Genomic DNA, 144,179 nt, shown 5'->3' on the forward strand with positions numbered 1-144,179 from the left:
ATCTAAATGCATCATATGGTGATACTTCTTCAGATGGTGGATGTTTGCCTTCTCCTCCACTCAGAATGATCAAAGTTAAAAGAAGAAGGTAGTACATGAAATGGAAAGGATGGAATTAAGTAGTCATTCATCAAAACCCAAAGTGGAAGAAATTAAGGAATTGATAGGTGAAATTTGAGATAAAAAATAAAACATACACTCCCAATATTAAAGAATAACAATGGAAAATCATTAAGTCCACTCATGAAAGATTACAATGGGTACTGAAGAGACAATCATTCTAGGCCCAAGTAAAAGAGAAGCTAAGGATGAACAAACATAAGGTTAGAAAACCCAAGGAAAACCCAATTTGGACACTTTGCTTTAATAGTTCCAAATGCAAATTAGGAGCCAACACAGGTATTGAGTTGATCAATCCAAAAGGTAAGTCTTTCTATTCAACATATTGATTATAGTTTAGATGTACTAATAATGTCATAGAATATGAAGCATTGGTCTAAGGACTTCTTTTTGCACTTGAGAAATGAGTTATAGCTCTCATAGTCGAAGGAGATTCTTAGTTGGTCATAAAACAAGTGAAATTAGTATACACTTACAATGATAAGAGATTGCTAGCTTATAGGAAAAGAGTATGGGATTTAATGGATGATTTTGAAGCTTTGAACATAAAGTCCATTCCAAGAAGGAAAATTATGGTGGTAGATGCCCTCACCATTTTAGCTAGTGCATTACAACTAGTTTAGAGAACTAAATTGAAACAACTTTCAGTTGAATTGGTTGCTACTCCATATATTCCATACAATATCAAAAACTTTCAATTCTTTCAAGATGATCAACATATACTCAAATTTATTATGTGCAATTTCCACTTTAAGGGGCAAGAAATTGCTGGCACTCTAGATGAGAAACCTGAGGATAACAAACTTGAAGATGAAGATGGTATCCTAAATTTGAAAACCAACACTATTTCTAAGGGGATGATTGAGTTGGAATGCATTTTTTATTGTGACAAATCAACACTTAATAGGAGGACAACCGAAGAGAAAGAAATTAAGGAATGCAATTCATACAATTTAGGTAGTGATGATGACCCTAGAATGGTAAGGATTGAAAAAGTGTGCAATGCATAAGAAAGGGAAGGCATGCTTAAATTACTTACAGAGTATAAGGATGTTATTTCTTGGAGCTATGAAGAACTAAAGATATATGATCCCCAAATTATTATGCATGATATTTCACTCAAACTAGATGCCAAACTTTTTTGGTGAAGGCAAAGACCTGTTAATCCTATCCTTGAACTATTGATAATGAAGGAGGTCAAGAAGTTACTTGATGCCAAGATCATTTTCCCCATTTTCCACTCTGTGGGTGGCCAATTTGGTTCTTGTGCGAAAAATATCAGAGAAATTCATCTTTGCATGGATTTTTGTAATTTGAAACTCACATCTCAAAAGGACAACTATCCATTTCCTTCATTACATGAAGTTTTGCAAATTTTAAATGGTTCAAAGATGATGTATTTCATGGATGGATATTCAGGTTATAACTAGGTAATGGTTGATGAAGAGGATAGGCTAAAGATGACCTTCACAACTAAATGGGGAACTTTTGCCTATAGAAGAATGTCTTTTGGACTAATTAATACAGGGGCTACATTTCAATGAGTCATGGACAGAGCTTTTAAAGGACTAATAAACAAGTGTATAGTTATATACTTGGATGACTTAACTTTCTTTTCAAAGGATTGAAGCACTCACATAGCTGATTTAAGATAGGTATTTAACAAATGCCATAAATACATTATATCTCTCAATCCCAAGAAATGTTTGTTTGGGGTCACTATGGGAAAGCTCTTATGTCACATTATATTTGAAGAAGGAATCTCCATTGATCCTGATAGAATTGAAGCTATTATAAAGTTATAACCTCCTCACAGTCAAAAAGAACTTAAGTATTTCTTTGGTATGATAAATTTTGTGCAAAAATTCATAAGTGGATTCATAGAGATAGTCCAACCCCTTAATGATTTACTCAAAAAGGGGGCTAAAATAGAATGGGTTCTAGAGATTAAGAAATCATTTGAGGATATCAAAGTGGCCATTTCCATGGCCCTAGTATTGGTAAGTCTTGACTATCAGCCTCCTTTCAAAATATAATCCTTTGCTTCAAAACATTTGTGTGCCGGGATTCTAGCCTAGAAGAAGGAAAAGAAAGATGAAAGACCTATTTCTTTTATGAGTTTCCCTCTGAAAGATGCCAAGTTGAATTATTCCAACCTTGATAAATAGTATTTTTTTTTAATCAAAGTGGTAAAGAAGTTCTATCATTACATATGGAGAAGCAAGGTGTATGTGATTGTACTTGACCCAACAGTGAAGACATTATTGATGCAAAATGAACGTGGTGAAAGATAAGGGAAATGGATGGTGATACTACAAGAATTTGATCTAGAGATCCAACCTATGAGATTAGTTAGAGGTCAAGGGTTATCAAAAATGATAGTAGATAATTAAATTGAAGATGAAAATAATTTTAGATTTGATAGTGAAATAGATACAAAAGATTAGAAGAAGATGGTTGAAACTTGAGTCAACATTGATCAAGGTGTAGTGACAGATGTCTGGTACTAGGATATTGTTTATTATCTTTTCCAAAATTAGTACACTAGTTGGATTAATAGTTCACAGCATAGGGCACTCAAAATGAAATGTGAATCCTATATGTTGCATGATAGAAAGTTATACAAAAGGAACTATGAGGGAATCTACCTAAAGTTCTTGGGGTGAGAGGAAGTAAAAGAAGTTCTAGAACAATTTCAAAATAAATATGGTATAGGGCATGGTTCAGCATATCCGACTACTCATATGATTTTAAGATTGGATTATTTTAGGCCCACAATATTCAAAGACACTTTTGAGCACATATGCACTTCTCATATTTGTCAAACTAGGGAAACACATCTTGTGATGCCATTACAACCAATGTTTGAGATACACCCCTTTGCAGAGTGGGGGCTAGACTTTATTAGTCCAATCAATCCACCTTCATCAACTGGATGCACTTTTATTCTTACAACTACTAATTATTGTACATGATGGATAGAAGAAAAGACATTCAAAAACTACACTGCTAAGGTGGTTACAAACTTCTTGGAGGAACATATAGTTACTAGATTTGGGATTTCATTCTCCTTAGTGTGTGATAATGGAGCAGATTTTGCATCAATATTCCTAACTCAATGGGCATTGGAAAATTAGGTTATTATCAAGTTCTCTTCAAATTATTACCCATAAGGAAATGGGGTACCTAAATCCACAAACAAGAACTTAATCATAGTAATAATATTTTTGTTAAAGGAGAATCCTAAAGATTAACATATGCAACTCAAATATGCTATATGGATAGATTGAGTAAGGGTCAAGAATGCTTTGGGAACTTCTCCATTTTTGCTTGTTTATAGACAAGAGCTAGTATTCCCGCTTAATCTCAGGATTCCTATTTTGAAATTCATGAGTAGGTATGTTAAAGATGCTAACATAGTACAAATTATATTGATTAATCTTTTAGAGATGGATGAGAAATGGATAGTTGCTTTGGAACACATGGCTAAACATTGGGTTTTCATCAAGAGGTGATTCGACAAGAGGGCCACAATAAAATCCTTCAAAAATTTTGGGTTTGTCCTACTTTGGGATAAGGTAAAAGAAAAGTTAGGCAGCCACACCAAATTTCAACGCTTGTGGATTGGTCCCTATCAGATCATAGAAATTCTAAGTGAAAGTACTTCTATGCTAAGTTCCTTACAGGGGGAATTGGTTCCATTGCCAATCAATAGACAATTCTTCAAACATTAATTTGAAGCCTAGAAGACCCAAAAAAAAAAAAGATAGATGGGTTTAAATTATGCATGTGTGTTTGCTTTTTAGTTACATGTTTGCTTTTTAGTTACATGTTTTCTTTTCAGTTGCATATTTTCTTTTCAGTTGTGTGTTTACTTTTCAGTTGCATGTCTACTTTCAAAGTTGTGTTAGTCCAAGGGGTAGGTGAAATTGAGATTTTATCTTGACATATCTTACTAAATACTCTTTTGGTTTTGATTTTAGGAAAAGGTATTTCTTTGTCAAAAAAATTTGATGATTTTGTGTTTTATACCAATTGAGGAATGGATATTACTTGCAGAAATAGGGGACTTTTAGTTTTGAATTCAAGATTATAGATTAACAAGTTCTCGACACTTTACAAGTTTAAAGATCAATCATCTCAAGTGTTGTCAAATGAAGGTTGAAGATAGCAAGGGATGATCCAAGCCCCTTTGGTTCAAATAGAAAGATCTTCTCAAAGGAACTGCTAAGATCATTGTCTGGTGTGAGAGTCTCTAAAAGTTCTTAGAAGAAGAATGCAAGGGATGTTCACAAAAGATCAAATCTAAGAAATGAAACCAATGTCTTTTCCGTACAATCTAAGCATTGTGAGGATAAATAAAGAAAATAAAAAGAAAAGAACGGTGTTAAGAATGAAGGATTCTAAAAAAAAAGTTGAGTAATCCGATAAATGGATGCGCAATCAAATGCCAAAACATTGCTTTATTAAGGAATCAAATGGAAACATTATGAATTACATAAAGAAAGTATTGAAAGTATTACCATAAAATTCAAAAGTGACAACCTGCTAAGAGTGCTCAAACTAATTCATTCATCTGGTCAAACAAAGGATTGACAAACAACTTTTGTGGAGATTCCTAATGAATGAGCTAGATAGGATGAAAGGTTATTTCTGAGTTGTCAAAAAGTTTTGATTGATTACATCATGAGATGTTAAAGGAAATGAATACACACAACACACACTAAAGTTGGAGCTCAAAGATTCTAAGGTTTTTTACTACAAAGAGACTTGAAATAGGCTTGCAATATTCAGGATTTAGTTGGTGTTTGACACATGTCGAAGGAATCTTTCCTGATGAAGAAATGTCTTTGTCATTTCTTCCTTTTTGTCAAGGCTATTTGTTTTGGTTCCATAATGCAATCCCCATTTTGGTTTGAAATGGGGACCCCCTACTTTATTTTTATTTTTTTTGGATTTTTGGAGCCCTAGTATGAGGTTTGAGTCTTTTTGAGGTTTCACCTAGTCCCCTAGTTCGCATTTAAGTCCCAACTGAGAAGTTCATTTGTTTAGAAATAAGAGATTTTAACCAAGGTGGCCTTTTTTTGCAAATAAAAGGTGCACCAGTGCACCTCAACTAGTATGCTAGTGCACCAAAAGGGAGAAATAAGTTTTTGTAATGCATAGATGTGCAGTAGTGCAACTATGTAGCTCTACAACTGGGCACCAATGTAGTACAAAAGAGGGAGGGTCTATATAACCCCCTTGCCCCTCTCTCTTTCTACCTTGCATCTATTTCCTACATTAAGCCTTTTGTGCATTCATTTTTCACTGCTCTGCACCTCCATAGGTGCACCTCCTCACCATTTTCACACTACAAAACATAATAACACTACATTAAAAATACCAAGGGAGGTGTCCATTAGCACACATTCCCAGGTCATTGATGTGCACCTATTTTGACACATCAAAACTAAGTCTAAAACTTCAAAAACTTGACACAATCAAGAAAACTTACCCTACATTAGGTACACATTAGTGCACCTACCCAGGTGTGCTAATGTGCACCCAATTTCCTTCAAAGAACAAAATAAAACAATAAAAAATGCCTAAGTCAAATGAGGTGTGCATCAATGCACCCCATGAGGTGCATTGGTGTGGAAATCCTTATTAAATTTTTCTTTATCAAAGAAAGTGCACCAAGCACACCTTTAAGTACATTAGGTGTGCTAATTTTTATTTTCCAAGGCTTTTAATAAGGTTTTTAAGTGTTTTTTCAAATGTCTATTTTCTAGGGTTCGTTTGTAAGTTTTAGGGAATTCCTAGTCTATTATTCTTTAGTTCGAGACCAATGGACACACTTATTTTGTAGATATAATGATGTCTTCCTCTTCCTCCCTTGGTGAGAAAATGGGACCAAAAGTAGTGGTGTTTAAGTTCCAAGGCATTCCAAAAAAATCACACTTTCAAGATGACAACTCTAAAATCTGAGATACTGATTTGGGACATATAGATTTGGGAGAATTTCTAAAGATATGCAACAAACCCACTGAGAGGTCCCAAATGGTTTTCACACTCATCTAATCAGGACTTGTCAATGCAACATCACACCTAGTGTAAATGCAATCTTCAAAACTTATTATAACACTTGCAAAACACTTTTTTCCTAAGGAGAGGGTTGTAAAGAGCATAACAAGAGAGATTGTTCTTGATCTTTGACCTAAGAACATTGAGAAAGTGTTCCATCTCCTATAGGTAGATCAGTTCATAAGGTTAACTTATGAGCAAGTAGAAAGATGGTATTAGGAATACATTGAAGAGGCTTTTGAAATCATTCAATCATCATACCTCATAGAGAAGACTCCTCTAGGGAATAAAATTGGAAAAGTGGACATGACAAGAGGATACATGAAAGAAGATATTGGATATTTGATCATACTCTTAAGTAGAGTTATGGGTTTACCAGCATCTAGACATTGAACATCTTCATGGTGCAATTTATTGAAACAATAAAGAAACTAGAGATGTCACTACATTGGGCTTCTACTCTTAGTCAGAATTTGTGTGAATATTTGGTGATGGCAAAGAACCAAAGGAAATTCTAAATGACATTATACTTGGTGTACTTGTTGGTTGCATGAGCGATAGATTATCTAGGGCTAAACAAGAAGAGTAGTATATAGGATGCTAACGCATGACCATATATCATCTATCCTCAACTATTAAAGAAAAGGCTCTTAGAGCAGAGCAAGGAATATAGAATTATTAATGATACCTTCATATTTTCTATAATCTAATTCATAGGAGATTATGCAAAGAGACTATCAAATGATGTAATGGCACATTTTTTGTTTTTGAGCTTATTATATTTAGTTAAGGAAATTCACATATTTAAGGGTAGTAGGTACAACTATTAACTCTAAGAAGCTTTCAAGGTATCTCAGTGATAGACTTGTTTTCCTAGAGATCTCCTAACAACTCTTGTATGCATATGATAGAGTTAGAAAGTAGAATAAAACATGTTGGAGGTAGCCTATGACAATAGGACTTTTCCAAGTGGATCAATACCAAGATATATCTCCTTTTTATTGTGAGTGGGATTAATACCCCTTGGAAGAATACAATTCTCTGCGGCCATGTTTTGATAATATTGGGAGAGTACAATATTTGGTAGGTAAAACATTTCAACATGAAGAAGCCATCAAAGATCATTGGATGATTGTGACAAATGACTATGATATCCAAATAAGAAATTGTTGTAGGATGACTTTGTATCTAGTAGAAAAGGCCTTAAAAATAAAGATTTCATTGAAGATATTATAGCAAGACTTAGAGGAGTTACTTGATCTTTTGTTCAATAGGGATAAAATTGGGGAATGACCCATTATGAATGTTGAGGTTGACAAAGAAGAGAATTTTGACATCAACCATAGGGTGAGGCACATCATCAAAATGATATAGGATTAGATCAAGAAACCTTTCAAACTTGATCTAATTCCTAAAATAGTAATCTTTAATGCATAAGCCCATTTAGCAAAAGGTAGAGGGAAAAAAAGTCAATGTCCCTACCTTTATAGCTAAATCACTAGTAAGGCTAGAAATGGTGCACCAACTCAATAGGCTAGTTGGTTATTATAGATCTTAGAAGGGTAAAGGCAAGGGAAAAAGGAAGAGGATTTATGCTCAAAGAGTTGAACTAGAAGAAGGATAAATCCTAACACCTCCACAAAAATGGGAAGAAAACATTCAAGGGCTAGAGAATACTAAAGCTACACAAGCCCAAGGTGGTCCTGAGATGCCACAAATTGCACCAGGAAAAACAGAGATAGAAATTGAGGTTATAGAGGTCTCCCCACTTCACCAAATAGAACAAGCCTCTCCCTTAGCACCAAAAAGAAGAAAGATTAAGACTCTAGCAAAGAGGAGACGAAAGGTGATAAAGAAGGTGATCCCTTTTCCATTCATCCCAAAACCCATTCTAGAAGAAGCTGAAGATTAGGGTGATGAGGATGAGGAAGATGATCTATCCTTGAGTTAAAGGACTTGGCTAGCTAGGGCTATAGAACACAAATGAAGAATAAGCTCTACTATTATGCCACGATGTATCCTAGATGAACCTTTGCAAACTAGTACATTGGAGGATGAGATATAGCAATGGATAGATGAATAGTATGTAGAGGGAACTGATGTCTTTAAGATGTTAGATTTTTACTTTATTCCCATGGGTACTAAGTTGGTTGGGGATAAGATAAGAGACACACTAACCAATCAACCTCAATAGGAGGATTGGACTTAGATGTCGCTTGAATTACAAGGACCTGAGATAGTTCTACAATCCTAGCTATAGGTCACATTTTGTGTTGACAAGGGATTGGCCACCCCTCTACCTCTTAATATATAAATTAAACATGTGAAAGTAGAACTTGAAGAAAAGCCAAAAAAATAATCCACCAATGAAGTGTTCAAAGAGGGAAAAATAGGTGAACAACCTCAACAAACTTCCCAAGACACAAAGGTTAGAACTGTGGGCTCCACAAATACAGTGACTATGGATGAAGAGCCTTGACAAAGGGAGAAGACCCTAGAGAGGAGAAATAAGGGAAAGGGTATAGCTGAAAAAACTACTTCATACTCTAAAGGAAAGTCCCCAATGTAGCATGTTCCAAGGTGGCTCAGAAAAGAAGTGATAAGAAAAAAGAAGCAACAATTCACCACCGAAGAGGAGGATAGAATGGAACATATAGAAGTATTAAGGAAACTTGATTAACCTCCTAAGGTTGTGCAACCATTAGCCTTCATTGTGAGTGATTCAAATCAGGACCTCTTTGCTCATGTGGCTATACCTCTTCAAAAACCAAATGTTGAAGAATTGACTCATAGGGATTATCAGATCCAAGAAGTTTTGCTTGGGAAGCCAACCTTTGAAATTATGAAGCTGATAGTCACTACTGGGATGAAGTGTCATGCCCAAATTATCTTGAACAAGACACACACACAAACACACATACAATAATAATATTCAATTTTATTTCTTGGAAAAAATTTAAGAAATATTTAAAACAAAATATATATTCATAGTATTGAAAATTTATTTTAAACATTACAATCATAATTGGATCCCTACATCAATTTACAAATTACATGAAGATCTACTTCTGATATTTTACATTACATAACTTTTACAAATGTGCATAAATAAATCATCTTCAAATCATCAATAGAAAGTGAAAATCTTCCAAGCTTTTATTTAACACATATCCATTCAGAAAACATGTACAAAACAACCCTGTATACCGTGGAGAGCTCACCTCCCAGCCTAGGTCTCTAAGAGACCACCCACCAAGCTTGGAGAACCAAGACCAATTAGGTAACAATCAAGCATACACATATAAATCAGCAAAACAAGATACAACACTTAACACTCTTTTTGAGCTTACACAATAGGTTACCAAAGGAACCAATAAAATGGGTGAAGGTGTGCCTAAAACCTTGAGGAGAAGCCAAATATAGAAAACCAAATCTACCTTCACAAGGCATACACAATAAATACCAACTCTCAAAAAATTTCTCCCCTTATCACCCCCAAAGTGCATAACAAAGTACTGGCACATGCAACCCATACTCCATGCTTATCCCTCTTACTTCTAGGGAAGATACTCTGCACTCAGGGGATAGGCCCAACTAACCCCTTCACCTAAAGGCCACTTCTTCCCTCCCAAGGGTGAGTGCTTTCCTTCCACACCTATAACATCATACTCTAAAAATCAAATTAAAAAAAGGCAAGAGAAATTTATCCACACCCGACAATACAATAGGGATAATGAACAACACATGCATACATCTATAAAAAAAATTACACATTTTATATTCTGAAAAATAATACAACACTTTATTTCCAAAACATGGAAAAAGCTCCATCCTTTCTCCTGTATATGAGCAATGTTAGTATGCTAATAGAAACCAAATTTAAATAAAGCTTCTACAAACTAAACAAAATTCATAAACTTCAAGATAGACTAAGATGAGCTCTCAATTGAGAATATGAGCCATTAATGGGCTCTCTTAATGAGAAGCTCTCTTGTTGAGTAGCTTTGTCTAAATAGATAGGATGTATGCTCAAGCTTTATGCTTCAAAAAGGGCTTCAAATGGAGTTCAAATTTGGGTGTGAGTGTATGGTTTTGATGTTAAATGGCTTCTTAAAATGGCATTATGACTTTACTTCGTGGATTGTGTTGTTTTGCAAAGGGGAAGGATCCAATTTATAGGCAAGAGGCTTGAGGGATTGAGGGCTAAGATGCAAAGATGAGAAAAAACTCATGGAGGGCTCAGATTGCATGAGAGGAGAGCACATGGATTGTGCTTCCTTATAGCCAATCAGGGAGTGACACATGTCACAGGGTGAGAGGATGGAGGAAAGGGGAAGGATGAGTCAACAAAGGAGGCTCAAGGGATAAAATCTTCATAAAGACCCTCATAATGACTTGTAAGAGCAATAAAAGAGCTTGGAAGAGTCATTTATGGCCTAGTGGACTTCATAAAGTTTTATGGTTGGGATATTTTGAAGGAGATGAGAGGAATTTTGACTTGGGATTGATTAGGAAGGTTTTAAGCTTGCTTAGGATTGTGCCAATGATTAGAGGATGGATTAGGATGGTTTAGGATTAGCTTAGGGATAAGCAAGTGGATGGCACTTAATGAGGGTGGGTGAAGGAGGAGATATTTGTTAACTTTGGCTTGGGTTAGTAAGTGTTAACCCATGTTTAGGAAATGTGACAAGGTTAGGAAGGGATTAGGATTAGGTTTAAAGACATCTTCTAGAAGAGTCTAGACTTTGGATGAGGATAAAGAGTTTTTAGAATAGTCTAGAACTTCCTAGGATGAGGATGAAAACTTTCTAGAAGAGTCTAGAACATCTTAGGATGAGGATAAATTAGATTTTTAAGAAATAAATAAAGTTTTATTTATTTCAAGGGTTTGGGTTGAGGAGATATTTATTAAAACTTTTTTAATAAGCATGAGGATTAATATTTAATCTTAATTAAATATTTTGAGTTGGGATTAGGGGTAGGAAATGATGGGTTTAGCCTTTAATCAAAATTAAAGAGGGATTAGAAGATTTTGGAAGAGTGGTCTTAAGGAAATTGGCCAAGTTTTAGGCAAAAAATAAATTTATTTATTTATTTTGGGTTTTTTGGTCAATTTATTAATTAAATAATTAATAAATAAGGAAATAATGTTTAAATAATATTTAAACATTTTTGGGAGAAATTCCTTAATTAAATATTTTTAATTAAGATAAAGGGATTTAATGGCATAAAAATAAATTAATTAAATAAATAATTAATTAATTAATAAATGATGATGTCATCAAGAATTTTTCAAAAAATAAAAAATACTTTATTTTCTAAAAGTTTTTAGGTGTCTACGTTTTGCCCCTCTTTGATGTGATGCCGCAAGTGGCATGGCATCAAGGATAAGAAAATAAGATGCCCAAGGCTAGAGCAGAAGAGGAGAGAATGGACTGCAAGATGCCCCCTCAAGAAGGCGGCGGGGAGAGAAAGCGAGGCTTGACAACTTCTTGAAAAGTACAAGAATCCGAGATGAGCAAGAAGACTCAGATTGGCTTAAGAGAAGAGGTTTAGTTAGCTCAAACTCTCACTACGGGAGAATGATAAAGGGAGAATCAGAGGCACAAGAGGAAGCAAGCTTAAGATCTCAGGGATTGCAGAGGATGAAGGAGTAGAGCACTATAAAAGGAATCCAAGATGGGGAGATGGATGAGGGGATTAAAAAGATGATGCAATAGGATTTCAAAGAGTTAAATTGGTGGAAGATGGGTTTTGGAGATCCCTAAGACTAAGATTGTGGATCTCAAAAGATGAGGCTTGGTGGATTGATTTGGATTGGTGGATCCCTAAGACTAGGATTGTGGATCCCTAAAGCTAAAGGTGAGGAGTGATTCAAAGAGATGCTGATGCATAAGCTGGGGTAGGAGAGACAGATGTTGGATATGGATGGGGGATAATGGAGATGAAAGAAAACCATTGAAGCTTTTTGAGCGGGGGGGATACTTCAAAGAGAAGTACCACCATGTAGTTGAGCACTAGATTTGCCATAAGACTGTTGGTTAATTGCTAAGGTTACCAAGAACATCAAGGCCTTTTCAGCAACTATCCAGAGGACAGATGGACTGACTCAAAATAAACATGCAAGGATTGCCCCAGCATCACACATGAATCTTGAAATAATCAGAGTGGAACCGACACTAGGTAACCCACAAGCAGAAAAGAAAAACAAACAAAAGACTTGATCAAGACCTTACACCCAGATTGCCCTATTTGTAGTATACCATGATATGGAAGATCATGGCAACTTTGAGGAGGGAACAAAAAGATTTTTTGCAAAAGATACTTCAAGACCCAAAAGGGAAGATTCCAAATTAAAAGAAAGTGAAAATCCAAAAGAGAAACATTTGCCAACAAGATGGGTAGGATGAGGTACTAACAGACCAAGATCAGACATAAGGAAAGCTATATCCTACAAGGATCTATCAAAGAGCACCTAAGCTGGTGGATTTGGATGAGTGATGCATCTAGCAAGCTGAACTAAGAAGGATAACACTTTGGTGATAGGAGATCTAGCTAAAGGATGCATTGGGATAGCTAACCAAGGGTTGTGTGATGTGTGCAAGATGTTGAACAAGGACAATCTGACATGAAAACTGGATAGATACAATGGTACTAAGCTAAAGAGGATGTACAAGTTGATGGACCAAGATATGTTACAAATGTACAAGGTTGTTCATGTTTGGGTTTTGTGAGATGGAAATGTTTGTGAAGGGTGGGATGTCTACAATAGTTGATAGGCGGATAGGTAGATGGTTTGCGAAAAGCTTAAGGAAAATGGAATTCTTTGTGTGCATGTGATAAGATACAAGCTAGGATACAAGATTATTTACAAGTTGGAATACAGTACAAGCTTTGGACAAGATTTGGATATACAAGGTATGATACAAGGGATGATACAAGATTTACAAGCTAAGGTATAAGATTTACAAGCTAAGGTACAAGATTTACAAGCTGTATAGGAGGTATTTACAAGCTCCAATAGATTTTGGATATTTGGTTGGAACACCAAGGGAACAAGTAGGTGTTTTATGGGATGGTGGGTGAATGGATGAGGGATAGGATAGTGATAGATAATGGATTAGTCTTAGTACACAAGGTGCCTGAATTACCAGGTTTTCACCAAGGTACCTATCCAAGGCGCTTGAATTGCCAAGTTTTCACCATTGGACGCTTATTTCTCTTTACTATTTTTTAATTTTATTTTTTCAAAAGCTGGGTATACCAAGGATTTTCAAGCATAGAACTTCTTGAGATGAATGATGTTAGTAGGATCATTCAAGAGTTCTCATTCGGGTGTAGATAGCTGATAGGCTCCAGAGCCAAAGGATGTAGTGACAACATAAGGACCAAGACATGTAGGTTCAAACTTGCCTTTCTTTTCTCGATCTGCTTGGACTTTCATGTTTTCTTTGAGGACCATGTCACCTGGCTGAAAGTGTCGTGGAAGCACCTTCTTTTTGAAATTCCTTTTGAGATGAGTTTGATAGACTATGAGATGATCATAGGCTTGTTGTTGCTTCTCGTCTAAGAGATCTAGTTAGGCGAGCCAAGCTACTCTGTATTCTTCATCTGATATTTTCCCTTGCAAAGATATGCGCAAGGAGGGAAGTTCAACCTCTATAGGTAGTACCACTTCAGCACCATAGACTAGGGAGTATGGAGTTGTGCTTGTGGATATATGGAAGGAAGTTTGATAGGCCCATAGGGCTGGATTTATTTGTAGGTGCCAATCGCGGCCAGAATCATTGACAACTTTCTTTAGGATTTTGAGGAGAGTTTTGTTAGTTGCCTCTGCCTGGCCATTACCTTGTGGGAAATATGGGCTAGAAAAGTGGTGATGGATGCGGAGGGAAGTGCATAATTCTTCCATGTTGAGATTTTCAAAGTTACTTTCGTAGTCGGTGAAGATGGTGGACGGGATGCTGAAGTGGCAAACAATGTGGTACAAGATAAACTTGGAGACCTAAACTCCTAGAGCTGAGACTAGGGGGACTGCTTCCACTCACTTAGTGAAATAGTCTATAGTGGTTATTATCCATTTATGTCCATCAGATGAGAGAGGTGTGATAGTTCCAACTAGATCAAGGCCCTAACAAGCGAAAGGCCAAGGTGGTGCAATAGGCTGTAGATCCTGTGCTGGAGCGTGCACTAGATTTGCATGCTGCTGACATTGGAGACACTTTCTGACAAATTCACATGAGTTTTCTTCAATGGTAGGCCAATAGTAGCCTGCTCTAAGGATTTATTGCGCTAGGACAATACCACTCGTGTGGGCACCATAAAGTCTAGAGTGTACTTCTTTTAACACCATCACGGCCTCGTTTTGGTCTAAACATCGGGAGAGAGTATCGTGATAACCCCAACGATATAGAGTATTGGCTATGATAACATAGCGGGATGATTTTTGGATGAGGTTCTGGTGTTGGGTACGTGTGAGGTGAGGGGATATGATACCATTGTTAAGGTAAGCATGAATCTCATGGTACCAAGGGGATTGGGGACCAACCAAGATACAAACACGGTTTGAATCCTCATTCGCATAGGTGGGTGTGAAGAGCTGCTTTACTAAAAACTCATATTGTGTAGCTGCTTGGGGAATTTCCAAAAGCAAGCCTATAGTAGCTATAGAATCTGCTGCTTTGTTCTATATTTGAGGCACTTGCGTAAATTGAAGCCTTGTAAAATGTTGGGCTAGCTGATCGACTAGCTCTTTGTAGGGTAATAGCTTTTCATCTTTGGTTTGATATTCATTTAGGGCTTGCTTGATGATGAGCTGAGAATCGCCAAAGATTTGTAACTTAGCAATGTTCCATTCTGCAGCTATCTTTAATCTTGCTATGAGGGCCTCATATTCAACTATATTGTTGGTGCTAGGGAATTGTAGCTTGAAGGCTTTTGGAATATAATCTCCTTGAGGTGTGACCAACAATATTCCTGCCCCTGATCCATGAGATGTGTATGAGCCATCAAAATAAAGTTTCCATGGGGGCTGTTCTTCAATTAGACAGATATGCTCATCTAGAAATTCTCTGATCAACGGATAATCATCTATTAGAGGTGCATTAGCTAGGTGATCTGCTAGAGCTTGCCCTTTGATTGCCTTTCTATCCACATACTGGATGTCAAATTTGCTAAGGAGCATAACCCATTTGGCCAAATGGCTGTAAGTGCTATTTTGGAGAGCATATACTTGAGAGGGTCAATCTTGGAGACTAGTTGGATGGTATGGCTTAGCATGTAGTGGCAAAGCTTTTGGGTTGAGAAAACAACTGCCAAACAAGCTTTTTCCATAGGAGTGTAATTGAGTTCATAACCAACTAGGGTTCTACTGATGTAGTAGATGGATTTTTCTCTGCTGTAGTCATTGAGCTGTGCTAGAAGTGCCCCTAGAGCAGTAGGTGTTGCTAATATGTATAGAATTAGGGGACGAACAGGAGCTGGTGAAACCAAGAAAGGGGGATTGATGAGATACTGCTTGAGATTGTTGAAGCTGTGCTGACATAAAGGATCCCACTTGAAGTTCTCATCCTTCTTCAGTAAATGTGAAAATGGTGTACACTTATCTGCAAGTTGGGAGATGAAGCGCTGAACAGATTGAAGCTTTCCCTGAAGAGAACAAAGCTATCATAGTGTCTGGGGAGGAGGCATGTCTAAGATAGCTTTGACCTTCTTGGGGTCAGTCTCTATACCTTGTTTAGAAACTATAAAGCCTAGAAGCTTGCCATATGTGACCCCAAAGACACATTTCTTGGGATTCAACATGAGATGATATTTGGCTAACCTATCAAAGACTTTCTGCAGGTCAGCAAGATGATCCATGAAGGTATGAGACTTGATCAAGATATCATCCACATAATCCTCCAAAATGCTATGGATGAGATCATGAAAAATGGTTTTCATAGCTCTTTGATAGGTAGCCCTAGCATTCTTTAGGCCAAAAGGCATCATGTTTAACAAAAGGTTCCCCAAGGGGTAGTAAATGTTGTCTTATGCTAATCCTCATCTGCAATCTTGATTTGATTATACCCAAAAAATCCATCCATGAGGGACAAAATTTCATGTTCAACTGTAAGATCTACAATCATATCTATGTTGGGCAAGGGAAAATCATCTTTTGGACAAGCTTTGTTAAGATCTCTAAAATCAGTGCAGATTTTGATGTCACTGGAAGGTTTAGTGACAGGGACCATGTTGGAGATCCACTTTGAGTAGTTGATAGGTCGAATAACCTTAGTAGCTAACATTCTTTCTAATTCAGCTTTGACCAGTAATGCCACCTTGGGGTGCATTTTTCTAAGCTTTTGTCTGACAGGCTTGATCTTTGGATCGACTGCAAGATGATGAACTACAAGCTTTGGATCAAGTCTTGGCATGTCCTAATATGACCATGAAAATTGGCCAATGTTCTCTCTTAAGACCTCAAAGAGGAGATTAGCTTGGTCTTGTGATAGGGATGCAACAATGTGAACAAGTCTGGGGATCTCTGAAGAACCAATGTTGACTTCTCGAGTATCCTTAATTAGAATAGAAGACACCTCTGGTCGATTATCTTGAGGAGGCAATGCTAAATCTTCATGTTCTGCTTGTGGCTCTAGATTTTCTTGCTGAGGGGTTATCTTCGCTGCCATAGCTAGTCTCAGATTCACCTTAGTTCCAATTTTGGGTGTATCAAAACTAGGTTGGGGATTTTCTCCAAAATACCCCTTGGGATCTAGCTTGTAGATATAGGCAAAATCTAGCTTTGTTTGCTTATGAGGAGTTTTGGCTCCCATGAATCTTAGAAGTGCTTCCTCTGATGTGAACTCATCAATGTGTATGACGCTTGGTTGGTCCCAATCTATGAGTTGTGGATGGGCGAGTGGTAGGTCAATGAGGTGGATGGATAGTTCTTGGAGAATAGAGTCTTCGAGGGAGATTTGGTTTGGGATATCATCGTAGGCTCTCTTTTCAACTTCCTTAGAAATGTCTTTGATTTTGAAAAGGTCGCGGTGAATGTTCAAAAAAGTGTGATTGTCCGTATTGGTGCCCTCAGTTGTGGGTATGCCAAAGCCAAGACCTAACTTTGATTCCCACTTGTGTGCGTCGATGGGGCACTGCATGCCTCTTTCTTCTAGTCCTATGATAGTTCCATTTGTCAATGATGAGCTTATGTTCTTGGGGATACTTTTGACTAAAGTGATCAAGGCATGCCTGATTTCTTTGAGGTTCATCCTTATATAACCAATTGTTGATATTTAGAGTGAGCTCCTCATGAAGAGGGATTTTTGAGGATACAAAGGTTGTTGGGCCAAGCTATTTGTATCGAGGAGGTGGAATCTCCTTAGCTTTGTGATATGTCAGTCATCCATGGGCATGTGGATCAAGTGGGAGTGTCCTGACAGCAAATGCATTTGACAAACTATACTCTCCACAGCCTTTATTATTGATCTTCATGGTTGACAGGGTGGAGGCGAGGATGGTTTCTAGGTCATTAAAAGCATGGGATGAGTTGGCAATGGATGTGCTGATATCAATTCTAGGGTAATGGTTTGTATATGAAGCTTCAACCGCATTGAAGTAAGCAAAGGGTTCAGGATCAACATGGATGGTTACCTTAGTGCTTTGCTGTGAAAATTTGATGCACTGATGGTAAGTGGATGGAACGGCTTTCATGGCATGAATCCATGGGCGAATGAGGAGGATGTTAAATGGTAGGTTTAGATCAATAACATGGTAGAGCGTTTCTTGGATGACTGGCCCAATCTTGAGTGGAAGCAAAATAGTTCCTTCTGTGGTTCTTTCCAAGTTGTCATAAGCTTTGACGGTGATAACCTCACTGATGATATCTGCCTCAGTATACCCAGCTTGTTTTATGAATTTTAGGGTGTAAATATTCAAGGCTGATCCATTATCTATCATTACTCTTTTCATAGAAAAATTGGATACCATGATGGCTATGTGAAGCAGAAGGGTGTGATCTGGCTCGACCACGGGTATGTCAGTGGGTTTGAATGATAGGGCACATGAGGAGGATAGGTGTCCAACAAGATTATGAAAATCAGTAGCGTTGATATCTAAAGGGACACGAGATTCTATAAGAGCACTGTCAAGGATGTTCTTGTACATAAGTTGGTGCGAAGAAGGTCTAAAATGGAGATTTGGGTTGGCATGTTCCCAAGGTGTTCCAAGATATTATACTGGCTTTTTGATGGAGCTGATGATGCTGGTGAAATTAGTGGGCCTACGATGTTAAATTGCACTCTTTGAGTGGTGACTGCACATGATGTTCTATATAGGATGAAGTGTGGTCATTATTCTTCCCATCCTGTTGGTTTGGCTGGCGGTTGTTGGTGTTGTTGTTGTTGGCTTGGATAGGTGCTTTTCCAGGATTTGGGTTGTTGTGAGGAGGAAAAGAATTTTGATATATCTATAAGCTTGCATTGGGAGAGGTTTTGACACCAACGATGATTTCTTTCTGATCAATGAGGTCATGCACATAGTCTTTCAGTTTCATGCATCTGAGGGTGGTGTGACCTTTTACCCTATGAAATTTGCAGTACTCATTGTCTTTGTACCATGCAGCTTTGGATTGGCTTGGGTCGATTTGCTGGGTAGGATGAAATTTGATGAGGTTTTCCTTGACTAATTTTTGAAAAATGACATCCAAAGTTTCACCAAGGGGTGTATAATTTCTAGGTGCAAGTTGGAATCTAGGCTTTTTCCCTACAGCTACATTGATTGCATTAGCTTGATTGCTAGACCCTTGAAATTTGGGTCTTGGATTGTGGTTTTGATAGCTTTGGTTATTCTGCTATTGGTAGTTGATAGCTTTTTGATTGTTTGATTGATATGGTGGGTTATACTAATTTTGGGAAGGACGAACAATATTCACATGTTTGGTGTCAGTGATGCCATCTGTTGCAATGTGCTTATTTTTATTCCAATACCTAGACTTGTCATTGGAATGTGATTGATTTTGGTTGGGTTCCTTGTAAATATTGACCACACCATCTTTAATGAGTCCTTACTCAAGGATCATTCCTTTCTCTTTGATGTCTTTGTAGGTCTACAAGCAGTTCATGGTCATGTGGTGAGCCAAGCTAGGATGGGCATTATCAATAAACATTTTCACCAAATGGCGCTCTGGCAAGGTGCAAGATATGCGGGTGGTAAGGGTTTGCCATCTTTGTAGATATTCAGGAAGGCTTTCTCCACCTTTTTGCTTAGTGTAGACAAGATCAACTACTGATAGCTCTATTTCAGCAAGATGGGCATATTGGGCTACAAATGCCTCAGACAATTCAGCAAAATTTTTAATTGTGCCATAGGGGATTCTATAAAACCATTCAAGAGCTGGTCCGGCCAAGCTTTTGGGAAAGAGATGCAAGAGGAAGATGTCATCGTATGCCACTTCTTGGCAGTGCATGTAAAATTCTTTGATATGTGTGACAGGGTCTCTTTTTCCTCTGAATTTGTCAAACTTGGGTGTCTCAAAATGCTTGGGAAATGGTGTCATGGTAATGGCTCTGTCAAATGGGTAAGGACAAACATTCTCAAACTTGAAGGTTTTTGGATCATTTCCCTCTTGGATGCTCTTCAAAGCTATCTTCATGGCTTCCCATTCTGAATTAATGGGTGATGGCTGGGGTGCCCCCAATGTAGGAGTGCCTTGAGGTAGGTATGTGCTAGATGGGGCAATTGAATATGGATGGCTTTGAGGTATGGGCTGGTAGGGATTGTACATGGCTTGGGCAACTGAATGGTGGATGATGGGTTGCTAAGGTGGAGGTGGCACATATTGCTACATATGTTGCGAGGCTTGCTGCTGATATTGGATTTGAGGTTGTGATTGAGGAACATAAGCTGGTTGTGGGATAAATGGATTGCTTTGTGGAGGTAAGGTATAAGATGGGTGTGAAGCTTGGGGAAAGGATCGGGGAGCTTGTGGAACTTGACTTTGGATTTGAGGAGTTTGACCAATATATGTGGGTTGTGCCCCCATTTGGGAAGGTGTCTGCATGGCAAAAGAGGCCAAGTAATTGGTAGTTGGTGGTGGTGGATTTCCTCCTAGAAGTGGCATAGAAAAATAGTTGGTAATAGGAGATAATGGATTAGTTGGTGGTGGAGGTGGTGGGAATTGAAAGCTTGGAAATGGAACTGATGGGGTTTGATAGATTTGTGGAGTAAGGGTAGTAGCTTGTGGATTTTTGGTTGATGGCACTGAGCTCCAAGGACCTAGTGGAAATGATGGAATTGTGTTCTGAGCTAAGGTAAAAAAGCTAGGGGTGATGAAGGGTTGATTACTTGGCCCCATGGGTGGCATCCCTATTGTATATTGTTGAGGTTGGCCAAAGATGCTAGCACTAATTTGGGAGATGGGTGGATTTGGAAGGCTGGGTTGGAGAGCAACAAAAACAATAGTGAAGGGAGTGAATGGTGAGGTGTTTTGGGAAAAGGGGGTTTGGGATGGAGTGGTATGGACCAATGCCAGAGTGGTGGTGGCTAGATTGGCTTGTGGAAGGGAGATTTCAACTTGAGTTGAGGCTGATATGTTTGGGTCTGTTGGATCATATGGGGTGGGTTGAGGCTCTTCTTTTGGCATATATTGAGGATAATTTGTATCATAAGAGACTATGGGTGGTGGGATTTTCTCAAACAAGGGGTGCGATGGATTTGATAAGGGGAGAGGTCTTCCAAAGTCGAAGGCTCCAATGTTGTCCCTTCAAAAGTTAGCCATGATGGTGTCCTTACTTTTGTCTATAATGGCATTCACCAATACTGCATTTCTTGGTTGGTTCATGAAGGCTTCAATGTCAGTAGGTGATGGTATAGCATTCTCTGGGCTGAAGGATGGTTGAGTTCTCAAAGGGAGTGATCCTATTGGATCCAAATGATAGGGCTCCATTGTTTCTTTCTTCTTCTTGCCTAAGTGAGTGACGGGTGGCATGAAAATGCAGAATGTTTCCTAGGGATGAGATGCAACAATGTTGATGGATGCAAAAGAGGAAGGCTTTTCCATGCAAATGATTTCCTAGGTTGAGGCAAAGCTATATGAAAAAACCTAAGGAGGATTGGGTTGGAGATGCTAACTTCAAAGATATGTTTCGAAAGCACGAAAGGTCTGCTTTCCTATGTGCAAGTTTGGTGGTGATTGTGTCAACTTAAGGATAGACTAATGATCCTTTAGGAAGAACACAAGATTGACCACTTATGGATCCCAACCTTTAGCTCAAGGTGATGAGGGATAACAAGTGACAAAGCTAAATTACCCTTAAAAAAGCTCTGTCAAAGGGATAACCTGGGTGAGACTGGTGGATTTGGAAGATGTTAGGAATGGAAAACTTTTGGCAAGGTGACAACAATTTTGAAGGTTTGGATGTGAAGATTTTTATTGTTGGCTAGATGGTTTGATTCTAAATGAGATGGATAAACTAAAATGCTTAAGGGGAAGACTAAAGATGGATAGATTTCCTACAAAGATGACTATAATGCAAAAGTGAAGCTTATGCAAGAAGATATGTAGAAACAAGGGGGTCTAATCATAGAAATCATGCCTAGTTGGTAAGGCATAAGCATTGTTAACTCCTGGATGTTGGTTAAATTGGATGGTGCAATCTAAACAAGCATCTTGAATGGCTTCGTTAGCAGCTTTGTCCTTTGCTTTGTGGAGTTTGGAAATTTGAGGGCTTGGTGTTAGTTCCTTTCTCTTGGCTGAAAGTTCTTGGTATGCCTGAGATGGCTTGAGTTTGACTTTGTGAAACTTCTATTTGGGTTTGGGTTGCTCTGACATCAATTCCTGAATCTTCTTAGCTTTGAAAGATCTTGGTTGTTCTTCTTCAACTTGTTCAACTTCTGGAATAGGCAGTGACTATGCTAAGTGTTCCCTAAGCTAGGATTGACCAAGTTTGGCAAACATGCATTCAATAAGTAAAAGACCAAGCAATAGATAGAAACAACCAAGTAGAATTTTTGATTCCCAGAATGTGATACTTGAGCCAAGGAGTGTGTATGTTTTACAAATGTTTTAATTAGTCACTTCAAACACATGAACATCTTAGATGGTTGTCTACAAGGCTGACAGTTGGTTTAGGTAGGGAGTCCTCGATATACCCAAAGTACATGAGGCCCAAATCCATAGATGAAACCAAAAACATGTCACACAGCCGAGAGGAGTGGTAACCCACTTCTCCTCTTTCACTTCTCAAGGGTATAAAGTTCCTTGAGGCTTAGCCTGAGTGACAAAATCTTGATCCCAAGAGAGGTGTCTTTCGATTCACCTCTCGGTTCTTATACTTTGTTGAAACACTGGAGTTGAGGTCATCCAAGGGGTGATGAAATCCCCAAGCAGGCCTCCTAAAAAGAAACAAGGTTTTGGATCCTATCTTATGCACCCAAGATGGCCTTGAAAGACGACAAGGGGAGAGAAGATTTGGATGACCTTGGGCTAAAAAACATGCTTGTTCTTTTTACCAACTGACTCTTATGTGTGCTGATCTAGACTTTGCAAGCACTCATGTTTAAGAGACAATGTTCAATTCCAACTTTGAAATGTGCCAACAAAGAAAAATTGAGCGAAGAATGAATACAAGAAGAAGAGTTAGGGTCAACAAAAAAGTAAACCCGCGTGCCTGAAGGCCCTCCACGTCAAGTATCGATTAATTTTCTTTAAGGCATTCAAGAGTTGGTGTGATTTTTTTTTAAGCCCAAAACAAAGATGTGTGAGATTCGATTTCAAGCGCGCGCCCAGAGGCCCTCCACGTCAATAGTTGTTCAATTTTAGTGCCCAAACTTGAAGTGTGATCGATTTAGTCTAGAGTTTTGGTCATTTAAGAATTTTGATAAAGTTAAAGAAAACATTCAAAGACCAAGTGAGCGAGTTAGATTGTGGAACATTTAACACCTTTTTCAAGTAGACCCATCCCCATAGATGGCACTGAGATTGCAACCAATGGTTGAATTGATGGGTGATTAGAAAAGAGGTGAGTCCAAGGAACTACTCAAATTGATTTTTGCAAATTTGTATTTAGCTTAATGAAGTTTTTTAAATGTCCAAAAATCAAACTTTGCCTAAATTGCATGTGGAAAAGAGATTTGTTTTGTTCAATTTTAAAAGCTCCAAATGAAGTGTTTGATATTGCAATGGTTAATTTATCCTTGGCATTCAAGATTGGATTTGTTGTTTTAATCATGCATTCAAGGAAAATTTGATTTTAATCCATGGCATTCAAGACTGTGTTTAGCAACATGCATTCAAAGACAAGTGATTAAACATTCAAGTTTTTTCCTTTGAGCACTCAAGATTGAGATTTTGTGTGTTGTTTTAAGAACTTTGAAGTGCTTTGTTTTAACCTTAGATTATTCAAGATTGTTTTGGACTCAAAAGTAAAAATGACTCTTTGGACTTTGGTTTTCATTCAAGATTTTGCGTTCTAGTTTGCATATTTTAAGCCCAAAAATGATATTCCTAGATTGTTTTGATGCATGAAAAACCTAAAAAACATTCAAGATTTTGAAACAAGACATTTGTTTGGAACAAATAACAAAGCTTTTAGGACAATTTTTGGCAACCATTTAGGACTTTTAGTTTTCATGAGATTTTTAAAAGAACTTTAAAATATTTGCAAATGAGGTTCATTTTATCCTTGATTGATGCTTTGAGTTTGATTTAGATTTTAGTGTGCACTTAGTGTTGATTTTTAACCTTTTGAAATGGAAACTTGAAGTTCTTTTTAAATTCTGAAAAATGAAGTGTTCCTAACTTTGCATGAATGCATCTAAAACTTTGATGTTGCAAGGATGCAAATGATTGGATTGGTTTAGTTTCACTTGTTAAAAGATTTTTTCCTTTTTGCAAATTTTTTATTTATTAATGGATTTAAGTATGATTTGGGGGTTCATTTTAAGCACTAAAAAGAAGTGTGTATGATTTTGCTTCCTTAAAAAAAAATGGCCAAGATCTCCCACAAGAAGAAGAAGAAGAAGTAGATGGAATAAGAAGAATATAGACAAGAAGAGGAAGAAGAATTTCAAGTGCTTTGTCCACCTATAAGCTTGAAAAATCTGCAAATACTATGAGATAGACTATGAGTTCCTTTGTCTTCTTCATGCTCATGTGGACCTACAAAACCAATTTATACAATCCTACCAATCACAAAAATAAGAAAAATTAGCAAAAATTATCAAATGACATACAAAACTTGACTAAAAAAGCTAATGAAGATGACCCATACGGGATCCCACTGAGCGTGCCAAAATGTATATGAGCAATGTTAGTATGCTAATAGAAACCAAATTTAAATAAAGCTTCTACAAACTAAAAAAAATTCATAAACTTCAAGATAGACTAAGATGAGCTCTCAATTGAGAATATGAACCGTTAATGGGCTCTCTCAATGAGAACCTCTCTTGTTGAGTAGCTTTTTCTGAATAGATAGGATGTATGCTCAAGCTTTACACTTCAAAAAGGGCTTCAAATGGAGTTCAAATTTGGGCGTGAGTGTATGGTTTTGATGTAAAATGGCTTCTTAAAATGGCATTATGACTTTACTTCATGGATTGTGCTATTTTGCAAAGGGGAAGGATCCAATTTATAGGCAAGAGGCTTGAGGGATTGAGGGCTAAGATGTAAGGATGGGAAAAAGCTCATGGAGGGCTCAGATTGCATGAGAGGAGAGCACATGGATTGTGCTTCCTTACAGCCAATCAGGGAGTGACACATGTCACAGGGTGAGAGGATGGAGGAAAGGGGAAGGATGAGTCAAAAAAGGAGGCTCAAGGGATAAAATCTTCATAAAGACCCTCATAATGGCTTGTAAGAGCAATAAAAGGGCTTGAAAGAGTCATTTATGGCCTAGTGGGCTTCATAAAGTTTTATGGTTGGGATATTTTAAAGATGAGAGGAATTTTGACTTGGGCTTGATTAGGAAGGTTTTAAGCTTGCTTAGGATTGTGCAAATGATTAGAGGATGGATTAGGATGGTTTATGATTAGCTTAGGGATAGGCAAGTGGATGGCACTTAATGAGGGTGGGTGAAGGAGGAGATATTTGTTAACTTTGGCTTGGGTTAGTAAGTTTTGACCCATGTTTAGGGAATGTGACAAGGTTAGGAGGGGATTAGGATTAGGTTTAAATACATCTTCTAGAAGAGTCTAGACTTTGGATGAGGATAAAGACTTTCTAGAATAGTCTAGAACTTCCTAGGATGAGGATGAAGACTTTCTAGAAGAGTCTAGAACTTCTTAGGATGAGGATAAATTAGATTTTTAGGAAATAAATAAAGTTTTATTTATTTCGAGGGGTTGGGTTGAGGAGACATTTATTAAAACTTTTTTAATAAACCTGAAGATTAATATTTAATCTTAATTAAATATTTTGAGTTGGGATTAGGGGTAGGAAATGATGGGTTTAGCCTTTAATCAAAATTAAAGAAGGATTAAAAGATTTTGGAAGAGGTTAGTGGTCTTAAGGAAATTGGCCAAGTTTTGGACAAAAAATAAATTTTTATTTATTTTGGGTTTTTTGGTCAATTTATTAATTAAATAATTAATAAATAAGGAAATAATGTTTAAATAAGATTTAAACATTTTTGGGAGGGATTCCTTAATTAAATATATTTAATTAAGATAAAGGGATTTAATGGCATAAAAATAAATAAATTAATTAAATAAATAATTAATTAATAAATGATGATGTCATCAAGAATTTTTCAGAAAATAAAAATACTTTATTTTCTAAAGGTTGTTTAGGTCTCTACATCTCCAAGCTATGGTAAATGACCTAATTTGAGAAGAGCTCTCTATCCTTCCTTAATCCAATCTCCAAAATCGAAAATCTCTAAAACTAGAGAGTCGGTGAATGCCCCACCTATTTTTCAATTTCCCTCTAAAAAAGAACATTCCTAATTTTTCTCCATCATAAAAGAGAACAAACACTTTAACTCCACCTAAGTTTCCCTATTTGGTTGGAATTATCAACTCATTGAAGATAAGGTAGGAATTAGGGTAAGTCTTCTTCCATTTTCGCAATACTTAAGAAATGGGATAAAAAAAAAGTGTTAGAAAAGAGATTTAAACTCTAGTAAAGCCAAAATTAAAGCCCTAACATATAGTACTAACATGTAGGTAACTTAATTTCACTAAAAGAACACACTAAGACTCAAAGAAAACTTTCTAAAGTCACCCTAAACTTGAAATTCAAAATTTAATTTAATTTAAAACATTCATAAGATATTTTTATGCAAGGGGATGAAAACATAAATATTTCTAATTGGTTAGGAATAAGGTTGGGTGTCTTTTTCCAATGACTCAACCTAACTTGCCACTAAACACATAACAAGTGTCAAGTGACACTATAAATATACATTTAACATTACGAGTGGAAAATCAGTTTTCACAAAAAAGAATATAATCTAAAACATCTATTCACATTACGATCACAAAGTAAAATACTTAACAATGAGGTTAATGTCTCTTCATTAGATCTAACCTTAGCAATCTCAATTAATACAAAGGTATAGTCTTGGTTCTCCATTTTACTATGGATATTTCCTACACACTCAAACCACATATCAATAGTCCAAGATAAATAAAACATATTCATATATAAATTCTCAATCAATTATATATTCATAATTAAATCAAACATAAGGCATTTCTCAATTGAATAACATTTTTCCATTTCTAACCATTGTGCATATATAATACTACCATTATCGAACTAAACATGACATGACTCTTTTGCACATTTCATGATTTCCATACATATATATAATCCATCTAACATTTATATTCAAATTTAACTTCATATGCATTAATAAAATAACCAACCAAGTGCACGAATGTAACTAATCATCAAGAATCATAAATAAGTTCTAACATCATAAATGATTGCCATAAATAAAGTGTCCCATAGTATCCAATAGTTTGAGTATCAGTCCAAAATAGTCCAACATCTAACAATGTCTCAAAATATAAAGTATCTGTAATGCAAAATATGAAGTATCTGAAATGCAAATAAACTACTATGATATGTTCTGATGGACCAGGGTGAGGCCTCACATCCTCCCCCCTAGGCATGCACCTCCTCCTAGAGTTCATCAAAGAGGTATGGGTATCGAGCTCTCATCTATGTTGTGTCCTCCTATGAAGTCATGAGCTCATCATAACAATCCCATTAGACTCTATCCTAGTCCAACTCCCTACCTTGATGTGTTAGGATCCGTCAGCCCAAAACACGAATGGGCTCCAAAGCAAAGTGTTTCTTTGACTCCTCATGTAGCCTCAATGACTGTGGCCTAGTGCTCTGCTTGGCAGTTATCAACTGCTACAAATACTCTGTGAGATCTGCTCATGTCACCTATTATGGGCTCTGAAGTAGCCCTTTTCTGATAGTTTGATGCTAGACCTTGAGGGAAATCCTTAGTAATGTGACCCATACCACCACGATTGTAGCATGGTCCTCTAATATGAATCTGAATACCATGTGACCTAGTCTGTTGTGAACCTCTAGTCTAATTGGATCCATTGAAACTACCCCTGTTGGACTATTGAACCCTACTTGGTTGTGTGTAAGGCACTTTTTTCTTCTAATCTTGTTTAGGGCCTTGAGATTACCATTTTTTCTTAGGCTTAGAGCCCCTATATCCCTATGATGATCTCTATCCTTAATCCTATTGTGGTTGAGGAACCTTAAAGGATCCTCCTGATTGATTCTTATTCCCCTTCCAAGGGGGTCTCTACTAACCTAAAAATTTTCCTAAGTTAAATTGACATTGAAATTGATTCTACCCCCTTTTATGAATATCCTCTACTATTATGGCTCTCTCAACTACCTCTATGAAAGCAGCTGGAAAAGCTAACCGGACAGAATCCTAAAGGGGTACATTAAGATCCTTAATGAAATGATGAGTACATAGCTTCTCATCCCTCATATACTCAACATAGGGAAGGAGCTCAATAAACCTATGCTCATGTTGTGCCACAATAAGTCCTCTCTACTACAAGTCATGAAAAGCCTCTAACTGTCTCTATCTAAAATTCTCAAAAAGGTACCTATCCCTGAACCTACTCAGAAAGGATTCCCATGTGAGAGTGTCAATATGCACCTTACCTAAGGCCTCCTCCTACTACCACTAGGTAGAAGCTGAATCACAAAGGATATGTACCATAAGTTATGCCTTCAGATTGCTTCCATAAGCACATAATCCAAAGCATCATTGTAAACTCTGTAACCATGCCTTTGTACCAACACCATCTATATTTCCCAAGAATAGGGGAGGTTTGAGTTGAATCAACCCCATAATATCATCTCCAATGTCTCTAGGAGCTCTCTCCACTATGCATTCCATTGGGTCAGGACGTGGCAATACTTTCTGAATTGACTCAACATCATGATCATCATGACCCTTAACACGGCTAAGTGGAGGACTCCTAGTCCTCTCCTTGGTAACTGCCCTATGGTTGCCTAAATTTCTCTGCTTTAACTATGGTAGTACAGGTGGTAAGCATTGTTGAACAACTCTGATTAGGTTATGAAGTGCATCTAGAATGTCTTGATTAGGGTTTAGAGGTCATTTAGGTTGTGGTACATGATCCCCTCTTGAGACCTCATCCTCATGCTACTCTATCTCAACATTTGCTGAATGAGAGGCTCTGAGAGCCCTACCTCATAAATCACCACGACCAGCTCTACGAGTTCATGTGACAACTGGCATCCTACACAAGGTTTTAAGTTTTTACAAGTCAAATATAAAAATGGGTTAATTTGAATGTTCATAATACTAAGAGTAGTCACATCTTTTTAAATAGAGAGCAAACATACTATGTAGATATTTGAGTTATAAAATTTTCAAGTTTAAGAAGGGGGTTGTGTTTTCTAGTTGATGATTACTTAATTGGAATTTATTTATTTATTTTTAAATTATTATTATTATTATTATTTTAAATTATTATTTTTTTTAAAAATTATTATTATTTTTTAAATTATTTTTTCTTTACGTTAAAAAAATTCTTCTATGAATCTCATCCAAATTACTAAAACATTTTTGTAATGGATTTTATAATATCACAAATAATTATTTATATATACATACATACATACATACATACATACATACATACATACATACATACATACATACATACATATATATATATATATATATATATATATATATATATATATATATATATATATATATACATACATACATACATATATATATATATATACATACATATATATATATATATATACATACATACATATATATATACATACATACATATATATATATATACATACATACATATATATATATATATATATACATATATATATATGTATATATATATATGTATATATATGTATGTATGTATATATATATATATATATATATATATGTATATATATATATATATATACATACATACATATATATACATATATATATATATATATTTAAAACTTAAATACTTTTAAATTATAATATGTTAAATAATGTCATAATACATTAGATAGAAAAATGTATTATCTATTTTTCAACATGCTAAAAAATGAATAATAAATTTAAAACTTTTTGTTATTATAATTATTATTTTAATTTAAAAAGTATGATAAGTAGTTAATGTCTTCTTTATATTGTGCACATGCTGAACTTAACAAAACTCAATGACAATTAGAATGTCATGTGCCTCTCCCTCTCTAGTATACGTGTGGTTAAAGGAAAAATCTTAACTTGTCTTTAAAAACATGATATTTCAATTCCATTGCACTTTTTAAAATGATAAAAACCAAATCTTTATCATTTAGACCCATATAAATCATCCAACTCTTGTAAGATGCAATCGAACAAAAGGTCAAGGTGTTTCAATGAAACAAACCAAGGATTCATATGTTCTAATTTATTATTTGGCCGCATGAGAATACATCAACTAATATCTCAAATTCATCAATATTAAGTTAGAAAATACTATAGATGAAAAGGAACATTAAATTACGCCCATCCTAATAAGGTTGCTCTTCATGTGCATGATTGATGATATGACAATGGTGAGATATCAAGTCAAGTACATTGGTGGAGGTAGGACCACTAGGGGTTCTCTCCCCCAAAACAAATTCAATTAATAATTTATTTATTCATCTTTCCTTGTTTAAAAAAAAAGAAAAACAAGTTTGATATAACTCTAGTTTTATATCTATGTTTCTATCCATGTTTATATATATTTGGAAAGAACTACTACTTTATCCTATAAGTTAGGAAAGTTACTTGAAAAAGGGAAAATCTATTGATTCTTACTAGTAGAAATGCTAGTCACAGATTTTCGTTGATTTTGAAATTTTATTTACTTTTGATCTTATTTTATGCTGAAGTTTGTTTCCTTTATTGACTTCCTTCATAATGGGTAATTATAGGAGAAGTCTATCATAGCTCCGTAATTTTATTTTGAGTAGGTTAATTCATTTTTCCATACAATAACCAAATCCTCTAGGTGACTATAGGAAATTTTCCCATACATTTTTTTTGTCTTTTATTTTGGTGACTATATGTATTTTATTAGTTTATTTGATTTTCTAAACGATGAATTTTAAAACTAGTAAAAGAAATACTTCATTGCATTATGTATTTAACTACAGACATTACTATTGAATTTAATATTTAGATATGAAGATGATGTAATATCTATATCCTTTTTATATATAAAAAAAAATTCTACTTGGAAATAAAAATACTGAACTAAGAAAATTGCTATATTTTTATATTCAACATGAACCCATTATTTCCCAATGTTTTTCAAAACTACGCTTTGATACTAAAATGTCATGCCCAAATTATCTTGAACAAGACACACACACACACATACAATAATAATATTCAATTTTATTTCTTGGAAACAATTTAAGAAATATTTAAAATAGAATATATATTCACAGTATTGAAAATTTATTTCAAACATTACAATCATAATTGGATCCCTACATCAATTTACAAATTACATGAAGATCTACTTCTAATATTACATTACATAACTTTTACAAATGTGCATAAATAAATCATCTTCAAATCTTCAACAGAAAGTGAAAATCTTCCAAGCTTTTCTTCAACACATATCCATTCAGAAAACCTGTACAAAGCAACCTTGTATACCATGGAGAGCTCACCTCCCAGCCTAGGTCTCTAAGAGACAGCCCACCAAGTTTGGAGAACCAAGACCAACTAGGTAACAATCAAGCATACACATATAAATCAGCAAAATAGGATACAACATTTCACACCCTTTTTGAGCTTACACAATAGGTTACTAGAGGAACCAATAGAATGGGTGAAGCTGTGCCTAAAACCCTAAGGATAAGCCAAATATAGAAAACCAAATCTACCTTCACAAAGCATAGAAAATAACTACCAACTCCTACAAACTTTCTCCCCTTATCACCCCCAAAGTGCATAACAAAGTACTGACACATGCAACCCATACTACATGCTTATTCCTCTTCCTACCAGGGAAGAGACTCTACACTCAGGGGATAGGCCCAATTAACCCCTTCACCCGAAGGCTACTTCTTTCCTCCTAAGGGTGAGTGATGTCTTGCACACCCATAACATCATACTCTCAAAATCAAATAAAAATAAGGCAATAGAAATTCATCCACACCCAGCAATACAACAAGGACAATGAACAACACACATATGCATCTGTAAAAAAAATTCACACATTTTATATTTAGAAAAATAATACAACACATAATTTCCAAAACATGGAAAAAGCTCCAACCTTTCTCCAAGCTATGGTAAATGACCCGATTTGAGAAGAGCCCTCTATCATTCCTTTATCCAATCTCCAAAACCAAAAATCTCTAAAACTAGAGAGTCAATGAATGCCCTATCTATTTTCCAATTTCCTTCTTAAAAAAGAACATTCCTAATTTTTCTCCATCATAAAAGAGAACAAACACTTTAACTCTACCTAAGTTTCCCTATTTGGTTGGAATTATCAACTCACTAAAGACAAGGTGGGAATTAGGGTAAGTCTTCTTCCATTTCTGCAATACTTAAGAAATATGATATCAAAAGTGTTAGAAAAGAGATTTAAACTCCAATAAAGAAAAAGTTAAAGCCCTAACATAGAGTACTAACATGTAGGTAACTTAATTTCACTAAAAGAACACACTAAGACTCAACAAAGCCCTCTAAAGTCACCCTAAACTTGAAATTCAAAATTTAATTTGATTTAAAACCTTCATAAGATATTTTTATGCAAGGGGATGAAAACTTAAACATTTCTAATTGGTTAGGAATAAGGTTGGGTGTCTTTTTCCAATGACTCAACCTAACTTGCCACTAAACACATAACAACACAAGTATCAAGTGACACTATAAATATACATTTAACATTATGAGTGGCAAATCAATTTTCACAAAAAAGAATCTAATCTAAAACATCCATTCACATTACGATCACAAAGTAAAATACTTAAAAATGAGGTTAAGATCTCTTCATTAGATCTAACCTTGGCAATCTCAATTAATACAAAGGTATAGTCTTGGTTCTCCATTTTACCATGGATATTTCCTACACACTCAAACCGCATATCAATAGTCCAAGATAAATAAAGCATATGCATATATAAATCCTCAATCAATTATATATTCATAATTGAATCATACGTAAGGCATTTCTTAATTGAATAACATTTTTCCATTTCTAACCATTGTGCATATATAATACTACCATTATCGAATTAAACATGACATGACTCTTTTGCACATTTCATGATTTTCATGCATATATATAATCCATCTAACACTTATATTCAAATTTAACTTCCTAATCATTAATAAAATAACCAACCAAGTATATGAATGTAACTAATCATCAAGCATCATAAATAAGTTGCAACATCTTAAATGATTACCATAAATAAAGTGTCCCATAGTATCCAATAGTCTGAGTAACAGTCCAAAATAGTCCAACATATAACAAGGTCTCAAAATATAAAGCATCTACAATGCAAAATATAAAGTATCTAAAAGGAAAATAAAGTTCTATGATATGCTATGATGGACTAGGCTGAGGCCTCACAAATACTGTCAGTCACCCTTTCCAACACTACTGAAAAGAACATGTTTGGATCTAGCAAGGATTGATATAGAACATATCCCAAAGAATCAATTGTCTCCTCAAATGATAAAGAGACCTCCTGCAACTGCTGTACATAAGGATCCACAATCATATCAACCTTGTAAGACTGATCATGTAGAGAATGGATTGGAGGGTCAGAGTGTTCCCTTGCAAAAATTGAAGAAGGATCTTCTTCGTCAAAGAGAAGATGTATATCATCAATAATGTCTCCCAAATCTTCTATGTAGGACTCCACAAACAAACTTGAAATGTCTGTCAAGTAGTAATCCCCTTATTTTGGAACTAGAAGACAAGGTATACCCAATTGTACTAAATTGCATGGACCTATCACTATAGCAATGTATGCATGTGGAATTTTTGGATGTTGTGACCTCATCCTACATCTGTCAATAGGATTCCCAACCAATGAATCTACTAAATCACTATCACTATTGTCACTATTAGTTTCCACAATGTATGAAGTATGGAGAGGATTAGAGGATAAGCTAGGTGAACTTTCCTTAAAGTAAACATTCCTCTCTATGAATAACTCATGAGTCTTAGGATCCATAAGTCTATATGCCTTAACATTTTCTTCATATCCAATGAAAGTACAAGGCCTTGGTGGTGGTGCCTTGCATTCCCTTGAAGATATTTGTGCCTATGCTAGACAAGAAAAAACTCTAAAGTGTTTCAAAATTGGTTTTCTTCCACACCATGCCTCAAAAGGAGTCATTCCATCTAAGACATTATGAGGAGACCTATTAAGGATTTGATTGGTACTACTTATTGCTTCTACTTCAAGTGTAGATCAAAAGAACTAGCTTGAATCATGCAACTTTATATTGACTTAAGAATTTTAATCCTCATTGCTACTACACTTGTTCTTTTGGACTAAATGCTACTAGATGCTGAAGATCAATATCCTCAAGTTCACAAAAGTCTCTACGTCTTGAGTTTACATATCTACTTTCATTTTCCATATGAAGAACCATGATGGCTTTGCTAGATTTATTCTCAACATGACTCTTGAAGGCTAGAAACTTATCAAATGCTTCATTCTTGTGATTAAGAAAGTAGACCCATGTGTAGCATGAAAAATCATCAATGAAAGTGAGAATATAGAAACTCTTGCTAACCAATGTTACTAAAAAAGAGCCTACTAGAAATGTGTGAACCAACCCAAGAACAATTGATGCTTTACAAGAGTTCCCTTTGTCATACTTTTCTTCTAGATGCATATCTATTTAACAAGTTGAACATTCACCTATAGAAAAGTTGATTATAGGTAGACCTTTGACCATATTTTTTGAGATAAGTTGATGAAGATAGTGGAAGGAAAGATGTCCATACCATTCATGCCATAATTTAGTTTGTGATTGTGAATGTGTCAACAAGGCATGTGAAAGAGACTTAGGCACAAAGTGGGAGAAAGAATAAAACCTTGTGTCATGATTGACTTTACCCATTGCAACTAATGAATCATCCTTAAGATTTTGCACCATTATTGAATCAGGAAGGAACTCAACTTGATTGTCACTTCCATAGTGAGTGATTTGGTAAATTGAAAGGAGATTAGTGCTAAGCTTAGGAACATAGAGAACATCTTTGAACTCTCCATTTTCCATCTCAACTTGTCCTTTCCCTTCAACTTCCACTTGTGTGTCATTCCCTACAGAGATGTGAGGAACCTTAGATTGCTTCAATGAAGAATAGTGTTCTTTTGAAGAACCTATATGATATGAGGCACCTAAGTCAAGAATCCATTACCCTAAAGAACTTGAACTTTCCATAAATGCGTACCCTTTTCCCTATTAAGTGGATGGATTTGAATCCTTGGAAGCATTTAGCACATTGATTTTGTTCTTCCTAAGTAAGTCTTCCAACTCATCTATTCTCTTAGTCTTTCAATGATGCTCATCATGACTTGGTTTCTTCCAATATGCAAAAAATAGTTTATCCTTCTTGTTGTTGTTCCCTTTCTTGTTGGAAGAAGAATTTCCTTGTTGTGAGGAGGAAGATTGTTGTGTCTCTGATTATGATTTTTTCTTCCACTATTTTTTCTTGCTATTGGTAAAACTTTTCATGTCTTGATTTGATTGGTTCTCATTACTAGCCACCAATGTTGTAGACTTGGATGACTTGAGAATTCCCATATCTATCAACTTGGATTGTTCCAACATTAATATTTCTAAAAATTCATCAAATGAAGGCTTAGTGAAGGCACTTGCCATGGTCAACCTGTGAGTGTTGTAACTTGAAACAAAAGATGCATACTCTAAAGGTAGCCTCTTCAAGATGTAATGAATAAATATACCATCCTTCATGGGATTACCACAGTCCTTATTTAGTGCTCTCAATTTATTGGCTTTGTTGACATAGTCTTGAATTGTGTCAAAATTCTTAGGATCCAATAGAAGTAGATCATCCTCAATTTGGAATCCCTTTTTCTCATCCACCTTACCATACAAACCTTCAATTTTCTCCTAAGCACCCTTGGCATCCTTAAAGCTAGAAATGTGGAAGAAGAGATCTCTATGAACACAACTCCTAATAATTGATAAAGTCTAGTTATCTTTAACTTGCTAATCAACTTGTGTAGCAACATCGATGAGTTTTACAATTGTACTATCAATAGATAGATTTAAACCTTTTTCCATTAGTCTCTATTATGTAAAATCAAAAGTGGAGTTTTAGTTGAACCCATGATGCAAATAATTAAAAGAGCACAAGAGAGAAAAAGAGACACAAGAATACAAGACACATCCTCCTTATTCACTCAATCAAAGAATCCCCCCAAAATGATGCCTTGGGGAAACTTTATATGTAGCACATTTACAATAGGCCACTTGTCAAAATGGGCAAAATGGGCTTCTGATTTTCCTATTTAAAACCTCCTTTTAAAGTTCAATTCTGGTACTTAGCAATGTAGCTCAAATATTCAACAATTTTGAAGTTTTATCAAAGAAATATAATACAAAAAGGGACCTATATCTAAAAGTGGTATTTCTATCCACACAATTCTATAATTTGATTGCAAATTTGGAAAGTAGACAAAACAAAAAAATAGAACTTGAAAATGTGTCTAGATGAGCTTGAACTAAGCCTTTGAAGTTGCAAAAATTGGGATTTGTGATTTGCAAAAAAATTTAAGAATAGAGATCTCAAACATCCTTCACCAATGTGTAGATCATGAAATTCTACTCTAAAACAAAAAAAAATTGCTTAGAAAAAGGAGTCTGTATGAGGGAGATATCATTGTTTGAAAATCACCTCTATAATTATTTTTCTTGAATCGTCGCTACCGCACCTCCAAAAATCAATTGACTCTAGATTTCACCTCAAATTTTTAATTTTGAAGTAAAAGTCAATTTGGGGGTTTTTTGATCTTTTTGAATATGATGCCAATATCTGATTGGCACCAACAAGCTCCAATCTTGTCATGCAAAAAATCCCTACTAACCTAAAAGGCCAATTTTTTTGTATAATTTAAAAAATAAAATGCAAATCCAAAAATAAAAAATGCAAAGATGCAAAAATATTTAGATCTGAAAAATTAATTGCATAGATCTAAAGAGATCATACCAATTTTGCAAATTGGGCCTTCGGGTTCTGGTTTGCAAAAAAATTTGCCTCAGATTTGACTATGGCCTAGGTTAGGAAAATTTATAGTCAAAATTCACCAAATCAATTCTCCAAACACAATGGTGAGGTTCACTTTGGCTCTAGATGCTCCTAATAACTATAGATACTCTAGATCTAAATCATGATTCTCCAAGAGGTGAAGCAAAAATGGTCTCCAATGGCTATGTGAAGAGAATCTCTCTTAGCTTTGATACCATGTAAGAATTTGATATAGCTCTAATTCCATATAAGAATTTTTGTTAGGGAAAAATCATCCAAAATCAAGAAGCTCAAGCACTAGCATAATATGGACCAATAAAGTATGATCAAAATAACAATATGAAAATGAATTGATTTTCATACACACTAGAAGTTTCTATATATAAAGGCCTCTAGAATGACAAGGAGTCATCAAAGTGATAAGACTTACAACTAAATACATGTCCACCAAGAGTGGATTATCTTCCATTGAGCATAGAAATTAGTGCAATGATGAGAGGATAAGCTTACATAGATGTGTCACATAAAAAGATGTTGTAGACACCATGTGCTAAATTAGAGTTGCTAACTCTTGTGTTGTCAATAAGACAACTCATATGAGTACGCATACTCCTAGGTGTCTAACTAATAAATAATAAAATAATGCATTAACCTAAGTAAACTTAAATAAAGTGTAATAATAATTAATTATTTATTGTAACAATAATAACATACAAGTCAAAAAAAATCTATAAATAAATCATGACCCCATCATATTTGACATTTACCATACATCGACAAATATTTCATTGATCATGTCAGTAATCATCATCTTCATCCATATCATCATCATCATCACCATCAATGTACTTGTTACTTTGATTATCATCATCGCCACCACAATTTTCATCACCATTAACATCATCTTCATCTTCATCATCATCATCTTCATCACCATTATCATGAGCAACATCGTCATGATCATCATTGGCTTGATCATCACCATATTCATCAGCATGATCATGATTGTTATTATCATCATCATCACCAGCATCACCAGCATCACCAGCATCACTAGAATTATCATAATCTTCTTCTTTTTCACCATTGTTTAATAGTCATTTGTGATCATCATTTACTTCATCTTCTAATTCATTAGTGTCTTCTTCATCCATCACATTATACTTTATCAACCTTCCTCTTAGATCATGTCTAACAAAAAATGACCAACCCAGTTTATGTGGAATGTCAAAGTAAAACACTTACTCACATTGGTTTGGAAGAACATGGTGCTCATCTCCAATTGGATCAAATTAACTTATATTAATCTTTGTAAATCCACTATCATGTTCAAGAAAAATCCTATCAAGATCATTTTGATTTAGTCGTAGCCTATACCATTTTACGAAAAATAGGACTAATTTGAATGAATTAAAGTCACACTCAAGTATATCATCAAAAATACTATAGTATTAATTTTTAAATTTTTGAGGATGTATGTCATTTCTAAAAGAAATATTGGTGACCTCAAAGACTGCACTTATCCTAGAATCACAAGATTTCTCCATTTTGTCTAACTTTTTAATGTAAAAATATGGCAGTGGTAGTACATAGCTTTGTGATGTTTGATATTCAGTTATTCAAATATTTCAATATTATTTGCATCGATCTATGAGTTGATATTAAACTTATGGGTTATGGTTGGTATTCTTTTGTATATCTTGCTATCTCTTAAGCAATATGCTATATCAAGGATCATTGGCATAACATTGGTATCTCCATTATGATGAGCTTCTTTAACCAATGATGCAACATCATCCAATGTTAATGAGAGATGATTTTCTTGAGACAAATGAATCCATATCGTCATCTATTCAAAATTGTTTGCAATATGCAAATGTAGTGCATCCCACTCACATCCAACTATAAAGAAAACAACTAAACCAATTAGAAATAACTTATATTGATAATGGATAGGAATTAATTAACTAAAATAAAATCTTATAATTACCTCTCACTCTCCTCAATGTACCTTCCCTTGTCAAGTACCCCCTTTCAAATTTGTTAATAGAGTTGGGATCTCAAATGCGATCTACATAGATATTTGCTGCACACTTCAAAAGATATTCACTAATGTATACCATGGTCTCATATACCATATATCCCTCTACCATAAAACCCTTAGGACATGCTCTTTGTCAAACCAATCCCTTCATAAATTTTAAGTGCCTCTCAACCATCCACATTGACCTAGTTTATATAGGTCCACACTATTCAATCTCCTCAACTTGATGTATAAGGTAGAGTTCTTGAGCATTGAAAAGAGTTGAAGGTAGAAACTTTTTCATTTCACACATAAGCTGTGGAATTTTTCTCTTACAATATTTTATATCTTTTTTATCAATTTCTTTAGATGATAACCACGTAAAAGAGATTCAACATGCAAGAACATATAAATAAGATCTCAAATAAAAATATATGATAGATTACATAAAATGTAAAGAAAGTCATAAATATAATATATGTACAACAAATCTAATAAATAACACTTCTAACCTCATGTATTTTGATCATATATAACTTGTTTAATATTTTTGTCATACCGGTGTGGGAGGGATAGAGGTAAGACATACTAAAATCATTAAAAAATGATCTTTTTAATATATTATGAAATAATACTATAAAAAGTACATGAAATTTTATAAATATATTATAAATAGAAAACATGACTTTTCTTGATGAAGGTATTCCAATAATGTGTTTTCAATGCTAGCTCAAAATCACCTTTCCTTGATACAAGACTACTTCTATTTGCAGCAAATCCTGTGGAATATATATATTTTTTTAAATTATGACTTCTTTTAATGGATCACGTTGTTACTTCATTAATAACCAAGGAAGGGCACTTGTATTTATGCAATCTTCATTTCTATTTGATTCAATGAAATCTTTCAATGCATGATTGGATTCATGAATGTCATTACAATTTTTGGCAAATTTTTTTCTATCATGCCTTCCATCCAATATTTTTCATAGTGTCTCTATTACATTCTTTCCAATATGCATAGCACCAAACAAATGCATGATTAGGAGATCCTTGTAATATGGTACCCTACTAAATTGAGTAGGATAACTTTTTATTCCTTTAGAAAGTTGGTCATTGATGCCTTTACAACGTTCATGAGCATCAATTACATTATTACTAAATAAAAGACAATATCAAAATATAAATTTCAAACCTCAAACCACAAACTGAACATTACCTCAACAATTTAGTCGACCATATTCAAACTTCCATAGATGAGGTGTCATTCTTTGTGGTCTTGATGTTATCTCTTATTTCTAATTAAAAGATGTTTTTCAGTATTTTGATACTTATGATTATTATGGAGAAAGTTCCTAAACTCGTCAAACACCTACTTTCTTAAACTTCTTGAATAATGAGATTTCATCTTTGGACTAAAAACTAGACATGAAAAATTTCCCTTTATCTAAAGACCTAAAATATCATGTACAATTATCATGTGTAACTTAAGCATACAACAATAATTGTAAGAACTATAACATATCAAAAAAAATTGACCTCGACAATGTAACATACCAAAAAATTGAGTTAGCCCAATGGAATCATGTATTGTCCATACAAGCATTGTATGGAACTAAAATTGTGTTTTTCCTATTGGTCTAGAGGTGTCATACATAGTGACTCCATTCTATAACTTCAACAACTCATCAATAAGGGCTCAATATACACATTCACATCTTTAACTTGGTACATACCTAGTAATTGAATGGACAAAAAAATTACATAATTATTATGACCATAATGATGCACTATTTTAAAATTAATTTACATAACTATTAAATGAAAAAAATACCTAGTACAATCATTGACAGCATTATGTGCTCCCTCTTTATGGAAATCTAAGGAGAAATTTTATTGTTAATAATAAAAATAGGCCACACTAATTAAACAAACCTCATATCTTCAAATGGATTGACACTATCTACTACCAATAAAAGCTTGAGATTACAAGGTTCTTCTTTAAAGCATGGATATGCTTCTTCTATCTCTTTAAATTCAAAACCATTTGTAGGAATTCACATAATGTCATCTTGACTTCTATTGTGTGCATGGTAATTCATAAATTGTGCCAAGCTAGTATACCTAAATAATTTTTGAAGACGTGGAATAATGGGAATTTACCAAAAAACCTTGTGAGACACCTTTTCTATTATTTGACCTAACCGATATCTATTGATATGTCAATCAAAGCATTCTATTGAAAATTCATGTTGTTTATTATATAGAATGTGATCATTGGGACATGCATGTATTTTTTGATACTTCATTCCAATTTGATTCATAATGGTAGATAATTCTTGGTACAAATGGGCCCAAATGTTTGATGGTGGTAACAAAACTCACCTATCAACCTACAACAACAAATATGCGTTGTTAATATAATGAATAGTAATGTTATGCTAACATTGAGGAAGACAAAAATGACATACCTTAGCATGTGACATTGCTAAATTGGATAAACCATTCATAACCTTCAAGTTCACCAACAACACTATAGTGGAGAGGAGAGTTGTTTGAGAGATTTGGTATAGGGGCTCACGTGCCTTCTCAAGTATAGGTATATCAAGACCATCTTCATCATCATTATCACATGCATAGTATTATCATCATGATAATCTTCATCAGTTATGCCAATACCATCTTCTTCATGAATCATGTCCTCTAGGACATTATTATCTTCTTCCATGGGAGTGTTATCCTTATCTTAGATATTCACATCTTATGTTCCTCTAGTTGGAAATCCACATTCACCAATCGACAAAAATTGTGGTCCCCTTCAATTTGACCATTTTTCCTTTAATGTCTTTGCATCATTGTGATTAGAATTATTTAATTCTTTAATTCCCTACACTTTTTGCAAGGATAATTACATTTATCAACTATTCTTTAGAACTAAGACCACAATCTAGAAATTGCCTTGTTATTTTGTTTTGGGTTCATATTTCCAAGCGTGATCTTTCTTCACAAGAAAATATATCTACAAAATTATTAGATATGTTGTACTTAAGGTTTTTATCTACACATATGGTTTTGAAAGAAAATTTTGGTCACCTTGCTCAAATTCACCCATATTATGTACTGAGAGAAATTGTTCTTAGAGATGTGACCTAGGTATCAGAGGTTACTGATGATGCTAAATAGATTAAACTAAAACATAATCCTTTGAAATATTTCATTTATCTATATTTATTGAGCACATCTCTTAGTTATCTAAGAGTAAGAAAATCTTAGTGTATTTAACTATTACATTCATTCAACTTCTCTCCTGCCAATTGGTAAGTGTAGTCATTCATTGGGTGCTAGTAGATCATTGAATTTAGAATTTTTTTATGTGTAACCTTTCATTCCTCATCATTCTCCCAATAGAATCTATATATTCAATGGTAACACCATGCTTCAAATCAACATTATGTCCAAACTACAGAGGCTAGACCTTCATGATGCTTAGGTTGCCAATATTTAGCATGGGAAAGGATCTACACTAAGTATTAGTGAGAGGATTTTATCATGTCATACCTATGTTCACCATGCTCTAAAGACTAAAGAGGCTAGCAATTTTCTTATTCTCTTTAGCAATTCTGAAATTTATGTTAAATATCATAGTAACAAGTAGATATCTTCTAAACTAGAAAACATGATAATATTATACATTATAGACATTCAAAATCTACTAAGAGTATAGACATAATATAGTGATATATTGATGAAGATCCATACACACTTAAAGAGCACAAGTTATAATGCATAAGCCTAGATCTATGGCAATTTTCAATGAAGGGATTTAATCATGCAATGCCTAAGTTCACCATGTTCCAAAAAATGAAGAGGGAATTTTTCTTATTCTCTTCGATTATTTTAAAATATATGTTACATATCATGTTACAAATAGATACCTACTAAACTCAAAAACATGATAATATTATACATTACACACATTTTGAATCTACTAATGGCATATACTCAATACACTAACAAATGAGCCCTAGACACCTAAAGAGCACAAGTTACAGTGCATAAGCCTACAAAAAAGATTAGCAAGTCCAAATACATGATTGGTTACATGGACAAAACCTAGTTGATATGGAACCTCCTATGGTTGTAGTATCTACACGAAATATCCCAATCCACAAAAATCTCTAATTTAAATCTCATATTCACCATGGGGGAAATAATTGCTTAAACCCTAAATATTTTTGCATAGATTTTTGCTATGCAAAATTTAAGTAGTTTTGCAAAATGAAAATGTTACATATATATCTCATTCCAACCTATAAACATTCATAAGCTCTCACCAATAGGAATTTACCTCAGGGTCTTGTTATGTCAAGAGGTAGGGTGTTTTTTAGTGGTGAATATTCATAATTTTGTAAATTTTAGGAAAAAAATCTAGTAATTTGGCTAATAATTTAAGATTTAAGGCAGCATAAATCACCACATTTTTATGAAATTTAGTTCTAAAATATTTTAAATTGCTAATAATTTATTTTGTTAAAAAAATTTAACTCAAAGATTTGCCACAATATTCGATACATGATTAGATTTGATTCACCTAAATATTATATATTATCAAAGAAATTAAAATTAATTCACCACTAATTATCATAATTATTAATTACTTTAGGGATATATTATGAATATTTAGTTTTCACTATTGATTTAAAATATAATCTAATTATCCTTATAATGCCATGAGATAAAACATGTTCAGTTTTGATTTGTAATATTCCATGATGATTAGTGAACTTCCTAATATTATTGAGATTTGCTGATATTTTCTACTAAAAAATTATGATTCCAAAATAATTGCCAATGTAACTAATATTTAATTTAAAAAATTGAGAGATTTGCTAATAAAAGAAATTGGAATTTTCAAAATAATGAAAGATTCACCAAGAATTTATATCTTTTTCTGGAGGGGGGTTTCTTAAAGTTTACCCTACCAAGAGGTGTTCCTATACAGTCCAAGCACAAACCAAACAAAAAACTCCTGCCACAAAAAAAAACTACCAAACAAACTTTCCAAATAACAAAATGGTGAATATGATTTTCTTTTTTTTCATTATGAACCCAATTTGGTCAAAGTTTTGACCAACTTGGGCATAAAAAGCCTAATTTGGTCAAAATTTTAACCAAAGAGGGCATAAAAAAGAAGAAGAAGAAGAAGAAGAAGAAGAAGAAGAAGAAGAAATCATAGGCCAATATGGCCTTTGGTTAAAAAAAGGGGGAAATGTACTAGTGTCTGAATAGAGTGCAACTCAAGAAAGGTACAAATGCTGCACCTTTTGAATTATGGTATGGTTATACACCTAATGTGAAATATTTTGAAGTTTTTGAAAGAAAATGTTACATACTTAAAGATAATAGGAATGGAAAACTTGACACTAATAGTGATGAAGGTATATTCTTAGGATATTCTACCAAGTGCAAAGCTTATAAGTGTTTGAACTCTAACACTAACAAAGTTGTGGAAAGTGCAAATGTAAAATTTGATGAATACACAAAGAAAAATGAAGTTGAATGCAATACAAAACTTGAAGATTTTAGTTCATTCATATATCTGAATGATATTACTCCAGGCACTCCACTTGAACAAGAAATCAATGCTACACACCCTCAGTAGACTGGGAATGTTGAGTCAAAGATAGAGGAAAATGACCTATAAGAAGGGAATGTTGAGCATGAAAAACCTAAACAAGAAAGAGATAATGAACTTGAAATTATTTTTCGAGATGAACTTGTTGAAGAAAAAAGAAGAAAAGACCTTGTGTTAGCAAAATATGTGAGAAGATATCATGCACCTAAACAAATCATTAGAGATAAAGAGTCTGATGATATGACAAGAAAATGACCCATAAGTGATACAGGCTTACTTTGTGAGTTTGAGCCCAAATGTGTGAAAGATTCTTTGTAGAATGAAGATTGGATACAAGCTATGAATGAAGAAATTGAATAGATGTTAGAATAATTTAGAATAACTGAGAGGTGGGGGGAGCAAATCAATTGTCCAAGGTCTAGATGTATAAATAAAACTTTTCACAGCTTAGTGAACCCATAAAAAATTAATATCCATGCATGCATCCTTAAGATTATGCAATCACTAAAACTTGTAGGTTATGTCAAATCAACTTGCATAAATGTAAAGCATGAAATATAATGTAGATTCATCCACACACTTGACACAATGATTTACATGGAAACCCAATTTGGGAAAAACCACCAGTAACATGATACTCCTTTTCACTGTTCTAAAGTAATGCCCTGTGAAAGGCCAACCCTATTAAAGGTTACAATACACACTATTAAATGTGACTAGGTTAATGGATTTCAATCAACTTGTTAGAAGTGAGCCTTGTTAGAGGACTTTAGGCCATTCACTTAGAATGCCACCTAGTTAAAGGATTTACAAATGATTGTTAGGTCAACATTAATTGAAAGGATTTACCTTAGATTGATAAAATTGTTAGAGAGTAATAATAGAGCTTTGATCTAATACAACTTACAGATTCTCCTACAAATTATAGATCTCTATTCAGTCTTCAATTTTGTGTGGTCTTCATACTTTGCAGCTCTAATATCTTGTTCAACCTTATAGCATTCATCTCCTTAAGCCTTCTTGCTTAACATGCCATTACAGACTCTTCTCTTAGGTCACTTGATGAAGCAAAACCCTTAACTCCTTGTCTCCCTTTGGTTCTTGCACATGACAACTTTTCTTCATGACCAAACATTCCCATAAATGGGATATTAAGATATTTTCCCACTCATTTTCCATCGTCAAAATTTAGGGTTTGGATGGATTACATAGGATACAATGTATCTATCTAATATTTGATATCTCTTCTAAAAACTTCTTCTAGAATCTATTTAAATTCACCTAAAAATAGCTTACCTAAAATTTTATTCCACCATCTCATCAACCTTATCTTCCACCTGGTTCACAAAACTCAAGAAAAAAAATATTTTTGGCTCATATTTAGTGAATCTTCGATCTTTAAAATAATGCAACAACTCGACATTATCAACCTTCTGATGCTCAAAACATACAACATTGCTTGGCATCCTCTATAAAATCACTCAACATCAACTAAAGTCTATTGATGCTCAACATCAATCAAACTTTATTAGTATCCACTATAATATTACTTTTACTTGGCTCCAACTACTTTTTTGCTTGGCTTGCACTAACTTTTCTTGGCACCTACTATTAATTTGGTCAAGCTTGGTAAAAAAACTTTATGTAACTTGTTCTTCTAAAATTTCTAAGTGTAGCCAACATTTGTAATCTTAAGTAGATTATAGTACATAATGTCATCACTTTCTTAACTGATTCATGTAATTCATTACATAATCATAACTCAACCTTTCCTCTACATTCTTTTGTTACATTTACTGATCAAATCCTTTTCATCAATCAACTAACTGATAGTACTTGAATCTTATAAGTAGTTGTCTTACCAATAAATAGTAGGTTTGACATCAGTGACCAAATAATGATTGAAATGCATAGTCTTCTTCAAAAATCTCCTCTTTCAATGATCTCTTACAATAATGATCTTTTCAATTAGATCTCAACAATCTCCCTCTCTGGCATTGATGGAAAACCAAAGTGATCAACTAAGTCAATCAAATTGTTGGTGTTTTAAAATTACTGAACAACAAAGATTCAATACCAAATGGATAGTACTCACATAACCTAAGGATTAGCCAATTCCTATAAGCAATGACATGTGTAAACCATTTAGACCCAACTTCAACAAAAACCAAGGGTGGTTTTCTACTCTTTAGGCTCTGCAAAACTAGGGTGGGTATACTCAGGGATAATTCAAGACTGGAAGATACTGTATAAGAATTATATTAGTTTCATTCTGATTTTCATCTCAAATCCTCAAATACATGCATGGTTCTGACATCTTAAACAAAATACATCCCATATAGTAGATTTGGTCATAAAGTGTTCTGTAGATTTGCAGGCACTATCAACAATAGTGGCTAGCTAAGACCAAAGTGTTCCAGGCAAACAAGTATTGACCAACTTTGAAAATCTTCAAGAAAGAAAAGTAAAATTGTTATAATTTTTCATTTGATACCCATTTATGATCTATTTCTCTTCCAACTAAATTAATTTGACCAGTGCCTAATCCATTGGGGTTCAGAGTCTACTATAATTCCATAGATCTGATTTGTTGCCTTACAAAAAATATCATCAGCAATTCTTACTGCACTTTATCATTCAAAACATCCTCCCCATTACTACAACAATCTAATCAAATTCATCAAAGATTTTACTTAATTCATTGAACTAATAGCAGTGATGAAAAGATATACAAACTAAATGGATTTGCATTCAATTGCACAAGTTTTTACTCACACAACATCAAGATAACTAAGTAATTAAAAGGAGACAAAATTTAGAAAGAGCTGATATAGGGATAGCTCATAAGTTGTATTCATTTTCTTTGAAAATTGTATACACTTGCAGTAAACTCATAATGACCTTAGAAAGAAACACAGAGATCATTCTATATTAATGTATTCTCAAAAAACTTGCAGAGAAGATACATAATTAAACTTGCTCAAATTACTAGACCAAAAAAAACTAAGTGTATCACTAAAAGCATTAGAAATCAGACCCTTCTCTAGCCCTGGAATCTCACTTATATAATGTGAGATGCAACAAGCTTTAGGCTAAGAGAATTGATAGGTGTCTTTTACAAGAGATATTTACATACACCTATCACAAAATGACCAAATCGTGAGTAACAAAAATATTTCTAGATAAAATATTTCTTTTGGTGGGTCCCCTTCTGTTACATCCTCTAATGTCGTTGATTTGGCTTCTATTCTGATTCCTCTGTGTATGCAACTGCCAAGCTAGCCAATGATGAAGTTTTTTCTGATGATTGCAGGTTAATCTCCACCTGTGGGTTTTCACCATATTCATCCTGTACTATGGGAGTAACTTCTATCTTTCCCTCTTCTTTAGTTATGTCAACATCCTATGGGTCTGGGCTTGCAACTAAAATTGACTGATCATTCTTGTCTTCTTCCTATTGGCCTTGTGTAGTGATAGTGTCAATGATTTGGATCTCATCACCCTACACCTCATCACTGTCAATTTCAACTTCCTCAAACTATTCATCAGGAGCTATTTCTGCCATCCACTTGTCATATAGTGTGTTATCTAGCCAATCAAACTATAAAATATCATGTTGCTTCTTGATAACAAACTCTGCCATATTGTCAATATTAATATTATAAATTAATTAAACAAAATAAAATAATTGTAATAATATCCATATTGTATTGAAAAAAAAAGATTATCTTGCCCTACCTAAGGCCCACCCACAAATATTTTTGTAATAACTACTCTATCATATCTCTTCCCAAACCCACCTAAGCTACCACTTATCTTTATTCCTCCCCTTACCTCATGCATTGGAAATCACCCTCTGTTGCCATGCATACTTGGTTGTGGGCTGAGGAAGGTAAATGTGTTTCCATTAATATAATCTTTAACTCCTTGACCTCCCCACTTTAAAATCTGATTGATGGACAAGATCTTGTTGACTTTTGTCAAATCTACAACTCCTCACCCATTCGTACCTCCCTAAAATAGCTTGGGCAGCATATATGCAGGTTGGGTAGTGCATTATCTCCTTAGGACAGCGTGTCAAACCTTGGAGGATGATTTGTTAAGCTTGGAAGGGTTGGTGATGGATAGTTGGGTTAGGAGTTAATTTAGTGTATAGTTAGTAAGTTAATATTAGAATATATTTTGTGAGGTTAGTTGGAGTTGAGAGTTAGTGGGTTAGTTTTATTTAGTATTAAGTTATATTTGATTTTAGTGTTGTAAATCAGTTTTTAGTAGATTTGTTAGTAAGTAAGAAAGTTAGTTAGTAGTTAGGATGTGTTAAGTGTTAAGGTTGGAATATTTTTTCTTAGTGAGTTGTGTTAGATTTTAAGTATTTTAGTTTTTTTTTTTTTTTTGAAATTTTAGTTTGGTACTTTGTAAAACAATTTAGTATATGGTTAAAATTTTTTAAATAGGATTTCAGTTATTTATTATCTGAGATTTATTTTCATAAGGTTTAGTTAGTAGGAGTTTAGGTGATAAGTATCTTAGTTTAGTGGATAATAATTATGTGTTGAATTTAGTAGTTGTGTTTAGGTGATATTTAATTGGACTTAGCATTAAGGCATTTCTTCTTAGTTTGACCATTTAATTAGTATGGGGAATGATTGTTTGGGATTTGATAGTATTTTTCTTCTTAGTTGTTGAAGATTAGTTAATTAGTATTTTTTTTTAAATTAAAAATTATTGAGCAGTAGTATGTTTAGTAAGTAGATAAAAGTTAAAGTCAAGATTTGTTTTAAAATTGTAGTTAAAAGTTAGATGGTAAATTAGTATATTAGTTATTCAATTTTATATTTTAGTTTTTAGTGTAGTTGGTTTTATTAATTGTTTTAATATTTAGTATGTCTAAGTTAATTGTTAGAAAGTTAAATTAGTTGTTAATTTTTAAATGTTAGAATATTTTTTATATGTTAGAATTTAGTAAAGGTCTTTTAATTGATAATGTTAGTGTTTAACTAAGTTCTGTTAGTATTATGTATTTAAATTTATAGTTAAATTTATTTTAACTATTAATAAGTCAATGTTAGTTAATTAGTTTTAGTTTTAATTTATGTCTTAATAGTTGATTAATTTATAAATGTAGCGTGTGGTTATTTAACATGTGTAATAAGTTAAAGGTAAATAAATTTAATATTGTTTTAGATTAATTTAAATTTAATTTAAAAATATATATTATTTTTTCCATGTAAGATTTAATTAATATTAGTAATGTTTTTAAGGGCGATTGACTACATTAATTTTATTAATAGTAATATAGTGATATCTAAGATGGATTTTAAAGGATGAGTTAGTTGGTAAAGATAGTTAGAGGGAGTGTTAATTTTGGGGTCTATTATAATTATGAACAAATGTTGAAATTGATTACATAACAAATGTTTAAGTATTATGATTCATTCCTACACTTAGGTTCTAACCGAAAATGAAGTCTTAAGGCATTGTTAGGGAAAAACTATATCTACCTCTTAAACATCCCTATAGTTTAAACTTGTGAAACAAATATATCAGTTTGAATTAAAACCCTATGTATCACATAAGTTGTAGTCAACCAGTATTAACAAAGTAGATTTAATTGGATATTAGAAGGATTGAATAATGGTTAGGTTTGTGTTAGAGTATGTAAATGAAATAGTGTTTTCAAGTTGGTATAGGTTGAATTATTAATTGATGACTTGATATGATATCTATATAATATAAGGATGATGTTTGACAAAAAAAATAAAATTGGTGTGTTTTTGCCCTGAATTTTGGGCATGACATAAATTGAATGAAAATGGTGAAGTATCAAGGAATAAGGCAAGGTTAGTGTGTAAAGGATATTCTCAAGAAGATAATATAGATAGTATGGGGAAACATTTTCTATTGTTGTTAGACATGAAGGAGTTATAACACTACTTACATATGCTACATATAAAGGATTCAAATTGTATCAAATGGATGTAAAATTAGTGTTCTTAAATAGAATCTTAGAGGAAGAAGTCTAAATTGATCAACCTAAAGGTTTCATTGATCCAAATAAAAGAGACATGGTCCACAAATTGCATAAATGTCATGTCCCAAAATTTATCCCTAAAAACTATCACTAATATTTTTTTATTTTTTTAATATCTAACTAACTAGATCTAGTTATTTCATTAATCCTTACTAATACATATTGCAAGATTTCCTCTACCAATAAGGGTGCTTCTTACACACAAATGTGATTTCCTTTCATATTCTAGTATACACATTACAACTATAAATTTAATTCTAAATCTCACATTAAATTAAACATATACAACATAACCTATCATATTCCATAATTACCCTTTCAATAGCAAAACTTACTATCCAAATAACAAATGCAAATATTTTTAGAAAATACATCCAAGTTTCTTTTCATTAATTTGAGATGAATTTCAAAAACATTTACATACTTTCTCATTTCCACCCTACCATAATGGCATCATGGGGTCTTTGAGCCCTAGCCATACCCTCGAGAAAAGGGATCTCTTTGCACCAAGGAAATAAATGGTGTCTTTGTCTCTATTGGAGATCCCTTCATTCACATTTAACTCACAATTACATAATTTTAAATAGGATAACAAGGATAAAGAAACACTTATCTTCCTCATAAGCTCTCTCCATGTATAACCCTCTTGAAACTAGACCTCTTCCTTCTGCATGTCCCTCCTCTTTTTCCTTCTGCTACATTCTCTTAACTCCATCCCTTGTCTTCCTCTCTTCTCCCTCTAATTTTTTGCAACTCCATTTCTTATCCCTCTAAATTTAGCATGAACCCCCCATAACTTCTAAAATTCCCCTTAAAATCTTCCACCCCCTTGGAGATGTTGTGAGTGGCCCTAGTTTTCTTTCTCCACTCACACAATAAACAAGAAGATGCACACCAAACACAAGAAAATGCCCTTGGTTTTTTTTTTGGCTCCCCAATAACACCATACAAAATAAATTCTCTTCATTATCCTTTCCCAAGATTTCCCCATGCCAACCCTTCCAAATTCGACCAGCTTGGAAAACTAAACTTTTGGGTAGTCTCCTAGGTACCTAGGGAAGATATCTATGCTTAAAACTGACCCTAATCCCAAGGTATATCATATGGATCTTGAAATAAGGTTCTAAACTAACTCTAGGAGTCACCTAATACCTCCTAAACCCCACTTAGGGTTTGCATATGAATTTTACAATATTTTTCCTCATTCAATCTTCTTTGACCATGGGTTTTACCTAGGAGTCCTACATGGCAATATCTTAAGATTAGGTTACAATACACTCATTCTCAATAATACATGTCATCTACCTCATCACATCTTATACATAGAATAGCCGTGGAATTACATAAATATGATCTTCCTAATTCATGTTTGAGGAATTTCCAAGTGATCCCTTTCATGATGAATCATGTTGTTAAGGGATATTGTAGGCAAACTATGTCACTCCTTGCTCCTAAGTATTTCCCTGTACGTATCAATTCAAACATTATTATCTCACAAATCTTGTACATCATCTACATTTATTCTCTAATATCTAAATTTCTATAGAAGTATCACTCACTTTAGAATCATAATCAAAATTACATAACGTAATGCTTAATTTTCATTTTAGTAGTCACCTCATAATGAATGTGTGTATCACTTAAACAATATCTTTTCAATTGAATTACTAATAATACATGATTATCAACATGAGATAAAATAAAGCAACATAAAGTGATTTTCTTTGAGATCAATCTAATCAAGATATTAACATAAATTTGGAAATTCATATATTAGGTCTAATGCTATCAATTCCACAAAAAAAATCATATTTTTAGGAGTTCAAATACTTGTATTCGTTTGATCCATAGGTTTAAGGGTTTCTAACCTATTTCTCACTCCACATAAATGTTTTCACATAGAATTCATATGGTTAGTCAAACTTGTTTAATTTATCAACAATACATGGAATTAATTTATAGAAATCACTAACCAATAGTAAATGATTAATCATTTGTAGAGATGTATAGCCCATATAATGTTCTCTCATGGAGATATTAATATCGGCCAATATGACTACTTCTAATTATATTATGTTTAAGCAAAGGATCTCACAAGTCCTTAATTAGGTGGGATCTTACAAAGCTTTATTTGGTATGAAATAATCTCCTAGAGCACGGTATGAAAGGCTACATGGATATCTAGTAAGGATTAGTTTTCAAAGAACAAATAATAATAGTAGTCTATATATTAAAGAAGGACCATAGAATAAAATAGTTTTAGCAAACATATTTGTAGATGATATTTTATTCATAGGTCATGATGAATTATGTAAATCATTCTCTGAAGAAATGAGGAAAGAACTCAAAATGTCAATGTTTGGAGAATAAAATTCTTTGTTGGCTTATAATTTCATCAAATGAAGGATGGAATCTATGTCGCTCTATCAAAATGCATCAAGGAAATATTGAAGACCTTTGGATTGGAAGATTCCAAACCAGTTGGAACACCTATGTCTACTAGACACAAACTATCCAAGAATGATGATTCAAAGGAGGTAAATCATACAACCTATAGATCCATGATTGGGAAACTTCAGTATGTTGTACACACAAGTCTTGATATTGCATTAGTAGTTGGTATAGTTACATGAGTTTTTGCAAATACTAGAGAAAATCATATGATGACAATAAAAAGATTATGAGATATCTAAAAGACACTAAAGACTATGGTCTATGGTACAATAAAGGAGGAAATTTTGAGTTGAAATCCTTTACTGATTTAGATTGGGTTAGAAGAATTGATGATAGGAAAAGCACCAGTGGAGGAACATTTTTTCTTGGAAAAAGGTTAGTTTCATGGACAAGAAAAATGTAGAATTGCATCTCTTAGTCTATAGCAAAGGAAAAATATGTTGTTGGAATAGTTAATTGTTCCAACATAATCTGGTTCAAGCAACTATTGTTAGGAAAGAAGGAAGAATTCAAGGACCCAATGGTTATCTATTGTGATAACACAAGTGCAATCAACATATGCAAGAATATAGTGATGCAAACTAAGACAAAACACATTGTAAGCAAGTATCATTTTCTAAGGGAATTAGTTCAAGATAAAGAGGTTAGATTGGAATATCTAAACACAAAAGAGCAACTTGCTAACATATTCACCAAGCCATTACCTAAGGATACAATTTTGTATCTTAGAGGTAAACTAGGGGGTCATTCCCCTATTTGATTCTCACTAGAGTACATATTAGTGATGCATTGACAAAGCTTCATTTATAAACTATCAAGTTGATGTAAGAAGTTCATAGCACATTGCATATAAATCAATACATTAGGTACATTGAAATTCATTGAAGTATTTGGCATAATATGTCAAAGAGGGAGAGATTGATATCATGACAAAGAATTAGAGGAAGAGATTTAAGAAAGAGGGAGAACTTGATCAGATAGAGTCTAAAGATAAGATGTCAGAGGGAGAGTCTTAGAGGGATTTCTCATGGATGAAGAATTAGAATGAAACTAAGGATATTATAAATTTTATAAATTATTTTGTTGCTCTAAGTTTGTCTTTACTAATGACATGTTATTTTGCCATCAATGCCAAATCGGGAGATTGTTGAAAAAAGTTATTCAATTGTATATTTTCATTTATGTTACAAAAATATCACACCTTAAACAAGCACAAATAATATTAATTGAGTTTAGTCAGGCATTAAAGAAGACTCTAGTATCAACCAAGCAAAATTCAGAAGGAACCAAGTTAAGATAGTCATCGAAGAGAAATAGTGTAAACCAAGTTAGGTTAGTCAATGAAGGAACTTAGTATTAAGTGAGTTAGGTTGGTTTTCAAAGGAGTTTAGTGTTGGGTGATGCGACGTGCTCCCCTGCCCACAGGTGGTTAATTATGTGGTGTTCCATGTTCACTAATAGTCATGGCTTTTGGTGCAACGGTAAATGGGCCCTACAATTGGTATCAGAGCCTGGTTTTGGCCTGGTCATGGGTTCAAATCTCCTCGGTGCCTTCCCGACCCGCATAAGCACCTGGTATGTGCATCGAGGGGGAGATTGTTGGGTGATGCAACGCGCTCCCTTGCCCACAGGTGGTTAATTATGTGGTGTTCCATATTCACTAACAATCATGGCTTTTGGTGCAACGGTAAATGGGCCCTACATTTAGTGCTAACTAAGTTGGGTCAATTACCAAATGAATTTAGTATCAACAAATTGATTTATTTTCAGTATTAGCTGACCGATAACAAAATACTTTTGTCAATTAAATAGCTAATACAACCTGTCCTAGTGGATGCTAAATATTTGTTTGAAAGGATATTGAAGATGACTTGATATTAGGTTTCATATATATGAAAGGTCGAGATGTGGATTGAAATGTGGAAATAAGAAGAATTTGAAAGATGAAAATTAAGAAGGATATATGATTAAAGAAAAAATATCCAAGGAGCTGCAAACAATATTCTAATCAAGAAGGATCCAAAGGATAAACCAAATCTATCATCTAAATATGCAAAGTGAGTTGCTTCATTAATTAGGTCAATCAGAGTTACTCTCTAATAATTGTAGTAGTGAAGAAATCTCTTAACAGAGTTAACTTAATAGTCAGTTTTGAAATCATGTAATGAGGTAGCATTTCTATATTGAAGTGTCTTGAGACTTCTAACAAGGCCACTCCTAATGGGGTGATTCAAATCCTCTAACAAGGGCACAATTAACCATGTATTTTGTAACCTTTAATAGGACTAGCTCCTAATAGGGCTCATTTTTGAAGAGTGTGTAACTAGTTGCATTGGTGGTTTTCCCAAATTGGGTTTCTAGAAGAGTGATATGAATCTATAAAGTTAGTTTCTTCATTAATTAGGTCAATCATTATTACTCTCTAACAATTATAGTAGTGAAGAAATCTCTTGACATAGTTAATAGTCATTTTGTAAATCCTCTAACAAGATGGAATCTCTAGATTGAAGTGTCCTAAGACCTCTAACAAGACCACTCCTAATAGGGTGATTCAAATCCTCTAATATAGTCACACTTAACCATGTATTTTGTAACTTTTAACAAGGTTTGTTCCTAGTAAGGCTCACTTTAGAAAATTGAAAAGCTGTAACTACTTGCATTGGTAGTTTTCTAAAATTGGGTCTCCATGTTAAATCTTGGTGTCTCATGTACTCATGTTATTTTCTTAATGATTTATGTTTCTGAAACTAAGTTACTAAAGACTAATTCACATTAATACCTTAAGACCACTTTTTTAACCAAGTTACAGTGCATGTCTAGTTCTAACTAAGTAGTGAAAGGATTTGGCTTAGTGAGAAGTTTGTATTGACATCTAAGGGATTTGGAATTGTTTTTGTGGTAACTAGTTCACCCCTTCCCTCTTAGTTAATCCTCTTATATTCTCAACAAGTACATCATATAAATTTCCATTTGGAACACTAACATCACCAAATCCTTCAACTTTGCAACTATGATTATCAACTAATTGAATTGGAATTTTTGAAGGATCTAGTTGCAAAAAATCAAGCATTTCTCTATGAGATATAACATGTTGACAAGCACAACTATCAACAATCCATTCTTATAATTTAGGAAAACTATACATAAGTAATAGTAAAAGCATGACAAGATTGATTACCATAATTTTTTATTAGGTTGATGACTACTATTCATAAGTTGCTTATCATTTTTCTTGTTAAAACAATTGTTTGTAACAAGAGCATCTTTCCCACTATAAGCACAATGGGGTTTTCAATTAGGACCATTATGTTGATTAGGATGGTTATTATTATGGTTTGTATTGGGATTATTATTGTTGTTAAATGAAGTCCTAGAGTTAAATCTATTATTAGAATAATTATTATTATTATGATTGTTATTAGAGTTATGATTATTATGATTATTAGGAGAATTGTTACGATGAGATGATTTAATATTTTGATTTTGATTCTTACACACAAAGGCATGTTCATTATGTTGGTATTATAAAACTACTAGGCTACAAAAGACCTAATACCTAGATGCAGAAGACAAAAATGAGCCTAAGGACTAGCTAGAACCCATATTCAACAAGATGTTCCTTAGATCTGGACCAACTTCAATAGAATCACAAGGAATCTTTAAAATTTAGGCTCTTCAAGGCCAAGGTGGGTATACCTTATGGATGGAAATGATTGATTATTTTAATATTCTTCTTCAAAACTACTTCATTCACACTCTTTTCTTCAAATCTATCCCCTATAGTAGATAATTGTCAACAATTCCTCTTAGATTTAAAAAGACTCCTTGATTACAGTAGCTAACTGATAATTCAAAGGGAAACTATTACAAATAATCAATGACTAGCAATTATATATTGACTTGATTTTAGATGTGCTTTGTGTAACCATATGAACCTATCAATTTGAATATGAATTGATGATAGATACCTTATCCATTTCTATATAGAGTTTAACCAACAAATTATTGACCTATTTAATTGCCTTACAATTAAATTATTAGAAGTTAATCCAAAATTCATTTTTATGATATCCCTCCCAAATACCTAGAAACCCTATCAATTCATGAAAGAATTTACTTAACTACTTCAATTAAAAGCAATCAATGAAAATATATACAACCCATCCAAGTTGCATGAAAATGAAAGAAGCTTGTTCATTCAATTCAAAAATTAAAGATATATGAAAATGGAGACAAAATTTAGAGACATGGATATTGTAAAACCTTCCTTGGTATTAATCTTCCTCGAAAACAATACATTATTGGTATATGCTCAAGAATAACTCAAGACATGAAAAAAATTTCATTCAATATTCACTTGTATTCTTAGATTTGGAAAATTGAATACAACACATAAAATTGACACAAAGAGTAACTAGACCGACTACAGATTAGCAAAAACATTAAAATTATATAGACTTTGGACCCTCACTCCACATCTTGGAAATAATTTTACAGGCAGGATTGCAACAAGATTTAAATGGGAGGATAGATGTAAAAAACTCATTGGAAAATAATTACAAAGATATTTTATATTGTTACATCACAATAATTCTTTGTACTTTGAACACAAACTAAAATGCAGTTGCAAAATTGGCAGGTGGCACTTTCTGTACATGTCTTGAGGATCTTTCCATTGGTCTTCAAATTTCTATCACTTTCCTTGCCTTTTCTTTTTCCTTTTGTCTCTTCTGCCTCTAATTTCATTTTTATGCCATCTTAGTCACTATCACTAGATGGTAAAGCTTTAATATCTGCAATGACTTACAAATGGATATGCCTATGTCCACATCAAGTCAAGTAGCATCCCTAACTATATTTAACTTCTTAAGGCATTTGTTCCATTTGGAATTTTTTATTACCTTAACCTCTACAATTATCTTTGACATTTTTTATTCTAACTTCTAGAACATATCAATCAAATCATATACCATTACTATACCTTCTTAGTCATTGTAGTATGCTAGGAATCTGGGATGGTTCAAAATGCTATCAAAAGATGTTGATCACTCCATCCAATCCTTCACTCTTCCATCACTATCCAAAATTGTAGGCACAAAATTGGGTGTTCCTATGGGAATTCCTTGCATTTTATTCTGAATTAGCTACAACTTTCCAACAAAGAAACCATTCACATCATTTACCTTATTATCATTTTTCTGGTATTTATAATAACTACCTTGGTTAGATCTTTCTTCTATGGCAAAAAAGGTACAAGGTTATAAAAAAATGGGGTGTAGGGAGCCCATGAGGTAAAAAGAGGAGACAATAGAGTAATTTCCTTAGAACATGTATATTCTACTCCTTGTGACACAATATATTTTTTGTGTACATTCGGGGAGATTGGGTTCAATACATTTACCTTATGAGAAAAAAAGTTCATTATGGTTCTAATTTCAATCTCCTTGCTAGACTCCAAGTCCTCTTCATCAACTATCATGGATTGACCTAATGTACCTTCTATTCTAGATGCTTGTCCCTCTATTTAGATGCCCTAGTCTTTAACCTCTATAGCTAATCTGATAGTGTCTCTTAATGTTACTAGTTTATTTTGACAAGGAATCTCTAAACATTAGGCTCTTCAAGGCCAAGGAGGGTCTGCCTTAGGGATGGAAATGATTGATTATTTTAATATTCTTTTTCAAAACTACTTCATTCACACTCTTTTCTTCAATCCATCCCCTATAGCAGATAATGGTAAACAATTCTTCATAGATTTGCAAAGACTCATTGATTACAGTAGCTAACTAATAATTTAGAGGAAAACTATTACAAATAAGTAATGACCAATAGTTTAATTCTTCATTACAAAAAGGTAAATATTGTTTTGATTTTAGATGTGCTTTGTGCAACTACATGAATCTATAAATTTGAATCTGAATTGATGATCAATGCCTTATCTATTTCTATATAGAGTCTAACCAACAAATTATTGACCTGTTCAATTACCTTACAATTAAATTATCAATAGTTAACCCAAAATTCATTCTTATGATATCCCTCCCAAATACCTAGAAACCCTATCAATTCATGAAAGAATTTACTTAACTCCTTGAATTAAAAGAAATCAATGAAAATATATACAACCCATCTAAGTTGCATGAAAATAAAAGAATCTTGTTCATTCAATCCTAAAATTACAGATATATGAAAAAAATTCAAAGACATGGATATTGTAAAACCTTCCTTTGTATTAATCTTCCTTGAAAATAATACATTATTTGTATAAACTCAAGAATAACACAAGACATGACAAAACTTTCATTAAATATTCACTTGTATTCTCAGATTTGGAAAACTGAATACAACACATAAAATTGACACAAAGACTAACTGGACCGACTAAAAAATAGGAAAAACATTAAAATTATATAGACTTTGGACCCTCACTCTACATCTTAGAAATCCTTTTATAGGAAGGATTGGAACAAGATTTAGATGGGAGGACACACCTAGAAAAATAATTGGAAAACAAATACAAAGAAATTTTATATTGTTGCATCACAAAAATTCTTTGTACTTTGAACACAAACTAAAATGTAGTTACAAAATAAGGGGAGATGGCACTTTTTGTAGGTGCCTTTAGGATCTTTCTATTGGTCTTCAACTTCCTATCACTTTCCTTGCCTTTTCTTTTTCCTTTTTTCTCTTATGCCTCTAATTTCATTTTTATGCCATCTTAGTTACTATCACCAGATGATAAATATTTAATATCTACAACTACTTACCAAATGGCTATGTCTATGTCCACATCAAGCCAAGTAGCATCCCTAACTATATTTAACTCCTTGAGGCATTTGTTCCATTTGGCATCTATTATTGCCTTAACCTCTACAATTATCTTTGACATTTCTAATTCTAACTTATAGAACATGTCAATCAAATCATATACCACTACTATACCTTCTTAGTCATTGTACTATGCTAGGAAATGCCAAGAATCAAAGATGGTTCAAAACGCTATCAAAAGATGTAATTTCCTTGGGTAAATCTTTCTTTTATGCCAAAAAAGGTACAAGGTTATCAAAAAAGGGGTGTAAGGAGTCCATGAGGTAGAAAGAGGAGACAATAGAGAAATTTCCTCAAAACACTTATATTCTACTCCTTTCAACATAAGATAGTTGTTGTGTACATTCTGGGAGATCAGGTTTAATGTATTTACCTTATGAGACAAGAAGTTAATTATGGTTCTATTTTAATCTCCTTGCTAGACTCCAAGTCCTCCTCATCAACTATCATGGCTTGACTTGATGTACCTTTTGTTGGTCTAAATTTTCACATGACAAAATTCCTTTGTCCAGGTATAAAAATTTAGATTGTATCTGTTAATGGTGAATAGAGTTTATACCTAAGTCATCCTTTTGTTAGCCTTTGAATTTTTTTTGTGGAAACCCTATATCTCATTCCATTTAAATTTTTTAGGTGGGAAGAATTTGAAAAATTAAATTGGGTGAATATTCTATTTTCTTTTTATTTTTTCGTACCCCTGAGTTACCTTTCCTCTCAGATTCCTCACCATCTGATCTAAATAAATCTACCATTATCATTACCTCACTATAAGAACATGAGCACTTTTTATGTATAGCGAGGTAGCAAGTGCCAAAAATTTATAAAAAGGGACCGCAAAATGAAGATACAGTGGTTGAAGATTTGTCTTCTGGCTGAATTTTTAGTCAGGTACAACTTGCAAGTACTATTAGAATAGGAAAAGGGACCCAATAGAAGCAGTTAGAAGTCAGTGCCAGAATGAGGGTCTTTCCAATGCCTCGCTAACTCGCTATCGAAAGAACTAAGCATCTTTCCATTAGCGAAGTAGCGAGGTGCCGTGAAATCAAAGACATGGTAGCCTCGAAGTTTCTCAATAACCATGGTCTGTCCAGGTGGCATGACAAGCAATAACTACTATTGTCAGAAGCAGTTAGTAAGAGTAATGGTGATTTGATGGGTTATTATATTTCATGGTGCCAAGTTTTATTAAAGTTACTAGAGCTCGCTACCTTACTATCAAAAAAAATTAACATCTTGCCATTATCGAAGTAGCGAGGCACTGTGAAATCAATAGCTGGTGGGACCTCAAGTAACGTGGATGGGTGACTAGGACTAATGTAAGGTCATGTTAGGTGCCAAAAGTCCTCTGTCATTAATACCCTGGACCCACACCCCATTCATAAAGTATATAAGGGATCCTAATTGTCAGATCAAATTAGAATGAATAGTCCTCTCTATCTCTCTATGGAAAGTTGCAAGTTGTTTACTCTGTACGACATAGCGAGTATGGGACCTACCACTCTTCAAGGTACTTGGTACAGTTTCTCCACCTTTGATTTAGTCTTAGATCAATGGTCGTCATTGTCTTGCCATGAAGAGTTTCTTGGACGATATGTATGGCGAGGTAGTGAATGAGGGCCCACCACTGTTCTTTTAAGTAGTATAGTAATATATCATCCACAAGATCAAGATCAAATCGATGGCTGTCATTGCTTCGCTATAGCAAGGTGCTCATTCTTTATGTATAGCGAAGTAGATAGCTATTGACACATGTCCTTAGTTGCTAGTGGGTCCAAATAGGAGTACCATCAAGGAGCTATATACATGGGCATTTTTCATTGGATTGACTAGCCAACATGTCAAGTGTAATGCTATGTTATCTTTCTCTATATCCCATGATCGTAGGATTTTTAAAGATCAATGGTGCAGATTCAAATGTAGAAGGTGGTGCCACTCTGTGTATTAATTAGACATGAAAGCTTCCCATGTGAGGAAAAATAGAGTATAATACAGAAATTTTTAACATTTTCACCTTATGCAAATAAAGATTTCAAGCTATTCTTGAGCAGAAGCAATTACTGAAGAAGATTGTGCTGAAGTTTGACAAGATTGTGAAGTAGTTTGTTCATTAAATTTTTGTAGAAATATAGAGGAAAATGAGGACAGAATCCAAGTAAGTAGTCTTACTATAATTTATGTAAGTATCTTAGTTCTACAAAGCATAATCAAAGATGCCTCCAAAGAAGGGATTTTCAGGTCAAGTAAATTATTTGGATAGAAATGTACATGATGACTTGCTTGAGTTGTTGCCTGAGTCTACTATAGAGATAGTGCAAGTTAAAAAGTTGACCTCATTAAACCCTAGGTTGAGGATAGCTGATGGATTGTATGATAGGGGTAATTGGGTCCAAGACACTCAAACCTCGCAAACTAGTTTAAATTTGTTCAAAAAATGGTTTGCAGAAAGGAAATTGTTTGCCCCAAATGCCAATTATGGAATTTTGACCTGAGAAAGCTAGTTGTTCCCAATGTGTTTATGGATTATGACCTCCTTGAAGCTTTGGTGAAGAGTTATGATCAATCCACTAGGGTAGTGAGAAGAGTAGATGGTGAAGTTCTAATCACCATTAGTTCAGAAGAGATTAGGGAAGTTTTCCATTTGGGACCTCTCACTAGGTATCATGTGCCCATTAATATGACAGATTTAGAAAAAGAATATACATCAAAGAAGGATGTAGTTAGACAAGGTGCAGTAAAGGCCCACATTGGCAGAATTGGAACCCTACCAGCAATAACATCATCCTCTAAAGAACCTTTCAAGAAAGAATTTTTCAATGCCAGGGCAGTAGAGATATACAGGACCATGTGTAGAGTTTTTGGAGAGGGTGAAGAAGATTTTATGCCCGTGAGTTTCATGTATATGATTACACAAATCTCCTCTTTCGGTGTGGATATAATTTTTAATTTTGCTTCTTACCTAGCTGATGAGATTCATAGTGGATTGGTTGGGATTGCAAAGGGAAAGGTGGAGAAGATTTGGGCCAATACTCCCTGTTGATGCACATGTTTCTTTATAAGGGGGCTACATGCTTTGGTAAAGAAATGGTTCTAAATAGAGAACAAGAGGGGGAAGCACTACCAGTTCAATTATGGAGTGCATATATGACTGGGGAAGCAGAAAATGCTAGTTTTAATAGATTTGACAAGCACTTCACCTCCACACTGAGGTGCCTCATATTGAGAGACAATCCCAAGATTCCTAAGGCACTAATGCACCTTTTTAGGCCTATGGACAAACCCCATAATCTAAAAGTTTCACATAATTGGGGAGATATCATCCCATATTCAGTTTCAACTATTATCAAAATTTATAGATTCAAGGGAACACCCCATGTACTACCTTACTAGGTACGCTTAAAGGTAGGAGTAGCTGAATTCTTGTGACAGTTGGGAGGAGTAGAAGAAGCCTTTTTGCAGAAAAGGGGAACAGGATCAATTTTTTCCACTTGTACAGTAGCCCACCAATTTGTAATAACCAAGGAAGGGTGGGTCTTCCTCTACAAATTTTTGGATTAGTATAAAATGGCAATATCTCACTCTCATTTTTGTGATGCAGAAGGTTTCTTTAATTATACTCTTAGGCATAGGATCAAGCTTCGTCCAATTGAGCATGAATTTTATTTCCTTGAAGATGCAATAAGGAATGAGTACTCTCTGCAAGAGCAAGAAACAAAGAAAGAAAAATGGAGAGTCTACTCAAAAGTTTTAGATTTTATTAATTGTTTTGACAAAGATTATAGCCCTCTTAGTAATGCTATAACTACTATAGATAGAAGAAATAAGCTTATGAGTACATTCCCTGAAATAATGGAGGTAATCAATTAGAAGAAGCAACATTTCATTGATTCTTTTCTAGATAAGGCCAAGGAAATAATGAGAAGATTGGGTTTCACTCCCAATATAGGGGCAGGCCCACTAGTTGTGTAAAGGAGGTCAGGATATACCATCATTTAGGATCAAAGGCCTATTGTGGATAAAGGAAAATAGATAGTTGAATCTACTAGTGCTATTTTTGAAGAAAGGCCTCCTAAACCTTCTCCCAAGAGGAGAAAGATAATAAAGGAGAAGGAACCACATGATGAGAGTTACTCACCTTCCCAGACCCCCATGAGAATTGAGGAGGAGTAGCCCACTGATGAATAAATTGAAAAAATGGGATCACAAGGGGGAGTTTTTGTTACCCAAGTAGAGATTGATGAAGGGAACCCCCAGGAGCCTCCTGTGCCAAGTTTTGAATTAACTGTAGCAGATTTCAAGGGAAGGGGATTAGACCCTATTTTGGAACAAGCTAGTCAGCAATTTTTATCTGATGATAGCTTTGTAAGGTCTAGGGATTTCCGTCAATTTTCTTGGAGGGAAAACATGCACATTTTTGAGGAAATATGTAAGAAAATGAAAGTAGAGCATCCAAAAATTGATGAAGTCTCCATTCAAAGTCAAATAAAGGAACAAATGATTCAAGAGTTCCAAAACATAACCCCTGAAGAAGGGAAATAGATGGTAAAGGCTGCAAATATTTTATTATTGCCCAATTGGGACATTACTGATGCTTTGATTTTTAATTCTGTGTCAAATAATTTGGGATTGCAAGATCCAAATAAAAAAGAGTTCTTAGGAACTCCATTCAGCAATGACCAAGCTGCTCTTGTTATGTGGTCATTTAGAAAAGGATCCAGGGTTGCTCCATCATAGCCTAATGATTCATGACTAACATGGAGTATCATTGTGAGGAGAGTTGCAGATACCTCACATGTACAGGCAGCTCACATGAATGTAGGTTACTCTCAATTTTCCTTGGCTACTGCAAAGAGGGAAGAAAAGCAAATGAATGAGCTGGAGAGCAAGTATAATGCAATTGTGGATGCCTACAATAAAGAGGTAAAGAAGAGAATTAAGCTTAAGAACAAGCTAATGGGTAGGTCAACAGCACCAAGAATAACATACCCTCACCCCATAATTGAACCCTTCAAATTCACCCCCCTCATAGAAATACCAGATACACCCTAGAGGCCACAATACTACACTGCTTAGGATTTTGAAGAAGAAAAGGGTAAACTGTGGGCCTTACATGTAGAGTTGGAGTCAAAATATGAAGATAAACTAAGAAAAGCTCTCACATATTTGGGGCACAAAGTTTAATGGCCACTAATTCATTATCAGTTGGCCAGGGTGATTAGTATCTAGGAGGAGTTGAAAGAAAATGATGAGGCTTTAAAGCCTATCATAAATAAATGGGTGAGAAGGGAGAAAGAAATGACATTTTAGTGTTTCTTTGTCATAAATAATTTTTATGATTAAATTGAAAAAACCTTTGATATTGTTTTTGATCTTGCTGATTTTGACAATAACAGGATTCATTTACAAAGACTAATAGTAGGCTACTTAAACAGGTACAAGAGCCAAAAATTTAGTTTGTTTCCTCATGCCCTAGATAAAAGAAATAATTTGAAAAGAAAAGATGAATGGGCAAAGGAACTTGGTGATACTTTTTGTTTAAGGATGAATAGAATTATAAATGAAACAGGGCATGCATGGTGGGCTACCACAATGGAATAAATGGTGAAGGCCCAAATATTCTTTGATTCTTTAAAACAAGAATTTGTTGATATTGATAATAAGGCTGAGTATATATTAAAAAGACAGAGGGATATTTTGCAATTCAATTGGCTATATGACACACTGTTTGACAAGTGGATGGTAGAAATAGCTCTTGGTGAACAGTTTGATGAAGATGAAACTGACAATGATGAAGTTTAGGGTGAGGAGATTGAAATCATTGACACCATCACTAGTCAAGCCCAACTGGAAGAAGAAGACAATAATAATTAGTCACTTTCAGTTGTAGGCTCGGGACCACAGGATGGTGATACAACTAAAGAAGAGAATAAGTTAGAAGTTACTCCCACCATACAGTATAAAGATGGTGAAAACCCACAGGTGGAGATTAATTTGCAATCATCAAAACAATCTTCATCGTTGGCTAGATTGGTAGTTGCATACAAAGAGAGATCAGAATAGTAGCCAAATCAGCAACAATAAAGGATATGATAGAAGTGGACCCACCAAAAGGAATGTTTTGATTTGGTCATCTTTTGTTACCCACATTTTTGTCATCTTGTGATAGGTGTATGTAAATATTTCTTGTAAAGGACACCTATCATTTTCTCTTAGCTTGAAGCTTGTTGCATCTCAGACTATATAAGTTAGATTCCAGGGCTAGAGACGAGGTTCAATTTCTATTGTTTCTAGGTGATATACTTAGATAGTTTTTCAGTCCAATATTTTGAGCAAGTTTATGATGTATTTTCTCTGTTAGTTCTTGAGAGGTTATGAATATAGAATGATCTTTGTGTTTATTCTTGAGGTCATTCTAAATTTACTACAAATGTATACAATTTTTAGAGAAGATGAATACAAATTATGAGCTATCCCCATATCAGTTCTTTCTGAATTTTGTCTCATTTTGATTACTTGGTCATCTTGATATTGTATGAGTAAAAGCTTGTGCAATTGAATGCAATCCAGTTAGGTTGTATATCTATTCATCACTACTATTAGTTCAATGGATTAAGTAAAAGCTTTGATGAATTTGATAAGGTTGTTGCAGTAGTAGAAAGAATTTTTGAATGATGAATTCTTATAAGAATTGCTGATAATATTTGTTGTAAGGCAACAAATTAGATCTAAGGATTTTTTGTAGACTCTGAATCCTAATGGATTAGGCACTGGTCAAATTGATTCAGTTGGAAGAGAAATATGTAATAAATGGTTTTCAAATGCAAAATTATAATCAATTTTACTTTTATTTCCTATAGATCTTCAAAGTTGGCCGGTACTTGTTTGCATGGAATGTTTTAGCTTTAGTTAGCAACTATTGCTAAGAACACGTGTAGATCTATAGAAGAATTTTGGCAAGATCTATTATATGGGATGTGTTTATCAAATTTGCAAAAATTATGCATGTATTTGAAGATTTGAGATTAGAATTGGAATGAAACTAAAATAATTCTCATACAGTGTTTCCCAGTCTTGAATCATCCCTACGTATAACCACCCTAGTTTTGCAGAGCATAAAGAGTAGAAAACCACCTTTGGTTTTGTTGAAGTTGGGTCCAAATGGTTTGCACACATAATTGTTAATAGGAATTGGCTAGTCCTTAGATTGTGTGAGTGATGTCATTTTGGTATTGAGCATTTTTTTTCTTAGTAGTTATAAAACACCAACAAAATGGTGACTCTACTGGGGAGTTGTCCAACACATTTGTGAAAAGTACTGTAGTTTCCTTGGTCCTGCTGTGTACTTGTATGTCAAGTTATCTAAGTTTTTTCCATGGTTATAAGGGAATATTTTAGTGAAAAACCTTGAGAATTTAAAGAGAGAATATCCCAAGTACCATAGTGACACACTAACGTATCCAGCCTATCCAAGTGTCTCATCTAACAAGCAAGAGTTGTAGTCTTATAATCTCAGTGATTGGTCTATCTGTGTTAGATATTTCTTTTTCTATTTGTGTGTTGTTTCCTTGGAGTCAAGAATAATTGTCATTGTGTATTTTCTTGAGAATAAGGTGGTGACTCAGTCAAGGTTTTGAAGCTAGTTCTTATTTTAACAAAAGGTGAATATGGTTGACAAGAGAAAGAACACAAGAGCTTATATGAGAGCCAATCCTGATGTACCAATTTTTACTAATTTACCCCAAGGTGGTAGGAAGAACTAAAATAAGAAAAGGATAGATCCAAATCCCACCTGGAAACCCATAGGTAGTGTATCCGTCAATTCCCAGTATCAACTAGTATTAGGGAGAGAGTCTTCTTCACTCAGTTCTGAATCCAAAACCAAAAGACTCTTAGGAGGCATTTTTAGTACCCCATTACCAGATGAGAGAGTTTTTCAGGACAAAGATGTGTCCATAGTAGAAATTGCTTCACCAAGGCCAGATCTCATAGCAGATATGAACCATAGGCTAGGATTTAGGAGTTCATTTGATGATCTTTTTAATCCCGGAGTAGCCCCATACGTGGAACCCAATCTTATAGATCAAGATGAGCCTACTGATTCAAAGGCTACTTCGAAAAATCCTAAAGAAGTGCAATCTGAGATAGGAGTTCTAAAGAAATGGGTTGGTGAGGAAGAAGCTAAATGCATTCATCTTGAAAAGGAGAAGGAGCAAGCCACCTTGGATGCCATAGTAGAAAGAGATGCTCTACTGAGAAGGATGGCTACCTTGAAGGAGCAGAATAAAAAGTTAGAAGAAAAAACTATAACTCTCCATACTAATATTTTTGGAGATGTAGATACTTTAAGATCTAAGGTTCAAGAACAAGAAAAGCTCTTAAGCCAAATACAAGAGCCTATTATTACCCAAATCCAAACCTATAAACCTGTTCAAGTAGACCCTATAGAACCCACTATAAAAGCTACATATAAAGGGAAAGGCAAAGCCATAGGAATCCAAATAAATGAACCTCAATCTCTACCAAGAAAATATGTAAACTCTCCCATGTCAAAATTAGATCTAGACCTACAAAAATCTAGAAAGGAGAAGGAAGATCTTGCAAAAGAACTTGAGAAGGTTGAGAATGAAGCTCAAGTCATGAAAACTAGAAGAAAAATCTAATTCTACATTGGCTTCATGGCCAAATTTGTCTATCCCATCTGCAACTCCTACACTGGCTAGTGGTCCAATAATCTCAAGTCAGGGAATGTCCCAATATGCCCCTGCCTCATCATCCATTAGCACCCAAGTCCCTTTTGTCCAACATCAACAAACTCAAAATGTATTTCCTCTAAACCAAGCTAACATAGCGAGTACCTCAAATGTTCCTGGTTTCCAGAAGAAACTTGTATACCTGGAAAAGTATAGGCAAATATCATTTGGTGGTATCCCTAGTGCTCCAAATCCCATATCATTTGATTTAAGAGACAAAGTGGTTAAATTTTTTGGGAATAATACTGTTAATGGTGAAGAACATTTGAGAATTTTCATTGATATGTTAAATGATTATTAAGTTGAACATGAAGATATAGTAATGAAATTATTTGTGCATTCACTAACTAAGGATGCGAGGGATTGGTTTAGAAGCCTACCTGATGACAGTATCACCTCATGGAGTGACTTGGAGAAATTGTTTAAAGAGCAGTATGGAGATAATACCAATGCCAGGTTCATGTTGAATGAATTCAATAACATCAAGAAAAACCCAAATGAGTCCACATTTGACTTCAATGTAAGATTCTAGAAAGGTATGTACAGACTGTTTCAAGTTATGAGGTTGAATGAGGATGTTTGTCTCACAACATATTTCAATGCTTTTGATAGCAAAATGGCTTATCAATTGAGGGATAAGGATCCCAAAACTTTAAGGGATACTTATAAAGTTGCAATAAATATAGAGAATAATAGGAAGGCATCTGGAAAACTAGGTAGGAGGGATGATCCAAAGCTTTTTAATCCTAAGAAAAATAACAAAAGGGAGGGTGATAAAACTCCTATAGGAAAGAAGCTAGAAGAACCTACTATAGGCCAGGTTTTGGAATTACTAAAGAAGATGAATCCCACTAGTTTCAATAAGCCAAATGTTGTTGAGAAAATTGATGTGAATAACAATAGTTTCAATAGGCAACCTAGAATGCAAAATTACCCTTACACCACCCAGTGGAAAGGTGGTAAGCCAGTCCCTAGCCAGACACAAAATATTAAAGATAAGGGTACCCCAGATCCCCTGCAAAGGAACACCATAAATATGAATGATGATGTACCATGGTGCATTGTATGTCAATCACCTCGTTCTTATGATTATTGTGATGTTTCTCAATCATTTGCATCTGATCAAGGTGTGCAACTTGAAGAAGAAAATGAAGAGAAAAGCCATGATGATATAAGTTGCAATATGGTAAGCATGTGTAATGATTTTATAGATTCTGACTCTGAAGAACCTACAAATGATATTACTAGTCAAAGAATTTCTTATCATTTACATCATTAGAAAGTGCTTTCAGATGATGAAGGTTATGATGAAAATAAGGTATGTGTTACATCTTCTGATGTAGGTCACACAAGCTTAAGAATTCCCTCCAAAGAGGAGATTGATAGAATTACAGCAAAAATAATTTCCCAAGTCCATAGTAACTACAATATGAGAAATAGAACACTCAATAATGATGCAGGAAAGCCATCTAGTGTATTCATCAAAGATATCACCCATAAGATGAATTAAGAAAATAAGAAAGTCAATATAGATGTGCCTAAGATTAAAGAAAACAAGGTTAAGAAGTGGGAACCAAAAAAGAAGGTTTAGTTTCAAACAAATGAAACAACAAGAGCAGTTGTGCAACCAAAGAAATTAGGACTTGATGTCATCAAGCAAACACTGGTGCTTGCTGTTCAAAAGACTTCAACTCTAGGTATTCTTGTAAAACCCACTATTGTTGAACTTGTTGATATGATATCCACGTTGTCTTAGATAACTATAAAAGTGCCTTTTTTCTAAACTTCTTAGAATTGAAGAGCATAAAAGCAAGGCTTTATCATGGTTGGGAGGGATAGGAAACAACAATACTAATGTAGAACAAACTATTATCCCACAAACCCCATTAGTAGTAGAAGATAGTGGTATCATATCCCAGATTCCCCAAATGTTTTTAGATGATTCCTTAGTGGCATTTATAGAAGATATTGACCCATTTTTCCTCAGTCTGATCATAAAAGGGAAGACCCTAAAAAATTACATGATAGACTCAGGAGCTTCTAACACCATAATATCTTTTAAAGTAATGGAAGCCTTAGGGTTGAAAGTGGACACCAAGCAGGGTAGATGTAGAGGAATGGATACTAGGGAAGTCCCAGTCATAGGTACCATAAATGCTTTACCATTCAAATTAGTTGCATATCCTGAGGTAGAGTTAACCATGTTAGTCATTGTAGTGGATATATCTCCACACTATGGAATGTTGCTTTATTGAAAATGGAATGCTGCTATGGGGGGCAGTCTACAATGTGACTTAACCTATGCTACTTTTCACATAGGGGATAAAGCTATCAAGGTAAATAGAGAGCCAAGGGTTAGTCACATTTTAGGGGAAGAAATTGACAAAGATGCCACTTGCTTCTTAGATACTGGTGTGAATGCCTTCAGAGCTGAATTGATTATTCAAAAAGTTGAGAATTTTCTTGCTGTAATTGAACATGAAGTTGAATGTTGCATGAACTCACCAATATTATGGAAATTTTTTTTTGATGGGGCTAGTTCTAAAGAGGGTGCAGGAGTAGGGGTAGTTTTTGTTTCCCCTTAGAAAAATACTTTCAAATACTCATTCACTTTGAACTTTTCTTGTACAAATAACATAGAAGAGTATGAGGCCTTGTTGCTAGGATTGAAAGTTGCTACACATCATGGAATTAAGAAATTGCATGTCATAGGGAATTTAGAACTAGTTATCTCCTAGATAAAAGAAACCTATTCATCCAAGAACAAGAGATTGAAAAAATATAGAAGTGCAGTTTGGGATCATATAGAATCTTTTGATGCATTTGGTATCTTATGGAGAGATAGGACTCAGACTAAGATGGTTGATTTATTAGCAAATGTAGCAATCAAACCTAAGGAGATATCATTTGTAGGAAACTCTCAAATTGAGGTACAAAATAGACCTTCAATACTTGATAATGTTGAAAATTGGCAAGTCTTTGAAGATGACAAGGACATTATAAATTTTTTGTTAAATGAAGATAGATACATGGGTCAAGAAATGGATTGTAGTGATTTAATTGAAATTATAGATGGTAAGGAAACCATTTTTGGCTAGGAGATTATCCAATTGAAAACCAATAAGGTGCCTAAGGGGTTAGTGGTTTTGGAAAGTATTTTTGATAATCAGGATAGAGTCAAACTAGGAGTTAAGGACCCTAAGCCTCAAGAATTAGAAGAGATAAACCTTGGTACTGATGAAGCTCCCAAAAAGGTTTATATTGGCCAAAATCTACCTGTTGAAATCAAAAAACCATTAATTGACTTGCTTAGGAGGTATAGACATGTTTTTGCATGGTCATATGATGACCTTAAGGCTTATAGGGAATATTTTTTCCAACATGTCATACCACTAAAGGATAATGTAAAACCTTTCAGATAGAAACAAAGACCAGTAAACCCTACTCTAGCTCCCAAAATGCAAGAAAAATTGATGAAATTAAGGAATGGGGGGATAATCAAACCAATTAGACATTCCAGCTGGGTTTCAAATTTCGTACCTGTCAGAAAGAAAAATGGAGACATAGGATTATGTGTGGATTTTAGGAATTTGAACATTGCATCCTTGAAGGATAATTATGGATTACCAAATATGGAAGCCATGTTGCAGCAAGTAACTAGTTCTGAATTAATGTCCATGATGGATGGGATCTCAGGGTATAATCAAATTCTGGTAAAGGAAAATGAACAATTTAAGATAGCCTTCACAACCCCATGGGGAACCTATGTATATGTAAGGATGCCATTTGGCTTGATTAATGTAGGAGCTACTTTCCAAAGAGCTATGGATGTGGAATTTCATGATTATATTGACAAATTTATAGTTGTATACCAAGATGATCTTACAACATATTCTAAGAAGGTTGAGGATCACTGCAAGCATTTGGAGAAATTTTTTGTCAAAGCTTTGGAATATGGAGTATCATTGAATCTAAAGAAATGTACATTTGGGGTGACAGAAGGTAGATTGCTAGGACATATAGTGTCTAAAGATGGTGTAGGATAGACCTTGAAAGAGTGGTAGCCATTGATAAGGTGCCTAAGCCCAAAAATGTAACAGGAATACAGTCTTTCTTTGGGTAAGTTAATTTTCATAGAAGGTTTGTTACTAACTTTGCTAAAATTAGTAGACCTATCTTAAAGATGCTCAAGAAGGGAGCTACTATAGATTGGAATGGTGAGCCTTCAAAAGCATTCCAAGATATTAAAACTGCAATAAAAAATGCCCCAGTACTGAGAACTCTAGATTACACAAAGCCTATGCATATTTTTTCTTTTGCATCCTTTCACATTGTAGCCACAATCTTTTTGCAAAAAAATGAAGAAGGATATGAACAACCCATTGCTTTTTTCAGTAAGTCACTGCAGCCTACTGAACTGAAATATGAGATAAATGAAAAACAAGCATATTCTCTAGTAAAGGCTATTAAGGCTTTCAAATGCTACTTGGTAGGTGCCATTGTTATTGCCTTTGTACCTAGTGCTACAGTGAAAGATATATTTTCTCACCAGGAAGTATCAGGCAGAAGGTGTAGATGGACTAACAGGATTCAAGAATATAATATTGAAATATAGATAACTAAGTTGGTAAGAGGTCAACATTTGGCTAAACTCATGGCTGAATCTAATCAAGATGCCAATAAGATAAATATGGTAGTTGATGACCTCAGATCTAACTTATGTGACATGGATCATTGTGATTGATACACTAATGTTATATATTACCTGCAACACATGGAAGCTCCTCCCCATTTTCCTAAAAATGCAAAGAGGAGTACTAAATTACAAGCCATCAGATACATAATTGTCCAAGGTAGTTTATGGTGGAGAAATTTTGAGGGAGTGTTACTAAAGTGTATTGATCAAGAAAAGGCAAAAGAAGTCTTAAATGAAATGCATGCTAGAGTGTGTGGAGGATACTATATGGCCAAGACCACTACACATAAAGAGATAAGGGCTAAATTTTCGTGGCCCTCCCTTATCAAGGATGCTCAAATTATGATTAGGAAATGTGACCCCTATCAGAGTTTTGTTGGAAAATTGAAGTTCTCAAGTAATACTCCATTAAAGCTAGTGGAGATCCAAACACCCTTTCAACAATGGGGTATGGATTTCATAGGAGAGATTTCCCCCAAATATAGCACTGGCTATTCTTGGATTATAGTGGCTATCAATTACCTTACAAAGTGGATAGAGGCTATCCCCACAAGAAATGAAATAAGTAAAGTTGTCAATAATTTTCTACTGAGTAATATTATCTCCAGATTTGGTTGTCCTCAAAAAATTGTAACAGACAATGCAATGTGCTTCAGGTCTAATGAATTCATCAAATTTTATGATAAATATGGAATAAAAAGATCGTCATCTTCTCCTTATTATCCAAAAGGAAATGGACAAGCTAAATCCACAAATAAGATTTTGTTAAAAGTTATTAAGAGAACCTTGGATGACAACAAGAAAGCATGGGATTCCAAGTTATAGTTAGCATTATGGGCTGATAGGGTAACTATGAAGAAAGCCATTGGTGTAGCTCCATTTGATATGGTGTATGGAATTCAAGCAAGAATGCTTCAGAACAACATGGTAGGTTTGTATAACTACATTCAAATTATGATGAGGATATCATGGATGATATGCAAGAAAGATTGGATGAACTAGTTAGGCTAACTGAGAGCAGGAAAGAAGCATCAATTAGAAACCAAAAGTTGCAACTACAGGTTAAAGCACTCTATGATAAGAGGATAGTGAGCAAGAAATTTGAAAGTGGAGATTTGGTCCTTATGTGGAATGCTAGGATAGAAGACTAAGGAAAACATGGTAACTTTGATCCCATATGGTTAGGTCCCTATCTGATTGAAAACACATGGGGTGAAGATTCTTATATTATAAAAGATCTATCAGGAAACATTCTTGAACTACCAGTTCATGGATAGTTCTTGAAGAGGTATTTTTCTTGAAAAATTACTTATTTTTCTCCATGAACAGTAGTCTAGGTTTCCTTGTACATTCTATAAAATCTTTGTGTCTTCTGCACAATCCCTGTATATTCTTCTATTTTGTGTTCTTGCTCTCTCTAAGTTGTCATTTTAAAGCTCAGATGTGTGGTTTGCTTCTCTCAAAAATTTTGATCCCTCACTTGAATCTAGAGGATTCAATGTCCCCAAATAGAGCCACTGTTGGTCTGAATTTTCACATGAAAATTTTCTTTTGTCCAAGTAGAAAAATTCAGATTGTATCTGTTAATGGTGAATAGGTTTTATAGCTAAGTCATCCTTTTGTTAGCCTTTGAATTTTTTTTGTGAAAACCCTACATCTCATTCCATTTAAAATTTTTAGGTGCAAAGTATTTAAAAAATCAACTTGGGAAAATATTCTATTTTCTTTTTATTTTTCCATGCCCCTGAGTTACCTTTCCTCTCAGATTCCTCACCATCTGATTTGAATAAATCTACCATTGTCATTACCTCACTATAAGAACATGAGCACTTTTTATGTATAGCAAGGTAGTGAGTGCCAAAAATTTATAAAATGGGACTGAAAAATGAAGATATGGTGGTCAAAGATTTGTCTTCTGGCCAAATTTTCAGTCATGTACACCTTGCAAGTACTGTCAGAATAGGAAAAGGGACCCAATAGAAGTAGTTAGAAGTCAATGTTAGAATGAGGATCTTTTCGATGCCTCGCTACCTCACTATCAGAAAAACTAAGCATCTTGCAGTTAGTGAAGTAGCAAGGTGTCATGAAATCAAAGACATGCTAGCCTCAAAGTTTCTCAGTAACCATGGTCTGTCCTGGTGGCATGACAAGTAATAACTACTATTGTTAGAAGTAGTTAGTAAGAGCAATGGTGATTTGATGGGTTATTATATTTCATGGTGCCAATTTTTATTAAAGTTATCGGAGCTCGCTACCTCACTATCAAAAAAATTTGACATCTCGCCATTTGTGAAGTAGCAAGGCATCGTGAAATCAACAATTGGTGGGACCTCAAGTAATGTAGATGGGTGACTAGGACTAAAGTAAGGTCATGTTAGGTGTCAATAGGGCAGTCATCAATACCTTGGACCCACACCCCATTCATAAAGTATATAAGGGATCCTGATCGTTAGATCAAATTAGAATCAACAATCCTCGCTATCTCACTGTGGAAAGTTGCAAGTTGTTTACTCTATGAGAATATTGAGTATGGGACCTGCCACTCTTCAGGGTACTTGGTACAATTTTTCCATCTTTGATTTAGTCATAGATCAATGGCCATCGTTGTCTCACCATGAAGAGTTGCTCGGATGATACATATAGTGAGGTAGCAAATGAGGGCCCAACACTATTCTTTTAAGTAGTATAGTAATATATCATCCACAAGATCAAGATCAAATCGATGGTTGTTGTTGCTTCACTATGGCAAGGTGCTCATTCTTTATGTATAGAAAAGTAGCAAGCTTTTGATACGTGTCCTCAATTGCCAGTCAGTCCAGACAGGAGTGCCATTAAGGAAGGAGCTATATACGTGGGTAGTTTTTATTGGATTGACTAGCCAACTTATCAAGTGTAATGCCAAGTTGTCTTTCTCCGTATCCCATGATCATAGGATTTTTAAAGATCGACGGCGCACATTCAAATGTAGAAAGTGGTGCCACTCTATGTATTAATTAGAAATGAAAGCTTCACATGTGAGGAAAAATAGAGTATAATACAGAAAGTTTTATCATTTTCACCTTACGCGAACAAAGATTTTGAGCTATTCTTGAGTAGAAGCAATTACTGAAGAAGATCATGCTAAAGTTTGGCAAGATTGTGAAGCAATTTGTTCACAAATTTTTTTGCAAAAATATAGAGGAAAATGAGGAAAAAATCCAAGTAAGTAGTCCTACTATAATTTCTGTAATAATCTTAGTTTTGTAAAGCATAATCAAAGATGCCTTCAAAGAAGGGATTTTCAGGTCAAGTGAATTATTTGGATAGAAATGTACATGATGAATTACTTGAGTTGCTGCTTGAGTCTATTGTAGAGATAGTGCAAGTTAAAAAGTTGACCTCATTAAACCCTATGTTGAGGATAGTTGATGAATTGTATGATAGGGGTAATTGGGTTCAGGACGCTCAAACCTCGCAAACTAGTTTAAATTTGTTCAAAAAATGGTTTGCAGAAAGGAAATTGTTTGCCCCAGATGCCAATATATGGAATTTTGACCTAGGAAAGCTAGTTGTTCCAAGTGTATTTATGGATTATGACCTCCTTGAAGCCATGGTGAAGAGTTATGATCAAGCCACTAGGGTAGTAAGAAGATTAGATGGTGAAGTTATAATTAGCATTAGTCCAAAAGAGATTAGGGAAGTTTTCTGTTTGGGACCTCTCACTAGGTATCATGTGCCCATTAATTTGACAAATTTAGAAAAAGAATATACATCAAAGAAGGATGTAGTTATAAAAGGTCCACTAAAGGCCCACATTGGCAGAATTGGAACCCTACCAACAATAACATCATCCTCTAAAGAACCTTTCAAGAAAGCATGTTTCAATGCCAGGGCAGTAGAGATATACAGGACCCTGTGTAGAGTTTTTGGAGAGGGTGAAGAAGATTTTATGCCCGTGAGTTTCATGTATATGATTACTCAAATTTCCTCTTTTGGTGTGGATATAATTTTTGATTTTTCTTCTTACCTGGCTGATGAGATTCACAGTGGATTGGTTGGGATTGCAAAGGGCAAGGTGGAGAAGGTTTGGGGCCAATACTCCCTATTGATGCACATGTTTCTTTTTAAGGGGGCTACATACTTTGGTAAAAAAATGGTTTTGAACATAGAACAAGAGGGGGAAGCACTGTAGTTCAATTATGGTGTGCAGATATGAATGGGGAAGCAGAAAATGCTAGTTTTGTTAGATTTGACAAGCACTTTGCCTCCAAAATAAGGTGCCTCATATTGAGAGACAATCCCAGGATTCCTAAGGCACTAATGCACCTTGTTAGGTCTATGGAAAAACCCCATAATCTAAAAGTTTCACATAATTGGGGAGATATCATCCCATATTTAGTTTCAAATGTTATCAGAATTTATGGATTCAAGAGAACACCCCATGTACTACCTGACCAGGTACCCTTAAAGGTGGGAGTAGCTAAATTCTTGTGGTAGTTTAGAGGAGTAGAAGAAGTCTTTTTTCACAAAAGGGGAACATGATCATTTTTTCCCACTTTTGTAGTAGCCCACCAGTTTGTAATAACTAAGGAAGGGTGGGTCTTCCTCTACAAATTTTTGGATTAGTGTAAAATGGCAATATCTCATTCTCATTTTTGTGATGTAGAAGGTTTCTTTAATTATACTCTTAGGCATAGGATCAAGCTTCATCTAGTTAAGCATGAATTTTATTTCCCTGAAGATGTAATAAGGAATGAGTACTCTCTGCAAGAGCAAGAAAAAAAGAAAGAAAAATGGAGAGTCTACTCAAAAGTTTTGGATTTTATTAATTGTTTTGAAAAAGATTACAACCCTCTTAGTATTGCTGTAACTACTATAGATAGAATAAATAAGCTTATGAGTACATTCCCCAAAATAATGGAGGTAATGAATGAGAAGAAGCAACATTTCATTGGTTCTTTTCCACATAAAGCCAAGGAAATAATGAGACGATTGGGTTTCACTCCCAATATAGGGGTAGGCCCACTAGTCGTGCAAAGGAGGTCAAGATATACTGTCATTCTAGATCAAAGGCCTATTGTGGATAAAGGAAAATAGATAGTTGAATCTACTAGTGTTGTTTTTTAAGAAAGGCCTCCTAAACCTTCTCCCAAGAGGAGAAGGATAATAAGGGAAGAGGAACCACATGATGAGAGTTACTCACCTTCCCAAACCCCCATGAGAATTGAGGAGGAGTAGCTCACTGATGAGAAAATTGAAGAAATGGGATCACAATGGGGAGTTTTTGTTACCCAAGCAGAGATTGATGAAGGGAACCCCCAGGAGCCTCCTGCGCCAAGTTTTGAGTTAACTGTAGTATATTTCAAGGGAAGGGAATTAGACCCTATTTTACAACAAGCCAGTCAACAATTTTTGTCTAATGATAGTTTTGTAAGGTCTAGGGCTTTCCATCAGTTTGCTTGGAGGGAAAACATGCACATTTTTGAGGAAAGATGTAAGAATATGAAAGTAGAGCATCCAAAAATGGATGAAGCCTCCATTCAAAGTCAAATAAAGGAACAAATGATTCTAGAGTTTCATAACATAACCCCTAAAGAAGGGAGATAGATGGTAAAGGCTGCAAATATTTTATTATTGCCCAATTGGGACATTGCTGATGCCTTGATTTTTAATTCTGTGTCAAATAATTTGGGATTGCAAGATCCAAATAAAAAGGAGTTCTTGGGAACTGCATTCAATAATGACCAAGCTTCTCTTGTTATGTTGGCATTGAGAAGAGGATCTAGGGCTACTCCATCATAGCTTGATGATTCAAGACTCACAGGGAGTATCATTGTGAGGAGAGTTGTAGATACCTCACATGTATAGGTAGCTCACATGAATGTAGATTAGTCTTAATTTTCCTTGGCTACTACAAAGAGGGAAGAAAAGAAAATGACTAAGTTGCAGAGCAAGTATGATGCAGTTGTGGATGCCTACAATAAAGAGGTAAAGATGAGAATTAAGCTTGAGAACAAGCTAATGGGTAGGTTAGCAGCACAAAGAATAACATACCCTCACCCCCTAGTTGAACCCTTCAAATCCACCCCCCTCATAGAAATACCAGATACACCCCAGAGGCCATAGTAGTACACTGCCAAGGATTTTGAAGAAGAAAAGGGTAAACTGTGGGCCTTACATTTAGAGTTGAAGTCAAAATATGAAGATAAACTAAGAAAATCTCTCACATATTTGGGGGATAAAGTTGAATGGCCAATAATTCATGATCAGTTTGACATGGTGATTAGTATCTGGGAGGAGTTGAAAGCAAATGATGAGGCTTTAAAGCCTATTATAAATAAACAAGTGAGAAGGGAGAAAGAAATGACATTTTTGTCTTTCTTTGTGATAAATAATTCTTATGATCAAATTGAAAAAACTTTTGATATTGTTTATAATCTTGCTGATTTTGACAATAAAAGGATTCATTTATAGAGAATAATAGTAGGCTACTTGAACAAGTACAAGAGCCAAAAATTTAGTTTGTTTCATTGTCCCCTAGATAAAAGAAATAATATTAAAAGCAAAGATGAATGGGTGAAGGAACTTGATGATATTTTTGTTTAAGGATGAATAGAATTATAAATGAAATAGGGCATGCATGGTGGGCTACCACAATAGAAGAAATGATGAAGGCCCAAATATTATTTGATTCTTTAAAACAAGAATTTGTTGATATTGATAATGAGGTTGAGTATATATTAAAAAGACAGAGGGATATTTTGCAATTCAATTGGCCAGATGACACATTGTTTGACAAGTGGATGGCAGAAATATCTCCTGGTGAATAGTTTGATGAAGATGAAACTAACAGTGATGAGGTGTAGGGTGAGGAGATCCAAATCATTGAAACCGTCACTACTCAGGCCCAATTGGAAGAAGAAGACAAGAATAATCAGTCACTTTCAATTGCAGGCCTAGGACCATAGGATGCTTATACAACTAAAGAAGAGAATAAGTTAGAATTTACTCCCACCATACATGATAAAGATAGTGAAAACCAACATGTGGAGATTAATGTGCAATCATCAGAACAATCTTCATCGTTGGCTAGCTTCATAGTTGCATACAAAGATAGATCAAAATAGTAGCTAAATTAGCAACAATAAAGGATATGACAGAAATAGACCCACCAAAAGGAATGTTTTGATTTGGACATCTTTTCTTACCCACATTTTTGTCATCTTGTGATAGGTGTATGTAATTATTTCTCATAAAGGACACCTATCATTTTCTCTTAGCCTAAAGCTTGTTGCATCTCACACTATATAAGTGAGATTCTAGGGCTAGAGAAGAGGTCTGATTTCTATTATTTCTAGGTGATATACTTAGTTTTTCGGTCCAATATTTTGAGCAATTTTATGATGTATTTTCTTTGTTAGTTCCTAAGAAGACATGAATATAGAATGATCTCTATGTTTATTCTTGAGATCATTCTTTGTTTACTGCAAATCTATACAATTTTCAAAGAAGATGAATACAAATTATGAGTTGTCGCCATATCAATTCTTTTTGAATTTTGTCTCCTTTTGATTACTTGATCATCTTGATATTGTATAAGTAAAGGCTTATGCAATTTAATGTAATCCAATTAGGTTGATTCATCACTGCTATTAGTTCAATGGATTAAGTAAAAGCTTTGATGAATTTGATAAGGTTGCTACAATGGTGGAAAGAATTTTTGAATGATGAATTCTTATAAGAATTGCTGATAATATTTGTTGTAAGGCAACAAATTAGATCTAAGGATTTGTTGTAGACTCTGAACCCTAATGGATTAGGCATTGGTCAAATTGATTCAGATGGAAGAGAAATATGTCATAAATGGTTTTCAAATGCAAAATTATAATCAATTTTACTTTTATTTTCTATAGATCTTCAAAGTTGGCCAGTACTTGTTTGCATGGAATGTTTTAGCTTTAGTTAGCCACTATTGCTAAGAACACGTGCAGATCTATAGAAGAATTTTGGCCATATCTATTATATGGGATGTGTTTATCAAATTGTCAAGAATTATGCATGTATTTTAGGATTTGAGATGAGAATCAAAATGAAACTAAAATAATTCTCATACAATGTTTCCCAGGCTTGAATCATCCCTGGGTATACCCACCCTAGTTTTGTAGAGCCTAAAGAGTAGAAAACCACCTTTGGTTTTTTTGAAGTTGGGTCCAAATGGTTTGCACACATAATTGTTAATAGGAATTGGCTAGTCCTTAGATTGTGTGAGTGATGTCATTTTGGTATTAAGCATTTTGTTTCTTAGTAGTTATAAAACACCAACACCTTCTATCTTAGATGCTTGTCCCTTTGTTTGTATGCCCTAGTCTTTAACCTTTGTAGCTAATCTGATAGTGTTTTTTAATGTTACTAGTTCATTTTCACAAGGAATCTTTAAGCATTAGGCTCTTCACGGCCAAGCAGGGTACACCTTAGCAATGGAAATGATTGATTATTTTAATATTCTTTCTCAAAAATACTTCATTCACACTCTTTTCTTTAGATCTATCCCCTATAGTAGATAATGGTCAATAGTTCTTAGATTTGTAAAGACTCTTTGATTATAGTAGCTAACTAATAAGTCAGAGGGAAACTATTACAAATAAGCAATGACCAATAGGTAAATTCTTCATTATAGAAAAGTAAATATTGATTTGATTTTAGATGTGCTTTGTACAACTGCATGAATCTATTAGTTAAAATATGAATTGATGATCAATGCCTTATCCATTTTTATATAGAGTCTAACCAACAAATTATTGACCTATTTAATTGCCTTACAATTAAATTATCAGTAGTTAACCCAAAATTCATTCTTATGATATCCCTCCCAAATACCTAGAAACCCTATCAATTCATGAAAGCATTTACTTAACTCCTTGAATTAAAAGCAATCAATGAAAAGATATACAACCCATCCAATTTTCATGAAAAATGAATGAAGCTTATTCATTCAATCCCAAAATTATAGATATATGGAAATGGAGACAAAATTCAGAGACATGGCTTTTGTAAAACCTTCCTTTGTATTAATCTTCCTTGAAAACAATAAATTATTGGTATAAACTCAACAATAACTTAAGACATGAAAAAAATTTCATTCAATATTCACTTGTATTCTTAGATTTGGAAAACTGAATACAACACATAAAATTGAGACAAAGACTTAGTGGACTGACTGCAAAATAGCAAAAACAATTAAAACTATATAAACTTTGGACGCTCACTCCACATCTTGGAAATCCTTTTATAGGAAGAATTGGAACAAGATTCAAATGGGAGGACACATGTAAAAAACTCATTGGAAAAAAAATACAAAGTATTTTTTAATTCCTACATCGCAAACATTCTTTGTACTTTGAACACAAATAAAATAAAGTTGTAAATTTGGCAAGTGACACTTTCTACAGATGTCTTAAGCATCTTTCTATTGGTCTTCAACTTCATGTTGCTTTCCTTTCCTTTTCTTTTCCTTTAATCTCTTTTACCTCTAATTGCATTTTTATGCCATCTTAGTCACTGTCAATGAATGGTAAAGCTTTAATATCTGCAATGACTTCCAAAATGGCTATATCTCTGTCCATATTAGGATGGGTAGCATCCCTTTAAACTATATTTATCTACTTAGGAAATTTGTTCCATTTGGCATCTGATATTTCCTTAACCTCTATAGTTATCTTTTATATTTTTGATTTTTACTTATAGAGCATGTCAATCAAATAATATACCACTATTATACTTGTTTCATCATTGCAATAAGCCAAGAATCTAGGATGGTTCAAAATGCTATCAAAAGTTTTTGACCACTCCATCTAGTCCTTCACTCCATCACTATCCAAAATTGTAGGTACAAAATTGGGTGTTCCTATGGAAATTGCTTTCATTTTATTCTGAATTAGTCTCAACTTTCTAGGAAAGAAACCATTTAGATCCTTTATCTTATTGATCATTTTTCTTGTATTTATAATAGTTAGCTTGGGAAGATCTTTCTTTTGTGCCAACAATGATATAATGTTATCAAAAAATGGACTATAACTTGACCCCATGAGGTAAAAGGAGGAGACAATAGAGAAATTTCCTTAGAACACTTATATTCTACTCCTTGCAACACAAGATAGTTATTGTGTACATTACGAGAGACTAGTTTCAATGTATTTACCTTGTGAGCCAACAAGTTCTTTATGGTTCTAATATCAATCTCCTTGCTTGAATCCTAGTCCTCCTCATCAACTGTCATGGCTTGACTTGATGTACCTTCTATATCAGATTCGTGGCCCTCTAACTGGATGCCCTAGTCTTTAACATCTATCGCTAATATGACACTGTTTCTTAATGTTACTAGTTCATTTTCTAATTTGAGGGTTTTCTATTCTAAGACATATGTCTTCTTCATTTCTTCCTCGTAATGCCTCCTAGTTTTTATGTACAACTCATAGGATCCCTCCAACTGTTCTTTAAGGACATCCATCTTTTTATTTCCCAATACTTCCACTAAAGTTTGCATTCCATAGATTTGGATACTTGACATAGAGTGCATGTTCCAAAATATTACATTCCCCCTTGGGGATTCTTTGATTTTCATAAGGGTAGGATTTTTATGTTCTAGAGCTAAAATCTATATAGCCATTGTGTTGAGCATCAATGTTGTATCCTAACCCTCTCAGTTCTCCCAGCTCATTTTCATTCTCAAATGAGATTGCCTTGTTTTGTATCCTCATCTGGTCTAGTAGAAAAGAGGAATTTATATCCCATCCTAGGAAGACAATCATACCACTTCTTCTCACTAGGTCTCTAGCTTCTTCTATAGTGAGGGTTTCACTAGCGAGATTATACTCTTTTAGTTTTTGTACCAATTTAGCAAATAACTTGTTAGAGTCACCTAGCTTCATTTGTATAGACAACTCATTTTGTTTTAACTTGAAAGGGAAGTTCTTAAATTATTTTATTTTGATGAAGTTATCATCACTCATAAATTCATTTTATTCTATTATTCTATCATCAATTTTCTAGGCCTATAGCTACATTTTTCTAGCCCTTTACTCATTCTCAGAGGCCTAAGCTATCAAATTGTTGGAAATATTCAAGACTAAGCTAGGCTACTGAGAGGGGAGGGGTGAATCAGTAACTTCTAAAACTTTATCAAATTTAGAACTTTATAGCAATATACCAATTATCATTTATTGATCTAATTGTGTGCATGAGAAATTGATAACATAAAACATTCATAACACTTGAACACAATAATTTGGTGACCTAGAAATATTCCAAATAGAAAGTAAAAATAGGGTGGGGATGATACCCAAAAAAATTCAATATTGCAGTATAAAATTTGCCTATTAAGCCTTACAATGATCACTTATTATGATCTTCCCTATTAGGACCAATTCAAACTACTAGGTCCACCTTATTAAAGGATTTACAAACACACAATAAAGTATGCACTCGATAAAGAGATTTTGAGAAAGACTGCTAAGTCTAACTTATTAAAGGATTTAGACTGATTCAATTGTTAGAGTGAAATAGTAGATCTCTGACTTACAACTAAATTGCTAATAGAGATTCCTTGAAGTACTAATCACCTTTTGCGATGGATGTGTCTCTGTTGCTCCTTTTCTAATATGGCCTTCAATATATACTTTATTTGCTACTTGATGACATTCACATTCTTACACTCTTATGTTTATGAATTACACATTCACACACATTGGATATCATACAATATATTACATATATACCAATCCAATTTTCATTATAACAAAGTCGACCATTATACAAGTTAACACCAATATTACAAAGTCAGCCCATATGAAGACACTTGGGTTCTAAAGACTAACTTGATGAAGTTTTGATACTCGATGCCCACTATCATTACTTAGCATCATCATGCAATTGGTAGAAGTATAAGCTCGGCCCATACTAATCACCTCAAAGTAGCCTCGAACTTGGTCTGCACTAGTGAATCGGTAGATACAATGTAACTTGACATAAACTAAATCACTCAAACAACAATAATCATCATACAACTTAGTTAACACTAGCTTTATATTCCATGAACTATAAACTTGATGGAAATTGCAAAGCTTGATAACCACTGGAGTTCTCGGTTTGAACTGCTAGACTTTACACTACCTGATTCTGCTCGATTTGAACTACTACTCTTCACATTAACTATATTCCCTTGGTAACCACTGGAATTCTTAATAGAAATTGGATTACATGGAAAACACTATAGACTATTTAATGAGTTTAGTAGCCATATAAAATCTAAATAAGTGTTGTCACTAATAACAAACTTGACTGATATGTCAACAATCTCCCCCTTTGGCATTAGTGACAAAAACACTTATCAGCCAAAATCTTATATACATCACCATGTGATACTAGCTCGGTAGAATATATTGTTTTGAGATTTTTCAAAATTTGTCTTTATAAGCATATACAGTATACTGTACAAAATGTTTGCAAAATTCTCCTCTGTTATATACATTTTCTCTTTTTGCATGATTCTCCCCCATACCATAGTCATCTCCCCTTTTTGAAAATAATGCCAAAGATTTATTCAAAACTTATTTACATGGAGACACCAATATGAGATAGAATCTCAGAATGTACCTTAAGAATAAGTGCTAGGGTTTTATCCCAATTTTCTAGCAAAATTTTGCATGTATGTAGAGCAATTTGAACTTCTATAGAGAGTTCTATCATGTGATCTATAATAGAGAAGTTGGTGTCATGGATCAAGGTTTTTGAATAAACAATATGCTTCTACACTATATCCATGATAGGAAGGATCATATTCTAAATATCTACCAATGTAGACTAGATCCTTGCTTCTTCTCTCAACAACTCTGCATGCATGTCTGGTAGAAATCTGATCTTCATATGATGTTTAGAGCTTAAACTAGAGTCAAGTTACAATTGTTGTGCACTAGCTTTCAGATCCTCATCAATCTTTTTCAATTTTTCATCATGAACTGGGTAACATCACATAATTTCACAAAAATTGATGTCACATTGGTGCAAGCTGATTCAAGATTGGTCAAAATTGATGAAAGCTCAACTTATTGAATAGCAATTTTCTGAGCAATGTGCTCAAGCACTTTATTGTTAAATTTCTTTTTTGCTTTCTCAATTAACTTATCTTGACCAATAGTGTCCTCATTAAACTTTTGGACTACCTCAGTTAATTGCAATAAAATATGTTGAGAAGAATCAACCTCAATAACTATTGCCTCAGACAAAATGTTCTTGGCATCATCTATAATTTTATATTCCATGCCTCTTTTCTCTCTTATTTTTTGTTGTTTTGCCTTCTTTTGGAGGAGTTCACCAACTATGTGCATTTAATCTGTAGTGAGATTATCAATGTCCCATTTGGGAATTTCTATTTTCTCATCTAGGTCTATATCCTCTTCTATCTCCTTTCCTCTACCCAAAAATCTTGTACTTGGTTGAACCTTAGGTTCAACTATCCTTGCACTTAATGCCTTTGAATATAGAATCGAAACAATTGTAGATATTCTAGGACTTGTAGTGAAAATTGATAGAGTACAAATTGATGGAATACTAATAGGTATGCTTGCTGAATCCAAAACTAAAGTAGACAAAATTGTAGTATTTAGAGCTGAATTACTTATTGCTAAAGAGCTCAAAATTGTAGAAGATGCTGCATCCATTTTTGATGACTGCAACTCGGGAGCTAAAGAAGTGAGAGGTTGCAACTTAGTAGATGAAGTGGTAATCACTTTTGCTATAGATACATTGAGTTGAATGGGGGCGAATAGTGATTAGACATTTATTGTCACAATCAAACTTGGTGAAGTTGTCTCCAGGCATCATGTAGCAACTAGTTTTCTTGGAGAGTGAGGAAGTGAGGCAATGAATATGGCTACTATCTTCATAGGGTCAGTCTCCTCATCATCTTCTTTTATCTTCCTTGGTAGCTTCCTCCTCTTTATCTTCTTCAACTTTCTCATTGTCAAAATTTGTGGGCTCTATATAAGTTTCTTCTTCATAATAATCACTATCATCATCATTATCCTTAACATTTATTGGGAAGCCACTCTATTTATGCAAATGATAAACATTCTTCCACATGCTTGTGGCATTCTTAATCACAGGCTCTATATCCCTGATCAAAATTAAACAAGTATTAAATCTAAGAGTCATTTTGTCTTCATTTTTCTTCAAAGAATCTTTTACCTCAACAACTATCATGCTTGGTAACAACTACCTTAGGGCTTGTGCATAAATATCTTTTTCTATTTGCATTGCAAAGTCCCATCTTGGCTTTATTTTCTCTACTAATTCATTAGAGATTTGAGAGGCTATTTGATTCGGTGAATACTTCCATTTTCCCATTTTGGTTAACACCAGCTCTTCAACCTATTTCTTCTCTACCTCTATCTTGGTTTCATACTTAAAGGATTTGAAGTTGGTTATGCTTGTACATTCTTCCATTTGTTTCAATTTCTCTTGGAAGGTGGGAAGAGGTTTACTAAAGACAATATCACTGCCATTCTTCCTGGACCTCGTTGTAAAAATGACAGTGGATGGCTTAGGTGGCTTGGTGATGATCACCTTTTCTTCTTCCTTTTCTGATTCCTCTTCATCTATATCTTCTCCTTTGCTCTTGGTTAACATAAGAGGTGTGCTTGATTTTAATTTTTCTATCCTACTCTTACCTTTGTTAACCACTTGTGGGAGCTTTATCTCTAGCTCTATCTTTTCCTTTACCTCATCATATATTCCAAAGTATGGTGCCTTTTGATCAATAGGTTCATTAACCAAGGCTTCAATAATATCTTTTTCTTCATCAATATTCACTTCATAGGGAAGAGGTTTTACCCATACAATTCTAGGCTTTGCTTCCTAAATGTAGACTCTATCAGAGTCTACCATGAGACAAACATCATCTTTGTAATCTTCTACTAGCTTCTTAGGAATTCTAAATCTATTATTCATTTTCTCTTTGAATACTTCAAATTAGTTGTCCATAATGCTAACAAAGTTCTCTCCCATTTCTATAATATATTCATTCATTTGATACAATATAGGCACATCTTTTCTTCATACTACTATGCCTTTGGAAGAAAAGAACTTCTAAACATAGAAGAAGAACCAAGTCAATAGAGAGCCAAATTTGTAGGGGTTGGTTTTGGAAGTCCAAATACTTTCCATGTTCTTGTTGAATTGTCTTAACAACAAATTTTCCAAGTCATAAGACAAATTGTTCTTCACAACTTTGTAAGCTAAATCCACAATGTCCCATGATAAACTATTGAGGCAGCTTGAACTATATATCTTGTGAGCTATCACATGTATTCCGAATTTCAGTTTTGCATTACTTACACTACTGATTTTCATGCCTCTATCATCCCACTAGGCTAAGGTTTTCTTTTCTAGCTCAGCTTGACCTAGGGTTTTGGTGGTTTTGGCTTTAGTGAGCATGTGATGGTCGATAATGCAATGTATCATTTTCTTTGTGATTAAAACTACTTGCTCAAGCCATATCAGACTATTATGCACCCTACTTAGAATATATCTAATCCACTTGATTTGAAAACCTTAGGGCATGTGAGGAATGTGGGTCAAACATTTATCGTCCAAATGTTTATGCTCAAGTTTGAGAACTCCATTAACACACAATTTACCTAGGGCATCATCCTCTTCGAGGGTTCCAATATCCTAAATAGAAAACTTGAAATAAGTTCAAATATCATTAATAAGTAGTACCTTAGGTGGGATTAGTGATTGAGCTCCTCTTGGGTCGAGGGTTTCTGTGATTGTAGGCACAAGTTTGAAGTCTGGTGCTTTCCATTCAACTCCTTGGACCAACATCTCAGACTCTTTCTTCACTTTTTTGCTACTACTTGAAGCAATGATTACTCGGTAAATTATCAAAACCTTGAAAACTTACTGCAAATTTTCTTGAAGTCACTTGATTGCATTAGAATTTTCTTCTTCGCAATAGTGCTTAGATTTCATGGTGAAAAATGAATTTGATTTCTTGCCTTTTGTTAAAATCACCATTAATGCTTGGTACGAAGGTAGCTAGGTTGACATCATCCTTAACATTATGCTTGATAGCTTGTCATCTACTATTTTATTAATTACTTGGTGAAATCTTTGTGACTCGGTAACCATGTGTGTCTTGTTACTCCTGACCTTGCTCGGTAGAGTCTATGACATGACCTTACTTGGTAGAGAAGGTAACTTGATGACAACTGATACCAATCTTCCTTAGTGATCCTTTTTTGTCTTGAATATTGATTTGGATCTTTGTCACCTTTCAATTGGAACTATTTAAATGTGATCTTGATAATGAAGTTCTAGTTCTCCTTTGGAAACCTAGTTGAAAATGGTGGAGTCAACCACTTCTTGAGTGACATGACCATCACTACTTGAACTAGCTTCCTCAATAGATTTAGGGATCCATTGCTGCCTCATCTACTTTTGAATGTTATCTACTTTTACCTTCTTTTCATCTTCAATTTTACCTATATTCATGCAATTTTTGGCTAGATGACCAAGTTTGGTACAAGTGAAACATCTTATGGTGGTATCTCTCTTCCTTGTTTGATATTTAACACAATTCATACCAATGTGTCCATATTCTACACAGTAATGACATCTACACCAAGTGTTGTAGTCCCAATCAAATATTACTTTTACAATTTTCTCTACTAGATTGAAGGACTTAGTTCTACATTCTAATGCCTTGTGACCTTGTTTCTTGCACTTGTGACACTTGCCCTCAAATTTTGGTTTCTCTTTGTATTCATTAGCCTTGTGAGCATTCTAACTATAATTGTAGCATTTACCAATAAATTTTTCTTTACCATTACTCCAACATTTGTTTGATGTATGACCTATCTTACCATAGTGATTGCAAGTAGGTCTTTGATTCCTTTGAGCATGTTGTTCGAAGGATTCACCTTCTTCTTTGTATCCAATCCCTACTTTACCCTTTTGTCTATAGAGATTCTGCTCATTCAGTTGATTTAATCGATTCATGTCTGCTTGGGATTTCATCATTCTTTCATTGATTTTCTTTTTAGTGTTTGGGTCATATTTTCAATCTTTCATTGATTTATCTTTCCAAATTTAGATCATTTCTTAATCATTTATTGATATATCTTTGGCTCATGATTTCCTCATTTTCATTTGAGATTTAATCCATAAGATTTGCATGCTAAAGGGATTGGTCCTAAATTTCATTGGTTCTTCCATCCATTTCTTCTTTCATCTTGTTCCTCTATTCCAAGATTTCACATAGCCTTACTAATTGAATTTCATATTCTCTTTTCATCTTTCTTATTTCTTCTTGTAGGGAACCATTCTTCTCTAGGAGTTCTTTGATTGCATCATTTGGTTCATCTGAACTGCTTGAAGGAAAAAAGTCTTCAATTTTTTCTTCAATTTACTGATGATCATTCACCTTATTTGCAAGTTCCTTCCTTCTTTTTAGGGATTGGGAAAGTTTCTACTTAGCATTCTTGAGTTGTACAATAGCCATTTCTAGATCCAAATTTTCATTGTCAATTGCCTTATCAAGTTTGAATATCTCCATATCCTTGACCTTTTCTCAAGCTGTTAAACTTTCTTCTGAGAATCAAAATGCTCTGATACCAATTATTGGAAATATTCAAGATTATGCTATTTTACTGAGAGGGGAGGGGTGAATTAGTAACCTCTAAAACTTTAACAAATTCAACACTTTATAGCAATATACCAATTATCATTTATTGATCTAATTGTGTGCATGAGAAACTGAAAACATAAAACATTCATAACACTTGAACACAATAATTTGGTGACCCAAAAACCTTCCAAATAGAAAGTAAAACTAGGGTGGGGATGATACCCACAAAGCTTCAATGTTGTAGCATAAAGTTGGCTTGTTAAGGCTTACAATGATCACTTCTGATGATCTACCCTATTAGGAGCAATTAGGACTACTAGGTCCATCTTATTAAAGGATTTAAAAATACACAATAAAGTATGCACTTAGTAAAGAGATTTTGAGAAAGACTATTATGTCTACCTTGTTAAAGGATTTAGACTAATTTACTTGTTAAAATGAAATAGTAGATCTCCGACTTACAACTAAATTGCTGATAGAGATTCCTTGAATTAATGATCACCTTTTGTGAGGGATGTGTCTCTGCTACTCTTTTTCTAATATGGCCTTCAATATATACTTTATCTGCTACTTGATGACATTCGCATTCTTACACTCTTAGGTTCATGAGTTACACATTCAAAAACATTGGATACGATACAAGATATTACATATATACCAATCCAATTTTCATGATAACAAAGTCAACCATTATATAAGTTAAGATGAATATTACAAAGTTGGCCCATATGAAAACGCTCGAGTTCTAAAGACTAACTTGGTGAAGTTCTGATACTTGGTGCCCACTATCATTACTTGGCATCGTCATGCACTCAGTAGAAGTAGAAGCTTAGTCCATACTAATCACCTCAAAGTAGTCTCAAACTTGGTCTGCACTAGTGACTTAGTAGATGCTATGTAACTTGACATAAACTAAATCACTTGGTAACCACTAATCATTATACAGCTCGGTTAACACTAGCTTTATATTCCATGAACTATAAAATTGGTAGAAACTGCAAAGCTCGGCAACCACTGGAGTGCTTGGGTTGAACTACTAGACTTTAGACTACCTAATTTTGCTTGGTTTGAACTAATACTCTTCACATTAATTGAATTCCCTTGGTAACCAATGAAATCCGCAGTTGAAACTAGATTACATGGCAAACATATAGAGTATTCAACGAGTTCAGTAGCCATGCAAAATTTGAATAAGTGTTGTCACTAATAAAAAATTTGACTGATATATGAACACAAATATCTTATTTTGATATCATCAAAATAATGGCTACCCATAGTCAAGATTTGTAAGGGTGTTTATTGAGCCTTTTGTGGAATCTCTGCCATTTTCTTCTTCTTATTCCTCTACTCTACCCACTGTAACTCTTAGGTTGATCTTCCTCATAATCACTGACTTCAACAACAATGTCTTCACTAAAATAATTAGGATCAACTTTCTTTCTTAATTCTTCAGGCACTTGTGTTGATATTTCATCAAAATTCTCCACACACTTGTCCAACCTTGACCAATTGTCCTCTTTAGGATAGAATCCCTTAAGGGATGGATCTTCCTTTTTCATCTCATGTTCAATGCTTAGAACATCTCTATATTTGATCATTCTCTCTCTACAAACATCCTAATTTAATCTATAATAAATGGCATCCTCTTCTCATAGATGTTTTGTAGGAGGTAAATTATATTCCCTCATGCTTTTTAGTAATTCCTAACTACATTGTAAGGGTCATATGTTCTTGCTGGTCTAGTTGGCAATTTTTAGCTTCTCAAATAGGAATCACTTTCCTCAATAGCATTTTTTCCTATCTCAACTCCTACTTTAGTGCATCTACACAAAAAAAATTCCTTTCTTGACATTTTTACCTAGATATTCTCTATTTAATGAGATCAATTACCAAAAGACTTTTACAAACCTTAGTTTCTCTAAGAAATATTTGTATAGAATATAAGGTGGGTGAGGGCATCCATATATTCTAATAACACTATAATCATCAAATATAAAAACACTTCCCCAATCATGTGTTAATAAGTTTCCCAGCATCAAAACATGTGTTAGGCTTAACAATCTTCCTAACACTCTTAGGTATTTTTTTATTAACCAGTCCTATCATTTTCAAAATAGGATGCATAAAATAATTATAAAAGGAAACAATATTTGAGTATGGGTAGAATATTTTCCATACCCTTGTCCACCTTTTCACAAGTAATCTTTCTTGCCATTCCTCTGTGCATTTGTAGAAACTTTGATAAAAGGAATCTACATTTTTGAACAAGATCAAATGCATGATCAAAGAGTAGTGAGGGAGCCCAAAATTTTCCAACTATCCCTATTGTGTAATAATGGTCTCCTCATGGATCTTGTCGATGATGTATGTCACATAATCATACCCAACATTGGTGTTAGGTTCTTAAATATTCAATGCCATGACATAGTGTTTTCCTATGGCATTCATGGTTCCATCTAAACCTAAGACATTTTTAAGGCTTAAAAAAAATTCTAGAAATGCATTTGAAAGAATTCAAGAGGCATGATTTTATCCACTTCCTTCTTCTTTAGAATCTATCTCTTTTCTTTTTGGACATGGGGATGTGTCCTATCATTTCCATACCCATATAAAATCTCTTCTAGGTTTTGAAATTTTCATTTAGGTTGTCTATGTCGATAGGCAATGACATTGGGCTTCCTAGATCAAATGCTTCTATGAATGTCTCCTTCTCTAGAGCTAGGAAGATGCTTCTATCTCTTTGGTGGAACAACTTGCTTACTCGATTATAACATACTATTAACACCTTTAGCAAGTCAACATCCACAAATACTTCTAGCATAATTAACTTGCCCAAATTTCTAACCCAAGGGTTGCAAACTTGAACTTTCTCTATTTTGTTCCTATAAAATAACCAAAACAATTCATATCCACTTCTATCATGAACCTCTGCATCTCTACAAAATACATATGGATATCTGAAGATGTGATCATTTACAAATTGTGCATTGGTAGAACTAGGTAGAATATGCATCCATTCTTCTACAAAGTAATTAGGGGTTTTATATTGTGATGTAGATTATTCAATTTGGACCTATTCAATTAATTCACCTTCTCTCTAAGCCATTTCTTCAAAACAATTCAATCAACTCTAAATGTTTTATGTTGGAAAATCACTTTGTAACTCAAAATTTTCTCTAAAAGGTCAAATAATTATGCAAGTAGTAATGAAAATCATTGTGCCTCTCAAAATTTATGTCTCTGCAATAGGAGTGTAACATTAATGGCATTTAAACTAGAACACTTCAAAACTTGTCAATCTTCAAAAAGATGGAAAAATATTCTCTTTTTCATATTTCATACATCTAGCTCATACTCTTTTTATCTAGCTTGGACATGGTTATTGAAAATTGTTTTATGCATTAAAACTAAAAGTTGCAATGATATGGTGACGACCTCATCACTACCTCACTACGATTTCCATTCTTTCCTTATCTTTGACTATGACCATGTGAAATGGGTTTCCTTAATCTTTTTTTATAACTTTGTTACCAATTTCTTTAATTGCTAAGTTTGGTCTGTGACTTTGCAATTCCCTTTGTTCTCTGCTTCACAACTTCATTTCATTATTGACTGTGTAGGATTGTGAAACTGTGCTCACCTTTTTTATGCTTTGTTGCCACTTTTCAACCATTTACCACTTTAACTTACTTACCACTACAATCTGGTGACAACCTCTTTAGTTATTCCTTCACATTTTTACTGTGCTTTAGACCTTAACACTCTTATCACTTGTGATCTTATGATGCTTCAAATAATGACCTTATCGCTTCTTCATAACCATTGGACATGATGCTTTCTCTAACCATGTGATGTTCCACTAAACCATTTTCCTTAACTATTACTTCATATTACAACATCACAACTCAAAATTTCAACTATCTTCAAAGTCTTGTGAAAGTGTGACAAACAGTTCTTCACCACTTCGCAACCTAAAATATTAATAGAGAATGAAACCATGTGAAGATGTAATGATGACCTTTAACTATAATATTTTCTTTTGTTTGCAAACTCACAACTTCATTTCTTAATAACAACTTTTGACCTAAGAAGAAATGATTATAATCATTTGGCTACATCACATCTTTGACCTCAAGTCAACTTTTTCTCCTCATAATGTTGTGATTTCTTTGACCTTAAATATCAGGTTACTATTCACACATTCGCAACTATCAAATAAAAATCCTTTCTTAATCATGTAATGTTGTGAACATTTTTTTATATTAATTAACACTTTACTTCATAGTTTCACAACTGCATAATATTAACCTTAGCTAAACCTTGTGAAAGTGCAATTTCAAGCTTTTGCCACTTTGCCACTGTAATCTCGATTTAATTAAAAATTCCTACAATGTTGTGTCAATTCAAAACTTAACTTCTTGATTTCTTTCCACACCATCGTAACTTAATTTTCATTTCATTTCAAACCCTTATGACAATGCGATGACTATCTCTTCTAATAGTCAGATGTTTTTCATGGCTTCACAAATTAAACCATCAACTTCCAGCTTACTTGTGCTATGTTTTGATCAACGATTAACTTGGCTAATTTCTCCATTATTGTTGTTTTGCAACTTAAAATTTCTTAACTATTCAACATCCTATGATCTTGCGATGACCATTTGACCTTAACTATTTCCATTCATCAGAACATCGTGACTTGAGTTCACTTTAATGCTAACTGACCCAAGACAATGTGATAACCACTTAATATTAAGATTTTTATGCTATCTCAACTTCAAAACTAGAATACTTAACTCTTTTCTTAACCCTACGAAGGTCTAATTACAAGATTTCACACGCTCACCGCCTTAACCCCAGGTTTCTCTTAACTACTTGTGAGCATTGGATAACCTTAAAAGATAACCACTACTACCTTTCACATCTTTACAACTCAGACTTTATAGTTTATCTAACTACCTGGGATGAAGTGACAATTCAAATTTAACTACTATTTATGTCTTTCACAACATCATAACTTGAATTTCTTTAAGCTTCCATTGATCTATGATCATGTGCTTTCCATTGTATCAGTCCTGTTGGTGTTTGAAAACGTTACCCATTTCCAATTACCCTAATGAGAACAAGATGCATCTAGGGGCAGCTAACTCCCATTATCAACACATCCATTCAGACACCAGGCCAACTATAAGGCATGACCCTTCTTCTTCTTCAGGCTCTGCACAACCTAGGCGGGTAGACCTATAGATTCTTTATATGGTACCAGCTGTCAAAGCATACACTGAATCTATTATGAAGCAGATAAAAAAAACCCTTAAATCTTCTACACTCAACCAGGAATCACAAACATGAAATAGCTAAGAACATAACTCATGAAACTGGCAAGCTAAGTGCGGGTTAACATTGAATAGCTTTTAACATAAAAGGGAAAATTGATTTAATATGTTGATATCAGCAAGACCCAAGTATGAGCAACAGAACTTAATGATCCTATCTTTGACCAGTGCCTTATCTATTGGGCAATTAAATGAATCATAACCATACATCTCCTGGAATCCTTAGACATATCTCTACATCAAGATCCCTGATCTATCTTTCACCTTGTGAATAGACATCTGCTACAGAATGAATCTCATACTCAGAAAATCCTATCATGAAATCTGCAAACCGTGTGACAAATATCAAGCAATTACATGGTTCTTTGTTCCATAAGCAAGACATTTTAACCACATACATTTCAAAATGTAATGCAACCTAATTCATGCTCTTTGATCACAAATTAGAAGAAATAACATAGCCATAATCAGGAGACAAGATTCAAACTGAACTACAAACTTTTGCTGCACTTTATCTATTTTCCTTGAAATCAAATACATGAAATGTACAGAAAATAACTCGTAGATCACCTAACAGAAAAGAACTATCTACCTAAAACTTAAAATGCTGTTCAATACAAGAAGAAATGCTGAAGAATGGTTTCTCAGTGCAAAAACTGGAACCCCCACAATGGAAGCAAGAAAGAAAGATATAGAAGAGAAAGAATTCCCGGATCTGTTCTGAAGATGACAAGTGTCCACTTGAAATTCAATCTTCTGTAACTGAATAACTTCTTCCTTCCATCTCCCATTCTGATTTGATTTTGTTTCATCATTAATCCTTGCCTAATGATGAAAACCCTTTACTTGCCAAAATATCTGACTTCCCCATGAAAAAGCCAGTGAAAATGAGTTTTTACTGAGTAAATCTGAACAAATTCGACCCTAACTGCATTTCCATTGCCTTCTACTGATATCCAAGTCACTATCTTGACAAAAAATAAAAACTGAACTTCATGGTTTGAAAATGGTTGCAATTCAGGTACCTGATAGAAAACCTTGTGTAGCTCAAACTGACTGATACCTATGCAAAAACCAACTCCAGAATTGAAAAGTTCATCTTCTCCCGATTCCGACGATATATAATATCGCCTATCTGGCCTCTCGAAAACCTCCAGAATCTTATTTCAAAAAAAGGTCCTCTGCTAGAAGGTTCATGCTTGCAACTTTGATTTTAAATTTTGAAAAATTTAACAATATTCTAAAGTTTCAGACATCTATTAAAAATCCCCTTTGATTTTAAAACTCATTCACGTGCAAACCTTTTTAGAAAATAATTAAAACTATTTTTCACATTCTTCAAATTTTCTCCTATCCTTTGAATCTGGGGTCAAAGCTGTTGACCAAGCTAATGACACGTGGCACTTTCTGATTTGCTCCTTCAACGTACAGTCATTGCCCAGTCACTCACGCCACATCATCGTTGCTACCTCGCTATATTAAACCTCGTGCATCTTCTACTTGGCGAGTTAACGAGAACCGATGGATGCGCCACGTGTCGCAATTCCTTCTCATCTGGAGCATCTCATCGTTCACTGGATTCCTAAAAAATTCCGGTGACTCGCTAAGTCGCTAGCCGAAATTTCTCAGATTTTCCGGCTAGCGACATAGCGACTAGCCGGATTATTGACTTATCTGGCACCTATCCCTGCTGACGTCATCAGATCTGATATGCGTATCTGTTTAAAATAGACAGTTGATTTCCACCGGCTAACATCACTCTCATTTAACCTGCGCCAGGGTTGGACCCACCGCATGGTTTTCATGTCTTCAAAAGGCTGCGCCTTTTAAGACACAAGCTATTCACAATGAAAATTATTTAAAGGTTGAAAACTTTTATTTCCCAATACATGTGGGATATTACCTTTGATTGCTGGCGTTTTCTTTTTGCTGTGACTGCGGCTTCATTCTGATGCTTGCGTGGATGTTCGTAGAAGCTTCCTTAAATCACCTGCAGGGGCAGCTTTGACTGAACTTCCTCCTGATTCAAGACCACGGCTCCTGCTCATATTGCCGACTGAGTCATTTTTTATGGTGTGGGTTATCTAATGCGTGAAGTTGATCTCTGCTTCTTGACTATGGATGAGCTACCTTATAAAAAAAAATGCTGCCTCTAACATTCAACTGAATTCTTAGCATAAATTTGATGGATATACTCTCACCGCCATGTAGTTATCACCATTCTTTTCACCGTTGTTTTTTTTTTTTGTTTAACTTTTACATTCTTCACAACATCAAACATTTAGTGCTTTCGGTCATATATATATTAATTACACAGTTGCAGATATATGCAACATGGAAGTCACAACATTACTATGTTGTGTTGCTGATGTTAGCATGGGATCTGCATGATTTTGTTTCTATACTTCATTGATGTTCTTGAATCTGCTGAAATACAGAGCTCCTCCATTCGCAGGTCAGAATGTCCTTTCAATCGGCTTTTCCCCCTTTTTTTATTTGCTTGGAAACATCCCTTAAACCTGCGTGGGATTCCTTCTTGCAATGCTGAGACGTCTTTTTATACAGGACGTTATCTCTCTTTTGATGTGTAGACTCTGCTAATTTGCACGGACCGGCCTTCATACCTTGAAGCACAGGCTGTTCCAATATTGATTGCGGGTTTTTCTTTGTATGCTAAAATTCTGTCTTTACTCACGCTGCCTAGGTTTCTCCTTTAAAAAGAGTTGGTTCTCTTGAATTTGTGGCTCTCCTCTTACATGGCTTTTATGAAAATATTAAACACAAATAGCAAATAGCAAAGTTTTTAACATATAAACTCGGGTCTTATCGGAGTTGACCAATGATTTAAACATTAGTATCTTCGTTCCATGTGAAAATTTGCCCCTTTCTCTACAATTTGATGTGTTTTGAAAAAGCATGGTCTTTTGATGGCGCAAGCTTCCTTTTAACTAGATTGCTTGTTCCTTGTGGTTCTTTCTTATCACTAAGTTGCCGGGTAATCGTAGTTTCTTTTTCGAAAATGTCTGCTCTTTTTGTTTGATGTTGATACCGCTTCTCAGACTATTTGGAGATCAATTCGATCACAGATTGACCATTAAAAACTTAATTGATCACTTTTTTCCACTTGTCAATTTTATGCTAGGAGGTCCGTTGACTGGCCTTGAAAACTGACCAAATCACCTGATTAGGCTCTGAAATCTGACACACTGGCTCTCTGTTCTGCACTCTTGCATCTTGTCGAATGTCGTCTCATGAAGAATTTGTAGTCAAAAGGTATTGACTGTCAAAGTTGCCTTCTCAGATTTACCTGCAAGAAAACATGTCAGAAAGCAATAAACTGGTTTTGGATTTGGCTTAGAAAACTAGGCAGATGGGCACATGGGAAGATGACAACTGGGGCGTTAAATCTCTGTCATGAGGTGAGTATGACTATGCAATTTTGGCTCATGACGAATAACTGGGCGCAAATGGCGAGCGTTCAAAGTGGGCTACTCAGAAATTTGCAATTAGGAACACTGACTGAAAGCGATTTTTTGTGAATGGAATTGACCTGGAAAAGTATGCATATGGATTTGTCAAGTTCTAAAAACTGGCATACTTGTAGTATTTTTAGGAGACAACACAATGATATAATCCATTTAGGCTCACCAATCACAGGATCAAAGTTATAACGTGCCGAACAGGGCTACGGATCAATCTGGATACCTTAGCCGTAACAAAACAATGCAAACTGGGTTTTTGATCATGTTAGCAAACTGATCAAATGGATTCGACATGATCTCAAAATTGGAACATATGAAGTTTCTTACCCCTAGAACACAATGCAAAAATAATTTTTTCATTTGGGTCAACTGGGTCAAAGATATGATTGGTCGAACAGGGCTTCCTAGAATTGTGATCAACTAGTTAAATGCACAAAACAGTAAATGACCAACTTTGCGTGGTGCAAAACCTAGTCAAATGGATTCAAAAAGACTTGAAAATTGAAACATAGGTTCTTTGTTATGGACACTAAACATCCCCAAAGTGACTAGTCATGAAACAGTCCTGGGTAAAAGATATTCAGATGCAAACTGGGCCTCTGATCGCTATTTGTCACTTGGTAGAAATGCAAATTTTGACACTAGCTCAAAATGGGACTCCACAGAATGATTCAGGATGGAAAAATAACATTGTGGATCATATGCATATGTCAAATGAAAGGTGTTAAGCTACCAACTGACCACATGCATAAAAGGCACTTTAGGACATGATTTTCCAAAATTTTCAAAATGTGACTAAAATGAAACATACAATTTTCAGTCCCAACAGTGGCTCTGTCTGGGGATGCATGCCCCTTGCGGGCATGGCAAGGATTTAGATCTCTGGGAGAAGTAGACCACACACCTGAACAGCAAAACTCTCTCGAACAGCTTTATTGAAAACAGGGAAACAACTACAACTACCAAGACTATGTACACACGATGGCCCCGGGCCACTGAACTTCAGCAAAATTGTTTACCTCTGTCATAAACATGATTCTCATCTGAACTTTCATGAGGTAAACTGAATTTTCTTCTTCTATTAGTTTCACCAATCATATTATCATCGTATGACAAATCACTTGGCAAAACAAAATCAACACTCTTACTTCCATAATGCATATAAAAACTATATTCATCTTCAACCGTTAGCTCATTATGAAAGTTCTGATCAGCATGCTCAAAAATATCAGACTGAAAGTGAAAACCTTCTCTAACAAATGACTCATGCCTGCTATCATTTTCGAACATGAAGGCTTCATATTCAACTTGGGGAAAGGGATCACTCATACCTTGAAAATGTGTTTCCTTATACATAACTGGACGATATTCAAACGAACATTCTGACTTGTACTCACATATATCATCAATGTCAAAATCTGAGACTAATCTATAATCTTCAAATGGTTCTTCACAATCAGCAAACAAATTAGTCTTCACATCGGAGAGTTCATCATGAATCTCATTGCAAGGTATAGGTAGATTTTCAATAACAGTCTTATTAAACACCTTGTTATCATAATCAGATGCAACATCATGATCATATTCACTGTCATATTTGGAAGAAGAACAGTTTGACCTCTTACAGCAGTAAGACAAAGTATCATCATTAAACTTATTCTCTTCTAAATCTGAACTGTCCATGTGTTCTTCAAAAAGAGGATTGATAACTCCATGCAAAGCGCCTTTATAGACATTAGGACAAGTGATGTGCTGATCAACATCAAGCTCCTCACCATATAACGGATTAGTGAAAACTTTAAAATCATTTCTAACATCACTGTCATGGACACTTTCAACATATGAAGAAAAATTAGAACTACATGAAGAATCAACATCCACTCCGTCAACGAAGCATGTAGAAAATAGATCAAAGTTACTTTCATTGTCTCCATATAGGTGATTCAAATGTCTTGTAAGAAAATCATCATTTATCTTACCAAAAGGTGCTGATGTATTAATCTCAGAGTCAATCATGTACTGATCATCATTACACTCATCCTCAAGACACTCTTCTACACAATTAGGCAATACGTCTTTATGGATAACCTCTTTGTCTTCATATTGTGTAGACACATTTTCTTCATAACTTTCAATCTCAAACTGGTTTACACAATTCTGATATGGAAACTCACTTTCAGATTCAGAAACAGCATTCGTACCTTTATTAGCAAGAGAACACTCACTTCCATCATTGCTCTCTTCTTCCCAATCAGCATCTGATTCACATGAAGACGAACACATACTAGCACTATCCTCTTCTTGACTTGAGTAATAACTCTCATCATCAGCTTCATATGACACCTCTTGATAATATATTGGATCGGCAACATAATTATCACTTGGAAAATGACTCTCAGCTTTATCATACTCACATTGATATGATTGTCTTTCAACTTCAGGTTTAATAACGTTCTCAACATGATGCAATCTCTCAATGAGATAATTCATTTCTTGCCTATCCTGTTGGTCAAGAGAATGCATCTCTACCGCTGAAACATTATCAACATATGAGCTTAGTTCTTCTGACTGTGACTGAGATACATATGATTTACATTCTTTATATTGTGTCATCTTGCCATGACATGTCGGATCAGCAATTTCACCTTTATCACTTGATAGATAACTTCTGGTTTGCTCCTCCTCATACTGAGATGAATACCTTTCCTCTTCCTGATTTATTATGTTTTCAACACAATGCAAATTATCAATGGGAAAATGAATGGCTGGATTTATATCTTGCATGGATGACTCATCAAGTGAATCAATTCTATCATTCACTGTTGTAATACCATAAACATGTGCATTCACTTCATCATGAATGGAATCATTTCTTTTTTCCAACAGAGAAATTTCATGTTCACATGTTTTTATTTCTTAGGCTTCAACAAAACTATTTACAACAGCAGGAGTGCTTATTTGTTGATCTGAAATCAAACACTCCTTATGACATTGGCTTGTGCTTTGCACCTCATATTGCCAGCCAATATTTCTAGAGAAGTGACTACGGGTTAAGCCATATTTTATGTTATTCTCAATCTCTATAGCTGTCATGAATGCATGATGTAAAGTTCTAGGTTCCTTATCTCTCAACAGATAGTTCATCTTTTTATCAAAAGCACCGAGATAAACCACTAAACACATTTGATCATCCGGCTTGTAACTTTCAGGAAATTCACTCAAAATCTTTGCAAATCTGATATTAAATTCAGGAACTAACTCACCATTCCTGATTTCAATTTTCAAAAACTTATCAAAATATTCAGAGATGCTTACTCTTTCCCCGAACTGCATCATGAAGGCTGATAATAATTCATCCCAGGATGAAATTGAACATGCTGGTAAAAATGAAAACTAGTCCCTAGCATCATCCTCTAAAGTCTGAACAAACAATTTCATCTGAATGTCTTCATGAGCAATTTCAAAATCACCAACCAAGTCACTAAACAGCTGAACATGATGACTGGCTGAATTTTCATGGTTTCCACCAAACTTAGGCAAATACTTTCTGAGGTTACAAGGCATAGTATTCGGGAAACCATGAATACCATTAAAATTCAATGGCATATACCTCCTGGTAGAAACAGATCTAAAACTTTCACTAACAGGCTGCATATTAGATGAGATAAAACTTAACATTCTTCAAAGTCAAGACTCATTCACCATTAAACACTTCTAGAATTTATTAATTACAGCAGATCTGGAGTTCTTTCTACCAATTCAAAACTTCAAATACACTTCACAACTTCAAAACAACAATTGAAACTCGTTCTAATGAAGTGCATAAAACTTATCAAATCATTCTCCTCTTCTTAGTGCTAAAACTTCACTTGATGGAGAACACATATGTGGAACTCACTTTCATTGAAAAGAAATCATATGAAAGCATAAAATACCTCAAGTGTTGCTGCATGAAACCATTGATCTGCTGATTGGCCTGGTGCTAATCTAAATTCTTTACACCACTGATCAAACCTTACAGAGTCGCCATCTCCTTGAGGAGAATTAAATGACATCACTGCTGTGATTCATCTTTATCATTACAAATTCTTATAACAGCAAATCAAACAACACTTACTAGTCAGAAACTTATAATAGATATCTCTTCTTGCTTGCAAATTCACCTAATTTTCAGATCTGCTTGATTACACTGAAAACTCTTGAAAACAATTTATACATCACTGATCTACAATGATTTAGAGATCCTTTAAGTAGAGTCGCCACTCACTATTGTGAGAAAGATTTGAAACAATGATTTATAACATGGCAGATCTGTACTGACAATTCAACTTGAAAATTTTGAAAGTCACCAAACACCTTGAAGAGAAACAAACTTTTAATCACAATTCTGACTCTGAAATTACAACAACACTTTGAAAACAAGGTCCGGTTGAATTGATTGAAAATAAAACTTGAGGAGAGCACAATCTGAACTCAACCAATAAGTCACTGTTGCAAGTGGATAAAACATACTGGGGTGCATGATTTGGAGTAAGAAAACTGGAAAGAACATCAGAGAACTTACTGCTGAAAATTTTTAATGCACTTCTAATGCTGTATTGAATCTCTTCTTTTCAAATTCTCAAGGTTTGTCTTGAATCTGATCCAATACAGTCCCCAGTAGAGTCGCCATTTTGTTGGTGTTTGAAAACGTTACCCATTTCCAATTACCCTAATGAGAACAAGATGCATCTAGGGGCAACTAACTCCCATTATCAACACATCCATTCAGACACCAGGCCAACTATAAGGCATGACCCTTCTTCTTCTTCAAGCTCTGCACAACCTAGGCGGGTAGACCTATAGATTCTTTATATGGTACCAGCTGTCAAAGCATACACTGAATCTATTATGAAGCAGATAAAAAAAACCCTTAAATCTTCTACACTCAACTAGGAATCACAAACATGAAATAGCTAAGAACATAACTCATGAAACTGGCAAGCTAAGTGCGGGTTAACATTGAATAGCTTTCAACATAAAAGGGAAAATTGATTTAATATGTTGATATCAGCAAGACCCAAGTATGAGCAACAGAACTTAATGATCCTATCTTTGACCAGTGCCTTATCTATTGGGCAATTAAATGAATCATAACCATACATCTCCTGGAATCCTTAGACATATCTCTACATCAAGATCCCTGATCTATCTTTCACCTTGTGAATAGACATCTGCTACAGAATGAATCTCATACTCAGAAAATCCTATCATGAAATCTGCAAACCCTGTGACAAATATCAAGCAATTACATGGTTCTTTGTTCCATAAGCAAGACATTTTAACCACATACATTTCAAAATGTAATGCAACCTAATTCATGCTCTTTGATCACAAATTAGAAGAAATAACAGAGCCATAATCAGGAGACAAGATTCAAACTGAACTACAAACTTTTGCTGCACTTTATCTGTTTTCCTTGAAATCAAATACATGAAATGTACAGAAAATAACTCGTAGATCACCTAACAGAAAAGAACTATCTACCTAAAACTTAAAATGCTGTTCAATACAAGAAGAAATGCTAAAGAATGGTTTCTCAGTGCAAAAACTGGAACCCCCACAATGGAAGCAAGAAAGAAAGATATAGAAGAGAAAGAATTCCCGGATCTGTTCTGAAGATGACAAGTGTCCACTTGAAATTCAATCTTCTGTAACTGAATAACTTCTTCCTTCCATCTCCCATTCTGATTTGATTTTGTTTCATCATTAATCTGTAACAAACTTGCAAAATATCCTTGTCTAATGATGAAAACCCTTTACTTGCCAAAATATCTGACTTCCCCATGAAAAAGCCAGTGAAAATGAGTTTTTACTGAGTAAATCTGAACAAATTCGACCCTAACTGCATTTCCATTGCCTTCTACTGATATCTAGGTCACTATCTTGACAAAAAATAAAAACTGAACTTCATGGTTTGAAAATGGTTGCAATTCAGGTACCTGATAGAAAACCTTGTGTAGCTCAAATTGACTGATACCTGTGCAAAAACCAACTCCAGAATTGAAAAGTTCGTCTTCTCCCGATTCCGACGATATATAATATCGCCTATCTGGCCTCTCGAAAACCTCCAGAATCTTATTTCAAAAAAAGGTCCTCTGCTAGAAGGTTCATGCTTGCAACTTTGATTTTAAATTTTGAAAAATTTAACAATATTCTAAAGTTTCAGACATCTATTAAAAATCCCCTTTGATTTTAAAACTCATTCACGTGCAAACCTTTTTAGAAAATAATTAAAACTATTTTTCACATTCTTCAAATTTTCTCCTATCCTTTGAATCTGGGGTCAAACCTGTTGACCAAGCTGATGACACGTGGCACTTTCTGATTTGCTCCTTCAACGTACAGTCATTGCCCAGTCACTCACGCCACATCATCGTTGTTACCTCGCTATATTAAACCTCGTGCATCTTCTACTTGGCGAGTTAACGAGAACCGATGGATGCGCCACGTGTCGCAATTCCTTCTCATCTGGAGCATCTCATCGTTCACCGGATTCCTAAAAAATTCCGGTGACTCGCTAAGTCGCTAGCCGGAATTTCTCAGATTTTCCGGCTAGCGACATAGCGACTAGCCGGATTATTGACTTATCCGGCACCTATCCCTGCTGACATCATCAGATCTGATATGCGTATCTGTTTAAAATAAACAGTTGATTTCCACCGGCTAACATCACTCTCATTTAACCTGCGCCAGGGTTGGACCCACCGCATGGTTTTCATGTCTTCAAAAGGCTGCGCCTTTTAAGACACAAGCTATTCACAATGAAAATTATTTAAAGGTTGAAAACTTTTATTTCCCAATACATGTGGGATATTACCTTTGATTGCTGGCGTTTTCTTTTTGCTGTGACTGCGGCTTCATTCTGATGCTTGCGTGGATGTTCGTAGAAGCTTCCTTAAATCACCTGCAGGGGCAGCTTTGACTGAACTTCCTCCTGATTCAAGACCACGGCTCCTGCTCATATTGCCGACTGAGCCATTTTTTATGGCGTGGGTTATCTAATGCGTGAAGTTGATCTCTGCTTCTTGACTATGGATGAGCTACCTTATAAAAAAAAACGCTGCCTCTAACATTCAATTGAATTCTTAGCATAAATTTGATGGATATACTCTCACCGCCATGTAGTTATCACCATTCTTTTCACCGTTGTTTTTTTTTTTTGTTTAACTTTTACATTCTTCACAACATCAAACATTTAGCGCTTTCGGTCATATATATATTAATTACACAGTTGCAGATATATGCAACATGGAAGTCACAACATTACTATGTTGTGTTGTTGATGTTAGCATGGGATCTGCATGATTTTGTTTCTATACTTCATTGATGTTCTTGAATCTGCTGAAATACAGAGCTCCTCCATTCGCAGGTCAGAATGTCCTTTCAATCGGCTTTTCCCCCTTTTTTTATTTGCTTGGAAACATCCCTTAAACCTGCGTGGGATTCCTTCTTGCAATGCTGAGACGTCTTTTTATACAGGACGTTATCTCTCTTTTGATGTGTAGACTCTGCTAATTTGCACGGACCGGCCTTCATACCTTGAAGCACAGGCTGTTCCAATATTGACTGCGGGTTTTTCTTTGTATGCTAAAATTCTGTCTTTACTCACGCTGCCTAGGTTTCTCCTTTAAAAAGAGTTGGTTCTCTTGAATTTGTGGCTCTCCTCTTACATGGCTTTTATGAAAATATTAAACACAAATAGCAAATAGCAAAGTTTTTAACATATAAACTCGGGTCTTATCGGAGTTGACCAATGATTTAAACATTAGTATCTTCGTTCCATGTGAAAATTTGCCCCTTTCTCTACAATTTGATGTGTTTTGAAAAAGCATGGTCTTTTGATGGCGCAAGCTTCCTTTTAACTAGATTGCTTGTTCCTTGTGGTTCTTTCTTATCACTAAGTTGCCGGGTAATCGTAGTTTCTTTTTCGAAAATGTCTGCTCTTTTTGTTTGATGTTGATACCGCTTCTCAGACTATTTGGAGATCAATTCGATCACAGATTGACCATTAAAAACTTAATTGATCACTTTTTTCCACTTGTCAATTTCATGCTAGGAGGTCCGTTGACTGGCCTTGAAAACTGACCAAATCACCTGATTAGGCTCTGAAATCTGACACACTGGCTCTCTGTTCTGCACTCTTGCATCTTGTCGAATGTCGTCTCATGAAGAATTTGTAGTCAAAAGGTATTGACTGTCAAAGTTGCCTTCTCAGATTTACCTGCAAGAAAACATGTCAGAAAGCAATAAACTGGTTTTGGATTTGGCTTAGAAAACTAGGCAGATGGGCACATGGGAAGATGACAACTGGGGCGTTAAATCTCTGTCATGAGGTGAGTATGACTATGCAATTTTGGCTCATGATGAATAACTGGGCGCAAATGGCGAGCGTTCAAAGTGGGCTACTCAGAAATTTGCAATTAGGAACACTGACTGAAAGCGATTTTTTGTGAATGGAATTGACCTGGAAAAGTATGCATATGGATTTGTCAAGTTCTAAAAACTGGCATACTTGTAGTATTTTTAGGAGACAACACAATGATATAATCCATTTAGGCTCACCAATCACAGGATCAAAGTTATAACGTGCCGAACAGGGCTACGGATCAATCTGGATACCTTAGCCGTAACAAAACAATGCAAACTGGGTTTTTGATCATGTTAGCAAACTGATCAAATGGATTCGACATGATCTCAAAATTGGAACATATGAAGTTTCTTACCCCTAGAACACAATGCAAAAATAATTTTTTCATTTGGGTCAACTGGGTCAAAGATATGATTGGTCGAACAGGGCTTCCTAGAATTGTGATCAACTAGTTAAATGCACAAAACAGTAAATGACCAACTTTGCGGGGTGCAAAACCTAGTCAAATGGATTCGAAAAGACTTGAAAATTGAAACATAGGTTCTTTGTTATGGACACTAAACATCCCCAAAGTGAATAGTCATGAAACAGTCCTGGGTAAAAGATATTCAGATGCAAACTGGGCCTCTGATCGCTATTTGTCACTTGGTAGAATTGCAAATTTTGACACTAGCTCAAAATGGGACTCCACAGAATGATTCAGGATGGAAAAATAACATTGTGGATCATATGCATATGTCAAATGAAAGGTGTTAAGCTACCAACTGACCACATGCATAAAAGGCACTTTAGGACATGATTTTCCAAAATTTTCAAAATGTGACTAAAATGAAACATACAATTTTCAGTCCCAACAAGTCCTTCACACCCTTAACATGAGTGCTAACAATAACTGCCACAATGTCGCGATGAGCTATTGATAAACCATTTCGCATCTTCACATCCTTCAACACAATTAATGATAATAATAAAAAGAGCGATGTTGTAATTAAAGGACTTTTGCAACATCACAACTTAAAAGATAATAGAGGCATGGGATAGAACGTAAGAAAAGATCAAAATGCTTAGGGATATAGAAGTATAAGAAAGATTTTTTTTATATATCCCTATAAAAAAATTTCAAGTCAATTTTGAACAAATTTCAATCAAAACAAAAGACAAGACAATTTCCCTAGGATTTTTCATGAAGGAAAAACATATTTTTAGAAACCCTAAGCAAATGAAAATAAGTTTCTTCTTGATTTTCACAAGATTTCACAAAAAAATTAGTAGGTGAAAAATCAAGCCATCACATTAGATCTTAGAGTACCAAACTGCAATAACTTAGCTTCCTATTGATCTAATAAATTTTTTAAAATGCTATAAGTTAATTGAGTAGAAAAGGTAGGAATAGAAAGTTAAGAATGAACATTAGTGATAAATTGTTGAAATTGCTTAGGAAGACATTTCTTTAAAATAATGGTAATTAATCTAATATTAGTGAGAGTAACACCCATTCTAATTAATTGAATTTTAATAGAATCAAATTTAAGTAAAAATTCATCCATAAATTTGAAATCCATATACCTTAAGTCTTCCATGATATCTTGCAATTGAATTTCATGTGATTTAGTTGGCCTATCATATGTTTTCTTCAAAATATCCCAAGATTCATTGGCAGTAGTGCAATGAGAAATTGGAACATAAAAATCAGCATTAAGAGCTTCCTCATTTTAGTTTTCCATCCATCTTTCTCATCTTGTGTAGCCAAGGCATTAGGAACTAAAGAAGGGTAAGTAGCAACATCTAAAATGTGCTTGAATGAAAAATTGAAGGAAATATGAGTTTTCCAAGCATGATAATTTAAATTATTTAATTTAATCTCTAGAATTAAGGTAAACATGATTAAAAATTAATCTATCAAAAAATAACCTCCTTGATTAAGTGAATTTGAAAAAAATAGAAAAAAATAAACCCCTTAAATATTTAAGAATCTTAAAAAATTTATTAATAATTTAAATCTTAACTATTTATTTAAAAATATTTAATTAAACAAAATTGAATTATGAGATTAAATCAAAATCCTAAACTTTTGTTTTAAAAAAAAAGTATGAGAAAAATGGAATTACTTTTTTTAAAATTTTTTTTAAACAATCTTTTTATTCTCAATAAACACAAATCACATGCCTCCCCTTTTAAAAATTATTTTTTTATTTTACTTTTAAAATAAAGGAAATAACAATAAGTAAAGCCAAACTTATATTTAAACAAATTTATTTATCAAAGAAAAAAATATGAGGTGTTTTAAAAATCAAGAATTTTTATTATTATTATAAAAATGTGAACTTTGTAAATAGTAATTTTAATTAGTTTAAGATTTATAGTACGATTTTAAAAGTTATGATTAAAAAATTTAAAAGTTGTTGTGGCAATTAGGAGAAAGATAAAGAAGTAAGATTAAAAATTTAAAACAAATTAGAGTTAAGAGAATGTTGCAGTGTTAATGGAGAGAAGAAATGAAGAGTTAAACCCGTTACTATAGAATAATCAAAATTGGCAGAAGGTTAATGGAAGGAATAATAATTAATAAAAATACAATGTTTGAAGGTTTAAACAATGAGGTTCAAATGGAAGACACAAGACAAACCAACAGAGAGGTTTTTAAAAAAAATCCTAATGATTAATAGAAACACATAAACAATAGAAGAGGCATTTAGAAAAGGAAGATGGTAGAGATGTTTAGCAACTACTATAGAAAATAATGAAATATTTAATAGTAATGTAGAACACAAAAAATGAAATGTTGGAATTCTTTAGAATAACTAAGAGGGGGGAGGGGTGAATCAGTCATCCAAGGTCTAGATGTACAAATAAAACTTTTCAATTCTTAGTAAACTGATACCCATAAAACTTTAACATGCATGCATCCACTAGATCATACAATACTTAAACTTTGTAGGTTACAATCCTAGGTCAAAATAACTTTGCAAAATTGTAAACATGATTTACCATAAGAACATTCACACAATTTGGCACAAGGATTTTATGTGGAAACTCAATTTTGGAAAAACCACCAGTAACATGCTACTAATTGTCACTCTTTTGAAGTGATGCGCTATGAAAGGCCAACCCTGTTAAATGTTACAATCCACAATATTAAATGTGACCTCGTTAAAGGATTTGAATCACTCTATTAGGAGTGAGTCTTGTTAAAGGACTTTAGATCATTCCACTAGAATGTCACCTAGTTAAAGGATTTATAAATGACTGTTAGGTCAACCATAATCCAAAGTATTTTATCCACACTAGTATAGTTATTAGAAAGTAATAGTAGGACTTGATTTGATAAATAATTACAACTCACTTGTAGATTATAGATATTTGTTTCAATTTTCCATTCTACTTGGCATTCATACTATTCAACTCTAACAACTTGTTCACACTTCAAGCATTCATACTCTTCAACCTTCTTTCTTTGTATGCCAACTACAATCACCTATTTTTGACCACAAGATGAAGAAATACCCTAGACTCCTTATCTTCCTTAGGTTCTCACACTTGAAAACCTTTTCTTTTGACCAACTATATCTATAAATAGAGACTTTAGATCTCTTATAGCTTAATCACAATTGTCCATTTTAGGGTTAGGTAGGATTAGGTAGCATTCAATGAATTTACCCAATTTTCCATTTAGTTCCTCTAGAACCTTCTTCAATCTTCCTTGAATTCACCTCAAAATGGTTTACCTTGAATTTTCTGCCACCAACTCATCATAGTTATCTTCCACACACTTCACATATTTAAGAAATCAAATTAGTCAACTTAGATTCATCAAATATTTGATTTAACATAATTTTTTATCACTCAACATATATATTGTTATGTCATTTGGCCAACACTAGTTCACTCAAAAAACACTAAAGTTTACTAATGCTTGACACCAACTAAACTTTACTTAGCATATACTAACATTCACTTTACTTGCATTATTTTTCTTCTTTGCTTGGCACCTCTTGATTTTCACTTAGCTTCTACTAATTTCTGTTCAACTTGTGTTTACTTCTTAGCAAGACTTGGTAGACACTTTTCTTACTTGATCTTCCTTTAATCTTAATTTGAGTAATCTTTCATTTTAGACTTTAATTAGATAAATAATACACTATAGTATCAATGTTTTACTTGGTCTTAGTGCTTCTTTTATATACCAAATAACTCAACCTTTCTCTAAGTGCTCTTTGTATCTCCCCTTTTCAAATCATCTTCATCAATCAACTAAATGATATCTTTCAGACCAAAAAGAAATTGTCTCGCTAGAAGGTAGTAGGTTTCACATCATTGGCAAAATAATGATTATTTCATTATAGGTTCTTCACTTCAAAACAATCTCTTTTCAATAATCTCCCTCTTTGGCATTGATGGCAAACCAATACCAACAATAATGCAAAAAGAAAATAATATCTTTGAAAATTTATCGCTCTATCAATATATGTCCTTTCTCTATATAGGGTGATCTCCTTCAATATATTTCTCTTATATCTCCATCTATAGCTTATTTTCTCTTTCTCTATCTCCCTCTTTGGAGTATCTCTCCCTCTTTCTTATATCTTCCTCCTTGACAACAATGCAAAAGACTTTTCATTTCTATATGCAAATATAATCAATTTAGTTTCTCTCTCTATCACCTTGCATATGACTATAAATATTCTAATTTAGCTCTTTCATTACTTTAGGTAGCTCCTAAAGTAAGATCCACAATATCAAGTTGTAAGATACAACATTCAGCTCTATTGATATAAGGCACTAATGATTCTTCTTAAGTAGCTTTGGATAGGGGTATCACCCTTAATTTACCTATAAGATATTCATGTGAATCCTTAGGTAAAGCTTTTGTGAATATATTATCTATTTATTCTTTTGTATTCACATATTCCATCCTCACTTATTTGTCTTGAACCAACTCTCGCAAGTAATGATACTCTTTGTGTGCATTATAGGGTTCTTTAATATATTAATAACACTTGTATTATCACAATAAAGTACCATAGGTTTAGTGATTTCCTCCTTCATTCCTTTGAGTAGTTGTTTGATCCATACCACAATTGTACAATTTAGTACAATAGCCACATATTCAACTTCAGTAGTAGATTGAGATATACAATTTTGTTTCTTGCTAGACCAAGTGACCAATCTGTTTCTTAATAAAAATGCTCCACCATTTGTGCTCTTTTTTTAATCAATGTTTCTAGCCCAATCAACATCCATATAGGCTCTTAACTCAAATTTTTCACTTTTCTTGTAGTATAGACCATACTCTTTTGTTCCATTAAAATATCTCATTATTCTCTTTAGAGCCATCAAATGATTCTCCTTAGGATTTGTAGAAAATCTTACAACAATCCCAACAACTAATGTAATTTTAGGTTTCTGTGTGCTACATATTGTAACTTTTTAATCATAGACCTATACAATGTTTGACTCACTTTAGTAGTATAATCATTCTTTGAAAATTTATGTCCTATTATCATAGGAGTGCTAACTAGTTTTGGATCCACTAATCAAAAAATTTCAATATTTCCTTCACATACTTAGACTAGGTGATGTATATACCATATTTCATTTGATATACTTACAAACCAACAAAGAACTTGATCTCTCCAAACATAGACATCTCAAATTCTTTCTTCATTTAATTTGAAAATGACTTAAATAATACATTTTGACCTCCAAATATGATATCATAAAAAAATTCAGCTAGTAAAATACCTTTACCTCGATTTGTCTTCAAGTACAGATTGCTTTTATCATCATTCTTCTCAAAACCAATCTTCATAAGATAATTATGAGGCATTTCATACCATGCTCTTGGGGCTTTTTTTAAACCATTTAAAGCTTTGTGTAGTCTAAATACCATGTTCTTGCTATGTGGATCAAAAAATCCTTCATTCTTTTCTATGTAAACCACTTCTTCTAATATACCATTTAGAAATGTTGACTTCACATCCATTTGATAAACTTTGAAACCTTTGTATGCAAATTAAGCAAGCATAGTTCTTACTACCAATCTTGCAACTGGGGCAAATGTTTCTCCATATTCAATTCCTTCTTCTTGTACATACCCCTTGTAAACTAATCTTTCCTTATTCCTTGTGACTTCACCATTCTCATCTCACTTTTTTGTGTACACCCACTTGGTTTTAATCACATTCTTGTCTTTTGGTCTAGGTACTAGAGTCCATGTTCTATTCTTCTTAATCTAATCAATCTCTTTTTTCATGGCTTTACTCTAGTCATCATTCTTTAAGGAATTTTTCACTATCTTAGGCTCATGCATGCTTGAAAAACATGTATCACTTCTTATCCTATTCCTTTTCATTGGTCTAGCTTCTTTATCTCCAATAATTATTTTAGTAGGGTGATGTCTATTGACATACTTTGAAAATCTTGATTCTGCTCTTCTTTGAACTTCAAAATCACTATGTACATCTCTATCAAGTAGATTGAGATTCCTTTCATGTACACTTATCCTAGAATCAAAATGTACCTTAGGTTCTATTTGCAACTTGGCTCCAAACTACAACTTGGTTCCTGAATGCATCTCGACATTCATTGTATGTGACTCAACAGTCATTGAAACTTGTTGTTGATTTACAACTTGGTTTACAATACCTTCATTAGTAGGCATACCTTCATAAAAGTATATAAAAGATTTTTACTCTTCAGGTTCCTTCATAGTTTTAGCTTCATGTACCTTTGTATACTTAGCAAACTTCACATTTACACTTTCCACAACTTTGTTAGTGTTAGTATTTAAACACTTATAAGATTTACTTCTTATGGAATAGCCAAGGAATATACCTTCTTCACTTTTAGCATTTAATTTACCGTTCCTAAAATCCTTAAGAATATAGCACTTGCTTTCAAATATCCTAAAATATTTTATATTAGGTGAATATCCATACCATAGTTCAAAAGGTGTTAAATGAGTACCTTTCTTGACTTGTACTTAGTTTAGGGTATAGAAAGTTTTGCTTATAGCTTCTCTCCAATATTTGAATGCAACATTCTTCTCCATCATGAGTGTTCTAGCATAGTCCATTAGAGATCAATTCCTCCTTTCAAAAATCCCATTTTGTAGATGGGACCTAGGTGCAAAAGTTTGTTTCTTGACCCCTCTACCATTATAGAACATCTCAAACTCATTTGACGTAAATTCTCAACCTTTGTCAAATCTCAAACATTTCAAGCGTTTTCTAGTCTCCTTTTCAATTCTTGTTAATTACCACTTAAACATTTGGAAAACATCATTTTTTTAAAAAGAAATAGAACTCTCATCATCCTAGAATAGTCATCAGTAAATAGGATAATGTACTTGTCACCATTGTAGCTTTGCACATCAATTGGTCCACACAAATTAATATGAACTAATTCCATAATTTCTTTAGAGGTTTGAGTCTTATTTTTGAAACTAGATTTTGTTGTCTTACCTAATTGACATTGTTTGCAAATCATATTGTCAACTTTCTTCAGTTTAAGAAAACCTCTAACTCTTTGCATGTTACTAATATTGACTAAGTTATCAAAGTTAGCATGACATAACCTCTTGTGTCATAGCCACACATAATCAAATTCTACAACAAGCAGAATCATTTATATCAAGATAAAATAGATTACCTCTAGTCTGATCACCATTTCCAATTAGTTTTTGAGCAGTGTCATAGATCTTTGTTATCTTGATCTATATAATAATCATTTTCGCACATGATCTTTTATGTTAGTTTGATTGATCCTTTACCTTTTATCAGACAAGGTGCATCATTATTAAATCTTACACTATTTCCATTGTAATAATTGAGGTCAATGAACTTAATTTTATCTCCAGTCATGTGATGTGAACACCCACTATCAATGATCCATCTATCACTTGTGTTCACATAAGATACTAGTGTAGTTGCCTCATCAGAATCATAATCATCCTTCATAGAAACATACACCACTTCATCATCATGGTCATCATATTCAACTTTTGTTTCTTCTTTGGCAATATAGAAAGACTTCTTTCCTTTATCTCTATAATATTTTTTGTCCTCATGTCTTCTTCTCTTTTATGTCTTCACTTCTATTATTTTTCTTCTCTGGACATCTAGCAACAATATGACCAACATCATTTCAATTAAAGCACATGATAGGTGTCTTACCTTTGAATTTTCCTTTGCCTCTATGAAATATCCTTGTCAACAATACTTCAATCTGTTCTACATCCTCTTCATCTATATCACTATCACTAGAAACATATTTGACCTTTTTCTTTTTCTCTTTAGGTTCCTTTAATGATACTTTATCTTTGAAAGAAGATTCAATATTTTTTAGTTTTGAAATTATCAAAATTAGAGAGTTCAAAGGTAGTGAGCCTACCCATCAAAGTATTAGGATTAACCTAAAAAAAAAATTAGTTACAGGCAAATATAACCAATATCAAAAAATAATAGATCAGATAGAAGAGAACGCGCGATAGGGTAAAAGCACAAACCTGTGTCACCTTATATAAAGAAATGAGATATCAGAATATGACAGTTCAACATTAATGACAAAAAAGATGGTATTTGTGTTTAAAATATGAAGATGATGTAAACTGATGAAATGTGTAGAATTGGATGAATTTTATGCCTATAATTTTTATAATTTTTTTGAGTAATAATTTATTTAGTTTATTTTATTTTGAAGTCCCTTTTTAACTGTAAAAAATATAGGGCATATTTCACATCAAAAAAGTATATGCAAATCATCATTTTTTGTTCTGATTCAAAAATATCGTATAGATGACATGCATAGCTAGTGAACAAAAAAAAAAAAATTTATTTTTGATGTATATTTTCTTTGTTATAAGTACTCAAGTTCGACCTTATCAAAATCCAAAATTTTTTTCCTCCCATCAAAACTTCTCTATCAAATCTATACCTTCTTGAAAAAAATTTACATATTTGTGAAGAGGATTCTCTCCTCTAGAGATAAATATAATTTTTTAATTTTTTTGATATGATTTACTATTTTTTTCTTTTTTGAGGGAGAATCTTTTGAAATGTTAAAATATCAACTTATATTTTGAGATTATAACATATTATAACTAATCAAAACACTCAAAAATTTATATAATGATGATATTGAATCTGAGATCTTTAAAAGGGTATTTTTAGTTTTTGAAAAAAATTGAGTTTGTATAGATAAATAAGATTTGACCAAAAAAGGCTTTGGTATCATAAACGATGACACAGATCTGTGCTTTTACCTAACACCAATATTTAACATGGTTCACCCAATCCCTGGGCTATGTCTACCAGCAACAAGTCTAATATTATTATTATCTAGTAAATAAAATCCACAATCCCTTACAACTCAATACTGCCACAAGATGCTACAATATCACTATTATATTATGAAATCCCTAACCCTAGGCCTTTTATACAAGCTTTTGTGACTTACAAAATTAGGGCTAGAGTAAGTCATCTAATAGGAAAAATAGTTGCTAACAACTTTTACAATATAAGAACATTTTTGGCTTCAAGGGTGTTTCCCTTGAAAACCCCCATGGAGGTGTTGCCCCTTGACCCCACCCTATATTGATGGACCCTATAGAGGCACTATCCCTTGATCCTATCTTGGGGGCACTACCTCCAAACCCCTGTAGAAATGATATGGGGAGAAAACCATGCTAAATAAATCTCTGAGTCTAATTAGGCTCCACATCACAACAATCTTCCAGTTGGAGACTGATCATAGTATGACTAAACCTATATCTCCCACTAGAATATCAAACCACCCTAGACTTTGCTATTCTTTTATTCTATTCAGTCGAGAAGACCAACCAAAGCTAAAAAGTAGTGAAGCTTCTCCCTTGTTACTAACTTGTTAAACATATCCACTAGATTATCATCTGTATGTATCTTTTCCATGTTTAATTGTCCATCATCCAAAACTAACTGAATGAAATGGTATCACAACTGTATGTGTTTTGTTTTTGAATGAAAATATGAATTTTACAAGATGAATGACACTCTGACTATTTGTAAAAAATTAATTATCCTTCTAAGGGTGTCCCAATTCTTCCAAGAAAAACTAAAGTCATATCATCTCCTTAGCTACCTCTATAGTAGCAACAGACTCTGCCTCTTTATTAGATAAAGCATTAACCTTATTCAACTGAGAAACCTAGCTTACTACTACCCCACCAATAGTAAATACATAACCTATTGTACTCTATCTGGTATCTATATCCCCTACTAAATTTGAGTCAACATAGCCCTATAAATTAGTAGTAGAGCCCCCAAAATGTAGAAACTTACTAGATATCCCTCTCAAATATGAAAAGATCCATTTAATTGCATTCCAATGCTCAATTCTTGGATAACTCATATAATTGCTAACAACTCCCACTACATATGCAATATCTAGCCTTGTACATACCATAGCATACGTCAAGCTTCCTATAGCTAAATAATAGGGTAACTTGGACATCATATTCTCCTCTTCTTATGTCTTTGGACACATCTCCTTAGTCAACTTCAAATGACCAGGTAAAGGTGTGTAGACAACTTTAGCATTCTCCATAAAGAAATGTTGCTACACCTTCGCAATATAATTAGCCCAAAATAATGTCAATTTTTTGTTCTTCCTATCTTTGCAAATATTCATACCAGGGATTTATTTTTCTACCCCCAAATCCTTCACAACAAATGCATGTGCTAACTGGCATTTTAGCCCATTAATGTGATCCATGTTAGACCCAACTATAAGGATATCATCAACATATAAAAATAAAGTAATGTAAGTTTCATCATCCAACCTCTTAAAATAAATGTAATGATATGAATGAAACCTACTATATCTATGCTCATGCATAAAACTGTTAAATTTTAGATACCATTGTCAAGGTGCTTACTTTAAACTATATAAACTTTTCTTCAATCTACACACTAAGTTCTCCTTATCTTTGACCTTAAATCCCTATGGGTGTGCCATAAAGATCTCTTCATCCAAATCACCATGAAGAAAGGTTGTTTTAAGATCAAGCTACTCCAAATTTAAATCTTCAGTAGCCACAATACTTTAAAAAACATGAATAGAAGTTATTTTACCAACAAGAGAAAATATCTCATTAAAACTAATGCCTTTTTTTTGTGCAAATCCTTTTACCACTAACCTGGCTTTAATCATTTGTTACCTCCATCCTCTTCTTCCAACCTATAAACCCATTTATTTTGTACAACCATTTTACCTATAAGTAAATTTCATAAATCCCATGTCTTATTTTTCAACAGAGAGTCCATTTCTTCTTTCATTGTAGACTCCCACTAAATCTTTATATTCACCTATATAGCTTCATCACAACATTTAGGTTCACTAGCATTAGTAAGTAAAATAGAATACAAAGAGGGAGAAAATCTTTTTAGAGGTCTACTTAGCCTTGTTGACCATCTAACAATCACTAGTGTTTGTGGTATTTGTTGTTGCAGTTGATTTCTTTCTTCTCATGTTGCTACAATAGATCTTTGTACAACATTTTCTCATTGAATATGACATCCCTACTTCTTACAATTTTATGATTTTCAAAATCCCAAAGCTTATAACCAAATTCATCAATGTCATATCCAACAAATACACATTTCTTTGACTTAGCTTTCAACTTGGTTCTATTTTTAGAATCTATATGAGAAAATGCTTCAAAATTGAAGGTTTTGAGAAAATAATAACTCAACTTCTTACCAATCTATGTTTTCTCTGGAATAGCACAAACCAAAGGAGTATAATGACCTCTATTAATCAAATATATAGTAGTATTGATAGCCTCCACCCATATGTTTAAGGGAAACACAACATGCAACCTCATGCTCCTTGCATGTTCCATTATAGTCCTATTCATGCGTTCAGCCACTCCATTTTCCTGTGGAGTCCTTGGAAATTTTTTTGTCTATGAATACCATTATTAGAGTAGTAATCTTCAAATTCATCACTACAATACTCACCACCATTATCAGATCTAAGACATTTTAATTTCTTACCAATCTCATTTTCAACCAAGCATTTTCATTTCTTAAAAGTTTGAAATACATCAGATTTACGTCTACGGAAATAAACCAAAAATTTTCTGGTTTCATCATCAATAAATGTAACATAATAATGAGAGTCACCAAGGAAAGATGCTTAAGCTAGTCCCCATACATCTATATGCACAAGCTCTAATTTCTCACTTTTCTTTCCCTTCATACTCTTCAAAAAACTCACTCTCTTTTGTTTTCCATACACACAACTTTCCTAGAAATCCATATTAACACATTTTAGATGTGGTAAAAAATTATTTGAATGAATTATTTCATACCTATCTTACTCATGTGCCCAAGTCTATTGTGTCATAGTGCTATATCAGAATATATAGTAGTCATTTTTCTCTAAAACAATCAAAGTAGAAGGAATAGTATGCCCTATACAAAGATATAAGGTGCTTACTTTCACACCTTTTTCTACTACAAGGGAACCTTTTGAAACCTTCCAATGTTTATCATTAAAAGTAACTACGCAACCCTCATCACTGAGTTGCCCTCCTAAAATTAAATTCCTACTTAACCTTGGAACATGTCTTACCTTATGTAGTAGCCAATGATCCTTATTCTAAAACTTAATCTTAACTTTTCCAACAATTTGATAGGGTTCATTATCCCCCAAATAAATAAGCCCAAAATCCCCTTGGATATAATCAATAAAATAACCTCTATGAGGTATAGCATGAAATGAAGCACCAAAATCTAAAACCCATGAATCATCAACACTTTCTAAAAACTAAAGAGAAGCATCCTCTTTAGATTTGTTACTTACCACATTGGTCAACTTGTTCCCTTTTGGCTTATCTCCTTCATTGTTCTTTCATGTTCAACAATATTTTTTCTTATGCTCTGGTTTACCATAGTACTAGCTATTGATCTTAGAATGGTTTTGATAATTCAATGTCAACACACTTAGAAATTTATTAATTTCATCTTGAACTAGTAATGTATGTCAAATATGATATGTAAATATAGACTATGCTGAGTTGCAATGAATGTTGAGTCACTCAAGTGTTGAGTAGATAATGCATGCCAAGTGATTCAAGTGTTGAGAAAATAGTAGATGCCTAGTAGTTTAGGTGCCAAGTTAGAGATGAAATTATAGTATGTGCCAAGCATCAATAACTTCAAGTACGAAGCATCACAGATTGCACATATTTGTTTGTGATTGCATAAACAACTATGTAAACCATTTTTCAACCAACCTAAGGATAGAATACAATCTTTTGAAGATAAGGATGAATCTATAAGCAAATCCCCTATTTAATTACATGTAGCCAATAAGAAGAAGGGGAGGATTAAGTGACAAAAAGGATGAATCTTAGAAATAGATTCATACCTAACCCTATGTCTTCTAGTCTGCTTAAGGAGGAGGAAACCCTAAAATTCATTAAGAGTGAACGCATAAAGAATTGAAGGAGGAGAATAATGAAGTTTACATGTGAAGATAAAGCATTCATGGAGACTTAGAACTTCTAGAGATTGAATTTCAAAATTAGGTTGAGAAGAACAAAGGATAAAGGATACAACATTGACATATCAGATTAGATAGGATCAAGAAGGACACTATACGGATTTGATCTTTAATCAAGCTACTAGAGATAATCATAAGATCTATGCTAAAACATCCTAACATGTGATTTTACTTAAATCTTCTAAGCAGAGTAGTCCTAACAGATAGTTATAAATCCTTTAAGAAAGTGACATTCCAAGTGGATGTTCTAAAAATTCTTCAACCAGGCACACTTCTAATAGGGTGTTAAAATCTTCTAACAAGGTGGGACTTAATAGTCCTTGTAAGCCTTTAATAGGGTAGGCCTTTCACAAGATCGATCATGTATCATGGTCAAATCATTGTAACCTTAATTGGTGAAACTTTATTGCTATAGTAGTGAAGAATTGTGGGTGTCGTACCCACCCTAGTTTTACCTTTAATTTGGAGGATTTTTGGGTAATCATATCAGCTATCAAATGTGTAATTTCTTATGTGTTTACATATTTTAGATGTATGTGCTTTGCATATTATTTCAATTTTATCTATTGAATGCATGATATGGATGAGTTGTGAAATTTTTTATGGGTTCATGTGTTAGTTTTTTATTCACCCCCCAATAGTTTACCTTTCCTACTTGTAGTTCCATCAATTGATATAAGAGCTAAGTTCTCAAAAGAGGAAGCTTTCCAACTTAGAGGAAAGATCTTGAAATGGAAGTCTACAAGTTGGGAAAGAACATTGAGAACCAAGAGATTGAGATACATCTCATACTACATCAACTAAATGAAGCTAGAGATGCTTAGAAAAGTTCCTTGAAGAGAAGGAAAGAGATTGCTATAGCAGAAAATGACACACAATACAAAGAGATTGACATGACAAAGTTATTTTTAGATAGTAACTCTAGTGAATTCAATACAAAAATTGTAGATCTAATAAAAAAGAATAGATTACAAGTTGAAGAAATTAGAAATCTCAAGTTGGAGCAAGAATCACAAGCTATACTACTGTGTGAGGTGATTGAACAAAAGAAGAAAGCTATAGAAGAAAAGGCTATGATTGAAGAAGACAAAATAATTTTGGCAAACATATTGGAAGAAAATTCAACAAAGCTATCTAGGATTTCAAACATGCAATTGGATATGTTAAGCCAAATGATGAATTCTCATCATGAGTTGAATGTTAAGGACATTGAGATAACTACTTTGAAGGTGCAGAATGAACAACTGCATAATGACTTGAAAAGAGACAAAGAATTTGCTAAAAGTCTCAACAAGCCAAATGTAGCCATCAAGTACTTTGAGAAACTATTAAAATCCCATAGATCCAATAGAGATACATTAGGATTGGGCTATACAAGCACTAAAAAAGGAGAATCATCTAAAGCTACTGAGGAAAGGAATAATAAAGGTAAGAACTCTAAACCTACTTGTCATCATTGTGGTAAGAAAAGACATACAACTAATGTTTGCAAGAGCAAGAATGTGAATCAAAATTCTAAGCCTAAGAACATGATTCATTGTCATAAGTGCAAAAAGCAAGGTCATCAGGCACATGAATATAGGACCAAAACAATGGATGCACCAAAATTTGAAGGACATTGCTACAATTGTCAAAAGTATGGACATAGAGCCTTTGAATGCAAATCCAAGTCCACATGGTCATCAAGCAAGCCAACAAAGGTAAGAAGCTATGAAAACTCCTATAACTAGGATTGAAATACAAGATATAGCTACCACTATTATCAGGAATATGGACATATACCTAAAAATTGCATTAGAACTCACTTCAGTGGTAACTACAAAATATGGTTGAGTCAAACTACATGTTTTAGATATCATAATACTGGTCACATCAACAAGCATTGTCTAACTAGGTCCAAGGCACCAAGTTTTGAATTTGATAAAGGTAAAGGAAAGGTAGATGTTGATCACACTAGGAATGAGATGAATAAGACATGGAAGAAGAAAGATGCTGGCAGTACATCAAATGGAGAAGGGATCACTTCACCCAATGGGTCAAGTGATCACACTTCATCAAACTAAGCAAATAAGAGGTATGAGGGACTAATACTTAAAGTATGTTGCATTATACATCAGTTCCAAAAGAAATTAGCACTAAAATGATTATATTAGCATCAATTAAGATACAAGAAGTTGTGAAAATTTAGGATTAAATCTTCAAGTTTTCATATTGTTGTCAAACATGAAAAGTCTTCTATGTATGTCAAGTGAAAAACTAGTTAATGTTGAGCTATTGGTCAAAGATAGTTAGAGCCAAGTTTGTAGTGGTTGCCAAGTGAAGGAAGTCTCTATTGATGTCAAATGGAATAGTAATTGTGTTGATGTCAATTTTTATAGTTGTGTACGTACCAAGCATTAATTGTGAAGTTTTGAAGGATACAAGGTCAATTTTCACCTATTTTTTCATCATTACAAATTCAAAGCAAGAACAAGTAGAGCAAAGAGGTGATTCACAAACTAGTTTGAAGCATTTGCAAGGATTCTAGTGACGATCAAATACCAGTTCATTGAATTTCAAAGGTATTCTTCATAAGTTGAGTTGTGTAGTTTAAATTTGATAAACCCTAGTTTGATCAAATGGCCTCTAGTTCAAAGAATATAAAGGAGAAAGAAGCTTTTGTTGGAATTATGAATGTAGTAACTGAGAAAGAGGGGGTGATATTAGTTACTACAAAATAAATCCTAATCCCTTAGATGTCTTAAATAACTAGTTACTACTGTTTCTCGGTAAAACATATCACAAAAATGTTATAACTTGGTGGATTAACTTATTACTGATATTTAGCATTCATAATTATTAAAATGCATGCAAAATAAAATAACATGAGCATAAGAGACACTAAATTTAACATGGAAACCCAATATGGGAAAAACCACTAAGTAACTAGCTATCAATTTTCACTCTTTTGTAGTGAGCCTTGTTAGGAGCCAACCCTATTAAAGGTTACAATACACACTATTAGGTGTGACCCTATTAGGAGTGGCCTTGCTAGAGGTCTTTAGAAAAATTCAAGTGAACAGTCACATTGTTAGAGGATTTACAAAATGACTGCAAACCAACTCTGTTAAGAGATTTGAAATCATTGCTACAATAATTAGAAAGTAACAATGAATTGACCTGAATAGGATGCAACTGACTTTGCTATTTATAGATCTCTATTCTACACCATTAGATCCTCCTCGATAAAATATAGCTTTGCTGCTCCTTAGTGATCTTTGATCATTCTTCAAAATTCACTTTCACAATAATCAGTGCTTCTTCACATTCATATCACATAAAATCCACACCCTTAGAATTCACAACTTGACCTCTTATATATACCATTCAGATTATCAAGTCAGCTCGTTCGCACATTACATTTACCAATAAACCATACATCAGTCGGCTACAAATATTACATTAAAAAAAAAAACTTTATTTCACAAAACAATGAAATCCAACATTGGTCAACCTTGCTTGGTAAGCACTACTTCCAGAAATAATTTCCTGAGTTAACCATCTTAACTCGATTAACATTGCAAAATCTACAAAATCCTTTGGCTGCCAAGTTAACTTGATAAGAACTAAATTTCCTTCATTGTCCATGAGAGCTCAGTAAGAACTATTTCCTGCACTATTTTCCTTTGATGATCAAGTGAGCTCGATAACAACTAAATTTCCTTTGCTAACCTTGAAAGTTGGGTAACAATTGTCTGCACAAGGTAAAGCCTAAGAACACTCAATAAACACTGTAAACCTTCTTTGCTAACCTTCTGAGCTTAGTAGATTCTGTCTTTTGCCTTGCTGACCAACTAAGCTTAGTAGACTCTATCTAATGACTGATATGACATTTGTGTAACATCGAAGACAACAATCAATTGAACAATTGTATCCAATAGCTTTTAAGGTTCAATTAGTTAGCAATGAGGTCAAAGAACCCAATTTCAAGGCCATCCTAGACATTTCTTATAAACAAGATCTATCAAGTGCATAATCCATGATTCCACCTAAAGTTATAATGGTACAGGATGTGAGAAAGTGTTACAACTAAAAATTAGGGAGCATAGGTGATAAGGATATAAGACAAGCATATGATAAATTATGCAAAAATGGATTTTTAAAGGAAGAATTTAAGATTGTAGAGAGAAAGGGTTCGACTCGTGCCTTAGATATCCCCACAGTTTTCAAAACTGAATGGATAAAAATAGTTCTGAGTAGACTTCATGATGGATGTCTATGGTTAGAGGGTGGACCTATCAAGATTTCAAAAAGGATTGTTCATAGGGTGACTAGTTATCCAACCCTAGATTGACCAAAGACCCTACATAGTGGCTCTAAAGAGGTAATTAAGAAGAACACAAGCATAAAATGGAATAAGCACGAAATGACAATAGATACCATCACTAATCCATTACTTGATTTTTCTATCAAGGTTATCTATCACAATTTTTATTAGTCAAGTAGGTTTAAATAGTGTGCCCTACATAGCAGTTGATGTTGGTTACAAAATTTTCAAGAAAGATCATACCTATAATCTTGCAAAACTTCCATTACAATAGATAAATGAGAACCTAAGTGCCATTAGAAAGACAAAAAGTGCACAATGTAAATTTGGATCAATACTTGTGTGCATATTCTTCTATGTACAAAATGAATTTCGATCTTTTGGAAAAGTTGAATGGAAGACCAACAAATCATTGGATGTCCAAATTAATGAGTACATTGAGCAAATGGGAGAGAACTTTGAGCGAGTAATGACATGCCATTTTGAAGACTTCAAGAAGTCCATGAAGCGGAGGTTAAGGATACCTGTCTCACTAGTAGAAAAACACTATAATGACATATGTTTCCTTGTAGATATTGATAACACATACATTCAGGCAATAGTACCGAGGGTTAGATGGTTAAGACCCCTAGGTTTTGAAATTAATGTTGATGAAGCCTTACTTGACATTAGTGCACTCCTAGCAGAGGAGATTGACAAAAAAAAAAAGATATTTGGTAACTATGATTTAATGAATTCTAAAGTTGAAATGGAATTGAAAATAGGCCCCACACTAAATAAGAACTATAAACTAGTAAGGAAAATCAAGGCCCAATTTGGTGATGAGGAAGAAGAAGATGATGAAGAGAATGAAGAAGAAGAAGAGGTACAAGCTCAAGAACCTCTAACTTTGACCTAAGGCATGGGTGAGGACCAAGAAGAAGAAAGTGTCGAGGAAGAGGAAATCAAAGAGACACCAATGCTATCAGCACCAAAGAAGAGAAAGGCCAAGGCTCAGCCTTTGGCTAAACCAAAAGCAAAGAAAAATGTGAAGCCCAGCCTAGAAAAGCCAACAACACCAACAACCAGGGCAAGTACAAGGGCTACTACTCAAAGGCCAAAGAGCAAGCCAAAGAGAAAAAAAAAGGCTACTAAATAGAAGGGCCCAGTGTAAAAGAAACATAGGAGAAAGTAAATTGCACAACTAGAAATAGATGATGAAAAGATAGAGTCTAAACATACAAGTCAATTTAGAGTGGTAATTCATACACCTAAATCTAATCTTGAAAATATCTATGATAATATTAAGGATAACACAAATATGATAGGCTTAAAGAATATTGATTTTGGAAAACTTGGTAGAATAGAGAAAAATCTAATTGAAGAATTAGTTTATGTAATGATGTCTAAGTTCAAGAGTAGTCCACTTGAACTATTCAATACAATGCCAAAGAAGTTCTATACAATTGTTGAAAATAAGTGGCATTACTGCTTAAACCTAGAGAAACAAATAAGGGAATCAACACTTGCATAGGTAATGCTAGATTTAATAGAAGGTCAAATTGTCAAGGCAAATAAGAAATATGGTAGTATATTTTCACCTAAATACAAGGCATTCAACATACTCCAGAACAATATTGAGGATATTGTGAAGAAATCCACTCAAATGTGGAAGTTAATATATAGTTTGACAATAATTAAAGAAGGAGAAGAGGATCCCTTAGAAGGAAGAAACAATGGAGATGAAGAGGAATAAAAGGAAGATGAAATAGTAAGAGGAAAAGGTGATACTACAGTGGAGGAGACACAAAATAAGACAAATGAGACAGCTAAAGCTGAAGAGTACTAGGAAAAATAGAGTGTGAAAGACACACAAATGTCAAGCATGAGCCCTCCACATGACACAAGAATGCCTAAAAAAACTATAATTTTTAAGGATGTTATTGAAAATCAGCTCATAAAATCAACCCCTTAATTGCAAAAGACCTAAAGAAGATCCTTGACCAATCCACAATGCAAGCCAGATTGTGTGAGAATCCAATATTAGTCAGTGTTGATGAACTTCAAAATATAGTAGCTAACATTACAAGGGATAAGGTGAACACACATGAACCATTTTTTGCCATCCCTTGAGCTACTAGTGCTCAACCTTTGGTACAAACATCAAAAGAAACATGTACAAAGGATGACACTACTATTAGAGTTGAAAAAACATAGACTGCAATAGAAGAAAAAGAAGAAGAAATAGCCAATGTTCAACCTAATGTATAAACACAAGGTGTGAGTTAGATAATAGTAATTGATCAAGGTAGATCTAAAGAAAAAAACATAACAAAGGAAGAGGAGAAAGAAACCATACAAGCATTGGTAAATCTACCAACATTTGGCTCTCCTACAAAAGTCCTGCAGGAGCCGAGTAGTTAAGTTTTATAACTGCAGATCTCAACACCAGGCTCCAATTCATCCAAAGTTGCCAAGGTAATTCACTATGGAGATATAACTTTAGATGAAGAATAGTGATACATAAATATGATTATGCAACCATTACTTTGGAATAAATAGGCTTAATGCAACAAGCCTTAGAAAAAGAAGAAAAATTAAGAAATTCTTAGAAAGGAGTATAAACAAAGGCAAGCATTGTAGGAAATAAAATATATTTTCTTAGATGCTTTCAGTTTGCCTACACCTCAAGAATCAAACCCAATATTAGAACTATTAGATATTGTGGACCAGGTGAATAATGAAGACCAAGATACAAATGTAAAACTTATGGAATGGTTAGAAAGAAAATTTCAAGGGAAGGTTAATAAGAAAATATCAATGATATATCACTGGCACAAGTACAATTGGCTGAAAAAATTGAGAAAGTGAAGAAGGTACTTGAGAATATATTCTCATTGTACACAAAACTATGTGATCTCACACTCTTCACACAAGAAACAAGCCATAGAATTATGAGTCTAGAGAGAAACTTAAAAGTATCAGGTATGCAACTACCTTAGAACCCAGCTCAAAGTGAGAAGCATTTTCATTCATTGCTTCAATCATAGAGTCAACTAGCTATATTAATGATAGAAGAGGCTAATATAAGAGCCAAGTTGATTAAAATTCAAGCCTCCATAACCCCTCATATGGAGATGCTCCATAAAGAACTAGGATTTGCAGAGGCATCATTGAAGAAAGATCCTAATCTTTCTACATCTGATGGATTAGTTCACCTTGCAGTAGAGATATAAATCAAAATAAATTCATTAGTTTTTGCATGTGACAACTAGGATGCTTCTCTAAAAATAATAATGGAGGTCCACAAGTCCTTCTTGGAAAAATACACCATCAGTGTATAGACCCTTTTATGTAAGTGTCAAAAAAGGGGGAGATAAATTTGCAAAGAAGGAGATAGAAAGAAGAGGGAGATAAATAAGCAAGGGGGAACTAAAGGTAAACCACAAGGGGAGAAAACACAAAGGGAGAAAATAGAAGAGCAGAGCATATTAGATAAAGAGTATCACAATATTTGAAGATAAACAGTATGAACAAGAGATATAATTACTTAGAATAGAGAATAGTTTTTTGGAGAATATAGGCACGTTAACTCAGGGAGAGTTATAAATTTTGAAGTATATAGTCTATTACAAAATTTTGAAAATTTTAAAGTTTTGTATATAAGTTGAGTTGTGAATATATTATACTCAAAAAAGTTAGATTGATTATGTAAAGTTAAGTGTTTTTAACACTCATGTCAAAGGAGGAGGATTGTTGATCTAAGATTAGTTTTGACAATTGAGTGTCAACACACTTAAGACATTTACTAAGTTCATGTTGTACTAGTAATGTATGACAAATATGAAAATATGATATGTAAATATTGATTGTTCTAAGTTGCAATGAGTGCCAAGTCACTCATGTGCCGAGTCACTCAAGTGTCATGCAAACAATACATGCCGAGTGATTCAAGTGCTGAGAAAATAGTAGATGTGGAGCAATTCAGGTGCTGAATCAGAGACAAAATTATAGTATGTGCTAAGCATCAGTAACCTCAAGTGTCAAGCATTATAGATTGGACATATTTGTTTGTGATTGCACTATAAGGTCCCTCCTCACATGTACTTATTAAATATAAATTTCTTTTTTTAATCTATTGTATGCGATTAGAATAGTTATGAAGTAATGTTTTATGTTGTGAATGTCCTAATGAAATTAAGAGTAGTTGATACATCCATGTTTTAATACGTAGTGATTTGAGAACTACTACATTATCTTGACTATTTAAATATTAAAATTTCACTAACAAAGATACAAGGCATTTTCACTTGATGATAAGGGCATTGATTTTGGTACTTCGATGATTAGGTTTTATGCTTTCAAATAGTTTAGTATTCCTTAATTGGTGATGTTTATGATGTTAGGTATATGCATGCCTAACGATGATTATTCTAGTATTTTAATCTGAATTAATAAATAAGTTATGTTATTTTGATTAGGTGATTAATGATGATTAAACATGAGTAGAAATGAATTAAATAGTTAATTAATTGAAGGGTTATGTTCTAAGTTATGTGTTTTCCTTGATAAGTTATATATATATATATATATATATATATATATATATATATATATATATATATATATATATGCATGTGATTTTCTTGAGCTACCGATGTGTGTAGGATATTTTAGCTAGAAGATCTAATGGAGAAACAAAACTAAACCCTACGTACCAATTGTCGAAACCAGGGTTGAATCTAACAAAAGATACAAACCTTGTTGTTCATATTTTATTTGTATCATGAGATGTATGAATGTATCATTCTATAATCTTTAAATGTTAATGTATTGTAACAATGTTTTTATAGTGTTGTTTGACACTCATGAATTGTATATGCATTCTAGCATGATAGTTAAGGTTGATCGAGTAACCCAAAGGTCTAAGCCGGACTAGGTTAGTGACCTTTTTGCTAATCAATTTATAATCAAGATTAATTACCCCTAATTTAGATTTTGAAGGTTGTTAGAAAGTCCTAAAAATTCCTAGCTTTTGATAGGTCCCTAATTAATCCTAAAGGCCTAAAATCATGAAATCTAAGTACCCAAGGGGTATGGGTATGGGTTGAGGGCATTTTCCACCCCATAGCCCCTTTTGTTGACTTTTATGGTCACTCAAAAACTCCATTTTTCCTTTATTGCGAAAATTGATAGTTTTCATCATGGGTTGGATGACTTTAACTCCACCTTGAGGTTAGCCTTAGGTCTAATTGAGTTAGAAGCCTCTAGAACTTTTGGGCAAGTGGGGGAGTTATTACTTTTTAGAGGTGGTTGAGTTTAGGATCTTATTTAGAGGAAATTTTGAGGGGGTTTTGGGTGTTCACCCAACCTCTAGTTTTAGAGTGGAAATTAGGATTGAAGGAGAAGGAGAAGGAAGGGAGTGCTCTTCTCAAAATTTTCCATAACCCAATTTTGAAGGTAGGAATACTTCACCTCATCTTGTTCATGTTGTATTTCATATTTCAATTTTATTGCATATGTATGTTTGTATGTGTGTTGAGTATGTTAAGAGGGATTGAAATAGGTTTTCTTAAATGTGTTCTTTTGTTTCTTTGCTTTGAATTTCGAAGGGATTGTATGGGTGTATTGGCATGACTCACCCTCAAATAGGGCAGAAGTGGCCATGTATGGGGGAAGGTCTTTAGTTGGACTTTGACAGTGTAGAGTCTTTTCCCAGGACGAGAAGAGGGAGAGAGAGTAGGGTGTTATGGGCCCCTACTTGTTAGCACAAACCACGTATGAGTTTTGGAAAGCAAGAATGGAAGAACAAAAGTTCTTGAGTTTTAGCCCTGAAAGGGCACCTATTATAGTGTTGTGTCTGACGTCTCCTGTTGGAAAAATCCACCTTCTCCCTAGTCTGGTTCAATGTTGAACCTATTGTGTAAACCTGAGATGGGAGTGAATGTTTATTTTTGTCTTCATGTTATGACTAGTTGTTTCCCAGTCAATTTTCATTCTCTCCATGATCACTGTAATGTAATGCAAATTTTGCAATGGATTCCTTGTTGAGGGCCAAGAAGGAAATTAAAAATGGGTTAATGGATTTCAGTTATGTTGGAATATTTCTCCTCAGGATTGAAATCATGTGTAAAAATATTATTTAAACTTATTATTGAAATGGCAATGATGTCAGGTTTTCTTCCTGGTTCTTTCCTAGTGGAGCTTTTGAATCAGGTGGTTAGTAAAAAAATGATTGAGTAATATCTTTGCTTATGATATTTCTAGTTCATTTTAGTTTTGGCATATGTACTTATAAATCAGTTGTAATGATGTTTACCTTACTTCGGAAATCTTATGTTTTCAAAATTTTACTCATTTGATTAAGGTTACGTAGATAAAAATGATGATATTAAGTTTTGCAATTTAAGTTTAAAATATGTTAAGAAAATCCACATTTGATTTGTACTCAAATTTCATAATTATACATGTGTATGAGGAAGTCAAGTAATTCTAGTTGAATACATATGTATTACCATTTAATCATATTATCACTTTAAAAAGAAAAAGAAATTTTTTTTGGTGTGTTTTTGTCCTGTATTTTGGGCATGACATGTACAAACAACTATGTAAACTATTTTTCAGTCAACCTAAGGATAGAATATGATCTTTTGAAGATAAGGACAAATCTATAAGCAGATTCCCTATGCAATTACATGTAGCCAATTAGAAGAAGGGAAGGACTAAGTAGAAAAAAGAATGAATCTTAGCCATACATTCATACCTAATCCTAATTCTTCTAGTCTTCTTAAGGAGGAAGAAACCCTAAAATTCATTAAGAGTGGGCACATAAGGAATTGAAAGAGGAGAATAGTGAAGTTTACATATGAAGATAGAGCATTCACGGAGACTTGGAAGTTGTAGAGAGAAAATTCTAGAATTAGTTTAAGAAGAACAAAGAATAGAGGATACAAAATTGACATATCAAATCAGAGAGGATCAAGAAGGACACTATACAAATTTGATCTTTAATCAGGCTACCAAAGCTAACCACAAGATCTATGCTAAAACATCCTAACAGGTGATTTAGTTAAATCTCCTAAGCGGAGTAGTCCTAACAGATTGTTGTAAATCCTTTAATAAGGTGTCATTCCAAGTGGATGTTCTAAATGTCCTTTAGCCAGGCACACTTCCAATAGGGTGTTAAAATCCTCTAACAAGGTGGGACTTAATAGTCCTTGCAAGCCTTTAATAGGGCAGGCCTTTCACAAGGTAGATGATGTATCATGGTCAAATCATTGTAACCTTGATTAGTGACACTTTATTGTTGTAGTAGTGAAAAATTATGGGTGTCATCCTCACCCTATTTTGCCTTCAATTTGGAGGTAATTTTGGTAATCATATCAAGTGTCAAATGTGTAATTTCTTATGTGTTGACATATTTTAGAAGTATGATCTTTGCATGTTATTTCAAATTTATCTATTGAATGCAAGAGATGGATGAGTGGTGAGAAGTTTTATGGGTTCATGTTTTAATTTTTGATTCACACACCCCCCCCACTCCTCCCCCCCAGTCACTATAGCTTACCTTTCCTACTTGTAATTCCATCACTAGCAACCTCTTGGTCCTTTGGATTGGGACCTCTTTCCCTTTGACTTTCCTCTTGATTTTCCATGATTTTCATAATTGTTTCCTCTCTTAGTTGTTCTACCTCTACTTTGTGCACTTAAAGCTCTTCCTAATGTATTAGATCCAAAAACAAAATCAAATTTTAGGGTATTAGATCTAGAAACAAAATTACTCACAGACATTACCAAGTCATTCTAGCTTTCAGGAAAAGAACACAAAATCATGAGAGCCCTAATTTTTTCATCAAAATTGATACCCATAGAAGATAAATAATTAGCAAAAGTATTAAACTCATTTAAATGATTATAAATAGCATCAACTCTTCCATCATCTTCACTTTTGTAATGTTAAATGTTACTAATGGTTCCAAGCATATTTGAATGCTTCCAAGTGCCTTCTTGTCTAAAATCTTCCAATCCTCATCTAACATTATTCCTTGTTTCTTAGATTTTCCTTCCAATGACTCTACAAATCCTTTTGACAAAGATAGTCAGCCATTTGCATCTTCCATAACTAAAAGTTTTTTCCATTAAACTTCTCCACCTTTAGCTTACCCTCGTCTACCATTGCTCCCACTCAACTATGAGACCTTCCTGCAGAGGATCACTAAAGAAAATGATGATAGTCTAGCTAAAAAAATGATGAAAATCTAAGCTAAAAAAATGACAACCGTTTGGCTCTGATATCACTTGTTACGATTAACATTAGATAGAAATAATAGTAAAATTCAAACATAACAAATATTAGAAAATAATAGATCACATAAAAGAGAACACAAGACACTAATATTTAACATGGTACACCAAATCCCTAGGCTATGTTCACCAACAACAAGTCCAATGTTATTATTATTATCTAATGATTACAATCCACAATCCCTTATAGTTCAATACCCCTATAAGAAGCTACAATATCACCATTACATTATGAAATCCCTAACCCTAAGCATTTTTATACAACTTTTTTCCGCTTACAAAATTAGGGCTATAATAAGTCATCCAATAGGAAAAATAAGAGCTAACACCTTTTACAATATAAGGGCATTTTTGGCTTCGGGGGCACTATCCCCCAAAGCCCTTGTGGGGGTGTTGCCCCAAAAGCTACCCCTTGAATAAACCTTTGAGTCTTATTAGGCTCCACATCACAATGCAAACCCTCAAGGCTTAGAGTGCTACTAGGCATAAATCTTAGTTCTTGTATGGAAGAAACTCTAATAACATAGATGGGAATAAGTGTTCTTAGTACTTTTCTTATTATAGTCTCATCATCAATGATACCATTAGCTCCCCTAATAACATTAACAATATATTTTATCCTAGAGCAATATTGAACAATGTTCTTATCATCTTGCATTCTCATGTCATCAAACTTACCTCTTAGACTTTCAAATTTGGCTCTCAAAAAAATTGGTTCCTCCTCCATAAATTATGTGTAAAGCATCCCACATCTTCTTTGTAGAGTCACAAGCCTTGATGTCATCAAACTCAGAGTAACCTATGGTAGAGGTAATCTCCAACATTTCCTTATTGTGTTCTTTCTCCTTTTTTAGATCATCAATAGTTAGGGCTCTAAAAGGATCAACATGCTCAGTGGTATTGGAAGATTGTGCATGGTCTCTAAGACCTCCTAGGTGTAGCTTCATAAAAAAAATTCATTTATTAAAATTCTCCTTATTAAGATTGGGTACCTCTCTTTTAGACATCTCTAATCTTTAGCTTTCAATACTTTCAAACTAATCCTCTCAAGCATTATGGCTATAATACCAATTATTGGAATTCTCTAGAATAGCTGAGAGGGTGGGGGTGGGGGTGGGGGGGGAGTTGAATCAGTTATCCAAAGTCCAAATGTACAAATAAAACTTTTCAATTCTTAGTAGACCAATATCCATAAAACCTTAACATGCATACATCCATTAGATCATACAATACTTAAACTTTTTAGGTTACTGTCCTAGGTCAAAATAACTTTACAAAAATGTAAACATGAAATACCATAAGAATATTCACACAATTTGATACAAAGATTTTATGTGGAAACCTAATTTGGTAAAAACCACCAATAACATGCCCAGAGAAAGGTTGACCTTGTTAAAGGTTACAATCCACACTACTAAATATGACTTGGTTCAAGGATTTCAATCACCTTGTTAGGAGTGATCCTTGTTAGAGGAATTTAGACCATTCCATTAGAATATCACCTAGTTAAAGGATTTATAGATGGCTATTAGATCAACCTTAATCCAAAGGATTTTATCCATAGAAGGTACATTTATTAGAATGTAATAGTAGGACTTGATCTGATAAAAAATTACAGCTCACTTGTAGATTGCAGATGTCTATTTTAGTTCTCCATTCTACTTTCCATTTATACTCTTCAACTCTGATAACTTGTTCACCCTTTAAGAATTCATAAAATTTAGCTTGCTTTCTTTATATGCCAACTCCAGTCACCTCTATTCATCCACTCGATCAATCAATACCCTAGACTCTTTTTTTCCATAGGTTCTCACACATGAAAACCTTTGCTTCTAACTAGCTATCTCTATAAATAAATAATTTAGATCTTTTCTAGTTTAAAAAAAATCATCCATTTTAGGGTTAGGTAGGATTAGGTAGGATTCAATGAATCTACCCACTTTTTCATTTAGTTCCTTTAGAAACTTCTTCTTTAATCTTCTTTGAATTCACCTCAAAATAGTTTAACTTGAATTATGTGCCACCAACTCATCATAATTTTCTTCCACACACTTCACATAATTCAAGAAATTAACTTAGCTTAGATTTGTCAAATCTTTGATTTAACACAACTTTTTGTCACTCAACATCTATACTATTCTATTACTCGACCAACTTTAGTTCACTCGACAAACACTAAAGTTTATTGATGCTCAACACCAACTAAACTTTACTCAACATACACAAATATTCACTCAACTTGTACTATTTTTATTCTTTCCTTGACACCTCTTGATTTTCACTCGGCTTCTATTGATTTCTTCTTAGCTTGCACTAACTGCTCGACAAGATTTGGCAAACACTTTTCTTACTTAATCATCTTTTAGTCTTAACTTGGGTAATCTTTCATTTTAGACTTTAAGTAGATAAACAATAAACTATAGTATCAAAGTATTACTTGGTCATAGTGCTTCTTTTATACACCAAATAACTTAACCTTTGTCTAGGTGCTCTTATTATCTCCTCTTTTCAAATCCTCTTCATCAATCAACTAAATGATAGCTTTCAAACCAAAAAGTAATTGTCTCACTAGTAGGTAACAACTTTGACATCATTGGAAAAATAATGATTTTTCCATTATAGGTTCTTCACTTCAAACAATCTATTTTCAACATGAAATGATTAAGTTTTGAGCATAGAAAATATTGGAAAATAGAGCTCAACCCAATCAAGTCTTTGAGCTGCAAAAATAGTCTAAAAAGTTGGAAGAATTTGAATCAATTCAACTAGAGCTTGTAGGAGTTTAATCCACAATGTTTGAAGAGAGGTTGGATTATGGTTGTGTGTTGGTGAAGTGTGATTGGTAGAGAGAGTTAAAATATCAAGAAAAGAAAGATTTAAGGAAGCTAAAAATAGATTGAGATTTATTTTTTTAAATGACTTAGGTGAGATGGTGAAAATGAAACCATAGAGATGCTAATTGTCGAGATGGGTACACAGATGAGAAGCAGTGATAATTATGGAAGAACTAATGCACATAAATATGTGATTGAGTGTGAGAAATAGTCCTAAAACAAGTGAAGCAAGATTGGATTCTAGATATAAGAAAAGAAAAGAAGATTTTTAAAAACTTAGATAAAAGGTGTAGTCAAGTATAAAATATGATAAAAGAAAATTATTAAATTTAATTATATTCAACTTATAAAAAAAATTCAAATGAAGATCCTAGAACCAAAATTAAAGAAGAGTTGTAGGCCAATGTAGTTCCTGCCAAATAGAGGCAAGGCGAGTTGATTTAAGAGAAATAATATTTCAGATTAAGGAGGACAATATTATCAATCACGATTATTGTATATAAATTTACATGGGAATTGAATAGTCTAGTAAAATATCAAATGAATACAATGAGACTTATAAGAATATCTAGATCTTTAGACAAAATATTTTGTATGCTACCCATAATTTAAGAAAAAATCTATGCAATGTTGTGGGTGCACATGACTTTTGTAGACATGGGTTAATTGAATAGTTTAGGAAAAGTTGTGGTTGCATAAGTCTTGTGTAGACTTGGGTTAACTAAACAATATATATAAAAGGGTATTTAAATAACAAAAAATGAAACACCAAAAATAACAAACACAACTTTATCTAGATTGCATACTTGATCCCCATTTCTATCACTAGGTCAAAATTTGATTTGCTCCAAAGAAAATTTTTAAGGCCAATTCAATACTTTGCACATGTACCTATAGATGATAATCATGTTATAATCTTTGAGTTAGCTTCATTTAAAATTTCATTGACATTGGAGAAGTAAGGATATACTAAACATAACTTTCTAGGAATATAGTGATTAGGGTTTACTTGAGATTTTCCCTAGTTTATATCACCAAACAAAAAGAAGCAAAAATCAATCCTAATCTACTTATGACTACCTATGAAAAAAATTTCTCTGTTGAATATGACTAGATGGTTGAGCTTATCAAGACCGATGCCTTAATTGGTTTCAAAGTCATATTATTCTATAAAACATATACTATGAGAAAGAAGAAAATATGTGACAATGTGTGACCAGATCTATTTAATTATCCTTCTCCAAATTTAAAACACATGTAGTATGAAAGAGAAAAATAAAAATAAAAGTTTTGAATTGTAAAGTTTTGTGATATTCATTTGATTCATATTAAAAATACATTAGGAAATGTAAAAGAAAGAGATATAAACATCGAGGAATCTATCACTCCTCTCTACTCAAACTTTTCAAAATGCCTATAGCAAGACAAGGAGACCTAATACTATAAATATTTTCTCCAATAGCTATATTTCTAAACCCTATTAGATAAATTTCCCAGATGGTGAATGGGTAGACAGTGGACACTTGTTGAAACCTTAGAATACTAATTCAATATGATGTGGCATTAAAAATTGGAAATTACATCTTTTTCAAAATGAATAAACTTGGGACACTTACTAGCTAAGAAAACAATTCAAACTAGAGCATTGTAGTAGTACAAGATCAATAGCCTCCAACAAAATATCACTCCAAATCAAATGAGTAAATTAAAGTAGAGCACACTGGGGATCGCTAAAAAGTAATGCATTTATGGTAGACATGTTCAAGTAGGTGGAATGTGAATGGAAATGTGTGACCTACTCATTTCCTTCTACTGGGAATTTTGAATGGTTAAAAAATATATAAAACATTCATGACTTCTATTCAGGCACTATGCTTTACAACCATTAAAATTATTATTAATATATTCCATTTTTGTAATGGAGTTCCTTTATATTGAAAATCTATGTTCTATTTTTTATGGATGTGAAACATCAACCAATGGATCAAAGCTTCATAGGAAGCACATATATCATCCATTTGTTCAACCATGGAAAGAAAAGCCTTGAAAATTAAGATGATAGATGCCACCATTTTCTATTCTTCATAGTTGTAGTGTGTTTTAACATTCTCTATATTCCTTTTCAATTATAATAATTTGGAAAAATTAAATGGTTAGTAAATATTAATGAATATACCTCCCCTTTCCAAATTACATAAACACCATAACTTACCTCATTCTCTTTGGAAAGGTACTCACCATGATCTGTAATATATATTGTTAGATGCTCCCTCAAAGCAATTCAAAAGCTTGTAGAAACTACATGAGACAATGAAAAATGCAATATTGAAGTCCAAGAATCACTAAAGCACCCAAATGGAACAAACAAGTGTAGGTAGTATAATAATAAAGAATTTGAAAGCACCTCCTACAAAATGGATAAAGAGATGTGGAATAGTGATTGTGTTTTCAATCTAGAAGCATTCAATTTTTTTGATAAATATAAATAGACAAAACAGTGCCTTCAAGGACTAAAGTGTGTAATCATATTTTATGAAATCAAGCTTGTATAGGTGTTTTTCTAAGAACAATATATTATTTCTAGTAGATCTTAAATACAAAGTGGAACCAAAATCATATCACACAACTATATATATAAAAAAAATCTAGCAAACCAAATTATACAAAACCTTCATAGAGAAGATGATGAAACATAGTGATATAAGGGATGTTGAATATAACATGAAGAAGATATAGGGAATCCATACAAAATCAAATGAATAAACACTATAAGGGAATATACACTATACATGCTAGGAAAAATATTTCAACTTTTGCAAGAAGTGTAGTCAGAGGGCCACCCTTGAGATTAGGATTTTTCTGAATAAGAATGGTAGCCACAACATCATCCCTAGCTACTAGAAGGGTCTCAACACCCATAATATCAAATTAAATCCTTCCAACAACCTTCCTACCATATGATCACATTTCTTGGTAATAGAGGCCTGGTCTTCAATATGGATTCCAATAGCCCCTCTATCAACAAAGAGCTTACATAGTTTCATAGTGGTAGTTGTACCATCAAATCTAGTGTCCCCATCTTCTATTGTTGGTTTTAGGTAGTCAACATAGGGAGTTACTAAGCCCCCTACCCTGCTCATGAACATCTTGGCTTCCCTCTATTTCTTATCATTAAAACTATTGGGCGAAGAAAAGGTGCTCAATCAGAGTGGCCTAATTTATTGCTTGTTGAGGTCATATAAGCGCATTTCCAACTAGATGCATAGATTTAATTCAAGTATTTTCCCATCATGGCAACATAGACTAGATCTGTTAGTAATTAATGTTCACAATATAACTGGGGGGTTGAATTAGTTATACAATTATCAAACTAAATATCAAATTTAATCCAACTTAATCATGTGAGCAATGTAATCAACAATCATGAAAGATAGAGATACATAGTGACACCAGATATGTTAACTAGGGAAACCCTTGATCATAGGGAAAAACCTGGTGGGAATGATACCCACAAGATGTTGTACTAATATAAATGTTTCTTGTGAAAGGCTAGACCCTATTAGGAGTTTTATTAATCATATTCAATGCATATGAGTCCTTATTAGGAGACTTTGAATCCCTATTAGGAGATTCCAACCCTATTAGGAGTTGTGGAAGGCAATTAAATTCACTATCCAAACAACTTTAGGATCAAATCAACAAACCTACGATCCAATTGACCTCGGTACTATCTCTTTCAAAATAATAGATGTGAAACAAGGTTTTACTTCTTCTTCTATCTAGTATGTTGGACTTCTTCTCCTCCAAACCATGCAATCAGATCTAGAAATCTATACTCAATAATAATAACCCTTATGGTCACTTACATGTATTGGTAAGTCACTCTACTTCTATAGCACTTTACTGGTCAATAATTTGCAAGTCTTATCTACTCTCTATGTCTTAAGCATGAAAAACATCTTTTCTTTAGACCATGCTCAATAATAAATCCTTGAGTCAGCTTCCCACTTAATTATGATATGTTAATTAAATGAATACATTTTTAATTAATATTGTCAGCTCATAGCTTTAAATAAAGTTTCACATGTGTGACTTCTATACATGCACACTCTTGACATCATCAATGACTAGTATACTATCTGTAGTTAACTACACAACCTTTCACTATATTTGTGATGAGCTACAGTAATCATGCAATAGGAACTACTTTCCTAATACTCTATTTCCATATAGTTCTTTGTAGATCAATCATATCTTCTATACACTATAAAATTAGGTTATGTGCACTTATCCTTGTAACAAAGACATACTATAGTATGTCCTAGAAATTGCATGTTAACAGATAAGTAATATATTTTCTTAATACAAAAATAACAGTATGATGATCTGTTAGTATTTAAAAACTTATTACTATGTTGTCATCAATGATAAACATAGTCATGAATACATCATATCAATGTTCTATAATGATTCCCCATAGTATCAATGTTCATGCTAACAATCTCCTCCTTTGGCATTGATGGAAATATAGATAAAAAAACATCTAAGTTCCAAGAATACCAAATATACATCTTCTTCTTCATCGTGTCCTGCTTTCTTCCCAATTGAACTACATCAAATTTTTTTCATGTCACTATCTCCCCCATTGACATCAATGTCAAAGGTAATACACAAATGGTTCAATTGCTCGAAGATACAATAATTTCCTAGAACAACCATAAGCTAGTCTATTACTTTACAACTTTTGTATATAAATCCATAAAAAACTCAAGTGTCTAGAGACACTGTTGCATACCAATTACCAATTACCAAGAGTCCTTTGCTATATCTGTCCATCATAGATACTCCCTCATTAAAGAAGCATTAGCATTCATTCCAATCTAACAATGGTGCTCTATTCCTCGGACTGATGCACTTTTGCATCTTCTATTCTAAAGTAGGCAGGGGCATAACAACAAGCATACCTCTTAGGTACTCAAATGCTTCCTTTGGTAAGGCCTTTGTGAAAATGTTTGTAATTTGTTCCTTAGTGTTAACATACTCTAGTTTGATTTTTTTCTCTACAATTTTTTCTCTCAAAACATGATACTTTATAGAGATGTGCTTAGTCTTAGAATGTAAAATAGGATTTTTAGACATGTTAACTATACTTGTGTTATCATAGTAAATAATAACAAGTTATTTGAATGTAATTCCAATATCCCTCATCATCTTCTCCATCCATATGACTTTATTACAGTTGTTTTTTGCTACAACATATTCTGCCTCTATCGTACTTTGTGAAGTGCAATCTTGTTTCTTGTTGAGCCAAGAAACTTGTCTTCCACCAAGAAAGAATGCTCCTCCACTAGTGCTTTTTTTATCATCCATATGTCCATCCCAATCAACATTATTATAAGTGAAAAGAGTAAAATCATTACTTTTGTAAGACCAAATGTCATAATTAGATGTCCCTTGTAGATATTTGAATATCCTTTTTACTACCATGTAGTGATATTCATTAGGATCAACCTAAAATCTTGCCACAATTCCAACTATATTAGCTATATCTAGTTGACTATGAGTTAGGTACTACAATCCTCCAATCATAGATCTATACTTCTTTTGTTCAATAGTAGGTGTCTCATCTTTGCTTGATAACTTGTGACTGGTTACCATAGGGGTTCCAACAGGTTTATAATTTTCTAGTCCAAATCTTTTCAGCAAATCTAAAGTATCTAGTTTGAGAAATAAAGATACCTTCTTTATTTTGAACAATTTGTAATCCTAAGAAAACTTTCATGTCTCCTATCATACTCATCTCAAATTCTTTCTTCATATCTTTTGAGAATTTGTTATTGGCTTTATTGTTTCCTCCAAAAATGATATCATCATCTCTTTTGATGTAGCATTTTCTCCCAAATATTTTGAAATATTTGAATGATAGTGAGAATCCAAACTATAATTCATAAGGTGTTGTTTCCATACATTTCCTGATCTATACTCTATTCAGATTATATATTGCTTCTCTCCAAAATGTCTTTGGTACATCATTCTCAAATAGCATATTTCTTGCTGCTTCAACAATTGATTTATTTCTTCTTTCAACAATCTCATTCTTCTTAGGTGAATGAGTTGAAGATAGCTATATCTTGATTACATACTCTTCACAGTAGATGTTGAATTCTCTAGAAGTGAATTCTCCTCCTCTATCAAATGTCAAGCTCTTGATTTTTACTCCTGATTCATTTTCTACTCTATTCTTGAATATCCCAAATTTTTCAAATGCTTCTAATTTTTCTTTAAGTAAAGTTACCCACATCATTCTAGTAAAATCATCAATAAAAATCATAAAATAGCTTTCTCCATTAAATCCTCTTGTTCTTGAAGGACCACTTAAATTTGTATGGACCAATTCTAGCTTCTATGTAGTACCAAACTACTTGCTAGGAAATGAAACTTTCTTCTACTTAGCCAGGATACATTCCTTAGAAACAATGTCAGTGGATTTCATGATCTTAGGTAAATCTCTCATAACAAGTGTATTACTAGCTTTCACAATGTTATCAAAGTTTATGTGATAAAATCTTCTATGACATAACCAACTATTGTTAAATTTAGCTAATAAACATGTTATTTCAATGGTGTTTAACTGAGATACATTAGCTTTGGTTTTTGTACTAGTACCAATAAATTTTCCTTTCTTTTCCTTGATGATGCATGTGTCATTACCAAACTGTAATTGGTAACCTTCGTCCACAAGTTGTCCAACACTTAACAATATATGTTTTAGTCCATCAACAAAGTAAACATCATCAGTATTTGTTTTACCTTAAAGTGTTATAGATCCAATTTCTATAATGTGAGAGGTTGCATTATTCCCTACTCTAACAATCCCTTCATCACGGCTTTTGAATTTGACAAATTTGCTCATATCACCAGTCATGTGATGTGAACAACCAATATCAATGATCCAATCT

Source organism: Cupressus sempervirens, chromosome 4 (assembly GCF_028749045.1).
Source record: "Cupressus sempervirens isolate cs-2001-9-10 chromosome 4, ASM2874904v1, whole genome shotgun sequence".
Lineage (NCBI taxonomy): Eukaryota > Viridiplantae > Streptophyta > Pinopsida > Cupressales > Cupressaceae > Cupressus > Cupressus sempervirens.